Below are 144,179 nucleotides of genomic sequence, written 5' to 3'. Positions count from 1 at the left end.
GTCAAGCGTGGCCAGGGGGCCAATGTTGGGACTACAGCGTTGCGTCAGCATATGCAGCGTCGCCATTTGGTGGCCTGGGAAAACCGTGATAAAGATACGGCGGTTCTGCCTGCCCCAGCCCCCGCTCCATCACCCGCTCCGTTACTTGCTCCGTCACCCAACGTCAATCGCCCTCTATCAGCCAGTCAAGGCTCCAACACCTCTGCTGAGGGGAGTTGTCGCTCGTTGGCATCTTCCGCTCGTTCAGATGCTCCTTCTCCTGCTACTCCTCTTCACGGATTCCGTCAGCAGTCTTTCTTGTAATCCGTTTCCAAGAGACAACAGTTTGCGAGCACGCACCCGACGGTGCAGAAGCTGAACGTCCTCCTGTCCAAGTTGCTGGTGCTGCAGTCCCTCCCTTTCCAAGTGGTGGACTCAGCACCTTTCCGAGAAATGATGGCTTGTGCCGAGCCGCGGTGGAGAGTGCCAAGCCGGCATTTCTTCGCCAAAAAGGCAGTGCCAGCCCTGCATTCACATGTAGAAGAGATGGTGGGCCAGTCTTTGAGCATGTCGGTCTCTGCCAAAGTGCACGGCAGCGCCGACGTGTGGAGCTGTAACTACGGTCAGGGACAGTACATGTCATTTACGGCCCACTGGGTGAACGTGGTGCCGGCACAGCCGCACCAGCAACTTGGACAGGTCACGCCGCTTTTGCCTCCACGTTTGCACGTCCTTGGTCCAGCAAAGATGTCCACCTCTACCACCTCTTCTTCCGCCGTGTCCTCAGCCGCCACCCCCATGCCAAGTCCCATTACCCGACCGGCATATCACATGTGCAGGGCGCAACGGTGTTACGCTGTGCTGCACCTGGTATGCCTTGGTGAACGTAGTCACACAGGGGAGGAACTTCTCAGTGTAATGAACAGAGAAATCGACAGATGGCTGTCTCCGCGCAAACTGAAAATGGGAACCATGTTGACCGACAACGGAAAGAACATGGTGTCTGCTCTGCGTCAAGGAAGGTTGTGCCATGCGCCATGCATGGCTCACGTGTTCAATCTGGTTGTCAAGCGGTTCCTAAAATCCACCATCCCACTGCAAGACATCCTTAAAATGTCACGTAAACTTTGCATGCATTTCAGCCATTCCTACACCGCAAAGCACACCCTCCTTGAGCTGCAGCGGCAGAACGGAATTCCACAGCATCGCCTGATCTGCGACGTTGCAACAAGGTGGAATTCAACCCTACATATGTTAGACCGCCTTTATGAACAGCGAAAGGCCATCACCGATTTCCTGATGTTACAAGCGGATAAAGGTACTCCCCTGTGTAACTTAGATGTCAGCCATTGGCAGCTCATGCGTGACACCTGCCGCTTGCTCAGGTCCTTTGAGGAGGCCACGCTATTCGTGAGTCGGCAGGACTATGGGATGAACGACGTCATTCCTCTGTTGCACGTTCTGGAACAAATGCTGTTAACAATGGCTGGTCAGGGTGCGGTAGACGTGGCGCACAGATCTCAATGCCACATGACCCCTGTGGGGGCAGGACAGGAAGAAGAGGAGGAGGTAGAGGAGGACATTGGTGCTCAGGAATTATTGAGTGAAATGGGTGGTTTTTCCACTCAGCGGACAGGAGTGGAGGAGCAGGAGCATCTGGTAGAGGAGGAGGAGGAGACAGAGGACCCAGACGCACCGTGGCAGTATGCTGTGGAGATGGAGGCAGGGAGTCCCTCGCATTCCTTGGCACAAATGGCCCATAGCATGCTCGGTTGCTTGCGTAGCGACAGCCGAATAATAACCATCAGACAGAGGGATGACTTTTGGCTGTCCACCTTGTTGGACCCTCGCTACCGTTCAAAAATGGTGGCCTTTTTCACACCTGCTGAGAGGGAGGCCAAAATAAAGTACTATAAAAACCACCTATGTAGTCAGTTGGTCTCTGCCTTTCTGCGCCAATGTCCATCCTCAGACACTATGGCCTTTAATTGAAGCTGCTTACGCTCCGCCACTCTGCCATGGGCCTCTTGGGTATCCCAGAAGCTGCTCAGCGGGTCAGGGCAATAAAGCTCCCGGTTCGCAGGTTGTTCCGTCCTATGGATGGAAGTACGACAGTATATGATCTTCTTAGCACCCACGGCATTACTTCGTAGAATTTCTGCATTGCATCTGCAATCACAACGCTGACTTCCCGGATCGCCACTCAGCCATTGGACTCTTGATAGTCGTCTCCCCACACTGCTGCTGGGGGGACTTTTTAACCTAGGCCTGTGTATGGCCTTCAATTGAAGCTGCTTCCGCTCCGCCACTCTGCCATTGGACTCTTGATAGTCGTCTCCCCACGCTGCTGCTGGGGGGACTTTTTAACCTAGGCCTGTGTATGGCCTTCAATTGAAGCTGCTTCTGCTCCGCCACTCTGCCATTGGACTCTTGATAGTCGTCTCCCCACACTGCTGCTGGGGGGACTTTTTAACATAGGCCTCTGTATGGCCTTCAATTTAAGCTGCTTACGCTTCGCCACTCTGCCATGGGCCCCTGTACTGCCTCCTCTTGCTGCTGCCAGGTCCAGAGTGTGTCATGGGTCCCTGTACGGCCTCCCATTGCTGCTGACTTCATCGCCAGACTCTGCCATGTGCCACTTTCAGGTCTCCTTACACTGTTGGTGGGTTCCATTTTGTGATAGGGTGCTGTATGGCCTCCCATTGCTGCTGCCTCCACCGCCACCCTGCGCCATGTGCCTCTGTCGTCTGCTCACGCTGCTGCCAGGTCCATACTGATTCATGGCCCCCTGTACCGGCTCCTCATGAACGTGGTTCAGCGGGTTTGCATCACTTAACGGCAAATCGTTGACAAACGCTGGGACGTTCAGTGTTGTGCGCATTAAGCCAGACACCAAAGGGCAGCACAGACCTGTTATTACTCGCTCAAGCATGGCTGAACAAAACCAGTCTCTACCACAAATTGGACCCAGACCTGCCCAGGGTCTCGTAAGTAGATTGCACGGAGGAGTAGAGTCCGTTATCGGAATTAACTGTGAGGGACTTTTAAACCTAGGCCTGTGTATGGCCTTCAATTGAAGCTGCTTCTGCTCCGCCACTCTGCCATTGGACTCTTGATAGTCGTCTCCCCACGCTGCAGTTGGGGGGACTTTTTAACATAGGCCTCTGTATGGCCTTCAATTTTAGCTGCTTACGCTCTGCCATGGGCCCCTGTACCGCCTCCTCATGCTGCTGCCAGGCCCGTAATCTGCCATGGGCCCCCGTACCGACTCCTCATGCTGCTGCCAGGTCCAGAGTGTGTCATGGGTCCCTGTACGGCCTCCCATTGCTGCTGTCTCCATCGCCACACTCTGCCATGTGCCACTTTCAGGTCTCCTCACACTGCTGGTGGGTTCCATTTTGTCATAGGGTGCTGTATGGCCTCCCATTGCTGCTGCCTCCACCGCCACACTGTGGCTCCACACTCTGGTTTTGGCCCCGTGACTGCCCAAATGAGTGAAGTGTGCGGTGATTCTAAGAAATCGACGGCACTCATCTGCATGTCATACTGACTGACAGTATTATTTCTCTTCCCCAGCAGACTCCAAGGGCATTTAAATTAAAGGTACAGTGTTCTGCACTAATATAAAGGCTCTCTGAAGCCTAGAAACACCCTTTTTATAAGTTAAATTCGCCGCGAATATATTCGGCTCGAAGCAAATTTATTCGGCGAATTCGGCGAATCAGCCGAACCGAATTTTTGAATAATTCGCTCATCTCTAGTTATAACGTTTAGTCGTTTAGTTGCTGGATATTCATTATATAATATATTTAAAATTCTGATGCAAATATACAACATAATGTAATTACAATTAGCATGTAAAATATCCAGAAAATGAATGTTATAATGTAAGATTAAATGTATTGTTCAACAAAATATCAATAAGAATGATTATTATTATAAATACTATAAATAATGGACTTATGATTTGTGAAGGTTATGTAATGTGTATGGAATTGTTTTTTTCATGAAATTTATCTTTTTTTAACCACTTCAGCTCTCACACCTGTGCACCACCTATGCATCAGAGCAATCTTTACATTTCTCTATGAACCTTTTCGATTCAGCAATAACTTTGTAATAACAGAGTAATAAATATATAATGTTTCTTAGGACAAAAATACTCTCATTAAAAATTATTTTAAAAATGATTTAAAAAATAAAATCATTAAAAAATTATTTTTTTTTTATATACAATCCATAGACAAAAAAGTAGCCAAACATAAAATCCAGCTCCAGGATAAATGTATAACAGCAGAAAATACTACCTCTGTAAATGATGTTTGGCTCCCGCCAAACAGGTGGCTGAATGGCCAAAAGTTCAGATATGGGGACGAATTTCAAACAGCCTCATTTTGATCTGAACCTAGATTCAGACCGAAATATTGGCTCATCCTATTGTTCAACCATAAGTCCATCCCTGTACTACACCATCATTTGGAGGGTAATATTTAATATCTAAGTGGTTTGACCAGGCAGTCAGCAGGAGGATCCATCTGACCACAGACTCATGGTCCAGCAAATATTGACAGAGATGTTATATATCATTCATTGCCCACAGGCTGCATACAAAAAAAAAAAAGAACATAGTATATATACCCAACAAGGACCATCAACGTACTGGTACATCACTGGACTTTGAATGTTTATACCAGGGTGATGCCTACAGCTGCAGGCATCATCCTGGTATCATTTTTTTTTCACCGGTGATCGGCTTTCATGTAAAAGCAATCCTAGGGGCTAATTAGCTGCAGCATTGCTTTTACAAGCAGCAGGAGATGATGACCCCCCTCCACCCGCTGCCTTCCACAGCCTTCTCGGGCAGTCCTGTGCCATCGGGGGAACCTGAGAATGCAGCCGGTGTTTCTGCCAGCTGACCATAGAGCTGATTGGAGACCGGAATGGTGCCAATCATCTCTATAGTCTAAGAAATCGGAAGCTACGAGCATTTCATCACTTCGGTTTTGCAGGATATAAACAGCGGCATTTGTAAATTGGGAAAGCATCTGATCACACCGATCTTGGTGACATGAGATAATGTAAGGGCAGAGGAGATATCTAGAGTCTGATAGATCCCAGATTTCTCAAAAAAGAATATATGACAATGCCCATTGAAGTTATAGGGGATATTTGCATTCCCTGTGATAGCATTAAAAGTGATTAAAAAAAATGAAAGGGGCAGTGTAAAAATAATTAAAAAAATCAAAATAACTAAAAAAAAAACAAACCTCCCCCCCCAAAAAAAACGACCCCTCTTTTGAAAGTAGACACCCCAAATTATTTACTGAGAGGCATGTTGAATCAATAGAAAAATTTATTTTTAACCACAACTTTTTGGAAAATGACAAAAAAATTTTATTTTTTCACACAAAATTGTCACACATGCCATGGGTATATGTGGAATTACTCACCAAAATACATTCTGATACTTCTCCCAAGTATGGGGGTACCACACGGGAGAGATGTTTTGGCAGTCTAGCCAAGCACAGGACCCCAAAATCCAATCAGCACCTTCAGGCTTTTAAAGGGCTTTATTTCCAGACAACCTATCACAGTTTCGGAGGCCCTGAAATGCCAGAATAGCACCAAACCCCCCCAAATGACCCCTTTTTGGAAAGTAGACACCTCAAAGAATTTGATCAGAAGCATGGTTAATACTTTGCAGATCTTTTTCTTGCCACAAGTTTTTGGAAAATTAGGAAAAAAAACAAAACATATGTTTTCTTTTCTTTTTTTATATTTCAAAACCTTGTGAGAAAAAAATAGATCTACAAAATTCTCACCATGCCTCTTTTTAAATTCCTTGGGATGTCTACTTTCCAAAAAGGGGTCATTGGGGGGGGGGGGGGGGAGAGGTGCTATCCTGGCATTTCAGGGCCTCCGAAACTGTGATAGGTAGTGAGGAAGTGAAATGAGGAAGTTACGCACCTTCAGGCTTTCAAAGTGGTCATTAGATTTCAGGCACCTGTATGTGGCTAGGCTCCCAAAAAGTCTCACACGTGGTATCGTCATACTCGTTAGAAGTAGCAGAATGTATTTTGGGGTGTAATTCCACATATACTCATGGCTTGTGCGAGAAATAAATCATTGAAATGACAACTTTGTGTAAAAAAAAAAAAATGTTTTTGTCATTTTACAGAAACTTGTGAGAAAAAAATAAATCTTCCATGGACTCAATATGCCTCTCAGCAGATATCTTAGGGTGTCTACTTTCCAAAAAGGGGTCATATTGGGGGTGTTTGTACCATCCTGGTATTTTAGCACCTCAAGAAATGTGATAAGCAGTCAGAAAGTAAAAGCTGTGGAAATTCCATTATCTATACCATAGTTTGTAGACGTTGTAACTTTCACACAAAGCAATCAATATACACTTGCTGGGATTTTTTCAACCGAAAACATGGAGCAGAATACATTTTGACCTAAATTTATAACTTACTTTGAGTTTACTATATTTTTATAGCCGAAAGTAAAAAATATATTTTTTCTTCCAAATTTTTGGTCTTTTTTTGTTAATAGCGCGAAAAATAAAAAGTGCACAGGTAATCAAATACCACCGAAAGAAATCTCTATTTGTGTGAAAAAAAGTATATAAGTTTGGTTTGGGCACAGCATTTGTCAGGAATGGACTCAGCACTGGTGGTGGGACTCATCTGCCGTGTGGGCTGCAGTACCAGGGCTGACCAGCGGGTGCTCTCAGCAGCCAGAAGCTCACTCCTGCAGTCAGCCAACACCTGGGGCTGATTGCAGGAGGTGTATTTAAGGAATGACCAGGCCTGTGATCATGGCCTTGGTGTATGTTTCCCATGAGCCCCTGTACCTGGTATCCTGTGTTCCTGCCTATCTGCCTAGTTGCTGACCCTGCTTTGATCCTGACCTCTGCCGACCGTCTCCTGTTGAACCCCTGGCTTGCCTGACCATCCTTCTGCCTGATCCTCTGTACCGTGCTGCCCGTGAGTTACTGAACCTGGCTTGTGACCCTGACTATTCTCTGCCTGCTCCTCCGGTACCTCACTGCCCACACGTTGCTGATCTGGCCTGCCTGACTACGCCTGACGCTACCAAGATGATCCATCCATCCCACACGCATCCAGTCACTACTGTGCAAACCTGCCAGCCCCTTCACATCAGGCTTTCCCCCGGTACATACCCTCGGCGGACCCCTCTACCACAGTTGGGTGCACTCAGGGGCCGCGCCCTGGTCTCAGTCCTGCGCCAAGTCCATCCCCACCATCAGGGGCTCTGGTGAAAAGGCAGATTGGGGCTTAGACTCCGCGCCCTGGGCAATACTGGTCTGTGGGTCACTAGAGATCCCTCCGGGCGGTGCCTGACAGTACCTTACGGCCCGCCTGACCATTCCACCTCTCCAGCCCTGACTACGCCTGTGTTCCTAAAGCCTGCTACTTCCCTGTGTCAGTCCACACATTTCTGCTCATACCCGAATCCCTGACAGCATTGCATGACCACACAATTATCAGTTGAATTAGTGCAGCGCCGAGTAGCAAAAAGAGGTCTGGTCATCAAGGGGGGTAAATCCTCTGGAGGGTAAGTGGTTACTATGGGATTGAGCTTTGGAGGTGTTTTGGAGCACTCTAGGATTACATTTTAGTAAACTTTGTACACAATACAGTGTTACTGAAAATAAGTTTACTAACTTACGTGAGAAGTTATGTGACTTGTTTTGCCAGTGTATGGCAGTTTGCATAACGCTGATGGTATTAGCTTTATTTATTTTCAAACTATATACTTTGCAATAGATTTTAGTTATATTGTCCTTACATTTTCTCAATTTGCACTCAATTATATTATATTACTGCTATGCAAAAATCATTGTCTTAAAAAAAACTACAAAATATAACTTTTTTTCTGTGAAAAATAACCATATTGGGTAAATGAAGTTATTATACATGAAAAATATATGATGCCACAATCTTAGATTGTACGCCCCTTGAGGGTTAGGGACTGATGTGAATGTACAATATATATGTAAAGTGCTGCGGAAATTGACAGTGATATAGAAGGGCCTGGAATAAAATAAAATAAATACAGTGTCACTGATGCATTCGCTCAGAATCTTATTGCTCTGGAAAACCATGTACAGCTTTAAGGTATCTCCAAATCATGTACCGTATTTTTCGCCGTATAAGACGCACTTTTTCTTCCCCGAAACTGGGGGGGAAAAGTTGGTGCGTCTTATACGACGAATAGAGAGAATCCGTGAGGCGCGGCCACGGCCGTAGGAAAGGCCGCAGCTTTGGCCTATCTCTGGAGCGGTCGGCCATCTTAGTACACCCGGCAGTGCGCGCTGACGTCATCACCCCCTCTGCTCGTGGATCCTACCATAGCGCGGATGTACAACAGGTGAGGAGCGGGGCAATGCAATGTTACTGGCGATTATTACTAATGTGGGGGCAATGTTACTGGCTATTATTACTAATGTGGGGGCAATGTTACTGGCTATTATTACTAATGTGGGGGCAATGTTACTGGCTATTATTACTAATGTGGGGGCAATGTTACTGGCTATTATTACTAATGTGGGGGCAATGTTACTGGCTATTATTACTAATGTGGGGGCAATGTTACTGGCTATTATTACTAATGTGGGGGCAATGTTACTGGCTATTATTACTAATGTGGGGGCAATGTTGCACTGGAACAGTGATGGTCATGACGAGTGGGGGGCAATGGTGGACTTTACAGTAATGAGTAGGGGCAATGGTGGACATTACGTGATGAGTGGGGGCAATGGTGGATGATGTATTAAACAAAAAGACAAAACGTACCGTTTTTTAAGATCCGATCCGTGACTCCTGATCCGTGGAACGGATACAGTTGATATAAAATATTTTACTACAGTATTGGGTTCAGAATCTTTTTTTCTAGATTTTCCTCCTTTAAAATTGGGTGCGTCTTATATTCCGGAGCGTCTTATATGGCGAAAAATACGGTACGTTTTTTGGGATTTTCAAAGCTGTCTCTTAAGTTACCTGAAAAGACCCTCTCTTTGCTGAATGATAATTTTTAAAAATAGTTTTTTCATTGGTACATGTCCCCCAGACCACTGCCCATCTCACCCTCACTCTTTGACAAAACCTTACCTATTAATTTAGAAAATGGTCATTGTTACATTCTAAGCTTCAGCTCATATTTATTTCAATGGGATTTGTATTCAGTATACAAACTTTGGCAACGTTCTCTGAACACAGGTTGAGCCAAACCCAGGTGCATTTGGCTCATCCCTAGTCACTGTCTGCTAGGATGGCCGAGACCATTGGCTGCCTAACAACCATTTATCCATGAGAGGAAAGCTGTCACATTTCATAGCAGTAGTACTATGGCGGCTAAATGTTTTACGGCCTGCTATATCCAGAGATTTGGCCAATCACCCATTTAGTCCAACCATTTGCTGAACCTCCAAGCAAGAAAAATTTGCTATGAAGCTATAGTACAGCCCCTTTGATATTTTTATGTTTTGTTGTTTTTTTCTGTTTTTCTAATATAAAAAATAAATACACCATGATGTCTTTTTATAAATATTTTCACACAAGATTCACACAATTTTTGCCCAATATTCACAATATTCACACATTTTTCTAACTGGATTTGATTGGTAAAATGTGATCCGACCCAGAACTTTACAAAGCAATTAAAAGGCCTCATTAAAACACTTCCAGCCCACCTACATTCAGAACTTATAAATGCGATTCCGGATCATCCAGAAATCGGGGACTTCTACATGCTGCCCAAAGTCCACAAGCCAGGAAATCCAGGCAGACCCATCATAACAGGTATGAATCCACTCACCGAACAAATCTCAGGCTTTGTAGAAAAAATCTTAAAACCGTTAGTCATGAATACTGCTAGTTTCCTGCAAGACACAAATGACTTTCTGAACAAGATCAACAACATACAGCAATTACCATCTAATACACTTCTAGTGACTATGGATGTAGTATCCCTGTATAGTAATTTATGGATGTGGTATCCCTGTATAGTAATCTATGGATGTAGTATCCCTGTATAGTAATCTATGGATGTGGTATCCCTGTATAGTAATCTATGGATGTAGTATCCCTGTATAATAATCTATGGATGTAGTATCCCTGTATAGTAATCTATGGATGTAGTATCTCTGTATAGTAATCTATGGATGTAGTATCCCTGTATAGTAATCTATGGATGTAGTATCCCTGTATAGTAATCTATGCATGTAGTATCCCTGTATAGTAATATATGGATGTAGTATCTCTGTATAGTAATCTATGGATGTAGTATTACTGTGTAGTAATCTATGGATGTAGTATCCCTGTATAGTAATATATGGATGTAGTATCTCTGTATAGTAATATATGGATGTGGTATCCCTGTATAGTAATCTATGGATGTAGTATCCCTGTATAGTAATCTATGGATGTAGTATCTCTGTATAGTAATCTATGGATGTAGTATTACTGTATAGTAATCTATGGATGTAGTATCCCTGTATAGTAATATATGGATGTAGTATCCCTGTATAGTAATATATGGATGTGGTATCTCTGTATAGTAATATATGGATGTGGTATCCCTGTATAGTAATCTATGGATGTAGTATCCCTGTATAGTAATCTATGGATGTAGTATCTCTGTATAGTAATCTATGGATGTAGTATCCCTGTATAGTAATCTATGGATGTAGTATCCCTGTATAGTAATCTATGCATGTAGTATCCCTGTATAGTAATATATGGATGTAGTATCCCTGTATAGTAATATATGGATGTAGTATCCCTGTATAGTAATATATGGATGTAGTATCCCTGTATAGTAATCTATGCATGTAGTATCCCTGTATAGTAATCTATGGATGTAGTATCCCTGTATAGTAATCTATGGATGTAGTATCTCTGTATAGTAATCTATGGATGTAGTATCCCTGTATAGTAATATATGGATGTAGTATCCCTGTATAGTAATATATGGATGTAGTATCCCTGTATAGTAATCTATGGATGTAGTATCCCTGTATAGTAATATATGGATGTAGTATCCCTGTATAGTAATATTTGGATGTGGTATCCCTGTATAGTAATATATGGATGTAGTATCCCTGTATAGTAATATTTGGATGTGGTATCCCTGTATAGTAATATATGGATGTAGTATCCCTGTATAGTAATCTATGGATGTGGTATCCCTGTATAGTAATATTTGGATGTAGTATCCCTGTATAGTAATATATGGATGTGGTATCCCTGTATAGTAATATATAGATGTAGTATCCCTGTATAGGAATCTATGGATGTAGTATCCCTGTATAGTAATCTATGGATGTAGTATCCCTGTATAGTAATCAATGGATGTAGTATCTCTGTATAGTAATATATGGATGTAGTATCCCTGTATAGTAATCTATGGATGTAGTATCTCTGTATAGTAATATATGGATGTAGTATCCCTGTATAGTAATATATGGATGTAGTACCCCTGTATAGTAATATATGGATGTAGTATCCCTGTATAGTAATCTATGGATGTAGTATCCCTGTATAGTAATATATGGATGTAGTATCCCTGTATAGTAATATATGGATGTAGTATCCCCGTATAGTAATATATGGATGTAGTATCCCTGTATAGTAATCTATGGATGTAGTATCCCCGTATAGTAATATATGGATGTAGTATCCCTGTATAGTAATCTATGGATGTAGTATCCCTGTATAGTAATATATGGATGTAGTATCCCTGTATAGTAATATATGGATGTAGTATCCCTGTATAGTAATATATGGATGTAGTATCCCTGTATAGTAATATATGGATGTAGTATCCCTGTATAGTAATCTATGGATGTAGTATCCCTGTATAGTAATATATGGATGTACAATTGTGTCCAAAATTATTCAACCCCCAATGCTGTAAAGGGGTTTAGGGACTATAGTGTACATTTGGAATTGTATTCAGAATCAAATCCTACAAGGACGTTGTAACTACCCAAATGCAACTAAAATGACATCAATTGTTTATGTAATACAGTAGTAAATGGTTCTTATGTGGTTTCTTCATTGCCACAATTATTCAACCCCTTAAAGACTACCACTCTGAAGAACAGAGGTTCATACAGGTGCTTTCCATCAGGTATTGAAAACACCTGTGGATGTCACCGAGCAGCAATCAAGCATAATAAGCACCAATTAGGCAGCTTTAAAATGACTGTGATACTCAGCTCCTTCTAGACATTTACTGGTGTGGTTACAAACATGGTGAAGGCAAGAGAATGGTCCAGGAAGACAAGAGAAGAGGTGATTTCTCTTCACAGGAAGGGCAATGGCTATAAGAAGATTGCAAAGATGTTAAACATACCAAGAGACACCTTAGGAAGCATCATTCGCAAATTCAAGGCAAAGGGCACTGTTGAAACGCTACCTGGTCGTGGCAGAAAGAAGATGCTGACTTCGACTGCTGTGCGCTACCTGAAGCGTAGAGTGGAGAGAAGTCCCCGTGTGACTGCTGAGGAACTGAGAAAAGATTTGTCAGATGTGGGTACAGAAGTTTCAGCCCAGACAATAAGACGCACACTGCGTAATGAAGGCCTCCGTGCCAGAACTCCCAGGCGTACCCCCTTGCTGTCTCCAAAGAATAAGAAGAGTCGACTGCAGTATGCCAAAAGCCATGTGGACAAACCACAAAAGTTGTGGGATAGTGTTCTGTGGACTGATGAAACAAAATTAGAACTGTTTGGGCCCATGGATCAACGCTATGTTTGGAGGAGGAAGAACAAGGCCTATGATGAAAAGAACACCTTGCCTACTGTGAAGCATGGTGGAGGGTCAATCATGCTTTGGGGCTGTTTTGCTTCTGCAGGTACAGGGAAGCTTCAGCGTGTGCAAGGTACCATGAATTCTCTTCAGTACCAGGAGATATTGGATGGAAACGTGATGCAGTCCGTCACACACCTGAGGCTTGGGAGACGTTGGACCTTTCAACAGGACAATGATCCCAAGCATACCTCCAAGTCCACTAGAGCATGGTTGCAGAGGAAAGGCTGGAACATTTTGGAGTGGCCATCGCAGTCACCAGACTTAAATCCGATTGAGAACCTCTGGTGGGACTTAAAGAAAGCAGTTGCAGTGCGCAAGCCTAAGAATGTGACTGAACTGGAGGCCTTTGCCCATGAAGAATGGGCGAAGATACCCGTAGATCGCTGCAAGACACTTGTGTCAAGCTATGCTTCACGTTTAAAAGCTGTTATAACTGTAAAAGGATGCTGTACTAAGTACTAAGATTGAATGTCACTTGGGGGTTGAATAAAACTGATAATGCTGTGAGCACAGAAAAGACATTTGTGGTTATTTCATTATAACTGTTATGTTATATTTGTCTGACCTACAAGTGCCTCTTTAATGTAAATGTAAGCAAGATGACTGAATGATCAAAAGCAATGTCAAACTGGCCAAAACACTCAATTTCAGTGGGGGTTGAATAATTTTGGACACAACTGTAGTATCCCTGTATAGTAATATATGGATGTAGTATCCCTGTATAGTAATATATGGATGTAGTATCCCTGTATAGTAATATATGGATGTAGTATCCCTGTATAGTAATATATGGATGTAGTATCCCTGTATAGTAATTTATGGATGTAGTATCCCTGTATAGTAATCTATGGATGTAGTATCCCTGTATAGTAATCTATGGATGTAGTATCTCTGTATAGTAATCTATGGATGTAGTATCCCTGTATAGTAATCTATGGATGTAGTATCCCTGTATAGTAATCTATGCATGTAGTATCCCTGTATAGTAATATATGGATGTAGTATTACTGTATAGTAATCTATGGATGTAGTATCCCTGTATAGTAATATATGGATGTAGTATCTCTGTATAGTAATATATGGATGTGGTATCCCTGTATAGTAATCTATGGATGTAGTATCCCTGTATAGTAATCTATGGATGTAGTATCCCTGTATAGTAATATATGGATGTAGTATTACTGTATAGTAATCTATGGATGTAGTATCCCTGTATAGTAATATATGGATGTAGTATCCCTGTATAGTAATATATGGATGTGGTATCTCTGTATAGTAATATATGGATGTGGTATCCCTGTATAGTAATCTATGGATGTAGTATCCCTGTATAGTAATCTATGCATGTAGTATCCCTGTATAGTAATCTATGGATGTAGTATCCCTGTATAGTAATCTATGGATGTAGTATCTCTGTATAGTAATCTATGGATGTAGTATCCCTGTATAGTAATCTATGGATGTAGTATCCCTGTATAGTAATCTATGCATGTAGTATCCCTGTATAGTAATATATGGATGTAGTATCCCTGTATAGTAATATATGGATGTAGTATCCCTGTATAGTAATCTATGCATGTAGTATCCCTGTATAGTAATCTATGGATGTAGTATCCCTGTATAGTAATCTATGGATGTAGTATCTCTGTATAGTAATCTATGGATGCAGTATCCCTGTATAGTAATATATGGATGTAGTATCCCTGTATAGTAATCTATGGATGTAGTATCCCTGTATAGTAATCTATGGATGTAGTATCCCTGTATAGTAATATATGGATGTAGTATCCCTGTATAGTAATATATGGATGTAGTATCCCTGTATAGTAATATTTGGATGTGGTATCCCTGTATAGTAATATATGGATGTAGTATCCCTGTATAGTAATCTATGGATGTGGTATCCCTGTATAGTAATATATGGATGTAGTATCCCTGTATAGTAATCTATGGATGTGGTATCCCTGTATAGTAATATTTGGATGTAGTATCCCTGTATAGTAATATATGGATGTGGTATCCCTGTATAGTAATATATGGATGTAGTATCCCTGTATAGGAATCTATGGATGTAGTATCCCTGTATAGTAATCTATGGATGTAGTATCCCTGTATAGTAATCAATGGATGTAGTATCTCTGTATAGTAATATATGGATGTAGTATCTCTGTATAGTAATATATGGATGTAGTATCCCTGTATAGTAATATATGGATGTAGTATCCCTGTATAGTAATCTATGGATGTAGTATCTCTGTATAGTAATATATGGATGTAGTATCCCTGTATAGTAATATATGGATGTAGTACCCCTGTATAGTAATATATGGATGTAGTATCCCTGTATAGTAATATATGGATGTAGTACCCCTGTATAGTAATATATGGATGTAGTATCCCTGTATAGTAATATATGGATGTAGTACCCCTGTATAGTAATATATGGATGTAGTATCCCTGTATAGTAATCTATGGATGTAGTATCCCTGTATAGTAATATATGGATGTAGTATCCCTGTATAGTAATATATGGATGTAGTATCCCCGTATAGTAATATATGGATGTAGTATCCCTGTATAGTAATCTATGGATGTAGTATCCCCGTATAGTAATCTATGGATGTAGTATCCCTGTATAGTAATATATGGATGTAGTATCCCTGTATAGTAATATATGGATGTAGTATCCCTGTATAGTAATATATGGATGTAGTATCCCTGTATAGTAATCTATGGGTGTAGTATCCCTGTATAGTAATCTATGGATGTAGTATCCCTGTATAGTAATCTATGGATGTGGTATCCCTGTATAGTAATATATGGATGTAGTATCCCTGTATAGTAATATATGGATGTAGTATCCCTGTATAGTAATATATGGATGTAGTATCCCTGTATAGTAATCTATGGATGTAGTATCCCTGTATAGTAATATATGGATGTAGTATCCCTGTATAGTAATATATGGATGTAGTATCCCTGTATAGTAATATATGGATGTAGTATCCCTGTATAGTAATATATGGATGTAGTATCCCTGTATAGTAATATCCCTCACAAGGATGGATTAGCTGCATGTCACAGATCCTTATCATCCTCACCAAACCACAAACACACTGCTGACGATGTTACACAGCTCATTGAATTCATACTTACACACAACTACTTTGCCTTCAATAAAGACATCTATCTTCAATGTATGGGCACTGCGATGGGAAGTAAAATGGCCCCCAATATGCCAATTTATTATGGCTGACCTGGAGGAACAAGTCCTGAACAGCATGGAACAAAAACCATACAGATACTATCGCTATATTGATGATATTTTCATCATATGGACAGAAGGTGAAGAAAATCTAAAACAATTTTACTCATTGATCAACACTTTTCATCCATCAATCAAACTAAAAATGGAATACTCAAACACACAACTTCCTAGACACCACAGTATACATCAGGGATGATACACTTCACACCTCAATATACAGGAAACCCACCGACAGATGCAACTACCTCCACAGTTCCAGCTTCCACCCCCAACACACAAAACGTGCCATCATACACAGTCAGGCCATCAGATACCACCGAATATGTTCTGACCCAAGAGACAGAGATACACATCTCGGGACACTAGCAGACTCCTTCCATAAGAAAGGTTACAAGGACAAAACTATCAACACCAGCATAAACACAGCCTTGAGAACACGAAGGGAAAATCTACTTCAGTACAAAGAGAAAAAAACAAACAACCGTGTACCTCTAGTAACCACATACAACCCAACACTAGAAGGAAGAAGAAAAATAATCAAAGATTTACAACCCATCATAACAGAGGATGGAACTCTGAAAGAAATATTCCAGCAACCCCCAATACTGGCCTTCAGACAACCCCCCAATACTGGCCTTCAGACAACCCCCAATACTGGCCTTCAGACAACCCCCCAATACTGGCCTTCAGACAACCACCAATACTGGCCTTCAGACAACCCCCCAATACTGGCCTTCAGACAACCCCCCAACCTCAGAAATAAACTAATCAGTAGGAAACTTCCTTCTGATGATGATGTCACAAATAATGGAAGCAAACCCTGCAATAAGAAACGCTGCAAGCTGTGCAACCAAATCAATCCATCAAAAAGTGTCAGACACTCAAAAGGGATCTTCAGTATCTCCGGATCATACAGCTGCACCTCCAGTAATGTTGTGTACCTTATCCAGTGCAGGAAATGCAGCAAAGGATCTTATGTTGGCGAAACAGGACAGAAGGTGCAAACAAGGATGAATCTGCACAGACATACCATCAAGGAACATAAAGAAGATGACTTCTGCACACCTGTAGGACACCATTTCACACAACCAGACCACACAATGGGAGACCTCAATATTTTAGTTCTTAAAGGAAATTTCAAATCCATTCAGGAAAAAAAAACTTTTGAACTAAGAATGATTGTCACGATCTGCCTGATGGTATCTCTAGCAGCCCACGGCACAGATTTCCTCAGGGCGCGGGGTCTAAGTCCCAATCTGCTTATTCACCAGGGCCCCTGATGGTGGGGATGGACTTGGAGCAGACTGAGACCAGGTCGCGACCCCTGAGTACGTCCGACAATGGTAGAGAGCACCGTCAGAGGAGTGTGGGGTAAGGAGTCTGCTGTGAAGAGGCTGGCAGACCTGGTAACCAGGGACGATCCCTGCGGGATGGATCGTCTGGGTGGCTGGAAGAGTAGTCAGGCGCGCCAGGTCAGCAACGTGTGGGCAGCGAGGTACCGGAGGAGCAGGCAGAGAATGGTAGAGGTCACAAGCTGGGTTCAGTAACTAGCGGACAGCGCGGTACAAGGGGTCAGGCAGAAGGATGGTCAGGCAAGCCAGGGGTTAAGCAGGATACAATCAGCAGGGTCAGGTACAATGCAGAGGTTGGCAACGGAGTAACACAGGATCAGGTATCAGGAACAGAGCACAAAAGACCAAACGGCAATCTGACATACCTCTATTCCCGTTTAAATAGCTCACCCTGCGCTGTCATTGGTGCCAGGCGCGTGTCCGCGATCGCGAATGCGCATGCGTGGCCATCGCGATTGCCCGGGTCCCGCTGCCTGCTGATTAGAGCGCATCGGTGTCCTGCGCATGCCATGCCCGGCGTATTGTGGCAGGGACACCGATCCCTGGCAATGATAATTCTATTTGACACAAGAGATAACGGCCTGAATTTGGACATCGGATTCCTCAATCATTATCTAGCAGTTTTATGACTCCCTCTGTGAGTGTTGTTCTCCCCCCCCCCCAGCCTTTACTTTTGCTTTGCTGCGTCTTATCTCTAGTCTAACCCTAGGCTTGTGTTTCTTTCTGTTTTTTTTTTTTCTCATCCTCCACATCTCTTCTAACATTCTGCTAAAACTTTGTAATAGTACTGCTTGGACCTTGAAGAAGGGGACATTCCCTGAAAGCTTGTCCTCAAAATTGTATGTTAGTGCAAATAAAAAAGTATCACTTCAGTACTCAATTGTTTTCATTGGCAAAATGTGAAACCCTGCCCGGAAGTTACATGAATATTGTGTAAAAACATTAATAAACAATAGGAATAAAGTAGAAAAACTACCATCTCTTTTAAAGCATCTTTCAAGTTGCTATTCAGATAATTGTTTTCTTTTTAATTGTCTAATAAAAAAAAGAATACATTAAAAACAAACAAAATAATTTTTGGTACATATGTACATTTTTTTGCTTTTTCCATCTTATTTCTTCCATATTCGGGTATATGTTATTATTATTTTAAGTTATTTAAACTACAGTTAGGTCCATATATATTTGGACACAGGCACATTTTAGTTTTTACCAAAACATATTCAAGCTATAGTTATATAATGGATATGGGCGGACAGTGCACACTCTCAGGTTTAATTGAGGGTATGTACATCCGAATTGGAGGAAGGGTTTAGGAATTACAGCTCTTAAGAGTAGCCATCCCCCCTTTTTCAAGGGACCAAAAGTAATTGGACAATTGAATCAAAAGCTGTTTTCTGGCCAGGTGTGGGCTACTCCTTCATTATTTCTTCATCAATTAAGCAGGTAAAGGTCTGGAGTTGATTCTAAGTGTGGTTATTGCATTTTGAATCTATTGCTGTGAATCTACATCATGCGTTCAAAGGAGATGTCCATGCAAGTGAAACAGGCCATTGTAAGGCTTAAAAAATGAAACAAATCCATCAGAGGGATAGCAACAACATAAGAAGTGGCCAAATCAACAGTCTTGTACATTCTGAGGAAAGAAGAACACACTGGTGAGCTGAGAAACATAAAAAGGTATGGACGTCCACGGAAGACAACAGTGATGGATGATTGCAGGATCCTTTCTATGGTACAGAAAAACCCATTCACAACATCCAGACAAGTGAAGGACACTCTCCAGGAGGTGGGCGTGTCATTGTCAAAGTCTGCAATCAAGAGAAGACTTCATGAGAGCATATACAGAGGGTTCACCACAAGGTGCAAACCATTCATAAGCCAATCATCTACTCGGACGTCCGGCGAGACGGACGTGTCTCGGCGAGCTCCTGCTCCCCCGGCCCCAATCCGCTGCCATCTGGGCGGCAGCGGACCCTGACGGGGGCCCCACGACCCTCCGGTCCCTGTTCGCCAGCCAGGGAAGGCCACTGGACCTTTCTCCCAGAGCTCCGGGACTTGCGGCCTACCCGGCACCTGAAGCCGCGGCCTCGATTTCTGGCGCGGCCGACCAGGATCGCCGGACATCAGCCCGGACTACTGCCACTCCGCTCCTCGGTCCCCGCCGATCAGGGGATCACCCCTACGCCCCTACCGCTGCCATCAGGGCCCATCCGGGCCCCTGTGTCTGCTGCCGAGGTCCCCACCAACACCCACAGTCACTCCGTCCCTCCAGCGGAGCTCCGACGGTTCGCAGCAGCCTGAGGCCTACCGCGGCACCCGAAGCCGCGGTGTTTCCTGCCAGCCGTGGCTGGAATCGCGGCGGGAATTGCGGCCGCGGCGGGACGCCTCCGCTGCTCCGGGAAGCTACCACCACCACCAACGGTCCTGCTAACCCAGGAGGGATCCACCTCCACCCCGACGCTCCAGGACACCAGGTACTTCACCAGGGGCGCCCACTACCCACCAGGGAGCCCAACCACCATCACACCGCCAGCCTCCAGGGACTCACTCACTCAGGGATCCCACCATCCACCTGAAACCCCAAACCACCAGGGACCCTAAGCCACTATCCCTCCAGGGATCGCTACTACCCCACCAGGGATAGCACGGCCACCATCCCACCGGGGATCCCCTGCCCACCACCCCACCTGGGATTACCAGCCAGCCATCACACCAGGGAACGCTCGCCCAGCACCCTGATTTCCGGCACGCTATTCCCTCTGGCGACGCCCCGGCGACTAATGGCCCACCACGACCCTTGAAGCCGCGGTCTCTCCTACCGGCCGCAACAGATCACGGTTGAGCACAAACCACGCAGGGCCGACGATCGCTACCGCAACGCCCCGCTCGACTCTGATGGCGATCCTTCAACACCTTCAGCGCCTCACGACGCTGAGCCCTCAGCACCCGACGCCTGGCCTCAACAACCCCAGTCACCGAGCCGCCAGCATCACCAGTCGCCGTGCCTACCATCACCCCCAGCCATCGCACCCTACGACCCCTCCACTAGCCGAACCACCGTACCCACTGAAGACATGCCACAGCACCCATGGTCGCCAGCTTACTGCACCCACAGACCGCTGCCAACCAGCTGCCGCCCTCCACCCTCACTCTACCCCTACAGAAGGACTCAAATGACTCTCCCATGGTAACACAGATTCCCCACACACCTTGCCCTGACCTGTATGCCTTCACCTCCCCTGACCCAACTGTCACCGCACCCACCCCAACATGCCTCCTGCACTCCTCCTCCTCATTTTCCTCTCCACCATCCCAAAAATCGCCTCCCTCTACCCGCCTACCCCCCCAAAACAGCTCTACATTGCCCCTTCACTACTCCCCTCTCCCCACTACGGCACTCACCACCTCCTCCTGCTACTCCACTCCCCCGCCGACCCACGTGCCACCACTATCAGACCCACACGCTCCTACACTTCCCATTCCCATGCCACCTTCCTCACCCTTCTCCTTCTCCTATCTGCTGGGGACATCTCCCCGAACCCTGGCCCCTCGCCACCTCACCCCTCCTCTAGGGACCCCCCTGCTCCCGCCAGCTGCCGTAACCCCCTCAACCTCATATCTGTGCCCCTTCTCCCCGCATCCATCCCCCCTCTCTCGGTTGCACTCCTGAACGCCCGCTCAGTCTGCAACAAACTTACTGCCATCCATGACCTCTTTATCTCCCGCTCCCTTAACCTCCTAGCCATCACCGAAACCTGGGTACAGGCCACTGACTCCACCTCCCCTGCGGCACTCTCCTATGGAGGTCTCGTCTGGTCCCATTCACCAAGACTGAGCGGTCACAAAGGTGGTGGGGTCGGCCTGCTCCTATCACCGCTGAGCACCTTCCAGGTCCTCCCTAATCCTCCCTCCCTAGCTTTCTCCTCCTTCGAGGCTCACTGCATCCGGCTCTTCTCACCCACCCCCCTAAGGATCACAGTGATCTACAGTCCTCCCGGATCCATACCCCGCTTCCTGGATGACTTCGCTGCCTGGCTTCCCTTCTTCCTCTCCTCTGAGCTACCAACCATCATCCTCGGGGACTTCAATATCCCCATCAATGACAACAGCCCGGCTACTTCCCAATTCCTCCACCTAACCTCCTCCTTCGCGCTCACACAGCACACTCAATCCTCCACCCACATCATTGGGAACACCCTGGACCTCGTCTTCTCCCACCTCTGTACCCTCAACCAGTTCTCTAACACCCCCTTCCCTCTCTCCGACCACCACCTCCTCACGTTCTCCATCTCCCCTTCCCCTAACTCCCCCCCCCAGAGCGCCAAACCATCACCAGCCGCAACCTTCGCAACCTGAACCCGGCCCCCCTCCACTCAGCTGCCGACCGCCTACACGACAGCATCCTTCCACTGTCTTGTCCTGACCTAGCCACTAACACGTACAACGACTCACTATCAGCTACCCTAGACTCTCTGGCACCCCTAACCACACGCTACATCAAACCCAGACCGCTCCAACCATGGCAGAACGACCACACTAAATGCCTCAAACGTCGCAGTCGTGCGCTGGAGAGACTATGGCGCAAAACCAGGTCCCCCCGTTCATTCTCCCTCTACAAATCTGCCTTCCTCACTTACACCTCCTCCCTCCACGCCGCCAAGCAGGCTTACTTCGTAAACCTGATTAACACCCTCTCCTCCTGCCCTCGCCGACTCTTCTCCACCTTCAACTCCCTGCTCTCTCCCCCCCCTCCTCCACTCAGTACCTCACTCACCGCCCACGAGATTGCCACTCATTTCCACAATAAAATTGATGCTATCCGTCAGGACATAGTCAACTCGCAATCTACCTCCCCACCTAGCCTCCCCCCCCCTATCTCCCCCTCATCTCTTCCCTCCTCTGACCTCGCAACCGCACTGCCCCCCTCCACACCCAAGACCCCGCTTACCGTAACCCCACCAGCTCTGCACTCCTTCAGCCCCGCTACCACTGAGGAAGTCACCAGTGTCTTCTCTGAAGCCCGCCTCACTACCTGCCCCCTAGACCCTATCCCCTCTCGACTCCTCCAGTCACCCCCCTCTTCCCTCATCTGCTCCCTCACCCACATCTTCAATCTCTCCCTCTCTACCGGCGTATTCCCCTCCCCCCTAAAGCATGCGCACATCACCCCCATACTCAAAAAGCCCTCCCTGGACCCCTCTGACCCAAACAACCTCAGACCCATCTCCCTGCTGCCACTCACTTCCAAACTCCTGGAGCGCTTAGTCTACAACCGCCTAAGCGCCCACCTAACTGACAACAACCTCCTTGATCCACTACAGTCCGGCTTCCGTCCCCTACACTCCACCGAAACCGCCCTCCTCAAAATCACCAACGACCTACTTACCGCCAAAGCCAAAGGCGACTACTCTGTCCTCCTCCTCCTGGACCTCTCCGCGGCCTTCGACACAGTTGACCACCCCCTCCTCCTTAATAAACTATTCTCCCTTGGCATCAGAGACACCGCTCTCTCCTGGTTCTCCTCTTACCTATCCCGACGCTCCTTCAGCATTTCCTACAATGGTGCCACCTCCCCTTCCCTCCCCCTCTCTGTTGGGGTCCCCCAGGGCTCTGTCCTTGGACCCCTTCTCTTCTCCATCTACACCTCCTCCCTTGGCAAACTCATACACTCCCACGGCTTCAACTACCATCTCTATGCTGATGACACTCAAATTTACCTCTCCACCCCTCACCTCACCTCCACTTTCTCCGCCCGCATCACTCACCTCCTAAACGACATCTCTGACTGGATGTCGCTCCATTTCCTCAAACTCAACCTCTCCAAAACCGAGCTTCTCGTCTTCCCTCCTGCCCGCGCCCCCCCCCCCATCCTATCCATCACTACTAACATCACCACCATCAATCCCGCCCCGCAAGCCAAAGTCCTTGGGGTCATTCTGGACTCTAACCTCTCCTTCCAACCTCATGTCAAATCACTCACAAACACATGCAGGCTCCACCTCCGCAATATCGCCAAAATACGCACCTTCCTTACCCCAGACACCGCTAAACTACTTGTGCACTCCCTGATTATCTCACGCCTCGACTACTGCAACTCCCTCCTCACCGGCCTACCCCAGTGCAAACTCTCCCCGCTTCAGACCATCCTGAACTCAGCTGCCAGACTCATCCACCTCACCAGCCGCTCCACCTCTGCCACCCCCCTCTGCCTCTCCCTCCACTGGCTCCCTATCGCCCAACGCATCAAATTCAAACTACTCACTCTGACCTACAAAGCCATTCACAACACTGCCCCTAACTACCTCACCGACCTGATTCCCAAGTACCACCCTACCCGTACCCTTCGCTCTTCACAGGACCTCCTTCTATCTTGCTCCCTGGTCTCCTCCTCACACGCACATCTGCAAGACTTCTCCAGGTCCTCCCCCATCCTCTGGAACTCACTACCCCAATCCATCAGACTGTCACCTTCCCTCCTCACCTTCAGGCGCTCCCTGAAAACCCACCTCTTCAGGGAAGCCTACCCCACCCTCACCTAACTGCTGCTCTCCTTCATTCCTCCTACCACTCCATCCCCCTCAGCCACTTCCTCCTGTACCACTACCCCCTCCCTCCCAGATTGTAAGCTCGAAAGAGTAGGGCCCTCTTACCCCTCGTGTGCTGTTCGTAGCTGCTGTAATGTTTCATGTATTGTCCCCCCCTCTATTGTACAGCGCTGAGCAAACCCTTTGGCGCTATATAAACTCAATGTAATGTAATGTAATAATGAAGAATAGAAAAGCCAGATTAGACTTTGCCAAAAAACATCTAAAGAAGCCAGACCAGTTCTGGAAAAGCATTCTTTGGATGGATGAAACTAAGATGAATCTGTTCCAGAATGAGTGGAAGAAAAAAGTGTGGAGAAGGCTTGGAACAACTCATGATCCAAAGCACACAACATCATCTGTAAAACATGGTGGAGGCAGTGTGATGGCATGGGCATGCATGGCTTCCAGTAGCACTGGGTCATTGCTGTTTATTGATGATGTGACAGGAGACAGAAGCAGCCGGATGAATTCTGCAGTGTTTAGAGCAGGGGCAGACTAACCATTTGGAAACTCGGGCGCTGCCCAAGGGCCCGTGGTCAGTAGGGGACCCCATGAGATGCCCCTGGTACCTTTCTCATAGGCTTTTTTGAGTTTGGGCAAGGACACAGGGGCCCCATGATCCCTATTGCCCGGGGCCCCATGAGTTGTCAGTCCGCCCCTGGTTTAGAGGTATACTGTCAGCCCAGTTACAGCCAAATGCTGCAAAGTTGATTGGATGGCGCTTCACAGTACAGATGGAAAATGATCCAAAACACACTGCAAACGCAACCCAGGAGCTTTTGTAGGAAAAGAAGTGGAACATTCTGCAATGGCCGAGTCAATCCAATTGAGCATGCATTTCACTTGCTGAAGGAAAAACTAAAGACAGAAAGATCCACAAACAAAGAACAATTGAAGGCAGCTGTCAGTAAAGGATTCTCAACAAAATATTATAAATTAACATTTTATTTATGCTTATATTCATTTTTCCAATTATATTTTGAGCCCCTGAAAATGGAGGAGCTGTGTATAAAAATAGTTGCAATTCCTAAAATTTGTACTTGATATTTATATTCAACCCCTTTAATTAAAGCTGGAAGTCTGCACTTCAAATTCATTTGCATTGTTTTAATTTATTCTGGTGGCATACAGAGCCAAAAGTATGAAAATTGTGCCTGTGTCCAAATATATATGGACCTAACTGTATAGCAAAAGAAAAGTATCTTTTGCAATTTTAACATGCTTCTGTTGCTACTGTTTTATTTTTTCAGGTTGCTCTGATCATCTTGGAAGATGTGCCATAGCAAATAGGCCTTATGCTCCTACATGAATCTGATCAGGACTGGGAAAGGGTGGCCTAGGTTACCCACTGTACTGGGGGTCTCTTTAAGCTGGGATTGGTGATCACCAACAGTTTAGTGATCATGCTGAAATGGAGAACAAATCTGTGATAATAGTTAGCAATGCCCATAAAAACCAGAACCTATTTTTTACTTGGGGGGCAGGCCATTCCCTAATTTCTTCTACTTTATCAGGTTCTGGATGCAGTTTATGCCCTTCCACCTGGTGTCTTAAGTACTGCATGCCCATCATTTCCATCCAGTCAGATGGTGGGGTTGGCATCTGCAATCTGGTTCAGGACAATGCTCACATGACAGAGGAAGTCTTTCAAAGTTTTACTTAAGATGGTGATGTCATTAATATATGCAGAGAACAATTCCTGGAATATCTGTAACAGCTGATCCACCATGATAGGTGGCAGAGGTATTCTTCATCCCAAATGACATGTTGAGGAATTTGAACAGTCTGAAGAGAGTGATGAAGGCTCCTTCCCTCCTGAGGTTAAGGGAATTTTCCAGTAGCCTTTGTTTATATCACAACATACCCCAGCCTGACAGTCCAGCAGATCATTGATATGGGGCATTGGGTATTGCTAATTGTGTGATCATTAAGGTGTCAGTAGTCTCCACAGAATTAAATACTTCCATCTTTTTTAGGGACCAGTACAACAACTGATGCCTATGGGCTCTGGGTCGGGGGGGGGGTGATCCCCAATTTCAGCATTTCATTTAGCTTCTGCCTCATGGTATTTCAGATGGCTTTGGAAACTCGATTGGGGACTTGTTGGATGGGCCTGGACCCCAAGGTTTCCACAAGGTAAGTGGTTAGTATAGTCCTCCCTGGCAGGGAGATAAAAATGGAGTGATGTTGGTCTATTACGGCACACATGGCTCCCTGGAGTCCTGTGTGGAGCTGGAGGCCCAGCATTTCTGGGTTCACATTGGTCAGATGGTGCACTACTTGCAGGAGATCCGACACTGCACCTTCTTCTTCTTTGAGGAGTAGAGGGCAGACAGCCAATATGGGCAGGTCATGGTATTCCTTGATCACATTTGCATGTATGGTTTTCTGCCTCCTCCCCCAATCATCCATCGCATGGATGCAATTGGTCTTGTTTAATTTCTTAAGCATTCAAAATGGACCTTCTTATGTGCATTGCAGCCTATTCTGAGGTTTTGGAACCTGCTGGTTCTCTGTGAACTTCTGAGTGCCACCCTTGCAGTTGTATCAAGCCTTTTAGCAGATTTGGGCCGCATTTAAGATGGCCAGCAGCAAGACAGGCCAGTTAACTTATAGAACACTGCAGGGGCCACAGTATTGGGCAGCTGGTTGTCCCATTACTCTTTCAGCAGGATCAGGGGGTCTCAGACCTTCCACCCATAAAGCAGCTCAAATGGGGAGAAAGCTGTAGATTCTTAGGGTATGCTAAGAGAAGGTGGGGGTAGATATAATTCCCAATCTAGCTACTTGTTCATGAAGGCACAATGCATGGCCTTCAGGGACCTGTTTAAATACTCACAGAATCAATTTTTGGGAGATTATAGGGGGTAGTCCAAATGGCCCTCACCCCACAGGTTTTTCAGAGAGACTGAACAAGATCAGACATAAACTGAGTCCCTTGATCCAAGAGGATATTGGCTGGAAAGCCTACCCATTTGAAAACTGTAACCAGGGCCTCCACAACTTTGGGTGCTGTGATGCTAAACATGGTCACTGCTTCAGGGTAACAAGTAGCATAGTCTACAATGGTCGGGATGTAGTTCCTGGTTTTACTGGGGTGTACTAAGGACCCAAGGATATAAATAAATACCTGATGGAATGGCTCCTCAATAATGGGCAAAGGCTGCAGTGGTGTTTAATGGCTGCTGGTCCATCCACAGCACTGACAGGTATCATGGGTGCATCAGTAGTGAACCACCAATTGAGACATCCTGGGCCAATAGGTGCCCTAGGTTAGTCTCTTCTCTGTCCAAAGTTTCCCTTGATGCCCTGCCATAGGAATGTCATGGGCAAGGTTTAAAGCTGGGTTTAAAATCACCGGGGCACTATCAACTGTTTTGTAATGGTTTGGGGTCCACCCTCTGAAACTGTCTCTATGATTCAGTACAACAACCATTTTCCTGCACACTTTTCATCTGCTTCTTGACTGATCATTCCTTATCCAGAAATTTGTGAGAGCGGATCAGTGGCTAATTCCTCCTTCAACTGGTCCCAAATTCAAGTTACCTGAGCAAAAGCCAAGGAGGATTCACTCATCACAGGCAGAGGAGTTCCATCTACTGTCTGGAGGTCCCCATCTCTCCTGATGGCTTTTTGGTGGGATTGACTCCATGTAACTGATCCAACAAAATGACACTGGAGGTCACCCACATCATTCTGAAGGAGTAAATACTTTGGTAGTCCTCCCATCACTCCCATATTGCAGTGTTTAGACTCCATTCCATAATCTAGGTTGACTATAGCCAAAGGTATAAAGCTCCAGGGGACCCTCGCTAATTATAATACATTACCAGGCCCAGATAGAGCATACCAGGACACACAACTTGTGGGTCCACAACAGTAAGGAAATCCCCTGTGTTTCCCTTGGGGTAATAAGGTAGAGACTTTGATGAGTTGTAGGCCGAAGACCCCTGAAGGTATATCTTTGTCAGTGGGAGGGGTAATCTAGTCTAGAGGGGGTGAAGGCAGGTTCTTGGAAGCCCAATGCAGGTCCACATAGTGAAGCGGCTTGGGAGAGCTGGGACCAAGGGTCTTAGAGGAGCATCTGGCCCAAGAGTGTCCAATTTGCTCCCAGCCAAAACATTATCTCTCTATGGTACGCATTAGGACCCATTGCAGGAGGGTAGAATTGTGGGAGAACATTGGTCGAGGGGCAGCACTGCCTAGGGACTAAAGGTGGTAATGAATCATGTATGGCACTTAGGCAGGACTGGTGATGCTGGCAACCTGGGGTGCCTCAGCGGCTGTCTTTTCCTTTAAAGATTAATCATGAGAGTTTCATTTGCTGAGGATCCTGCTTCCTCCAGGTTAGCTGGTTTCCATTCTCGCAGCCACTGTGATAGCTCAGAGGGACATTTTAAAACTACTCCTTTAAGATTGCTTGCATAATCTCCTCAGGGAAGATTGCGTTTTCCCCTTACAGACACTGATGACATGATAGTTTGTGTGTGAACATTTTGAAAGAGGTCTCTGGGAGGTAGGGTGTACTCTGCTTTTTTACAGGATCTAGTATTAGATAGGCTTTTATGGCCCCCCTGTCTAGCAGCCCTACCACATGGTGGGTCTAGTCTTTGCTTTGGACTTCACATTGATGTTTAAAGTCTGAAAGACCTCTTTTACATCTCCTGTATGGTCTTGGTATGGTTTAAAGTCTTTCCTAGATAATATGAAGATCTTCCTTACTGCAGGGGCAGGCAATGAGGTGGTACCGGGGTTCTTTGCAGCCTCACACTCTCTTTGCCTCTTTTGTGCCTTTGTGATGGCTGCAATTTTCTTTTCTGTTGTAGCATCCTCTCCTACAATGGTCATCTCTTCCACATACCAGATAACAAATGGGGGTCTTACTGGCTTGATTGATCTACGGATCTTCATTTGCATGCCCCCCCTAAACTCTTTTTGTAACGGAACCGGACACCGACTGCACTTGGGTACTTCCGTTAGACTACCGCTTCCCTGTCCGAACACCGACCACAGACACCACCGCTGACCATAAAAGACTAGACAACACCAGTTTTGAAGTAAAACCAGGAAATAGACTACTTTATTTTAACACAGATGCAATATATATACATTCAAGGGGACAACCCCCCCTCCCTGCATAATGGCACAGGGTGGGGCAATCTACCTTTAGTAACTAGAGACAGACCAGCAGACAGTCCCATCAGGAGGGAAGGCTGCTGGAGACATCCCCCCACCAAGCCAATACACATAGACACATACATACCATAGTAAGACACACAATAGAACAATGGGATGCAACCACATGGCAATAAACAATCCACAACCCCCCACCCCAATATTAGGACAGATCACCCTGTACCCCTAACATGCACAGGGTGACTTACACATAAGAGGGATATGGGGAGCTGAGACAGGGGTCTCCCCACCTCTCCAAAGTGAGCTGGGTTCCATGGGCCCCCCACCCAAAGTGACTCCAGTCACACTTTTAACACCATAGTAACTAATTTTCCTCATTTTCCATTTTTTTTCTTGTCGATTTTTCCTAGCAGAATTACTTTGAAGGTCAAAAAACCCAACAAAACAGAGTAAATGTTGAATGAGTTATTCACTGGACATTTATTGGACATTCTCTTACCATCCTGTGATGTAAAAATATAATTTTACTAGGAAAACCAGAAATATATCTTGAAAATGAATAAATATAATTCTGAATTACTGAAAGTGTACTGAATATGAAATAAAAGAAAAAAAACAACTTTATTAGATAAGCTACACTGCCTGATATAGATTTTATATTTTCAGACTGATGTTTCTATTCTTCGGTTCTTTGTTCTGTAGTGTAAATCGGTCTCAGTCGATGTTTCTATTCTTCCGTTCTTTGTTCTGTAGTGTAAATCAGTCTCAGTCAATGTTTCTATTTTTCCGTTCTTTGTTTTGTAGTGTAAATCGGTCTCAGTCGATGTTTCTATTTTTCCGTTCTTTGTTCTGTAGTGTAAATCGGTCTCAGTCGATGTTTCTATTCTTCCCTTCTTTGTTCTGTAGTGTAAATCGGTCTCAGTCGATGTTTCTATTCTTCCCTTCTTTGTTCTGTAGTGTAAATCGGTCTCAGTCCATGTTATTATTATTCCATTCTTTGTTCTGTAGTGTAAATCGGTCTCAGTCCATGTTATTATTATTCCGTTCTTTGTTCTGTAGTGTAAATCGGTCTCAGTCGATGTTTCTATTCTTCCGTTCTTTGTTCTGTAGTGTAAATCGGTCTCAGTCGATGTTTCTATTCTTCCGTTCTTTGTTCTGTAGTGTAAATCGGTCTCAGTCGATGTTTCTATTCTTCCATTCTTTGTTCTGTAGTGTAAATCGGTCTCAGTCCATGTTTCTATTCTTCGGTTCTTTGTTCTGTAGTGTAAATCGGTCTCAGTCCATGTTTCTATTCTTCGGTTCTTTGTTCTGTAGTGTAAATCGGTCTCAGTCGATGTGTATAAAGCTCAGGTGATTGTGTCTCCTCCTGGGCAGATCTGCCAGTGATTGAGAGGATCTGCTGTTCAACATGAATTTGTCTCCGGTGCTCTTTGTCTGTTACCTGCTGATCCTCATCCTTCCCTTCACATCCTATGGAGTAGTATTGACCCGGAGCTCAACATCTGCTTGTAGACTTAAAATGATAAAGCCATTGTTGGAGTATGAATATTACAAGGAGGGAGATGTCATTATCGGAGGGTTAATCTCTGCCCACCTCGAGAGCACACTTCAGATAGATTTTAAACCTCGCAATATCGGTGCAGATGGTTCACTTGCATTCCTTTCTATATGTGCCTTGTAAGTCTTGTCTAATCTTTGCTCTCTCTCTATAACTCAACAAAGAGAAAATATATTGTTTTGCCTTCATTTTCACTGTATCGTTTTATAAAAATGTACAAATGTATCTGCTGATGTTTTATATATTTTCTCCTTTCTTTGTTTCACCAATATACACTTAATACATTTAATACAGGGGGCTTCCATAATATTCTTTTTCAGGCCATGCTGAGATTTCTGATTATTAGCCGTGCCATGTCTTTGCAGACGGCTCCTGCAGGAGGGAGGAAAGGAGATGGGCTATCTTTCAATATCTTGTGTGTATGATCTCCTACTTTTCAGGGATGTTCACAAAAAAAGGCTATTCGCAGCATAGCAGTATGTCAGGCTGGTGAAAATCTAGTGGTAAATGTATAGGTTAATACAGTATAATATTCAACAAATATTCACTGCAAGTGATTGTTCCATCTAAATGTGTTTTCAATGACGGTGATTACTATGAGAGCAAATTGGTTACTGCAAGAGACAACTGGATGGTAATTCAAAAAACTCGGAGGTGCCAAAAAATTAAAAAAAAGTATTAACTAGCTTTAGGCTCTTTGTTTTAGGTCTGTGAAATCTCTCTTCTTCCTCTCACTTTCATCAATGAATTTACTGAACATTGTGATTAAGATGAAGAAAAAAAATACAAAATGTTGTCATTGTCCCCTCAAATACTACTTAGTAAAGTATGGTAACACATTTCAATTCATAACTAAAACAGGTCCTGATTTGTTTTGTATATTCGTTCCAATTCTTTTTGCGTATTAGGATTTATTTTGTATATTCGTTCCAATTCTTTTTGTGTATTAGGATTTATTTTGTATATTCGTTCCAATTCTTTTTGTGTATTAGGATTTATTTTGTATATTCGTTATCATTTGAATTCAATATTCTTTTCTTTTGTATTCTATTCTTTTCTAATTTTTATCACTTTATTTTATTTTTTTTCTATTCTATTCTCTCTTATTCTATTCTATTCCATTCCTCCACTATTACAATTATCCAAGCATTTAACCCTTTTTATGTACAGTTTTTATGTATTCATTATTCATATACATTGCTCAAAAAAAATGAAAGGAAGACTTTTTAATCAGAGTATAGCAATGAGTCAATGAAACTCCTGGGATATTGATCTGGTCAGGTAAGTAGCAGAGGGGGTTGTTCCTCAGTTTCAGCTGCTTTGGTGTTAATTAAATTAACAACAGGTGCACTAGGTGGGCAACAATGAGACGACCCCCAAAACAGGAATGGTTTTACAGGTGGAGGCCACTGACATTTTTTTCCTACTCATCTTTTCTGACTGTTTTTCACTAGTTTTGCATTTGGCTAGGGTCAGTGTTACTACTGGTAGCATGAGATGATACCTGGACCCTACAGAGGTTGCTCAGGCAGTCCAACTCCTCCAGAATGGTACATCAATACCTGCCATTGCCAGAAGGTTTGCTGTGTCTCCCAGCACAGTCTCAAGAGCATGGAGGAGATTCCAGGAGACAAGAGCATGGAGGAGATTCCAGGAGACAAGAGCATGGAGGAGATTCCAGGAGACAAGAGCATGGAGGAGATTCCAGGAGACAAGAGCATGGAGGAGATTCCAGGAGACAGGCAGTTCCTCTAGGAGAGCTGGACAGGGCTGTAGAAGGTCCCTAACCCATCAGCAGAACCGGTATCTGCTCCTTTGTGCAAGGAGGAACAGGATGAGCCCTGCCAGAGCTCAAAATTTAGAAATCCATTTTCACCTCATTAAGGAGCCTGGAAATAAAGAACAAGAGTAGCATCAGATTATTAGCAGTTATTATCTCTCTATACCTATATGCAACTGTTATCCTAAGGCCTCAACCATGATATGGTCTCAATTAGCCCCAACTGGAGGTATTCACTATTCTTGTCAAGCAAAAATAAAAACAAAACAGTATGACAAATATAAATAAGAAAAAAATGCATACCAACCTAAAATCTGATTTCTACCCTTTCTCCACCTTCCCCCTGTGTTAGTACCATGCCATATAAATGACTACTAAAAATATTTGCTTAATCAAGCAGTGGGTCTCAAAAAATGCATAGTTGAAATAATTAGAAAAAAAATATATATTGCAAAAAAACTATAAAAATAAAAAAAATTTAAAAAAATTAAAGATAAAACAAATTGAGATGTGCACAACAGAAAAAATTAATTTGTTTCATTTCGGATTCTTTTGTTAAGTAATAATTTCATTTTATCATATTCTTTATGTTTAAAATGTTTCGCTTTTTGGAATTCAATTTGTGCATTCGGTTTTGTTTTGTTTATTCGTTATAATTTGAATTCAATATTCTTTTCTATTTTTTTCTATTCTACCATTTTACTTTTTTTTCTATTCTATTCTTTTATTCTAATCTGTTCTATTCTACTCTATTCTATTCCATTATAATCTATTCTGTTTTGTTCTATTCTGTCCTATAAAGCAGCCTAACTAGAGATCATCATCTTATTTCACTTTTATGCCTTACTGTATTTATTGCAATATGTTTCCATTTCAAATTCAAGTTCATTTTCAAATTCAAATTCATTTTAAAATTCTAATTTATTTTCAAATTCAAATTCATTTTTAAATTCTAATTTATTTTCAAATTCAAATTCACCAAGAACCAACTTCAGATAGTTGCTTGCCTGCTGAGCTCCTCAACCTCACAGTGATCCTATGGAGGTCTATATGGGTTTATAACAAGCTTTGATCCACTTTTAACTAGTGAGTGCATTTTTATTGTTTTTTATTTGTTTTAATACATTGCTAATCCTAGATGGAGGTGTCCTTTTGTGTTTGTTTTATGTACAGTATGTGCATTAGGATCTGAAGGCCTAATCTAAGAGGAGCTGCTTCTGGTGTTTCCTACCACTCTCCTGGCCCTCTTATGTGCCCTGTTAAATGATGGTTGGGGGTCTAGTCAGTGCAATAGCTTATTTATTTTCTTTGACTGTCATGGAGGATACCTGGGTGGTGTTTGGCACAGGAATTTTATGCTTGCAAATAAGAATACATTCTTAATGGGGTGGAGCATCGGAACACTCCTCGGAAGCACTAATAATACTTAGAGGAATGTTCTTTGAATATTTGTATTCTTTTTTAGTATTTATTTGCATGGTAAAATATGATATATAGGCTTGCAAATTTTGTTGGAGAGAACTGGTTGTCTGACCCTGAGAAGGGTGAGGGAATGTGGTTTGTACATTAGGAGATTTGAGTCTACATACTGAAACCTCGTTTCTTAAAGCTATACACACACACAAGTTTTACCCTTTAGTGCTGCACTTATATAATTTACTTGATTCAGATTTGATGTTGGTGGGATCCAAGTGTTGGCTTGCCTGTAGGTAGGGTCATGCAGTGCATAGAAGCTTTATTGTCTTACTAAGGCTGGCCAAACGTTGTACAGTTTTCTTTCCATCAACTACAGTCAGTGTTGATGGGGAATCCCTTCCTTGGAGCTATTTTATTTTGACAGTGGGAGGTGTCCCCCACTGTATTTCCACTGTCTGTATTGATTTTATCTTGGTTCAGTAAAGTGGATTGTTTGGAGTGCAGCAGATCTGATGTCCTTTGTTCTCAGCTATGCAGCAAATGAGCTTGGCTAGCACCTACAGGAGGAGTTGAGTTTGGAGATTGGGAGTCTCTCTACCTTCAGCAGCGGTAAACATATATGGGAGGTGCAGGTAGGTAGGTGGTCTTTTTCCTTTTCCTTCAGGATACCAATGGTCACACCTGGACACAGCTAGGAGATCTCGGAAAGTGAGTCACCTCAGTTGCGATTGCAAATACTTCAGCTTTATTGGCATAACATCAGGGTTTGTATACTGTAGCCTTTGGGCAGACTCCAGATAACACACTTTCAGACCATCCAATCAAATACATGTACATTATCTTTACCTTAACTCAACAATTATTTGCATGATGTCTGCATTACACCCACGTTTCTGCCTTATCTTTTACAACATATCTGGCCTAATGCCCAGACCATGGTTATAATCTGGCCCAACGCCCAAGCTATGGTTACAACTTTTCAGAAATGAGAGTAAAGGTTATCTCCTTTTTTGTAAAGTTTGCAAAAACACTTATTTCTGCATAAAAATGGCATAGACAGTTTTGTTAGTGTACAAAGTTCATATATATATATATATATATATATATAGTTCATATATATGTGTATGTTAAACAAGCATCGTGTATTAGTGTGTACAAAATGGATTCAGTTATATTCCATTAATCCTTTCAGGAGTTTTTCCAACCATCAGGATACAATGATTATTGCTGCCAGCTATAGCATAAACCCAGTCCCACCCATCCTCTCTGGACAACTGCAATCCTGGAGCTCTTTTGTTAATTATTGATTTCAGGTACTTATATAGCACCGTCAATTTACGCAGTACTTTGTATATATTGTATATTCATATCAGTCCCTAACCTTCAAGGGGTGTACAATCTAAGGTCCCTAACTAATATTCATATACTAGGGCCAAATTAGGCAGGATCCAACTAACCTACCAGCATATCTTTGGAGTGTGGGAGGAAACCGGAGTACCCAGAGGAAACCCAAGCAGGCACAGGGAGAACATGCAAAAAAGCAGGTAGTGCAGTGGTTGGGATTTGAATTGAAGACCCTAGTGATGCTAGGCAGAAGTGCTAACCACTTAGTCACTGTGCTGTCCTATGCTTTGTTCAGCCTCCTGTATTTCCTGACCAGTGAAAATGGCTTTGTGCTATGGGTCAGTCACTTACCAGTAGTCTAAGCTTGCTTGTCTTATAGGAATGTGGACTTCTACACATCCAGCTACACTAAGCTATCTTCCCTGACCACCACAGATATGAGCATTACAGTACACCGTTTTTTCATTCAATGTCGGCTGATTTTTGCAATAGACAAAATACAATGTCCGGTACACAATCAGTCCAAACATTGAAAAAGTCTCACACATGTGGTTTCCCCCATATTTGGGAGGAGTAGCAGAAAATGTTTGGGGTGCACTTCTAAATATGCTCATGCTGTGTATCAAAATCATCTACAAATATCTACATATTATATATTGTGTAAAAAAAATAAATTTTTATTTTGTTTCCGTCATTTCCAAAAGCTTGTAGTAAAAAAATGAATTCTTCAAAAGAATCATCATGCCTCTAAAAAATACGTTTGGGCATTTTCTCTGCAAAGTGGCATACTTGTATGGGTGTTTCCATTGTCCTGGTGATCCTAGGATCTCCAAATCTGTGATAGGTAGTCATAAAACTAGATGGCCTTAGAACTCCTGATGGTGCTCCTTTGATTTTGGGCCCCTCTTGTGGCTAGGATGTGAAAACTTCTCACACATGGGATATGCAGAAACTCAAGAGTAGAAGAATGTGTTTTAAGGTGCAATTCTAATTATGCCTATACTATGTGTTAATATATTAATTGACAGGTTTGTCTAAAAAAAAATAATTTTCATTTACTTTCTGCATTTTACAAAAACTTGTGGCAAAAAATAACTTTTTCAAAAGACTCCTGGAGGCTCTTGGAATATCTTAGGATGTTTTCATTCCAAATTGTGGCATTTTGTGGGTGTTTCCACTGTTTTGGTGCTGCAGGGCCTTAAAAAATATGAATGTTAGTCAGGAAGTCACCCACATTATTATTATTATACAGTATTTATAAAGCGCCAATAGTTCGCTCAGCGCTGTACATTACAATGGGGGACAGAACAATAACAATACAATATAATGCAAAACATGAGGGGATCGAGGGCCCTGCTCTTTCGAGCTTACAATCTAGGAGGGAGGGGATAGTGGCAGAGGAGGAGAAAGCTGTGGGGGATGGAGTGGTAGGAAGAGTGGAGGAGGTTGGCAAGTTAGCATTGGGTGGGGTAGGCTTCCCTGAAGAGATGGGTTTTCAGGGTGCGCCTAAAGGAGAGGAAAGTAGGTGATAATCTGATTGGTTGGGGCAGGGAGTTCCAGAGGATGGGTGACACCCTGGAGAAGTCCTGGAGGCAGGCATGAGAAGAGGAGACCAGGGAACTAGAGAGAAGGAGGTCTTGTGAGGAGCGGAGTGTGCATGTTGGGCGGTACTTGGATATTAGGTCAGTGATGTAGTTCGGGGCAGTATGGTGGACAGCTTTGTACGTCAGTGTTAGGATTTTGAATTTGATCCGTTGCGCAATCGGAAGCCAGTGGAGGGATTGGCAGAGGGGGGTGGCGGAGATGTAGCGGTTGGAAAGGTGAATGAGTCTGGCAGCCGTATTCAGAATGGACTGAAGCGGGGATAGCCTGTGGCGAGGCAGGCCAGTGAGGAGGGAGTTGCAGTAGTCGAGTCGTGATATGATGAGGGAGTGGATGAGCTGTTTAGTGGTTTCTGGGGTTAGGAACGTGCGGATTTTGGCGATGTTGCGGAGGTGGAGTCTGCATGTTGCGGAGGTGGAGTCTGCATGAGTTTGTTAATGATTGGACTTGGGGCTGGAAGGATAGGTTGGAGTCCAGAATGACACCAAGTACTCTGGCCTGCGGGGTGGGTTTGATGGTGGCGTTGTTGGACATGATGGAGAAGTCAGTGGGGGGTGGTGTCCGGGCTGGGGGGAAGACAAGAAACTCGGTTTTGGAGAGGTTCAGTTTAAGGAAGTGGAGCGACATCCAGTCTGATATGTTGCTCAGTAGGTGTGTGATTCGGGCGGAGACTGAGGGGGTGAGGTGGGGGGTTGAGAGATAGATTTGAGAGATGATTTTAAGTGTGTCTATGCACTATTTGAGAAAGAAATTGGTAAAATGACAACTTTGTGTAAAAAAAACATTTTATTTATTTTATTTTCAAACAAATCGTAACAAAAAATTACTTTCAAAACTCACTTTACTTAAACTTAGTTTCCAAAAGGGGGTCATTGTGGAGGTCTTTATATTGTCCCATCATATTAGAGCCTCAAGAAATTACATCATGGATGATACAGTAAATGATACGATACACTATATTGCCAAAAGTATGGGGACGCCTGCATTTACACACACATGAACTTTAATGGCATTCCAGTCTTAGTCCATAACAGCTTCAACTTGCTGGGAAGGCCGTCCACAAGGTTTAGGAGGGTGTCTATGGGAAGGTTGGACCATTCTTCCAGAAGCACATTTGTCAGGTCAGGCACTGATGTCGGGGGAGGGGGCCTGGCTCGCAGTCTCCGCTCTAATTCATCCCAAAGGTGTTTTATGGGGTTGAGGTCAGGACTCTGTGCAGGACAGTCAAGTTCCTCCACCCCAAACTCCCTCATCGATGTCTTTATGGACCTTCAATCAATCCACTCCTTACTTGCACCCCTACCACAAAACACTACTTTCTCCCTAGAAAGTATACAATCTAATATATTATTTTTGTGATATACATCTAAAAACCCCAAATACCTCCAAATATAATATATTCAAATAAACCACACATAATTCCAAGTAAATAAATAAAATAAATTAAATAAATAAATATATCAAATAAACTAAATATATCTTAAAATTATATAAATAAATCCCAAAGTGTCCAAGTCACAAAAATTAATTCCAAAGTATTTTCTTTTAAATCCAGTGAAGCAAAACCGAAAAAATTCTCCGTGATAACCTCAAAGAAAAAGGAAAGGAAAAAAATTCATAGTGTATTACCCTTAAAATATAATAAACTTATATACTACACTCTGTGCACAACACAAAACACATCAAAAAATTGTGCAAATTCGAATTAAATTTAAATTCAATTAATTAAATATCAATCAAAAAAAAAAAATAAATAAAGAATCCAAACCGTGAAAAATCGTGATCACTCCAACCACAAGTGTATAGTGATACTAGTACTAGTACCCTTAAACTCCAGCCAAAAGTGATACCAAATGCCATTACCCTCTTCCTATATTTTCAGGCATAAGCTGACATACAGAAACGGTAATTCTCCATCCTTCTTTTTCAGGGATATTCCTCATATAAGTAAAGAAAGGCTCTTTAGGCAGGATCCATAAAAAGGAACAGATTTCAATCCAAACTTACATATAAAATAGCGATATCCAGCTTCCAGCATTAATCTTTTCAATCCTAGGTTGAAAACCATATGTTTCCAACCAACAAAATGGCCGCGGCGACACTTCCGGTTAGCGTGCGTGCATGATGACGTCACTCCCCTTAATGTTTACATTTTATGCATTTTATATTCTATGAATTTTAATTAACTAATAGGAGCAGTGGTTATATTAATAAGGGCATTTATCATTAAATTATTGTAGTTATTGAATTTTGGAATTTTAATTAACTAAAATGAGCGGAGGTTATATGAATAAGGGCATTTATCATTAAATTATTGTAGTTATTGAGTTTTGGAATTTATGGTAATAAAAAGGATCAGTATTGTAATATTATAGAAAGGGTTATACTTAGAAGGACCACTAGAGGGAGTATTTGGTAATTTTGTTATATTGAATGTACTTAGTATATATAATATATACAATATATATTTAATTATTTAGGAGTTTTATTTAATTTTGTTTTATATTGGTTGTATTCATTCAGAGGTATTTTATTTTAAGATATCTTATATTGGGTTAATTATTTAGTGATGTAATAAATATGCTAGTATGGGATTAGAAGATAGGTTGGATATATGTACAGTGTTTAAGTTAGATAGGTTTATCTGGAGAGGTTTAGAGTGGTTATTAATTATGTATAAATGTGATTTTAAAGAAGTTATCCGGCGTTTGCGGGTTTGTAGTGAGTGAGATGGGGTTTTTGCGATGTTCTCCCTCATCCAAAATGGCGGAGATAGCCTCATCCCATTGAGAGACAATAGAATTTAAGGAGAGGCCAATGAGACGTCTGTATCCCTTCAGATGAAGTCCGGAAGTGACGAAACGCGTTAGGCGAGTGACGTCATCACGCACGCACGCTAACCGGAAGTGTCGCTGCGGCCATTTTGTTGGTTGGAAACATATGGTTTTCAACCTAGGATTGAAAAGATTAATGCTGGAAGCTGGATATCGCTATTTTATATGTAAGTTTGGATTAAAATCTATCACTATACACTTGTGGTTGGAGTGATCACGATTTTTCACGGTTTGGATTCTTTATTTTTTTTTTTTTTTTGATTGATATTTAATTAATTGAATTTAAATTTAATTCGAATTTGCACAATTTTTTGATGTGTTTTGTGTTGTGCACAGAGTGTAGTATATAAGTTTATTATATTTTAAGGGTAATACACTATGAATTTTTTTCCTTTCCTTTTTCTTTGAGGTTATCACGGAGAATGTTTTCGGTTTTGCTTCACTGGATTTAAAAGAAAATACTTTGGAATTAATTTTTGTGACTTGGACACTTTGGGATTTATTTATATTTATATAATTTTAAGATATATTTAGTTTATTTGATATATTTATTTATTTAATTTATTTTATTTATTTACTTGGAATTATGTGTGGTTTATTTGAATATATTATATTTGGAGGTATTTGGGGTTTTTAGATCTTTATGGACCTTGCTTTGTGCACTGGTGTGCAGTCATGTTGGAACAGGAAGGGGCCATCCCCAAACTCTTCCCACAAAGTTGGGAGCATGAAATTGTCCAAAATGTCTTGGTATGCTGACGCCTTAAGAGTTCCCTTCACTGGAATTAGGGTCCCAAGCCCAACCCCTGAAAAGCAACCCCACACCATAATCCCCGCTCCACCAAACTTCACACTTGGCACAATGAAATCAGGCAAGTACCATTCTCCTGGCAACTGCCAAATCCAGACACATCCATCGGATTTCCAGACAGAGAAGTATGATTGGTCACCCCAGAGAACACATTTCCACTGCTCTAGAGTGCAGAAGTAGTATACTTTACACCACGGCATCTGACACTTTGCACTTTGTAATGTAAGTCTTGGATGCAGCTGCTCAGCCATGAAAACCCATTCCATGAAGCTCTCTACACACTGTTGTTGGGCTCATCTGAAGGCCACATGAAGTTTGGAGGTCTTTAGCTATTAACTCGGCAGACAGTTGGCAACTTCTGCGCACTGTGCGCTTCTGCTGACCCCGCCCTGTCATGTGACGTGGCCTACCACTTGGTGGCTGAGTTGTTGTTGTTCCCAGGTGCTTCCACTTTGTTATAATCCCACTAACAGTTGAGCGTGGAATATTTAGTAGCCAGGAAATGTCACGGATGGACTTATTGCCCAGGTGGCCACCTATCACGGGACCACGCTTGGAGTCACTGAGCTCCTGAGAGCCGCCCATTCTTTCACAAATATTTGAAGCTGCAGCCTGCATGCCTAGGGGCTTGAATTTATACACCTGTAGCCATGGAGAAGATTGGAACACCTGAATCCAATGATTTGGAGGGCTGGCCCAATACTTTTGGCAATATAATGTATATACAGCATATATATATATATATATATATATATATATACACACAGTATACACCACTGTATATATTGTATGTTACTATAGTTTTAGACTAACACAGACTAAATAATGTACACCTATTTTTGTTTTTTTTTTAACCATAGAAATGTAGCAGAATACATTTTGGCCTACATTTATGAAAGAAGATAATTTTATAACAGAAACTAAGAAAAAATGTTTTACATTTTTTTTTTACTTATTTTTTATATAGTAAAAAATAAAAAAACATGGTAACTAAATACCACCAAAAGAAAGCTCTCTGTCTCAAAAATGATATAAAATGTATTTGGCCACAGTATTGCATGACAAATACATGAGTATTTATCATTCAAATTATGACAGTCCTGATGACAGAAAAATGGCCTGGATAGGAAAGGACCTAACATGCTGGTCTTCAAGTGGTTAAATAGTATTACATTTTTGAAACAGAGAAAATTAAATTTAAGCCCAAAATATTCAATAATACTTTTATTTTTTCAGTTCCATAATTTATAAATTATACAGATCAGCTGCACAGACTCTAGTTATTTTCCATAGGATGCAACTGAAAAGGGAGAGAGCAGTCAGACTCCATCTTTCAGAAAAATAAAAAAAAAATTGATTCCTCTTGTGGCAAAAGAGAAGGGTAAAGACTGATCTGGACTCTCTAGCTCTCACTCTTGAGGGAACCCTCAAGCAGGAACTAACTGAAGAGAAGCAGCACGTCACCTGGGTGGACTCCAGAGTCTTTGGGTTGGTGACCTCACATACACAACTAGAAGTGAGGCTGGCTACCCTGGAGAATACCAATGCTTCCCATGTTCAAGCACTGACACAAATCCAGCTCAATGTTCATGATAGTGAAAACCACATCAAGTGGAACAATGTGAGCATCCGAGGGGTTCCTAAAGTGACCAGTGGTCTAGAACTCAGGGACACAGTGCAGGATATTCTCAATACCATAATATACACAGAATGGTGTGTTATCCCTTTAAGAAGTCAAAGATATGAAAAACAAAATGCAACATGATAAGCTAAATAATTAAACATAAAGTGAACAAATAAAGACTCAAAACCCCCCAAATCATAAAAGGTCAGTCGTGTTGTATAATATAGCATCATCCACATACAATAGATGGTGATGGCAATGGAGTTGTGCTCAACAGATGGCTCAATCAATGCTCAACACCACATGGACAAAGAAGATACAAAGGTCAATACTGTATAGTGTAATACTGCTAGGCAATATTTATTTAAAATACCATTGGGTACTCACATGGAAAGCCAGAGAGACAACTGCTTGGCAGGTGGGTGTGATGACATCACCGATGACGCCTATGCATTTCATCATACCCAATGTCATCAGGGGACTAGAGATGATCGGTAGCATCCATAGTAATACTATATACCAGACAGAGGCTTGGCAGATAATACACCAATGCTCCTCTTCTCTATTCCATTTCCATCTACCCTCCATTCACCGGAAACCCTCCTCCAACACTGCTCACCCCTTCACCCTCTGCATCCCTTTTACAACACTGTTGATCGCTGCACCCTCAGAGACCCTCTTCCAACAGTGCTCCCATCTGCACCAATTGCAATGGTCATATCACATTGCTCAACCCTGCACCCCCCTTCCAACACTGTTCACCCCAGCATCCCCTGAAACCCTCTTCAAACACTGACAGGGGTGGACTGACAACTCATGGGGCCCCCAGGCAATAGGGGATCATGGGGCCCCCGGGAAATAGGGGATCATGGGGCCCCCGGGCAATAGAGGATCATGGGGCCTCCAGGCAATAGGGGATCATGGGGCCTCCAGGCAATAGGGGATCATGGGGCCTCTGTTTCCCCGCCCACACTCAAACCACACCCAAAAAAGCCTATGAAAGGTACCAGGGGCATCTCATGGGGCCCCCTTCTGACCCTGGGCCCTCAGGCAGTGCCCGATTTCCCAAGTGGTCAGTCCGCCCCTGAACACTGATCACCCCATAACCCCCTGCATCCCTTTTACAACAGTTCTCAACCCTGCACCAAGCTTCCAACACTATTCACCCCAGCATCCTCTGAAACCCCCTTCAAACACTTCTCACCCTTTTATCCCATGCATCCCTTTTACACCACTGTTCAACCCTGCACCCTCAGAGACCCTCTTCCAACAGTGCTCCCATCTGCACCCATTGCAATGGTCATATCACATTGCTCAACCCTGCACCCCCCTTCCAACACTGTTCACCCCAGCATCCCCTGAAACCCTCTTCAAACACTGACAGGGGCAGACTGACAACTCATGGGGCCCCCGGGCAATAGGGGATCATAGGGCCCCCGGGGAATAGAGGATCATGGGGCCTCCGGGCAATAGGGGATCATGGGGCCTCTGTGTCCTCGCCCACACTCAAACCACACCCAAAAAAGCCTATGAAAGGTACCAGGGGCATCTCATGGGGCCCCCTTCTGACCCTGGGTCCTCAGACAGAGGTTTCCCAAATGGTCAGTCCGCCCCTGAACACTGATCACCCCATAACCCCCTGCATCCCTTTTACAACAGTTCTCAACCCTGCACCCCCCTTCCAACACTATTCACCCCAGCATCCCCTGAAACCCCCTTCAAACACTTCTCTCCCTTTAATCCCATGCATCCCTTTTACAACACTGTTCAACCCTGCACCCTCAGAGACCCTCTTACAAAAGTGCTCCCATCTGCACCCATTGCAATGGTCATATCACATTGCTCAACCCTGCACCCCCCCTTCCAACACTGTTCACCCCAGCAGCCCCTGAAACCCTCTCCAAACACTGTTACCCCCTACAACTTCTGCAGCCCTCTTCCAGCTCTTTTAATCCAGCTCACTTCTGTTCCTCTTACACACTCTTCCAAAACTACTCATCTTTTCACCTCCCGCAACCCTCCTCCAGCACAGCTCAATCCTGAATCTCAAGGGCACTGAGCAATATAGCTTTCCAAATTGATAGGCATTCCATGGTTACCAGGTATGATGCAGTTTACTGTTTGTAATTGATTTTTGTCTGCAATTGCTTTTTAAATCTAAATCATGATTGTTTTTTATGAAAGTGTTAGTGTTGTCGAATGTGGCCAAACTGTAATCTCAGAAGCAATCATTTTGTGTGGTTTGAAAACTTGTCAATATCCCGCAGCTTGGACTATGAAGAGTACAAAAGCATCTTGGTGATGATCTATGTTATCAATGAGATTAACAAGCACCGCGATCTTCTGCCCAATGTCACCCTGGGCTATCATATATTGAATACTTGTGGGGATCCAAAGAAAACTTTGGGATATGTGATAAAGATATTGTCTGGAGAAAAGGAAGCTCCCAACTATTACTGTAAGAGACACAGAGAAGTGGCCGGTTTTATTGGTGACAGTACTATCCATTCAAATTATGCATTGGCCCAGTTACTTAGTCTGTATCGGTATACACAGGTAAGAGATCACTTCGATATATTATCTATTTAATATGGTATTTTCTTGTTCAAAATGTGTATTGAACATTTTTGGTCAGTACAGAAAACAAAATAAACAAGGTACAGGATACAAAGTAGATGTAAATAGGGGATGTCAAAGTACAAATCTAGCACCACAGCATCTAAAAAGATAAAAATACAAATGTATTTCATCCATCACATAAAAGAGGAATCAATACCAATCCATATTGACGAGTTTCAGCCTCCTACAGAGGTCTTCGTTATAATAGTCATTATTATGACAAAGGCCTCTGTAGGAAGCTGAAACACATCTATATGGACTGGTATTGATTCCTCTTTTATGTGATGGATGAAATACATTTGTATTTTTATATTTTTGGGATGCTGTGGTGCCAAATTTTCACTTTTACATTGGATGCCACAATACTATAGTACTGCGGTTATCCAGGCACACTCTTCTCTATCCCATCCTTTCCTACAGCAATCCACTGAGCTGGCCACAACCAACTCTGGAGGGAGTCTATTCCACATTCTCACAGCTCTCACTGTGAAGAAACCTTTCCGTGTTTGGAGATTAAATCTCTTTTCCTCCAGATGTAAAGAGTGCCCCCTTGTCCTCTGTGATGACCTCAGGGGGAATAACTACACCGAGTTCACTATATGAGCCACTGATGTATTTATACATGGAGATCATATCCCCCTTATGTATTATACATGGTGATCATATCCCCCCCTTATGTATTATACATGGAGATCATATCCCCCCCTTATGTATTATACATGGAGATCATATCCCCCCTTATGTATTATACATGGAGATCATATCCCCCTTATGTATTATACATGGAGATCATATCCCCCTTATGTATTATACATGGTGATCATATCCCCCCCTTATGTATTATACATGGAGATCATATCCCCCCTTATGTATTATACATGGAGATCATATCCCCCTTATGTATTATACATGGAGATCATATCCCCCCTTATGTATTATACATGGAGATCATATCCCCCCTTATGTATTATACATAGAGATCATATCCCCCCTTATGTATTATACATGGAGATCATATCCCCCCTTATGTATTATACATGGTGATCATTTCCCCCCTTATGTATTATACATGGAGATCATATCCCCCTTATGTATTATACATGGAGATCATATCCCCCCTTATGTATTATACATGGAGATCATATCCCCCTTATGTATTATACATGGAGATCATATCCCCCCTTATGTATTATACATGGAGATCATATCCCCCCTTATGTATTATACACGGCGATCATATCCCCCTTATGTATTATACATGGAGATCATATCCCCCTTATGTATTATACCTGGAGATCATATCCCCCTTATGTATTATACATGGAGATCATATCCCCCCTTATGTATTATACATGGAGATCATACCCCCCTTATGTATTATACATGGTGATCATATCCCCCTTATGTATTATACACGGCGATCATATCCCCCTTATGTATTATACCTGGAGATCATATCCCCCTTATGTATTATACATGGAGATCATATCCCCCCTTATGTATTATACATGGTGATCATATCCCCCCTTATGTATTATACACGGCGATCATATCCCCCTTATGTATTATACATGGAGATCATATCCCCCTTATGTATTATACCTGGAGATCATATCCCCCTTATGTATTATACATGGAGATCATATCCCCCCTTATGTATTATACATGGTGATCATATCCCCCCTTATGTATTATACATGGAGATCATATCCCCCCTTATGTATTATACATGGAGATCATATCCCCCCTTATGTATTATACATGGAGATCATACCCCCCTTATGTATTATACATGGTGATCATATCCCCCCTTATGTATTATACATGGAGATCATATCCCCCTTATGTATTATACATGGAGATCATATCCCCTTATGTATTATACATGGAGATCATATCCCCCTTATGTATTATACCTGGAGATCATATCCCCCTTATGTATTATACCTGGAGATCATATCCCCCCGTATGTATTATACCTGGAGATCATATCCCCCCTTATGTATTATACGTGGAGATCATATCCCCCCTTATGTATTATACATGGAGCTCATATCCCCCTTATGTATTATACATGGAGATCATATCCCCCCTTATGTATTATACATGGAGATTATACCCCCCCTTATGTATTATACATGGAGATCATATCCCCCCTTATGTATTATGCATGGAGATCATAGCCCCCTTATGTATTATACATGGAGATCATATCCCCCTTATGTATTATACATGGAGATCATATCCCCCCTTATGTATTATACATGCAGATCATATCCCCCCTTATGTATTACACATGGAGATCATATCCCCCCTTATGTATTATACATGGAGATCATACCCCCCCTATGTATTACACATGGAGATCATATCCCTCCCTTATGTATTATACATGGAGATCATATCCCCCCTTATGTATTATACATGGAGATCATATCCCCCTTATGTATTATACATGGAGATCATATCCCCCCTTATGTATTATACATGGAGATCATATCCCCCCGTATGTATTATACATTGAGATCATATCCCCCCTTATGTATTATACATGGAGATCATATCCCCCCCTTATGTATTATACATGGTGATCATATCCCCTCTTATGTATTATACATGGTGATCATATCCCCCCTTATGTATTATGCATGGAGATCATATCCCCCTTATGTATTATACATGGAGATCATATCCCCCCTTATGTATTATACATGGAGATCATATCCCCCCTTATGTATTATACATGCAGATCATATACCCCCTTATGTATTACACATGGAGATCATATCCCCCCTTATGTATTATACATGGAGATCATACCCCCCCTATGTATTACACATGGAGATCATATCCCCCCTTATGTATTATACATGGAGATCATACCCCCCCTTATGTATTATACATGGAGATCATATCCCCCCGTATGTATTATACATTGAGATCATATCCCCCTTTATGTATTATACATGGAGATCATATCCCCCCCTTATGTATTATACATGGTGATCATATCCCCCCTTATGTATTATACATGGTGATCATATCCCCCCTTATGTATTATACATGGTGATCATATCCCCCCTTATGTATTATACATGGTGATCATATCCCCCCTTATGTATTATACATGGTGATCATATCCCCCCTTATGTATTATACATGGAGATCATATCCCCCCCTTATGTATTATACATGGAGATCACATTCCCACCTTATGTATTATACATGGAGATCATATCCCCCCTTATGTATTATACATGGAGATCATATCCCCCCTTATGTATTATACATGGAGATCATATCCCCTCCTTATGTATTATACATGGAGATCATATCCCCCCTTATGTATTATACATGGTGATCATATCCCCCCTTATGTATTATACATGGAGATCATATCCCCCCTTATGTATTATATATGGAGATCATATCCCCCCCTTATGTATTACACATGGAGATCATATCCCCCTTATGTATTATACATGGAGATCATATCCCCCCTTATGTATTATACATGGAGATCATATCCCCCCTTATGTATTATACATGGAGATCATATCCCCCTTATGTATTATACATGGAGATCATATCCCCCCTTATGTATTATACATGGAGATCATATCCCCCCTTATGTATTATACATGGAGATCATATCCCCCCTTGTGTATTATACATGGTGATCATATCCCCCTTATGTATTATACATGGAGATCATATCCCCCCCTTATGTATTATACATGGAGATCACATCCCCCCTTATGTATTATACATGGAGATCACATCCCTCCCTTATGTATTATACATGGAGATCATATCCCCCCTTATGTATTATACATGGAGATCATATCCCCCCTTGTGTATTATACATGGTGATCATATCCCCCTTATGTATTATACATGGAGATCATATCCCCCCTTATGTATTATACACGGTGATCATATCCCCCCTTATGTATTATACATGGAGATCACATCCCTCCTTATGTATTATACATGGAGATCATATCCCCCCTTATGTATTATACATGGAGATCACATCCCTCCTTATGTATTATACATGGAGATCATATCCCCCCTTGTGTATTATACATGGAGATCATATCCCCCCCTTATGTATTATACATGGAGATCATATCCCCCTTATGTATTATACATGGAGATCACATCCCTCCTTATGTATTATACATGGTGATCATATCCCCCCTTATGTATTATACATGGAGATCATATCCCCCCTTATGTATTATACATGGAGATCATATCCCTCCTTATGTATTATACATGGAGATCATATCCCCCCCTTATGTATTATATATGGAGATCATATCCCCCCCTTATGTATTATACATGGAGATCATATCCCCCCTTATGTATTATACATGGAGATCATATCCCCCTTATGTTTTATACATGGAGATCATATCCCCCCTTATGTATTATACATGGAGATCATAGCCCCCCTTATGTATTATACTTGGTTATCATATCCCCCCTTATGTATGACTATCAGTCACTGCTCTCTGCTCTGCCCCCCCTCACTCACTGGGTGCTGGGCTGCGAAGGGGGAGGGAGCGGCTGGCTCAGGTCACTTTAGACTCTGGGGTGGATCTCAACTTTAAAGTCTGGATATTTCCAAAGCCGGTCTGGACCAGCTGAGTGAAGTCAATGAACAGCTGGCCTCAGCCTGCTGTCAGCTGAAAACGGGTCACAGCAGTGAAGAACAAACTGCACTCCTATGATCCACAGAAGAAGTACACCCAAAGGAGCTTTGACTGTACTTCCCCTTTAAGTAGCAATACAGACTTGTCGAAATATGGTGGGATAAAATGTATTTTGTATTTATGGACTTTGTCATGGCATGCTGCTTTAATTTTAGCATGAATCAAGAACTCTATTCTTAGTCTGTATAATGTTAAAGAATTGGTTTTCCAGGCCTTTGCAATTGTAAGCTTTGTGAAAGTGGAAACCCCAAATACTCCTGCGCTTAGGGATGGACTCTATGTCTTAGGGATCACACAACGAATGTCTTGGAATATGCACGCCTTGCTGCCCTCAAGGGACTGGGGAGTCCAAAAGAGAGAAAAACAAAACAGAGGGTACACCAGTCTTGCACATTACCTTTAACCCCCCTGGCGGTATTCCCGAGTGTAGTTCGGGGTAAAGTTTCAGTACCACAAGCGGTAACCCCGAGCTACACTCAGGAATACCATGCGGCGCTGCTCCGGGATCCCTCGATCACTTACCTTGTCTTTCGCTCCCACGATCTCCCCCCTGCAGTGTCCCCTGTAATGTCCTCCGGCCGATGCCGGCATCCGTCTTCCGGGTTCCATTCCCTGCGACGTCGGGACGTACGGGGGACGGAACTGGCGGGAAATTTGAAAATAACAAAAAGTGACATTCACTAAATACACTAAAATCACATAGTATAACATTCCTGTATCAAACCATTTCACATACATTTTGTCCCGAGTGCTTTGTCCGGCGCCCTGCCTGCATTTTTACTGTTCTTTATGCCTGGAAACTGAGAAACGTCCATGGCGTCCAAAAAGCGTCCCTTTAGGTCAAAAGCGGTTTTAGACCGGCTAGAGAACAGCGATAGTAAATCAGAACCACTTGCAGAATTGAGTGATAATGATTCGTGGGGGAAATTCCTCATCAGACACTGAAAACGATTCTGCGACTGAGCTCAGCGATGTGCCAACTTGGCGCTCTATTTCACATTTCAGTGTTTTTGGTTTGATTATATTATTGAATTAAATGTATTATTATTATATTATTATTTTTTATGATTATTTATTATATTATAATTTATGATTTCGTGTTTTAAATTTTATCCTACCCGGGATGTTTACTAGACTCTTGTTCGGACAGATTTCAGTGGGTTATTCCTAAAAATGACAGGCCGACAATAAAAAAACTACATATTTCCATGCAAAAAAATGTACCGCTTTGAGCACAGAAATATGGACATAATCAGACTGCTAGGGAGGTTAAAAGTATGTTTATTAAATTTAAAAGAAGGTAGGCTCTGAGGAAGAGGCTGGTCCTCAAAACGCATCAGCCATTTTGGATGTCCATCATTCTCATCACTATTCAGAAACGCAGTGCGAATTGGACAGAGCGGTCTCATATGATGTGCTTATATTCATGTACTTTTGTGAGTAGAATACCTTCTTTTAAATGTAATAAACATATTTATAAAGGTAATGCACAAGGCCGGTGCGCCCTCTGTTTTGTTTTTTTTCAAGCTTTGATGCAGTGGTTATCTGTAATAATAAATTGAACTGCTGGGAAGCTAAGTCTGGGGTCGGTTGTTAAGTAGTTCAACAAGCGGGTCAGGGGGGATGTTGACTGAGAACAGTCTAGAAACAATATTAACTACCCCCCCCCTCCCCAGAACGTATGCACAGTTGAGCATTGCCACCAAACATGTATATAGCACATAAGCCCGTAGCTCCACATCCACAGAAGCAAACTGGTGGATATGTTGGGATAATTTTTAAATTCTGGTTGGAACAAAGTAACACCGGGTTAGGACTTTGTAGTTTGTTTCCAAAGCTGCAACATTTGGTACAAGGGTTTTTTATGACACCAAATCAAGTCTCTGGACCCAATCGGATTCTTAAATCTGCTTCCAATTGGGAGTAATATGGTAGTTCCAGTTGGCTCACTACAGTCTAGGTGGAATTTTTGTAGCTTACTTTCCTAGAATGAGTGTAGATCAGGAAGAAATCAATTTGAAATGCTCACCCCAGGTGCAGAAATTGAAATCTGACCTCCATTCACATCACCACTCTACTTGCTGAGTGCGCTTCTGATGTCATTGCTTAAGGCTAATGCAGGGCAAGGTGGGAGGTCCTACAACCCTCTCCCAAAATCCTGTGATTTTCCAATTAGGAGGAAGAGAAATGTGAGATCCTCACTGAGGAGGTAGAAAAAAAATACAAAAATGAGAAAGCAGATAAAGTACATGGAGCATGGCTATCCCATAACCAGGAGCGGACTGACCATTTGGAAACTCGGGCACTGCCCGAGGGCCCGGGGTCAGTAGGGGGCCCCATGAGATGCCCCTGGCACCTTTTTCATAGGCTTTTTTGAGTTTGGGCAAGGACACAGGGGCCCCATGATCCCGTATTGCCCGGGGGCCCCATGAGTGTTCAGTCCGCCACTGCCCATAACACAAACAACAATGACATTCATTGCAATTAGTGATGCAAAAACTGAAAAATGTGCAATGCAGAATAAAAGGAAAGAGGAAACAAAGGAGAAGTATTGCCAAAACTTATTACTTATTATTATACTTCTCTCACTCAGAGTCACTCAGCTGGCCCAGGCACTGGAAAGATCCTGACAATAAGGTCGGGATACACCCAGATGCCTGGACTAGCGTGATACTGAGAACCTGAGCCTTCCACACCCGCCCCCTCTTCAATGAGCGCTGGAGGGGCAGAGCAGAGAATCAGTTACTAACATATGCAAGTGATAGCAGATCTAAAGGAAGCATGTAAGGTGGTATTATGGTGTCTGCGGGAAACTGTTCTCAAGGTGTGAATCCAGTATGTTTCACACTGAAGTAAGAGGAGTCCAACAGATTCTGCAGACATTATTAATTACTTTACTACAAATTATATTTTTTGCCTCTATGACAGGGGTGGACTGACAACTCATGGGGCCCCCGGGCAATAGGGGATCATGGGGCCCCTGTGTCCTTGCTCAAACTCAAAAAAGCCTATGAAAAAGGTACCAGGGGCATCTCATGGGGCCCCATACTGACCCCGGGCCCTCGGGCAGTGCCCGAGTTTCCAAATGGTCAGTCCTCCCCTGCTCTATGATGATGTTGAAATGTTCACTTAAAGGGTCCAGTAGTTTTGTTGAATCAGGTCAAGTTGTACAAACATTTTAGGATATTGACACAATTAGGGCTGCTGTTAGAAATCATGGGGCCCCGTACAGCCTATATGACAGGGCCCCAATCTCAGTGTCCACTAATATGTAGTTGAGGTATTCCCCACCACTCAGCTTCATTTATACAAGAGGCATGTATACAAAGGACTTATAGGACAGGGAACACCTCGGCCACTTATAATTGTCAGTATGCGATGACAGCTTCTGCCAGGATAGATCAATCACAATCAGACTAGGATCCAAATACATCCCTCATAATGAGAATGCTGCAGATAAATTTAAGGTCTAAAAGATACTCCTTAGCAGGGGCGGACTGACCATTTAGAAACTCGGGCACTGCCCGAGGGCCCGGGGTCAGTAGGGGGCCCCATGAGATGCCCCTGGTACCTTTTTCATAGGCTTTTTTGAGTTTGGGCAAGGACACAGGGGCCCCATGATCCCCTATTGCCCGGGGGCCCTATGAGTTGTCAGTCCGCCCCTGCTCCTTAGCTTGGGTTCACACTGGATCCGACTTTGAAATCGTGCAATTTCACTTCATGTTGCACAACTTCAAAGTTACATGTCAGTGTGACTTCAGGTGAGACTTGGAAGACATCTGTGCGACTTCATGCATTGATGTCTATGCAAGTCGCATCTGAAATAGCACAAAGTAGTGCAGGAACTATCATATCAAAATTGTGCCGCGCTTCATTTAACCGTTTCAATACCGTGCAATTTTACACCTTCCTGCCCAGGCCATTTTTCAGGTTTCAGCGCTCTCACACTTTGAATGACAATTGCGTAGTCATACAACATTGTACCCAAACTAAAATTTTATCATTTTCTTCACACAACTAGAGCTTTCTTTTGGTGGTATTTAATCACCGCTGGGGTTTTTATTTTTTGCTAAATTAACAAAAAAAGACCAAAAATTTTGAAAAAAAAACACATTTTTCTTTGTTTCTGTTATAAAAGTTTACAAATAAATAATTGTTCTTCATAAATTTAGGACGAGATGTATTCTGCTACATGTCTTTGGTGAAAATAACCCAAATTAGGATGTATTATTTAGTTTGTAGGAAAGTTATAGAGTTCACAAACTATGGTATAGATCTGAATATTGATCAATCCTGAAGTACTGACAGCCAATCTAATTTCTTGAGGTCCAAGAATGTCAGAATAGTACAGATATCCCCAAATGACCCCTTTTTGCTGAGTAGACAGTCGGACGTACTTCATAAGAGGAATGGCGAGTTTTTTGAAGTTGTATTTTTTTGTCATAATTTTTCCGAAAATGAAAAAATGAAAAATATTATTTTCACTATTTTTTTTTTTACATACTGTCACCAGTGCAGTACAGCGTCATCATATAACTGGCATGGCGGTGAACAGGGACACTGACTGGTGACAGTATGAAAAAAAAAAAAAATTATATTTTTTTTTAATTTTTTTTTATTTTTTTATTATATTTAATTTTTTATTACATTTTTTTTTATTTTTTTTAAGATTTTTTTTCATATTTTACTATGACCAAAATAGTACAATGTTACCATAGTAACATTGTACTACTTTGGGGAAGTGATCAGTATTTTTTTTTTTTTTTTTTTTTTACACAATTTGCTTATAGCAAAGAATTACTTTGCTATAAGCAAGCATTTAGCTGAATGAAATCGATTCATTCAGCTTTTTTTTTTTTTTTTTTTTTTTGTGCTTAGCTGTGATTTGGTCACAGCTAATCACATGACATGTGCATGTGATTAGCTATGACCATTCACAGCTAGGCACTAGTATACAATGGATGGCATCATGAATGAAGCCATCCATTGTATACAACTGTCATGTGACCTGCTGTGATTGGTCGCGGCAGGTCACATGGTACCGGCAACGGGAGCCGGTACTCGGATCTGTCATCGGCCGTGTCCGAGGTGCACGGGCGGTGACAGATCCCGCTGCTGCGCCGCTCTGCAATAGCGCAAACGGCGCATGTGCGGGAGCACGCCAAATGGCGTGGACCCGGAAAGCTGCAGCGCTTTTCAAGCCGCCAAACGGCTATTGGCCGGGCGGCTAATGGTTAAAAATGACTAAATATAAATAATAAGTACATCCACGTCCTTCTATTAATAATACGTGTCAAAATAATATATAGATACAATTTGAATGAATGAATCAACCAATATCAATTTCCAAAAGCAATGTCCATATAAAGTACATGTCAAATAAATAAAAAAAAGGTCCATATATATATATATGCTTCTTCAGACGTGTACAGTTCACGGAGGATAAAATAAACATCCTGTGCTTCTTAATTGATTTTATGTGTGCTCCCCCGCCGGTTGTGCTTTCATTTCAAGTATATGACCAAACCGTTAAGTGAGGTTATATAACACTTGTGTTCCTTTAAATTATTTATTTCAGGTACTTATATATTTCTGTCAATTTGCACAGCACTTCACATATATATTGTACATTCACATCAGTCCCTATCCCTCAAGGGGCGTACAATCTAAGGTCCCTAACTTACATTCATACATACACATACTAGGAACAATTTAGACAGGAGCCAATTCACCTCCCAGCATGTCTTTGGAGTGTGGGAGGAAACCCACGTAGGCACAGGGATAACATGCAAACTCCAGGCAGGTGGTGCCGTGTTTGGGATTTGAACCAGCGACCTGAGTACTGCCAGCCGGGAGTGCTAACCACTTAGCCACTGTGCTGCCCGGTATGGAGGGGATGGTATCTTGCTGTTTGGGGTCCTCCTCAACTCAATCAATGGGCTTCCCTTCCATGTGGTTAATATAGAGGAATAATCAAATCATAGTGTTTTATCCTTTTAAAACTGTCTTATTAATAAAAGTAATGCACTCACATATACTCCGTATATAAACCACTTTGTGAACAAAATGTATCCTCCAGATTTTATTCAGTGGTGAAAATACTAAAAATGCCAGCTGGTGTCAGTATGGAACCATCCAGCGTCGTGACGTCAAAGCCCCTCCCCTACGCATTACACCACCAGTCACGTGGCTTCATCAGGGGGAACTACTGTAACCACTTGCTGACCGCAGATAGCCGAATGACGGCTTCACTGCGACCGGCCAGTTCTGGGTGGTACACGCTCTCTTGCGCGCCCCCGGCGATCTCCGTGATCGCTGTGTCCTATGGACACAGCTGATCACAAGGTATGGTGAAAGGCCAATCACAGCGGCCTTTTACCATGTGATCAGCTGTGTCCAATGACACACTGATCACAGGGAAATGCAATTGCCTGTTATCGGCTGCACTTTCCTCATGCTGTCACAGTGTGAGGAAAGTACTGCCGAGAACTGGCAGTTGTCAGAGGAGGGATTGGCACCGATCATCAGGGCACTGATGATCAGTGCCCTGAAGATTGGTGCCCAGCAGTGCCACCCACCAGTGCCGCCCACAAGTGCCCAGCAGTGCCGCCCACAAGTGCCCAGCACTGCCACTCACCTGTGCGCAGCAGTGCCACCCACCTGTGCCCAGCAGTGCCACCTACTTGTACCCAGCAGTGCCACCCACAAGTGCCCATCAATGCAGCCCAGCAGTGCCATCCATAAGTGCCCAGCAGTGCCATCAGTCAGTGCCACCCATCAGTGCCCAGCAGTGCCACCAGTCAGTGCCCAGCAGTGCCACCAGTCAGTGACCAACAGTGCAGCCAGTCAGTGCCCATGATCAGTGGCAGCTCATTAGTGCCGCCTATCAGTGCCCTTCAGTGCTGCCTATTAGTGCCCTTCAGTGCTGCCTATTAGTGCCTATCAGTGCTGCCTCATCAACGCACATCAGTGAAGTAGAAAAAATACCCGTTTGCAAAATTTGATAACAGAAACAAAGAAACACTTTTTTTTTCAAATGTTTTGCTCTTTTTCTGTTTATAGCACAAAAAACAAAACCCCCAGCGGCGAGTAAATACCACCAAAAGAAAGCTCTATTTGTGTGAATAAAAATTATACAAATTTCATACGGGTACAATGTTGCATGACCGCGCAATTGTAATTCAAAGTGCAACAGCGCTGGAAGCTGAAAATTGGCCTGGACAGGAAGGGCCCGGTAGGCAAGTGGTTAAAAATTGGTGCGACTCCGACTCCTTTTTTTTGAGAATAAAATGTTGGTAGTTCCAATCTTTTACGTCAAATGATAACAGCCAAACATTTATGAAATGCAAAATTTCAGTAAAAAATACACAAGAGTTAATTTTAAGGTACAAAACACTCAGTGAGATGCTTCCTATTATGTCTCATTTACACTTCAGTTTGGGGGGCAGTACTGACAGAATTTTTACCATCCCCCCAGCCAAAGGCACTACCACTCTCATACATAGTATGGCAGTGGGGGAGTTTATACAGACTCTCAGCAGCTGCAGGGATTATATGTGAAACCTCCCGCCACCACCCCACTATGTTTAATGGGGGTACTGCCTTTGCAGCATAAGTGGTTGTAGGTGGTAAAAATGTGGCTCAGCCACACACTTCTACTGCCCTGCAAACACAAGTGTAAACAAAACCTAAAGCATCTCACTGTGCTTATGATCATCAACATTATCATGCAGTCCTAATAGTGTACAGGTGCTGTATATGGCTGCATCTGTCTGTCGGTACCTTCAATGACCGCTGTGCAGGTGAGTTGTACCATCTACCTATGCAGGGATTCCTCAGCAACCTCTCCGCTCTGTGATCTCCTACCGCCCTGCTACAGACCGACACTCCTCCATCCTCAGCACTTACTGAGCATGGCAGGTAGATCACTCCACAGGGAAAAAAGCAGTCACAAGTCTGCCAGGACTTTAATTCCAACATCAAGAAATGTGGTGCCAGCTTAACCACTTCCAGTCCGGACACTTTCCCCCCTTCCAGTCCGGACACTTTCCCCCCTTCCAGTCCGGACACTTTTCCCCCTTCCAGTCCGGACACTTTTCCCCCTTCCAGTCCGGACACTTTTCCCCCTTCCAGTCCGGACACTTTCACCCCCTTCCCGTCTGGACACTTTCACCCCCTTCCAGTCCGGACACTTTCCCCCCTTTCCAGTCCAGACACTTTCCCCCCTTTCCAGTCCAGACACTTTCACCCCCTTCCAGTCCGGACACTTTCACCCCCTTCCAGTCCGGACACTTTCACCCCCCTTCCAGTCTGGACACTTTCACCCCCTTCCAGTCAGGACACTTTCCCCCCCTTCCAGTTCGGACACTTTCACCCCCTTCCAGTCCGAACACTTTCCCCCCCTTCCAGTCCGGACACTTTCACCCCCTTCCAGTCCGGACACTTTCACCCCCTTCCAGTCCGGACACTTTCACCCCCTTCCAGTCCGGACACTTTCCCCCCCTTCCAGTCCGGACACTTTCACCCCCCTTCCAGTCTGGACACTTTCACCCCCCTTCCAGTCTGGACACTTTCACCCCCTTCCAGTCAGGACACTTTCCCCCCCTTCCAGTTCGGACACTTTCACCCCCTTCCATTCCAGACACTTTCACCCCCCTTCCAGCCCGGACACTTTCACCCCCCTTCCAGTCTGGACACTTTCACCCCCTTCCAGTCCGGACACTTTTCCCCCCTTCCAGTTCGGACACTTTCACCCCCTTCCAGTCCGGACACTTTCCCGCCCTTCCAGTCCGGACACTTTCCCCCCCTTCCAGTCTGGACACTTTCCCCCCCTTCCAGTCCGGACACTTTCACCCCCTTCCAGTCCGGACACTTTCCCCCCTTCCAGTCCAGACACTTTCACCCCCTTCCAGTCCGGACACTTTCACCCCCTTCCAGTCCGGACACTTTCCCCCCTTCCAGTCCAGACACTTTCACCCCCTTCCAGTCCGGACACTTTCACCCCCCTTCCAGTCAGGACACTTTCCCCCCCTTCCAGTCCGGACACTTTCACCCCCTTCCAGGCAGGACACTTTCCCCCCCTTCCAGTCCGGACACTTTCCCCCCCTTCCAGTCCGGACACTTCCCCCCCCTTCCAGTCCGGACACTTTTACCCCCTGCCTGTCCAGGCCAATTTTCAGCTTTCAGCACTATCACACTTTGAATGACAATTGCGCTGTCATGCAACACTGTACCCATATGAATTTTTTACCATTTTTTGAGACAGATAAAGCTTTATTTTGGTGGTATTTATTCACCGCTGGGATTTGTATTTTTTTTGTTATGTAAATGAAAATGTCCAAAAATTTTGAAAAAAGTGTTTTTCTTATAACATTTTGCAAATAAATAATATTTCATCATAAATCTTGGCCAAAATTTATTCCGTTATCTTTTTAGTAAAAAAAAAAAAAAATAACCCAATTTAGTTTATAACCAAAAATGATAATTTTTAAACATTTTTTTTACATTTTTATTTTATTTTTTTAGAATATTATTTATGTTTTTTTTTACATACTGTCACTCTAGCAGTACAGTGTCACTGTACTACTTGTGGGGGATGATGAAGGTTTTTTTTTTTTTTTTCTACAGTGATTGCTTTTACACCCATAAAGGATGTAAAAGCAATCATTTCTCTTTCTCTCTGGCTGCATTCTTGCAGCCATTGAGAAATACTGTGTGAGCTGTGATTGGTCACAGCTTGTCACATGGTACAAACCTGTTGTGAATAGCCCTGTACCATGTGACCTCTGTGATCATTCACAGATTTCACACGTAGTAAGCAATGATGTCACAAGTGACATCGTGCTTACTACTTTGCATGTGATCACAGATTGGCCAATCAGTGATCACATGATCGGGACCTCGTACAGAGGACACAGCGGGCAACGGATTGCGGTGCTGCTAGCTCCCAGGGAGCGCGCACAACTAGAAATAGCAGGTGCCATTTATGAACAGCAACCAGCCCCTGGAGTGCCACCGTCCTGCCGTTTAAAAACAGTAGGCGGACGGCAAGTGGTTAATCTACCTGCATGCTGAAAGTAAAAAATTGTTTCTTTTCTGCTCCTGCCTCTTGGGCCCTTCTGCTGGACTGATTAAAAAAACCACAAACAGTTTTTGACAAGCCTTTTATTTCAAAAAGTCCCATGATGTACATCTACATCAATCAAAATGTCTGCAGCTCGACGAAAGAAAAAAGCCTGTTATAAAAGAAGGGGTAAGAATAGTGGTGACATCCTTGCCCAAATATGACCACGGTCATGTAAGTGGATGGGCTGGGTGATGTCAGCGGTTGGTAGGGGCACAGAAAGTGCTGGAACTCAAAGCTTTCTTAGCAACCTTTGACAGAAGGAAGTTCATTCATGCTGAACATCTGAACAGCAAGTGTTTGGTCTGACCTTGCTTTCAGACTGAAGACTCAGTTCATTTCCTTGTGAACAGAAAGCAGATTTGTTTGACAACTTAGGTATTGTGTGAATCGATTCTGACTACTGCTTGTATTATTGTCTTCCAGTAAAAATTCTTCTATGTGGTCTTTTATCAAAATCTTGAGTATCTACAGATGTGTATTCTGTTGTCTCCTCGCGGGTACATCCGTGTGTTACATTGTTTCCCACGTTAATATCCATTATCTCTAACCTTTAGCTGGATAATTTTGTTATGTTCTACACGATTCTATGATATGGAATGTTACTCATTTTCTTGTAATATTCTGAATATTTTTCTCTGAATAAACAGTCATTTGACAAGAAATCTCCAGTATCTTCCTGACTCTAGAAGTTAAACTAACTGGCCATTTGTTATTTGATAAAAACTCCAATGCCTTTTGAAATACTTGCCGCAATCAAGTGATACCAAGCCAGTCATTAACCTCCTTAGCGGTGTTCCCGAGTGTAGCTCGGGGTAAAATTTCTATACCAAGAGCGGTAACCCCGAGCTACACTCGGGCTTACCATGCGGCGTTGCTCTGGGGGTCCCTGCAGCACTTACCTTGTCCTTCGTTCCTACGGTGTGTCCCCTGCAGCGTCCCCGGCCATCTCCTCCGGCCGATGCCGGCATCCGGCTTCCGTGTTCTGGTCCCTGTGACGTCGGGACGTACGGGCGCCGGAAACGGCGGGAAATTTGAAATTTTTAATAAATGTCATTTTTACTGTCATTGCTGTTTCAATGCATTTCACATACATTTTGTCCCGAGTGCTTTGTCCGACGCCCTGCCTGCATTTTTACTGTTCTTTCTGCCTGGAAAGTGAGAAACGTCCATGGTGTCCAAAAAGCGTCCCTTTAGGTCAGACGCGGTTTTAGACCGGCTAGAGAACAGCGATAGTAAATCAGAACCACTTGCAGAATTGAGTGATAATGATTTGTGGGGGAAATTCCTCATCAGACACTGAAAACGATTCTGCGACTTTGCTCAGCGATGTGCGAACTTGGCGCTCTATTTCACATTTCAGTGTTTTTGGTTTGATTATATTATTGAATTACATTTATTATTATTATATTATTATTTTTATGATTATTTATTATATTATAATTTATGATTTCGTGTTTCAGATTTTATCCTCCCCGGGATGTTTACTAGACTCTTGTTGGGACAGATTTCAGTGAGTTATTCCTAAAAATTGCAGCCTACAATAAAAAACTACATATTTCCATGCAAAATAATGGTACCGCTTTCAGCACAAAAAATCGGAAAGAATCATACTGCCAAGGAGGTTAAAGCGTCTCTCAAAATTAGAATTTCAAAATAACAGAGATCTCTTTAACCACATGCCGCCCAGCCACTGTAGAAATACGGCAGCAGGGCGGCACGGCTGGGCAAAAGCACATTTTAAAATGTGTGTTTTGTAAACAGATTAGAAGTGCGCGTGAGGCGTGCCGCCGCCCTACCTGTCCGGCCGATCACAGCCGCGGATGTCAGTCGCCAGGTCACAGCCGGTTGTTACCGGCTATGTCCTGGCAATCGGCGGCAATCGCTGACAGAGAGCACAGCTGCAGTAGCTGTGCTTTCTGTCAGTTCCCTGACAGCTGCAGGACACGCTGATTGGGACAGAAGAGAGTTTCTCTCTCCCGATCAGCCTGTCCCCTGCAGTACACACCCCGCCCCCTAGTAAAACACTCCCCTCACATAGATAACCCTTCCCTTAATAATAAACTTAACCCCTTCCTCCCCAGTGCCATTAGTACAATGTCAGTGTTTTTTTTTTTTTGCACTGATCACTGTATTGGTGTCACTGGGGATGTCAGTGACCCCAAGTCAGTACCCCCCCCAATGTCAGAATGTCCGCCGCAGTCCTGCAGTCCCGCCATAAGTCACTGATTGCCACCATTATTAGTAGAAAAAATGTGACATCATTGCTTACTACGTGTGAAATCTGTGAATGATCACAGAAGTCACATGGTACAAGGCTATTCACAACAGCCTTGTACCATGTGACAAGCTGTGACCAATCACAGCTCACTCAGTACTTCTCAATGAGTGCAAGACTGCAGACAGAGAGAAAGAGAAATGATTGCTTTTACATCCTATATGGGTGTAAAAGCAATCAGTGTAAAAAAAAAAAAAAAAATCTTCATCAACCCCCACAAGTAGTACAGTGTCACCATGCTGACACTGTACTGCTAGGGTGACAGTATGTAAAAAAAAAAAAAAATAAATAAATAAAAAATAATAATATAAAAAATAAAATAAAAATGTAAAAAAAAATGTTTAAAAATTATAATTTTTGGTTATAAACTAATTTGGATTTTTTTTTTTTACTAAAAAGATAACGGAATAAATTTTGGCCAAGATTTATGATGAAATATTATTTATTTGCAAAATTTTATAAAAAAACACTTTTTTTCAATATTTTTGGACATTTTCATTTACATAGCAAAAAAAATAAAAATCCCAGCGGTGAATAAATACCACCAAAATAAAGCTTTTTCTGTGTCAAAAAAATGGTAAAAAATTCATATGGGTACAGTGTTGCATGACCGTGCAATTGTCATTCAAAGTGTGATAGCGCTGAAAGCTGAAAATTGCCCTGGACTGGAAGGGGGTGAAAGTGTCCGGACTGGAAGGGGGTGAAAGTGTCCGGTCTGGAAGGGGGTGGAAGTGTCCGGACTGGAAGGGGGGGAAGTGTCCGGACTGGAAGGGGGGGAAGTGTCCGGACTGGAAGTGGTTAAGTGTTTTTATCTTTCCACACCATAATGGATTTTTAAGGCTTCAGAATAATAACTGCAATCCAATCTATAAAAAAACATTATCTATATTAACAATTATGATAAAACATCACTCATTAAATATTGGTCTGATACATTCATACATGTCAGCTATTGGAGCCCCCATTTACCACATACTGTATACCCTATGGTTGTCACCATTGCAGTTGTGTTATGATAAAAAAAAATATGTGGAACCCAACACGTTTCAAACTGTATGTCTTCATCAGAGGGCCACTGGTGGAGATTCTACAATGCAGACAGGTCATCAGTCATGGAATATACAAACTGAAAAAATAAATGATATCTATATATTGCAATTCAAGTTTGTACTTCATATTGCAGAAAGAAAATATCCCAAAAAGCCACCAACTAAAAGAAAAGGTGCAAGGGCTATCAGCAGCACCATCAGAACATAGATGTAGGGTATGACCTAAAGACAAGTATAAATAATAGTAAAGTGAGCGCTCCTAAAAGTAGCTGCTAAAACACCAAGAGGTACCAATAAAACTCCAAAAAGATCAGAAATGTATTGGGTGTAGCGCTGTATATTAAAAAAAAATTCAAAATAAACCAATATGTCCACATATAATGATCATGAACGCATGTGAATATGTAAACGGATAGAAAGTCTGTAAACAGAAGAAAATGCAGCAGATGAACTTGTGACTCCAGCCAAAAGTGAAAAGTGCGCACTCACCGGAAGCGCACGGATAATGCGCATGTATGTAAATTCTCAAGGTAAACTGGTCAATCTGGTGAACTTTTTCCTATGGTGCAGTCATCAAGCCGTTAGGGAAGTAAATAAATCCACTGGTTCCAGAGGTCCTCCTTAAGATCAGTGAGGTGATCAGCCTGGATATGGGGCTCCTATTCCTCTGGATATGCTGGATACTAATTAAGCACACAGGTACCTGTTAGTATCCAGCATATCCAGAGGTATAGGAGCCCCATATCCAGGCTGACCACCTCACTGATCTTAAGGAGGATCCTGGGAGTGCGTGGCACCATGATCTGGCACCTGCTGTGTCCGGAGGACACAGCGGAACACCGATTGCTGTACAGGACCTCTGTGTGAGGTCTCGATCATGTGATCACTGATTGGCCAATAAGTGATCACATGAATAGTAATAGGCAAGATGTCACTTCTGACATCATTGCTTACTACGTGCGAATTGATCACAGAGATCACATGGTACACGGGTATTCACAACAGCCTCGTACCATGTGATAAGCTGTGACCAATCACAGTTCACACAGTATTTCTCAATGGCTGCAAGAATGCAGCTAGAGAGAAGGAGAAATGATTGTTTTTACAGCCTTTATAGGTGTAAAAGCAATCAGTGTAAAAATAAAAAAAAATCTTCATCACCCTCCACAAGTAGTACAGTGTCACCATGGTGACACTGTACTGCTAGGGTGACGGTATGTTTAAAAAAAAAAAAACATAAATAATAATATAAAAATCTAAAAACTTTTTTTTAATTATAATTTTTGGTTATAAACTAATTTGGGTTATTTTTTTTACTAAAAAGATAGCTGAATACATTTTGGTCAAGATTTATGAAGAAAGATTGTTTATTTGCAAAATTTTATAAGAAAAACACTTTTGTTCAAAATTTTGGGAGTTTTTCATTTATATAGCAAAAAAACAAAATTCCAGTGGTAAATAAATACCACCAAAATAAAGTGTTATCTGTATCAAAAAAAATGCTAAAAAAATTCATATGGGTACAGTGTTGCATGACCGCGCAATTGTCATTCAAAGTGTGATATCGCTGAAAGCTGAAAATTGGTCGGGACTGGAAGGGGGGTGAAAGCATCCGGACTGGAAGAGGGGTGAAAGCGTCCGGACTGGAAGGGGAGGAAAGTGTCCGGACTGGAAGGGGGGGAAAGTGTCCAGACATCAAGGGGGTGAAAGTGTCCGGACTGGAAGTGGGTGAAAGTGTCCGGACTGGAAGGGGGTGAAAGTGTCCGGACTGGAAGGGGGGTGAAAGCATCCGGACTGGAAGGGGGTGAAAGCGTCCGGACTGGAAGGGGAGGAAAGTGTCTGGACTGGAAGGGGGGGGAAAGTGTCCGGACTGGAAGGGGGGTGAAAGCGTCCGGACAGGAAGGGGGGTGAAAGCGTCCGGACTGGAAGGGGGGTGAAAGTGTCCGGACTGGAAGGGGGTGAAAGTGTCCGGACTGGAACTGGGTGAAAGTGCTTGGACTGGAAGGGGGTGAAAGTGTCTGGGCTGGAAGGGGGTGAAAGTGTCCGGGCTGGAAGGGGGTGAAAGTGTCCGGACTGGAATTGGGTGAAAGTGTCCGGCCTGGAAGTGGGTGAAAGTGTCCGGACTGGAAGGGGGTGAAAGTGTCCGGACTGGAAGGGGGTGAAAGTGTCTGGACTGGAAGGGGGGTGAAAGCGTCCGAACTGGAAGGGGTTGAAAGCGTCTGGACTGGAAGGGGGGTGAAAGCGTCCGGACTGGAAGGGGGTGAAAGTGTCCGGACTGGAAGGGGGTGAAAGTGCCCGGACTGGAAGGGGGTGAAAGTGTCCAGACTGGAAGGGGGTGAAAGTGTCCGGACTGGAAGGGGGGGAAGTGTCCGGACTGGAAGGGGGTGAAAGTGTCCAGACTGGAAGGGAGTGAAAGTGTCCGGACTGCAAGGAGGTGAAAGTGTTCAGACTGGAAGTGGGTGAAAGTGTCCGGACTGGAAGGAGGGTGAAAGCGTCCGGACTGGAAGGGGGTGAAAGCGTCCTGACTGGAAGGGGGTGAAAGCGTCCGGACTGGAAGGGGGTGAAAGTGTCCGGACTGGAAGGGGGTGAAAGTGTCCGGACTGGAAGGGGGTGAAAGCGTCCGGACTGGAAAGGGGTGAAAGCGCCCGGACTGGAAGGAAGTGAAAGCGTCCGGACTGGAAGGGGGTGAAAGCGTCCGGACTGGAAGGGGGTGAAAGTGTCCAGAGTGGAAGGGGGTGAAAGTGTCCAGAGTGGAAGGGGGTGAAAGCGTCCGGACTGGAAGGGGGTGAAAGTGTCCGGAGTGGAAGGGGGTGAAAGTGTCCAGAATGGAAGGGAGTGAAAGCGTCCGGACTGGAAGGGGGTGAAAGTGTCCGGACTGGAAGTGGTTAATGTAAGGCCTACATGCATTCCTTGTGCCATATCTAACAGAACTGTGGGATTGTTTTGTGCAATTGAGGGGGATTATATAGACATTGGCTTGGACTGGTAGAAGCATGGAATGGATAAGTTGTATGTTCTATGTAACCAAATTAAATACAGTGTACAGTATATCAGGAAGATTTTATTGTTTTACAGCAGCTCCAGAGTGAGCAAATCTGGTGGGTGAATTAAGGGCTGGATGTGAGGGTGGAGAAGGTGAGTAGACGTGTGCTGTAATATACTTACATCTCTAGGATATAAATTCTGTCAATTACTTATTCTTATTAGAACAAAAAATATATCTGATGAAGAGATCTGTTTCATTGTTTGAATAATAACATCCCATTAAAATATTTCCCAACATATTATCCAGATCAGTTATCAAGTCACTGACCGTCGTCTGAGCGATGAAAAAATGTACCCAGCTTTCTTCCGTATGACACCAGATGATTCGGTCCGTTTTGCAGCTATTATAAAACTTTTGCAGCATTTTGGGTGGAACTGGGTTGGAATACTAACATCAAAGGATGGCAGCGGTGATGATGAGTCCCAAGAACTGAGTAAGATGATGAGCCAACATGGAATCTGCACACATTATACCCTTCGAATCACTACAAATATTGCAGATAATATAAAAGTAAGGAGGATTATAACTGAATCAGAAGCGAGCGTCATCATAGTGTGTGGAACTTACTCACTCTACTTTTATAATTTTGTTTCTTATCTGCCCTCTGTTTTAAAAAAGATCACATTTATTTTCCCGCAATCATGGAGTAAAGTGAATAATGTGTATGCCGAGGACTATTCACCGATCAACTGCAGCTTCATATTTCTGTGGCCACAAAATGTAGAAATAAACTCTAATATTTATGATCGTGGTGTCAACTTCTCCAGCTGCCTAAATGACCCAATAATGGAAGATTATGGGCTTTTTGTTTATCAGTGCCTTTCCCCAAACCCATTCAAAAACCTATATTTTCAATCAATGTATAAGCTTTCCACAAAACCTTGTACCGATGTAAAAGATATTTCACCTCTATTTCATGATTATACATCTATACCTTCCTATGCACACAGGGCTGTATCTGTTCTGACCAATGCTCTACACTGGATGTACATGAAGAAAAAAAAATCTGAACAACATGGATTCCAGCACAGAGTAAGTTGTATATATTAGGTGTTTATATTACTATCATCCTATGCTATATTATATGATAATTATATGAGCAAAGTGAGGTGGACAGCAACCCCCACCCTCCCTCCCACTGCTGAGTGATCAGGAAAACTGCAATCACCCAAATGTTTGGTTTCTCTGGGCAGTTTTTAAATATAATAAACTAATGGTTGGTTTTTAAAATTGGAGGGAGGGGGGTTGATGTATTTTATTGATAGTTGTTTCCTAATTGCTTTATGTATGTAGGGCAGCACAGTGGCTAAATGGTTAGCACTTCCACCTGGCAGTACTAGGGTCATGGGTTCAAATTCCAACCACGGCACCTCCTGCCTGGAGTCTGCATGTTCTCCCTGTGCCTGCATGGGTTTCCTCCAGGTACTCCAGTTTCCTCCCACACTCCAAAGACATGCTGGTAGGTTAATTGTCTCCTCTCTAAATTGGCCCTAGTATGTGTATGTATGAATGTGAGTTAGGGACCTTAGATTGTACACCCCTTGAGGGTTAGGGACTGATGTGAATGTACAATATATATGTAAAGTGCTGTGTAAATTGACAGCGCTATATAAGTACCTGAAATAAATAAATATACAGTTTGCTATTTTAATAGACAAATTCACATAGTCCAGTAGTCCAGAATCATATATTTTATATGCATTATAATATATATATATATAATAATGCGTATAAAATATATGATTCTGGACCACTATATATATATATATATATATATATATATATATATATATATATATATATATATTTATTTATTTTTTCTTCTGAATAAGTCTGTTCAACAATTTACACATAAAAAAAAATAAAAACCAAGGATCAAAATGTTTATCCAGAGTGTGTCTCTTTAAAGATTTTGTGCATCTTGATTATGTGCTGTATGTAAGGATCTTTCTCCCTACCACCCCGTCTGTAGAACTAAGGGTGAAACATGTCAGAGAAGGGTGGAAAAAAAATGTGTGTTTGCTCAATAAAGTTTTAAAAGAAAGTAATGTCAATACTGGGCAGTCATATGTATTCTTTGATCCAGTGCTATCTGATATTTGGGAACATGGCTGCCTTTACTACAGAAATCCACAAATGCGTAATACCATGATAACTCCTCCCATCATCATGTGCTCTACATTGACGACTTAGCTGTGTTTGTCAACAAAATGGTCACAGATGTCAGTATATGGAAGACCACATCAGTGCTTTCATTGCAGAGCAGAACTTCACCTCCCGTCCTGGCATGCCACCTGCACTCCGGGCAATTCTCCTTCCTACAGTCAATTATACTTCCCTCCAAATTCTCTTCTGCTTCTTCAATTCTAACAGTAAAATTGGCTCTGCATTTCATCCACTGCTACTTCCATCAAATTCTACTCTCTGCTTTCCTGCTCATATTGTACACCGTAATAAACTCCTCTCCTGTACATACTGCCCTCTGTCATACCCTCCACACTCCTCCCCTGTACATACTGCCCTCTGTCATACCCTCCACACTCCTCTTCTGTAAATACTGCCCTCTGTCATACCCTCCACACTCCTTTCCTGTACATACTGCCCTCTGTCATACCCTCCACACTCCTCTCCTGTACATACTGCCCTCTGTCATACCCGCCACACTCCTCTCCTGTACATACTGCCCTCTGTCACATCCTCCACACTCCTCTCCTGTACAACTGCCCTCTCTCATACCCTCCACACTCCTCTCCTGTACATACTGTCCTCTGTCATACCCTCCACACTCATCTCCTGTACATACCGCCCTCTGTCATACCCTCCACACTCCTCTCCTGTACATACCGCCCTCTGTCATACCCTCCACACTCCTCTCCTGTACATACTGCCCTCTGTCATACCCTCCACACTTCTCTCCTGTACACACTACCCTCTGTCATACCCTCCACACTCCTCTCCTGTACATACTGCCCTCTGTCATACCTCCTCACTCCTCTCATGTACATACCGCCCTCTGTCACACCCTCCACACTCCTCTCCTGTACATACTGCCCTCTGTCAAACCCTCCACACTCCTCTCCTGTACATACTGCCCTCTGTCACACCCTCCACACTCCTCTCCTGTACATACCGCCCTCTGTCACACCCTCCTTACTCCCATCCTGTACATACTGCCCTCTGTCATACCTCCACACTCCTCTCCTGTACATACCGCCCTCTGTCACACCCTCCGCACTCCTCTCCTGTACATTTCGCCCTCTGTCATACCCTCCACACTCCTCTCCTGTACATACCGCCCTCTGTCACACCCTCCACACTCCTCTCCTGTACATACCGCCCACTGTCATACCTCCCACACTCCTCTCCTGTACATACTGCCCTCTGTCATACCCTCCACACTCCTCTCCTGTACATACTGCCCTCTGTCATACCCTCCACACTCCTCTCCTGTACATACCGCCCTCTGTCATACCCTCCACACTCCTCTCCTGTACATACCGCCCTCTGTCATACCCTCCACACTTCTCTCCTGTACACACTGCCCTCTGTCATACCCTCCACACTCCTCTCCTGTACATACTGCCCTCTGTCATACCTCCTCACTCCTCTCATGTACATACCGCCCTCTGTCACACCCTCCACACTCCTCTCCTGTACATACTGCCCTCTGTCATACCCTCCACACTCCTCTCCTGTACATACTGCCTTCTGTCACACCCTCCACACTCCTCTCCTGTACATACCGCCCTCTGTCACACCCTCCTTACTCCCATCCTGTACATACTGCCCTCTGTCATACCTCCACACTCCTCTCCTGTACATACCGCCCTCTGTCACACCCTCCGCACTCCTCTCCTGTACATACCGCCCTCTGTCATACCCTCCACACTCCTCTCCTGTACATACCGCCCTCTGTCACACCCTCTGCACTCCTCTCCTGTACATACCGCCCTCTGCCACACCCTCCACACTCCTCTCCTGTACATACCACCCACTGTCATACCTCCCACACTCCTCTCCTGTACATACTGCCCTCTGTCATACACTCCACACTCCTCTCCTGTGCATACTGCCCTCTGTCACACCCTCCGCACTCCTCTCCTGTACATACCGCCCACTGTCATACCTCCCACACTCCTCTCCTGTACATACCGCCCTCTGTCATACCCTCCACACTCCTCTCCTGTACATACTGTCCTCTGTCACACCCTCCACACTCCTCTCCTGTACATACCATCCTCTGTCACACCCTCCGCACTCCTCTCCTGTACATACCGCCCACTGTCATACCTCCCACACTCCTCTCCTGTACATACCGCCCTCTGTCATACCCTCCGCACTCCTCTCCTGTACATACTGCCCTCTGTCATACCCTCCGCACTCCTCTCCTGTACATACCTCCCTCTGTCACACCCTCCACACTCCTCTCCTGGGAAGTCTTGATACACTACCTATGCCAGACCTCCACAGACATATTAATTTATTGAATTAATTTATTTTAATTAATTTAATATTTTACTTTTTTTCTAATGAGCATTGTGTTCTTCATGTGCAGATATTGTTTTTATTATCAGTTTATACTAGATTATTCTTATTCTACAGAATCTACAACACATAGCATTAAAGTTGGTATAAACGTTCAGCTTTTTTAGAAAACAAAAATGTCATACTTACCTGCTCTGTGCAATGGCTTCACAGGTCAGCATGCGCATTTCCCTTTCCAAGGGATGATTTTGATATTATCTCTAAATGTCTCATCCACCTCCACTTCCTCTTTACTTGGTTTTTAACACAACACCAAGAGTAAGGTTTTTAACACAGCTCTTCAGCTCAAATATACAAAGGAATACCATCATAAGGCCTGGGGATCAGCATTACCTTACTGGGCATGCTCCAACCAGTCACTTCTGGGTTAATGTGAAGATGTCACAATGCTTCACTCCGATACATCTCATCACACCTGGCCATGACTTTCTCAATTTCTTATAATGGGCAAGGCCTGGGCTTATCGGGCAGAGGCACTGTCACCAATCGCGGCATCGCACGGGTCTGCGCATGCGCAGAACGCCGATGCACTCTAACCGGCGGGCACTAGGACCTAGGCAGCTGTGGCGGTGGCGGCGGCGGCGGCAGCGCATGTGCGATCGCGGATGCGCGCCTGGCACCAATGACAGTGCAGGGCGCACTATTTAAACCATCCCTGCACAGACTCAAGTTGCCGTATGGTCTTTATTATCCTGTTCCTGCTTGTTGCTCCTGCTGATTTACCTTCTTGGCAACCCTGCTTGATCCTGACCTTTTCTGATCATCTCCTGTTCTGACCCCTGGCTCGTATGACTACTCTCCTGCATACCACTGATTATCTGACCTCCTGTTGCTGAACCTGGTGTGTGACCCGACTACTCTCTGTCCGCTGCTTTGTACCGTGCTGTCTCCACTGTTATTGACCCGGCCCATCTGACTATGCTACAGTACCTTACCATCCATCCGGCACGGATCCGGTCACTGCTCAGGTATATCCACCTCTTCACATCAGGCTCTCTTCCAGTACATACCTCTGGCAGTTCCCTCTACCACAGGCGGATGCACTCAGGGGCCGTGTCCTGGACACTGTCTGCTCCAAGTCCATCCCCACCATCAGGGGCCCTGGTGAACAAGCAGACTGGGACTTAGACCCCGCGCCTTGGGGAATTCTGTCCTGTGGATCGCTAGAGATACCGTCAGGTGGTGTATGACAGGCACCCATTAAATGAATAGAGAGTAAAGGCTGGTAGAATGGTTAGTAGGGGCAGTCTTTTATGATTTTCTTCTGCCGGGCATAGCTGGGGCCCTTTAAGAAATGTTGGTGCACTCAAAAGCAGTCTTGATAGTCCAGCATGCAGTACAGGGGCAGTCTATGCGTAGTATACTGTAGGCACAGTATGGGTGCTATGTTGCTGTGGTATAGACAGAGTATAGCTTCGGTATTGTTGCAGTATGCATGCTAGATGTTTTAGTGTGTTTCTCTCAACAACTCAGTCCCTGCTAACTGTTGCTCAAATGGTGGTCAATCTGCCCTCTCACTAGTCCTTGCGATGCACTGCAAAGCTCCTGCAGTAGAAAGGGGCCCCTTTGTCATCATACAGATGGTTTCAGTGGTCAGAAGTATGAGAGGGGAGCATGAGTCAATAACCCTGTAGCAAGAACAGTGCTGATGATTGCTGAGGCCTCCACTGGCCTTCCTCAAAGCCGTTGCCCTCAGGCTCTAGTGCCCACTGACTTGACCTCCTGATGATGCGTGAGTACACATGCAGATGTGCTCACCTTAAAGTGTCAAAATTGTTCTGTGTCACCCAGGCAGCTTGAGGGGCTCCAGATTGCTTGTCTCATACAGAAGAAAATGGATTTTCAGCTTCCTTGGGGATTAGTAAAACCCAGTTTTGGCTCTTGAGCCCAAAGACTTCATAGAGACCTGGGAGGGGTGAATTCTCCAATCATGGGGCCAGGTTTCACAGACAACCAGCATTCTGATGCTGATTATGGACTGATTATGATTCACCTACCCACCCTCCAGAAGGGATTGCTGTGCTGCTATGGAACAGCAGGTGTATGAATGCACAAAGGACATGTGTCTGTCTGCACTGACCATGAAGACACCTAGAGTTACGGTTCTTGCAGGTGCCGCATGTGGACACTATTGTGTTCTGTATTGAGAGTCTGCATTCCAAGCAAAGAGCTGTGTAGTCTGAGGTGGGGCTACAAAGCCAAATCAATTAATTGTTTACTGTTTACATCATTTGCTTATGATGCCACATGGAAAGCATTGACAAGGTCTGGAGACAAGTGCAGTGAGGGGGGACATGCTGTCTCCAAGTGTCCTCTATCAGGCTGCACTAGGCTACCTGGCAGGACAGAGGTCTGCAGTTACCTGGCCAGATTATTGCAGAAAAATGTCTGCTGTCACTCCTGGTGACAATGAGCAGGAGTCATTACAGACCCATGGCACTTAGGTACAGATTGTCACATCGCAATGATGATGGGAATGACCACAATGAATGGTACGGAATCCTAAGACATATATGCCTTGAGTTGACACGACTATTGTTATATACCTCACTGTCCTGTTTCTTTAGATCTCCCTACACAAGGACTATTGTACCCCGTATTTCTATAAATTACATACTGCTAACATCATTGCTATGGGTATATACTATGCCTTCCCCTTAGGACTGTATTTCAGGTTGAGCTACGATTTACTTATATGTCCTGAACCCGTCTGCGTTACGGGAGAACATGCTTAAAGACTTGCGCGGACTGCGATCCGTATTTGTTTATGACTTGTTATGCCTTTCATATCTCAATAAAAATTTCTTGGAAAAAAAAAAAGACTACAATGATGACTGCGATGATGAGTAAGACTACAATGATGACTGCGATGATGAGTAAGACTACAATGATGACTGCGATGATGGGTAAGACTACAATGATGACTGCGATGATGGGTAAGACTACAATGATGACTGCGATGATGAGTAAGACTACAATGATGACTGCGATGATGAGTAAGACTACAATGATGACTGCGATGATGAGTAAGACTACAATGATGACTGCGATGATGAGTAAGACTACAATGATGACTGCGATGATGAGTAAGACTACAATGATGACTGCGATGAGGAGTAAGACTACAATGATGACTGCGATGATGGGTAAGACTACAATGATGACTGCGATGATGGGTAAGACTACAATGATGACTGCGATGATGGGTAAGACTACAATGATGACTGCGATGATGGGTAAGACTACAATGATGACTGCGATGATGGGTAAGACTACAATGATGACTGCGATGATGAGTAAGACTACAATGATGACTGCGATGATGGGTAAGACTACAATACACAAACCCAGGAAATATCGGCATATTGTAGAGGCCTTGCTACAGCCTTTACAACAGGAAGCTGTGCTGAGGATAGGCCTATAGAAGACATCCCATACAGATTCATATAAGGGGAAGGCTGTGGTAATCCCTGTATCCGTAAGTCCGCACAGCAGAAACCATTGACCCCCCCTGTTTTGCTTATCCTTTCCTGCACGCTGAGGCATATAGTGCAATTCTGGGCCTGTTGTAAACTACCTATTCTCATTTTCACATATCTGTTCTGGGGGATCCAGCTTGACCCCAAAGAAAATGGCAAAATAATACCGTGAGCCTTGACACACGTAGGTGGGGCTACGCAATCTTCACAGAGAGGCGACGCAAACATGGGGAAGGCAGACAGGAAAGCTACTACTCCTCGCTCCAGATCCCCTCGCCGTACAGGTGGTCCTGCTAATCGCAGTATCCCGGAGCTATTCCGGTCTCACACTCCGGATCACGCAGAATCCTCTTCTATTGCATCACCATTACATTCGCCTACAAAGGAGATTCCATCACAGTCTATTAGTTTGACAACAGTTGCCACAACAGCGGCCATACCTGGACATGTCGAACCTCCCCCTCTCACCATCGGGGATTTGAAAGCGGTTGCATCAGATATTAAAGGGACTCTTTCAGCGGCAATAGCTGAGCTACATATTGACCTGCAGGCAGTGGCGCATAGGCTGGACGCAGTGGAGGATAAAGTTAGTATGCAAGGCCTTGCTATTCATGAGGTGCGCAAGCAGGTTGACACGCACACAATGCACCTAAGAGAGCTCGATCGTCATATTGAGGACTTGGATAATAGGGGAAGACGACATAACTTGCGGGTGCGCGGTGTACCGGAAGCAATAGAGTCTGGCCAGCTCGCCCAAGTTCTTTTAACCATCTTTAATGATCTTTTGGAAAGACCGCATGAATCTCCTATTGAGATCGAACGTCTCCATAGGGCCCTACGTCCCAAAGGCAGAGACACGGACCCACCGAGAGATATAGTTTGCTGCCTAGTTGACTTCCGACTTAAAGAGGAAATATTACGTAGAGCTCGGGACAAACAGCGCTTGTTTTACCAGGAAACGGAAATTAAATTATTTCAGGATCTCTCCCATCTCACCCTGCAACGTAGGAAAGACCTGCGCCCCTTACTAGATTTACTTCGCTCTAAAGGTATCGCCTACCGTTGGAAGTTTCCGTTTGGTCTTGCTGCAACACATATGGGGAGATCAGCTCTCATGAGATTTCCGGAAGACCTTGCACCATTCTGTGAAACCTTGAATATCCCTTTACCGGATATACCTAACTGGTCCAGTGTTTCTTCTTTACAATTGCAGCTAGATGAAAGCCCCATGGAAGCACAATCTGCTGGCCACTTATCTGGAGAAAGACGACGCAAATCTTCACACCCAGCTTCAACTTCCCCGGTACGAAGAAGGCTTATTAATGATGACAGTCTACCAGCATCGCCTGCACACCGCAAGGCGCGTCATGAATGACCTTTTCCCGTTTTCTGATATTCATGCTCATGAGTATAAACACCCCCACAGTCTGAGGCTGCTTTACTAGTGAATCGAGTAGGTTTTGTTATTTTTTATCCACGGTTCCTTTATGTGACATAACTAACATCACCTGTACTTCTCAAGGGTATGTGTATCGCATCAAATTGCCAAGCTTCATATATGTAATATGTTTCAATCATATATATTCGTTTTGTAGGCATGTCAGTGCTGAGGTATCCTTATTTGTGTTATGAAAGAGAGATGTTGGGATCTGTGGAACTATTGGTTGTGTACCTGCTGGTATTGAAGGGCTCTTTTTTGCTTGGCTAGTGCGCAATACTATGGTTCTGAAAAGCTATTTGTCTTGATCTTGCAGATAAATTCTCCATAAGCCTTGAATTGCCTCGGGACTAGCCTATACGCTTGTACATACCATCTTTGGTGGGACGGGGGATGGGGGCTTATGCGGATCAGTAGTGTACCGAGATGTGTTTATCTCTCCTGACGCATCCTAAACAATAATACCATAATCTGGATTCATGAGATTTCGTACCATCTTGGTGTACTGCTGTACGTGCTTGACTCTGACCCTTGTCTCTTAATTAGATCAATGCTAATGTCATATTAATAGTCTATTCGCATTATTTATTTGCTCTCCTTACAATATGTTCGTCTTACAAAACTCTTGGAATACCTCTATCTGCAATTCAGTTTATGATATGTTACATACCTCCTAACTAGATGTGAGTACTGTGGTATTTTTGATTTGGAGTATGAGCCCATACTATATGATTTTCACATGTATAGTTCACTCCGTGGATGGGTACAATTTGGCCCTATACATTTAGCTGCTCTACTTTGACGCAGACTCGTTGGGCCACAGATTATAGATGCTTCTTCCCCAGCAACCTATCTCTGTTTTGTAGGCGATGGGGTGTTCAACACTACTTAGGATCCCTCAGTTGGGATTATTACTTACATTATCTTTGGAAAACGGTTTCAGGAGATATTTGGCCCTTGGCTTACATCTCAGTTTCGGCATATGGGATTATGTTGCTCCTGCCATGCACTTTTTCATGTACAGTAGCTATCTTTATCCGAAATTGATATGACCTATGCAGACCCTTTTCAAGTGACTCGAGTGTTTATGTGGTACGGTTTAAAGTATCTTTTAGGAAATGACAGATCACAGATTGCATTGTATATGACTCGTGATACAATAATATGTATATGGTAAAATAGGCTACGCTCAATTGCATAACGTATTTCCAATGACTGTCCAAGTTATGTCATACAGTTTTCAATATTGGGTCTTCTCCTTTGGCATACATTCACTTTTACACCTATTGTTGCACATCACTGTTTACGAGCCTTGATAGGGTCCAAGTGACTACCTACAACATTGAGTTTATCATGATGTTGCATATAATACTTTTAGCATACATCCCTCCCCTGTTACACTCCACTTATCTCTCGATACAAGTTAGCCACTTCCCACCTACGTATATGTGTCAAGGACACATCATATTGGATCATTCCCCCTCTACACCTTTTATTCAGGAGAGTTAGGCCTCTTTAGAACTATACTATATATTCTTAATACGGCCGTTTCTGGGTTTGGCACCTCTCCGACAGTATATTCGAGATTCTCACACAACGTCTTGCAAACAACCATTCCATAGGAGCTTTACTATGAGATAGAATAGCTGGACTATTCTGCCTCTGGAGTCGAGTTTTAAAGGAAGTTGAAGGAACATAGCTTAATACATACATACGGGCATATATGAAACATACCTGACACTTCTCTCTTTTTTTCTACCTAATTTTTTGACTCTGTTCCTTTATAATTTAGTTTCTATTTCAACAGTTTAGAAACTCTATATTAATCTTTTTTCTTCTGATACCCCCTTGTCCCCCCCCCCCCCCTTTTTTTTTTTTTTTTTTCCTCTCTCTCTCTTTCTCTCTTCGCCTTTCCCTTCCTCTCCCTGCCTAAGCGATACGTATCGAGTACACTTATAGCCCTCAAGCAACCAGTTCATGTAGATTTCATAATGGCTAATAAACACGCATCTAAACAGTCATTTCGCACACTTTCCGTGGCCTCTCTCAACGCAAGGGGCCTAAATGTGCCTGAAAAACGCTCGCAACTACTCACTTATATGAAAAGCCTACGTGCAGATGTGATCTTTGTCCAAGAAACTCATTTTCGAGCAGACCAAGTCCCTAAATTCTCTAATGTTAACTACCCCACGGCATTTCACTCAGTTAATGCGGAAGTAAAAGCTAAGGGGGTATCCATTTTGCTTTCTAAAACGCTCCCGTTTGAACTTACTGAGTCTCTTGAAGATCCCGAGGGCAGGTTCCTTTTTCTCAAAGGCACCCTCTTTAATAAACCACTTACCCTAGTCAATGTTTATAGTCCCAATACTGCACAAGTAAGCTTTTTTCATAAAATCACCAAGTTACTTGCTACATTTCAATCGGGTATCCTGATTCTGGGAGGCGATTTTAATGTGGCTCTGAACCCACTGGAAGATACGTCCTCGGGGTTTTCCTCCATACCGTAAAATTGAATTGAAAGACCTTCTCCTTCATGATACATGGCGTACCCTTCACCCTTCAGACAGAGATTATACCTTTTATTCTGCTCCTCACAAACGCCACTCTAGAATCGACTACTTCTTTCTCTCGCAAAAAGATTTAAATACCTTGCAGTCTGCCTCGATCGAACCAAAGATCCTCTCAGATCACCACCCGATTATGATAACTTTGCAATTCCTGGATACACCAGGCATATCCAAAATATGGAGACTGGATCCATTTCTCCTTATGGATTCCTCAGTTACCCTCCAGATCCGTGATTCTTTGACAAACTACTTTCGAGAAAATACATCCTTGGAAACGACCCCTCTCGTACGGTGGGAAGCGCACAAATGTGTAATACGTGGACTTATAATGTCAATCTCAGCTGCGCGAAAACGCCGGGCTCAAGCATCATTTTATTCTTTATTGCAAAAAGTTTGCTCACTTGAGTGCGCACATAAACGATCTATAGCCTTAAGATCGGCTACTGAACTAGATCGAGCACGACAACAACTCCGCGATGTCGTAGAGAAGAAAACTAAGCGTAATTTTACTCTACAACAGAAGCTTTTCTATGAACATGGCAATAAGAGTGGCAAATTTCTTGCCCGGGCGCTACAATCTAAAAAGGCAGCTCGACACATTTACCAGCTCCATTCCAAGCATGGACGCCTACTGAAAACATCGTCGGAAATCGCGGCGGAATTTGAAGAGTTTTACTCTAACCTATACAACCTACCTTTACAGCCCAAACCAACAGGTGACATTAGGCCACGTAAGACCATTATACAGGCCTTCCTCATGCAATATCTCCCCAAACCAGTTTCAAGGACACAAGCGAAAGAATTGGAGGGAGCTTTGACGCTACAGGAACTACAACAGGCTATTACACAGTTGAAACCTGGTCAAAGCCCAGGACCCGATGGCTTTATCAACTCTTACTACAAATCTTTTCTTGACATTTTAGCGATTCCATTTCTACAGGCCTTCAACACATTAGACACGCCAGGACAATCTATGAGTCATCTTTCGGAGGCTCACATTACGGTTATACCCAAAGAGAATAAGGACCAAACTTCTACAGTGAATTATCGTCCGATTTCGCTATTAAATGTTGATCTAAAGATCTTTGCTAAAATTCTGGCTAACCGTTTACTACCTGTTATAGAATCCATCATATCTCCGGACCAGGTGGGCTTTGTTCCGGGCAGAGAGGCCAGAGATAACACAATTAGGGCCATTAATATACATCACTGGCTACTTCAAAAGCGACAACCTGGATTTTTTCTCTCTTTAGATGCCGAAAAGGCGTTTGACAGACTAGCATGGGATTACCTGGAGGCAGTTTTGATTGGACTGGGACTGCCTTTGCGCTTTTTGACTTTTATTATGTCTCTATATATAGCCCCCACAGCGCGAGTGCGCGTTAATGGTCACCTTTCGGACTCCTTCTCAATTGGCAACGGGACCAGACAGGGATGCCCCTTGTCACCCCTCTTATTTATCCTTACATTGGAACCTTTATTGAATTGCATTAAGGATAATGCTAACATCAAGGGGATTTTGATCAATGACAAACTACATAAAGTGGCAGCCTTTGCTGATGACATACTTCTTTTCCTAACAGACCTGCATATCACGTTACCGAACTTGCTACAAGATTTCAAACTATTTCAGTACTTGGCTAACTTTAAAATCAATTTTTCTAAATCTCAAGCACTTAATGTATCATTAACTCCGGATGTGTTGAAACAAGCGACATCAAATTTTCCTTTTACTTGGCAACGTGAAGCTATCACTTATTTAGGAATCCAATTACCAACACATCTTTCGGAATTATATACAAAAAATTTTCTACCCCTCTTACGTGACATCTCCAAAGACCTACAGACATGGAATAAACCCTGGTTTTCTTGGTTTGGTAGGGCAGCTATACTAAAGATGAACGTGCTCCCCAGAATATTATATCTTTTGCAGACAATACCAATCCAATTACCAAACTCATTCTTCAAATCCTATAGAACGCTCTGTACCTCCTTTCTTTGGTATAATAAACGCCCAAGAATTAGCTTTGCCCAACTCACCATGCCCAAGAGGAGTGGAGGTATAGGACTTCCGGATATTAACCGTTATTACAGGTCCTGTCACCTAGCCAGAATAGTGGACTGGACAACAAACCACACTCGTAAGGTGTGGGTTGGTGTAGAGGCTGATTTCTCAAAGATACCACTCTCCACCTCCCCGTGGCTGAAAACCTCTCACGTCCCTTCCGAGTTTCGAGAACACCCACTTATAGGTCCCACTCTATGCTGTAGTGCTCAGTTGTTCCAGAAAAAAGAACTATCTTCCTTTCCGAGCCCTCTTACTCCGATCAAATTGAATCCGGACTTTATTCCAGGGATTTCTCCGACCTTTCTCGCTGGGTATGGCCGTGATGAGAATCTTACATTGGGTCAATTCTTCAAAGATTCTAGCCTCTTATCTAAAGAAGACATTGCAAAGACGTGGCCATCCATTACACTAACACCATGGATGTATAGCCAAATCCACCATTTCTTACGTAACTCCCCACATCTAAAAGACTATTCAAGACCGCTTACTGCATTTGAGAAGCTCTGCTTTACGGACATCCCCCAGCGGCATGTTATATCTAAGCTCTATTCCTATCTTGAAAGTACTAACACATCTCATTCGCGGAAGACCTGTTCAGCCTGGCAACGTGACCTACAACTTCAAATCTCACCAGAGGACTGGGACCACATTTACGACCATATGCATAAAGGCTCCATTTGTGTCTCTACACAAGAAGGCAATTATAAATTATTTTCCAGATGGTACAGAGTTCCGTCTGTGGTTCGTAAATTTGATCCTAACGCCTCAGATCTATGCTGGAGATGTTCCCGGGCAACAGGTACTCTTCTATACATCTGGTGGGACTGCCCGCGGCTGCAACCCTTCTGGAGAAAAGTTTTGGACATAATCACACAAGTAACTACATACACCCTAGACTTTACCCCAGCACAGTGTCTACTTCATCATTCCTCACTTTCTGTGCGGACTTATCGTAGGTCGCTTGCTTTACACATTATAAATGCGGCAAGACAGTGTATTCCGATCCATTGGCGATCGGAATACGTTCCCACCGTGCGAGAGTGGATTCTTAGGATCATCAGGATCGCAGAGATGGAGGAGCTGATTTCAGTGGCTAAAGAACACCCCGAGAGATTCAGGAAGACTTGGGCGTGTTGGAATCATTTCCAAACTACCGATACTTATCATTGTCTAATGAAGGAATGAGCGAGAGGAGATTTGGTGACACGGAAACCCCTAGAACGTTCACCTCAGGAATAGTTCCATTACGGGACTTTAACAAAATTGTATTTCTAAGTAAAGATTGAATCTGTCTCAGCCTGGAAGCTGCTAACTGATATGACTGGTTTGGTTATGCCTATTTAGTTATATACCTCATCCTTCCCCCATTCACCTCCCCCCCCCCCTCCCCTTTTTTCTTTTTTTTTTTCTCTCTCTCTCTCTCTCTCTCTCTCTCTCTCTTCCTCTGTATTCGTCCCCTACGTCCCTCCTCGCCCCACTATGATATTTTTCCTCATACTCTTCCTCCATTCCCTTGCTCGTCTCATTCCCATCTCTTCTTTCTCTCTGTTTCACCTCTTTACCATATTCTAACTAACTATATTTTTCATAAGGTACAGAGTACTTACAGACACACAGGTGTAACAATACTCCTCAAATCGAATCTATAATGTTCAGGTACGGAATCCTAAGACATATATGCCTTGAGTTGACACGACTATTGTTATATACCTCACGGTCCTTTTTCTTTAGATCTCCCTACACAAGGACTATTGTACCCCGTATTTCTATAAATTACATACTGCTAACATCATTGCTATGGGTATATACTATGCCTTCCCCTTAGGACTGTATTTCAGGTTGAGCTACGATTTACTTATATGTCCTGAACCCGTCTGCGTTACGGGAGAACATGCTTAAAGACTTGCGCGGACTGCGATCCGTATTTGTTTATGACTTGTTATGCCTTTCATATCTCAATAAAAATTTCTTGGAAAAAAAAAAAAAGACTACAATGATGACTGCGATGATGAGTAAGACTACAATGATGACTGCGATGATGAGTAAGAATACAATGATGACTGCGATGATGAGTAAGACTACAATGATGACTGCGATGATGGGTAAGACTACAATGATGACTGCGATGATGGGTAAGACTACAATGATGACTGAGATGATGGGTAAGACTACAATGATGACTGCGATGATGGGTAAGACTACAATGATGACTGCGATGATGGGTAAGACTACAATGATGACTGCGATGATGAGTAAGACTACAATGATGACTGCGATGATGGGTAAGACTACAATGATGACTGCGATGATGAGTAAGACTACAATGTTGACTGCGATGATGGGTAAGACTACAATGATGACTGCGATGATGGGTAAGACTACAATGATGACTGCGATGATGGGTAAGACTACAATGATGACTGCGATGATGGGTAAGACTACAATGATGACTGCGATGATGGGTAAGACTGCAAATACAAAGACTGAAGAGACTGAACAAAGTTGGGAGATCCACTTGCTATCCTGAGAGAGACTTTCCTCTTTACAATCTGCTCTATAGTCAGGTGTGTATTTACCACAAGGCAAACAAGGCACATTCCTAGGGCAGCAGTTTTCAGGGGGGCAGCACCTACCTCCAGAAGAAGGGATGAAAGAAGGGACATGTGCACCATGGGAACCAGGTGGGATCCGAGACAGGCTGCGGGCTGCTTGATGGTGCATGTAGATCCTGACTTTCATTCCTGGGAATGCCCGTAGCTGTGAAGATGAGTGTCTTTTTCTCAAGCGCCCGGGGGGGCGGGGGTAGTGGAAGGCTCTCTCGGGGGGGAGGGGGGTTGGGGGCAAGGGTGTTGGTCAATGTCAGCAATGTCAGACTCTCTCCGCGGGAGGGGGAAGGGGGGGGGTGTTGGTTGGTATCCATGGGGGCAGACGATTTTTGTGTTGCCTAGGGCAGCACAGAACCTAAATACACTACTGTCTATAGTGGGGAGAAAAGAGTTAAAAATGCTGGTGAAAATGTGATGTTTGATACTAATGATGAAAATGGGAATTTGAGGTGTACTGCTGCTGGGAACAAACCTGTGTCATGCAGACAGAATTTGGAGGTAAGTGTGGAAGGGGTGACCACAGAAGAAAACGTGTCTTGTCTCCTCTAGGAACCATGTCTTGTGCAGCAGAGATTTTCATGGACACTTCTGAGGGGCTCGGGGAGTCAGGAACAGAGGCTTCCCAGGTGCTGCCCTGGTAGGTAAGAGTAATGTCCCTGTATTTAGGGATGACCCCCAGACTCACAGTTGTGAGAAAATGCAAGGGTTAATTACAGAGCCACAAGCTCATTATGTGAAAAATCTGACAATGCAATCTCCTATAGGATCTGACAATGCAAGGCTCTGTCACTGTGGAAATGGGTTTGAAAAGGACACCGGACTCTCAGACAGTCAGTTTGAGAGGCTCAAGCAAATGTTTTGCTAGCAGAGAAAGCTATGTTTTGAGCTTTCCCTGGGTTTGATAAGTCTGAATTGATGTTGTAAGCTTGAAGACTCCAAAGAGTATTGGGTGGGATGGAGTCTTCAATCATTATTCTGGGCCAGGGGCGGACTGACAACTCATAGGGCCCTCGGGCAATAGGAGATCATGGGGCCCCTGTGTCCTTGCCCAAACTCAAAAAAGCCTATGAAAAAGGTACCAGGGGCATCTCATGGGGCCCCCTACTGACCCCGGGCCCTCGAGCAGTGCCCGAGTTTCCAAATGGTCAGTCCGCCCTTGTTCTGGGCTTTTCAGACGTTTTGCAGGGTTTGTGTCCAGGAGCACACACTCATTATAAGGCAGATCTGAGCATAGCTCCAAACTGGTGGAGGTGGAATAGCAGTTGCTATTTCAGCCTGAAGACAGAGCCCTCTCAGGAGAGCTGGAAGCTCCTGGTGGAGACTACAGCCCTTGTGGGGAAAATTCTGGTCCCAAAGACTGGGAAAGTCTGGCCAGCTACGAGAGTCTAGGGCAGCAATGGGCAACCTACGGCCCCCGGGCCGTATACGGCCCGGCGGACCTTTTAATCCGGCCTGTGGAGCTAGGCTCCCGCTAGGCTCCTCTCACAGTCCGCCCTGAAGACTGGTGTAGCATGAAAATCTGTCTCCTATGAGGATCTGTCCCCCTCGACGTATCTGCGCATGTGCCGGAGATCGCCGATCGGCTGCTAATGCCTGAAACTGGCACATGCGCAGATACGTCGAGGAGACAGATTTTCATGCTACACCGGAACGGCGCGGGAACACGGCGAGAGGAACGCGCGGAGCAAAGGTAAGTGAATTGACACAGGGGGGACTTGGGGACTTAATATGGGGAATGAATTACTATAGGGGGGATGAATTACTATAGGGGGGATGAATTACTATATGGGGGATGAATTACTATGGGGGATGAATTACTATATGGGGGATGAATTACTATATGGGGGATGAATTACTATATGGGGGATTAATTACTATATGGGGGATTAATTACTATATGGGGGATTAATTACTATGGGGGATGAATTACTATGCTTACTATGGGGGAATATTACTATACTTACTATGGATGACACATACACATCATTCATCTACTCTTGGTCCGGCCCCCAGTTCCAATATATGAACCCATTGCGGCCCTCAAGTCAAAAAGTTTGCCCACCCCTGGTCTAGGGTCTGGGAAGCCGTAGAAGCTGCAGAGGCCAGTGACTCCAAGGGGCTGGAGGGAATCTGTGAGTCTCTGGAGGAAGCAAGCTGAGGTACAGAGAAAGTTCTGTGAAGAAGCCATGTGGGACCTGAACAGCAAGCCTGCAGCGGTCTAAATAGTCAGTGGTCTGAGAGACCAAACCGAACAGAGGTCCTGGTAACCAGAGAGCCAGGTGGTTCTCTATTTTCACTGTATTACTTTGAGTGAAGTTGAAACCCCTGAGTGGGAAACCTTGTGTCAAAAGGACTTTTCTGTTACTGTTTAATAAAAGTGGACTACCAGGCCCTTCATTTTAGTTCCTGTCTGGCATAAACTCACTTAAAAACACATCTGTCACTGAGCTAAGCATCCCCATTATCACAAGGCAATGATGTAATGACAGTGTCATGTATTCCATATGCAGCAAAAAGGTACTTTTATTTCTTCTTCTTGGATGGATAGGATTCTTCTGCTGCAATCATTCCTATTCACAGAAAGACCGTCTAGTACCTTGAATGTAACTGGCACTTTTTTGTATTTCCTAGGCAGATTTTAATTTCAGAATTCTTATAACTGTATAAGGTAATGCGTGTTTTTCCATCTTCCATGAAAAGCTGCATAAATATGTAAGAAGTCTTGATTACACCGACCCAGAGGATGGTGATATCTACTTTAATGAGAGAAGAGAAGTTCCAACTGATCTTGTTTTACAAAAATGGATTTTTTTTAACAAGAGAAATTACTTGAGGATAACAATTTCCATTATGGAAGGCCCAGATTATGTGCCTGAAATGTTTCGCAATATGAGTGCTCCCTACTTCTGGAAAAAAGGGAAAGTAAGAAATAACTTAATTGTTTTCTGTTTATACTGTTTGCTCAGGGGGTTCAAAATTAGAATTTTAAGGGTTTTGTAGTCTTAATTTTAGGATATGCAGTCGTAGAAAATATGCCTCTTTAAGAATGGGGTCATTTTTGGAGCCATTACATAGTTAGTCTGGCTGAAAAAAGACAGGAGTCCATCCAGTTCAACCTAAAAAAAAAAGTTATAATCCCACACCCACAGTTGATCCAGAGGAAGGCAAAAACCCAGCAAAGCACGATCCAATTTGCTCCTGCTGGGGAAACATTCCTTCCAAATCCCCCGAGAGGCAATCGGATATTCCCTGGATCAACTTTACCTATAAATGTTCTATCCAGTTATATTCTGTGTATCCAAGAAAGAATCCAGGACTTTTCAATCCTGTTTGGAGATTAAATCACTTTTCCTCCAGACGTAAAGAGCGCCCCCTTGTCCTCTGTGATGATCTCAGGGGGAATAACTACACTGAGTTCACTGTATGAACCACTGATGTATTTATACATGGAGATAATATCCCCCCCCTTATGTATTACACATGTAGATCATATCCCCCCTTATGTATTATACATGGAGATCATATCCCCCCTTTTGTATTATACATGGAGATCATATCCCCCCTTATGTGTTATACATGGTGATTAGAGATGAGCGAAGAAATGAAAAATTCGATTCGACTGATTCGGCGAATTCGTGGACAATATTCGATTCGAGTCGAATAAATTCGCTGTGAATTTAACTTAAAAAAGGGTGTTTCTAGGCTTCAGAGAGACTTAATATTAGTGCAGAACACTGTACCTTTAATTTAAATGCCCTTGGAGTCTGCTGGGGAAGAGAAATAATACTGTCAGTCAGTATGACATGCAGATGAGTGCCGTCGATCTTAGAATCACCGCACACTTCACTCATTTGGGCAGTCACGGGGCCAAAACCAGAGTGTGGAGCCACAGTGTGGCGGTGGAGGCAGCAGCAATGGGAGGCCATACAGCACCCTATGACAAAAATGGAAACCACCAGCAGTGTGAGGAGACCTGAAAGTGGCACATGGCAGAGTGTGGCGATAGAGACAGCAGCAATGGGAGGCCGTACAGGGACCCATGACACACTCTGGACCTGGCAGCAGCATGAGGAGGCGGTACAGGGGCCCATGACAGATTACGGGCCTGGCAGCAGCATGAGGAGTCGGTACAGGGGCCCATGGCAGATTACGGGCCTGGCAGCAGCAATGGGAGGCCGTACAGGGACCCATGACACACTCTGGACCTGGCAGCAGCATGGGGAGGCGGTACAGGGGCCCATGACAGATTACGGGCCTGGCAGCAGCATGAGGAGTCGGTACGGGGGCCCATGACACACTCTGGACCTGGCAGCAGCATGAGGAGGCGGTACAGGGGCGCATGACAGATTACGAGCCTGGCAGCAGCAACTTGGACAGGAGGACGTTCAGCTTCTGCACCGTCGGGTGCGTGCTCGCAAACTGTTGTCTCTTGGAAACGGATTCCAAGAAAGACTGCTGACGGAATCCGTGAAGAGGAGTAGCAGGAGAAGGAGCATCTGAACGAGCGGAATATGCCAACAAGCGACAACAGTGGCCCATGACAGATTACGGGCCTGGCAGCAGCATGAGGAGTCGGTACGGGGGCCCATGGCAGATTACGGGCCTGGCAGCAGCTATGGGAGGCCCGTAATCTGCCAGCACCCTATGACAAAAAATGGAACCCACCAGCAGTGTGAGGAGACCTGAAAGTGGCACATGGCAGAGTGTGGCGATGGAGACAGCAGCAATGGGAGGCCGTACAGGGACCCATGAGAGACTCTGGACCTGGCAGCAGCATGAGGAGGCGGTATAGGGGCCCATGGCAGATTAGGGGCCTGGCAGCAGCTATGGGAGGCCCGTAATCTGCCAGCACCCTATGACAAAAAATGGAACACACCAGCAGTGTGAGGAGACCTGAAAGTGGCACATGGCAGAGTGTGGCGATGGAGGCAGCAGCAATGGGAGGCCGTACAGGGACCCATGAGAGACTCTGGACTTGGCAGCAGCATGAGGAGGCGGTATAGGGGCCCATGGCAGATTAGGGGCCTGGCAGCAGCTATGGGAGGCCCGTAATCTGCCAGCACCCTATGACAAAAAATGGAACACACCAGCAGTGTGAGGAGACCTGAAAGTGGCACATGTTTGGGGCATGATTCATGGCGGATTTAGTCAGTTGTGTCAGGAACTGGTGGTTTGAAATCCAGACTAATCCACGCCTGATTCATTTTCACAAACGTGAGTCTCTCCACACTTTGGGTGGACAGTCGTGTCCTCCGCGGAGTTGCAATACCTCCTGCCGCACTAAACACGCGCTCCGATGCCACGCTACTGGCCGGGCATGACAGCCTTTCAAGGGCAAATTCAGCTAGTTGGGGCCAAAGGTCAAGTTTCGTTGCCCAGTAGTCAAGGGGATTGTCTACCTCGGTTGGCAGGGTGCTGTCCAAGTAGGCCTAAGCCTGTTGTTTGAGGTCCTGCTCCAGGTCCACCTGATGCTGCTGCTGCTGCTGCGGCTGGTTAGTAGTTTCCTCACTGCGCTGGTGAAGAAAGCTACTCATCATCGACTGCAGACTGAGGCAGCCGCTGCTGGTGGAGCTGCCACTGCTCCTACCACCCCACCCCTCCCCTGCTGCCATGGCAGCGGAACACGAGCGCACAGGGCCCACAGTGTCTGAGGATGGACGTTGGCGCAGACAGGCAGAGACCAGCTGACTACATAGGTGTTTTTTATAGTACGTTATTTTGGCCTCCCTCTCAGCAGGTGTGAAAAAGGCCACCATTTTTGAACGGTAGCGAGGGTCCAACAAGGTGGACAGCCAAAAGTCATCCCTCTGTCTGATGGTTATTATTCGGCTGTCGCTACGCAAGCAACCGAGCATGCTATGGGCCATTTGTGCCAAGGAATGCGAGGGACTCCCTGCCTCCATCTCCACAGCATACTGCCACGGTGCGTCTAGGTCCTCTGTCTCCTCTTCCTCCTCCTCTACCAGATGCTCCTGCTCCTCCACTCCTGTCCGCTGAGTGGAAAAACCACCCATTTCACTCAATAATTCCTGAGCACCAATGTCCTCCTCTACCTCCTCCTCTTCTTCCAGTCCTGCCCCCACAGGGGCCATGTGGCGTTGAGATCTGTGCGCCACGTCTACCGCACCCTGACCAGCCATTGTTAACAGCATTTGTTCCAGGACGTGCAACAGAGGAATGACGTCGTTCATCCCATAGTCCTGCCGACTCACGAATAGCGTGGCCTCCTCAAAGGGCCTGAGCAAGCGCAGGTGTCACGCATGAGCTGCCAATGGCTGACATCTAAGTTACACAGGGAGTACCTTTATCTGCTTTTAACATCAGGAAATCTGTGATGGCCTTTTGCTGTTCGTAAAGGCGGTCTAACATATGTAGGGTTGAATTCCACCTTGTTGCAACGTCACAGCATGAGGAGTCGGTATAGGGGCCCATGGCAGATTAGGGGCCTGGCAGCAGTTATGGGAGGCCCATAATCTGCCAGCACCCTATGACAAAAAATGGAACACACCAGCAGTGTGAGGAGACCTGAAAGTGGCACATGGCAGAGTGTGGCGATGGAGACAGCAGCAATGGGAGGCCGTACAGGGACCCATGAGAGACTCTGGACCTGGCAGCAGCATGAGGAGGCGGTATATAGGGGCCTACGGCAGATTAGGGGCCTGGCAGCAGCTATAGGAGGCCCGTAATCTGCCAGCACCCTATGTCAAAAAATTCAACACACCAGCAGTGTGTGAGGAGACCTGAAAGTGGCACATGGCAGAGTGTGGCGATGGAGACAGCAGCAATGGGAGGCCGTACAGGGACCCATGACAGACTCTGGACTTGGCAGCAGCATGAGGAGGCGGTATATAGGGGCTTATGGCAGATTAGGGGCCTGGCAGCAGCTATAGGAGGCCCGTAATCTGCCAGCACCCTATGTCAAAAAATTCAACACACCAGCAGTGTGAGGAGACCTGAAAGTGGCACATGGCAGAGTGTGGCGATGGAGACAGCAGCAATGGGAGGCCGTACAGGGACCCATGACAGACTCTGAACTTGGCAGCAGCATGAGGAGGCGGTATATAGGGGCCCATGGCAGATTAGGGGCCTGGCAGCAGCTATAGGAGGCCCGTAATCTGCCAGCACCCTATGTCAAAAAATTTAACACACCAGCAGTGTGAAGAGACCTGAAAGTGGCACATGGCAGCAGAGTGTGGCGATGGAGACAGCAGCAATGGGAGGCCGTACAGGGACCCATGAGAGACTCTAGACTTGGCAGCAGCATGAGGAGGCGGTATATAGGGGCCCATGGCAGATTAGGGGCCTGGCAGCAGCTATGTGAGGCCCGTAATCTGCCTGCACCCTATGTCAAAAAATTAAACACACCAGCAGTGTGAAGAGACCTGAAAGTGGCACATGGCATGAGAGACTCTGGACCTGGCAGCAGCAGGAGGAGGCGGTATAGGGGCCCATGGCTGATTAGGGGCCTGGCAGCAGCTATGTGAGGCCCGTTATCTTGCAGCACCCTATGTCAAAAAATTTAACACACCAGCAGTGTGAAGAGACCTGAAAGTGGCACATGGCAGCAGAGTGTGGCGATGGAGACAGCAGCAATGGGAGGCCGTACAGGGACCATGACAGACTCTGGACTTGGCAGCAGCATGAGGAGGCGGTATATAGGGGCCCATGGCAGATTAGGGGCCTGGCAGCAGCTATGTGAGGCCCGTTATCTTGCAGCACCCTATGTCCAAAAATTTAACACACCAGCAGTGTGAAGAGACCTGAAAGTGGCACATGGCAGCAGAGTGTGGCGATGGAGACAGCAGCAATGGGAGGCCGTACAGGGACCCATGAGAGACTCTGGACCTGGCAGCAGCAGGAGGAGGTGGTATATAGGGGCCCATGGCAGATTAGGGGCCTGGCAGCAGCTATGTGAGGCCCGTAATCTGCCTGCACCCTATGTCAAAAAATTTAACACACCAGCAGTGTGAAGAGACCTGAAAGTGGCACATGGCAGCAGAGTGTGGCGATGGAGACAGCAGCAATGGGAGGCCGTACAGGGACCATGACAGACTCTGGACTTGGCAGCAGCATGAGGAGGCGGTATATAGGGGCCCATGGCAGATTAGGGGCCTGGCAGCAGCTATGTGAGGCCCGTTATCTTGCAGCACCCTATGTCAAAAAATTTAACACACCAGCAGTGTGAAGAGACCTGAAAGTGGCACATGGCAGCAGAGTGTGGCGATGGAGACAGCAGCAATGGGAGGCCGTACAGGGACCCATGAGAGACTCTGGACCTGGCAGCAGCAGGAGGAGGCGGTATATAGGGGCCCATGGCAGATTAGGGGCCTGGCAGCAGCTATGTGAGGCCCGTAATCTGCCTGCACCCTATGTCAAAAAATTTAACACACCAGCAGTGTGAAGAGACCTGAAAGTGGCACATGGCAGCAGAGTGTGGCGATGGAGACAGCAGCAATGGGAGGCCGTACAGGGACCATGACAGACTCTGGACTTGGCAGCAGCATGAGGAGGCGGTATATAGGGGCCCATGGCAGATTAGGGGCCTGGCAGCAGCTATGTGAGGCCCGTAATCTGCCTGCACCCTATGTCAAAAAATTTAACACACCAGCAGTGTGAAGAGACCTGAAAGTGGCACATGGCAGCAGAGTGTGGCGATGGAGACAGCAGCAATGGGAGGCCGTACAGGGACCCATGAGAGACTCTAGACTTGGCAGCAGCATGAGGAGGCGGTATATAGGGGCCCATGGCAGATTAGGGGCCTGGCAGCAGCTATGTGAGGCCCGTAATCTGCCTGCACCCTATGTCAAAAAATTTAACACACCAGCAGTGTGAAGAGACCTGAAAGTGGCACATGGCAGCAGAGTGTGGCGATGGAGACAGCAGCAATGGGAGGCCGTACAGGGACCATGACAGACTCTGGACTTGGCAGCAGCATGAGGAGGCGGTATATAGGGGCCCATGGCAGATTAGGGGCCTGGCAGCAGCTATGTGAGGCCCGTTATCTTGCAGCACCCTATGTCAAAAAATTTAACACACCAGCAGTGTGAAGAGACCTGAAAGTGGCACATGGCAGCAGAGTGTGGCGATGGAGACAGCAGCAATGGGAGGCCGTACAGGGACCCATGAGAGACTCTGGACCTGGCAGCAGCAGGAGGAGGCGGTATATAGGGGCCCATGGCAGATTAGGGGCCTGGCAGCAGCTATGTGAGGCCCGTAATCTGCCTGCACCCTATGTCAAAAAATTTAACACACCAGCAGTGTGAAGAGACCTGAAAGTGGCACATGGCAGCAGAGTGTGGCGATGGAGACAGCAGCAATGGGAGGCCGTACAGGGACCCATGACAGACTCTGAACTTGGCAGCAGCATGAGGAGGCGGTATATAGGGGCCCATGGCAGATTAGGGGCCTGGCAGCAGCTATAGGAGGCCCGTAATCTGCCAGCACCCTATGTCAAAAAATTTAACACACCAGCAGTGTGAAGAGACCTGAAAGTGGCACATGGCAGCAGAGTGTGGCGATGGAGACAGCAGCAATGGGAGGCCGTACAGGGACCCATGAGAGACTCTAGACTTGGCAGCAGCATGAGGAGGCGGTATATAGGGGCCCATGGCAGATTAGGGGCCTGGCAGCAGCTATGTGAGGCCCGTAATCTGCCTGCACCCTATGTCAAAAAATTTAACACACCAGCAGTGTGAAGAGACCTGAAAGTGGCACATGGCAGCAGAGTGTGGCGATGGAGACAGCAGCAATGGGAGGCCGTACAGGGACCATGACAGACTCTGGACTTGGCAGCAGCATGAGGAGGCGGTATATAGGGGCCCATGGCAGATTAGGGGCCTGGCAGCAGCTATGTGAGGCCCGTTATCTTGCAGCACCCTATGTCAAAAAATTTAACACACCAGCAGTGTGAAGAGACCTGAAAGTGGCACATGGCAGCAGAGTGTGGCGATGGAGACAGCAGCAATGGGAGGCCGTACAGGGACCCATGAGAGACTCTGGACCTGGCAGCAGCAGGAGGAGGCGGTATATAGGGGCCCATGGCAGATTAGGGGCCTGGCAGCAGCTATAGGAGGCCCGTAATCTGCCAGCACCCTATGTCAAAAAATTCAACACACCAGCAGTGTGAGGAGACCTGAAAGTGGCACATGTTTGAGGCATGATTCATGGCGGATTTAGTCAGTTGTGTCAGGAACTGGTGGTTTGAAATCCAGACTAATCCACGCCTGATTCATTTTCACAAACGTGAGTCTCTCCACACTTTGGGTGGACAGTCGTGTCCTCCGCGGAGTTACAATACCTCCTGCCGCACTAAACACGCGCTCCGATGCCACGCTACTGGCCGGGCATGACAGCCTTTCAAGGGCAAATTCAGCTAGTTGGGGCCAAAGGTCAAGTTTCGTTGCCCAGTAGTCAAGGGGATTGTCTACCTCGGTTGGCAGGGTGCTGTCCAAGTAGGCCCAAGCCTGTTGTTTGAGCTCCTGCTCCAGGTCCACCTGATGCTGCTGCTGCTGCTGCGGCTGGTTAGTAGTTTCCTCACTGCGCTGGTGAAGAAAGCTACTCATCATCGACTGCAGACTGAGGCAGCCGCTGCTGGTGGAGCTGCCACTGCTCCTACCACCCCACCCCTCCCCTGCTGCCATGCCAGCGGAACGCGAGCGCACAGGGCCCACAGTGTCTGAGGATGGACGTTGGCGCACAAAGGCAGAGACCAACTGACTACATAGGTGGTTTTTATAGTACGTAATTTTGGCCTCCCTCTCAGCAGGTGTGAAAAAGGCCACCATTTTGGACCGGTAGCGAGGGTCCAACAAGGTGGACAGCCAAAAGTCATCCCTCTGTCTGATGGTTATTATTCGGCTGTCGCTACGCAAGCAACCGAGCATGCTATGGGCCATTTGTGCCAAGGAATGCGAGGGACTCCCTGCCTCCATCTCCACAGCATACTGCCACGGTGCGTCTGGGTCCTCTGTCTCCTCCTCCTCCTCCTCTACCAGATGCTCCTGCTCCTCCACTCCTGTCCGCTGAGTGGAAAAACCACCCATTTCACTCAATAATTCCTGAGCACAAATGTCCTCCTCTACCTCCTCCTCTTCTTCCTGTCCTGCCCCCACAGGGGTCATGTGGCGTTGAGATCTGTGCGCCACGTCTACCGCACCCTGACCAGCCATTGTTAACAGCATTTGTTCCAGGACGTGCAACAGAGGAATGACGTCGTTCATCCCATAGTCCTGCCGACTCACGAATAGCGTGGCCTCCTCAAAGGGCCTGAGCAAGCGGCAGGTGTCACGCATGAGCTGCCAATGGCTGACATCTAAGTTACACAGGGGAGTACCTTTATCCGCTTGTAACATCAGGAAATCGGTGATGGCCTTTCGCTGCTCGTAAAGGCGGTCTAACATGTGTAGGGTTGAATTCCACCTTGTTGCAACGTCGCAGATCAGGCGATGCTGTGGAATTCCGTTCTGCCGCTGCAGCTCAATGAGGGTGTTCTTTGCGGTGTAGGAATGGCTGAAATGCATGCACAGTTTACGTGACATTTTAAGGATGTCTTGCAGTGGGATGGTGGATTTTAGGAACCGCTTGACAACCAGATTGAACACGTGAGCCATGCATGGCGCATGGCACAACCTTCCTTGACGCAGAGCAGACACCATGTTCTTTCCGTTGTCAGTCAACATGGTTCCGATTTTTAGTTTGCGCGGAGACAGCCATCTGTCGATTTCTCTGTTCATTACACTCAGCAGTTCCTCCCCTGTGTGACTACGTTCGCCAAGGCATACCAGGTGCAGCACAGCGTGACACCGTTGCGCCCTGCACATGTGATATGCCGGTCGGGTAATGGGACTTGGCACGGGGGTGGCGGCTGAGGACACGGCGGAAAAAGAGGTGGTAGAGGCGGACATGCTTGCTGGACCAAGGACGTGCAAACGTGGAGGCAAAAGCGTCGTGACCTGTCCAAGTTGCTGGTGCGGCTGTGCCGGCACCACGTTCACCCAGTGGGCCGTAAATGACATGTACTGTCCCTGACCGTAGTTACAGCTCCACACGTCGGCGCTGCCGTGCACTTTGGCAGAGACCGACATGCTCAAAGACTGGCCCACCATCTCTTCTACATGTGAATGCAGGGCTGGCACTGCCTTTTGGGCAAAGAAATGACGGCTTGGCACTCTCCACCGCGGCGCGGCACAAGCCATCATTTCTCGGAAAGGTGCTGAGTCCACCAGTTGGAAAGGGAGGGACTGCAGCACCAGCAACTTGGACAGGAGGACGTTCAGCTTTTGCACCGTCGGGTGCGTGCTCGCAAACTGTTGTCTCTTGGATACGGATTCCAAGAAAGACTGTTGACGGAATCCGAGAAGAGGAGTAGCAGGAGAAGGAGCATCTGAACGAGCGGAAGATGCCAATGAGCGACAACTCCCCTCAGCAGAGGTGTTGGAGCCTTGACTGGCTGATAGAGGGCGATTGACGACGTCGGGTGACGGAGCAAGTAACGGAGCGGGTGATGGAGCGGGGGCTGGGGCAGGCAGAACCGCCGTATGTTTATCACGGTTTTCCCAGGCCACCGAATGGTGACGCTGCATATGCTGACGCAACGCTGTAGTCCCAACATGGGCCCCCTGGCCACGCTTGCATTTCTGGCCACATAGTCGACATACGGCTACGTTTACTTCCTCGGGCGGCTTGAGGAAAAATTGCCACACCACCGAGTAGGAAACTTTGCCCCCGCTACTCTTCACTGGCTGACTGCTACTTCCTCCGTGCGCACCGGCACCACTACTGGCCGTGGTGGTAGGCTGCAGTGGAGCTGGTGCTCTACTCCGTGGACGTTTGGCTCCACTGACACTGATGCGACCCTGCTGCTGTCTCCTGGGCAACCCACCGACTGTTTTGCTCGCTGCCAAGCTGCCACCCTCTTCTCCTGATGATGCGGAAGAAATTGCCTGATGACGACGAGGCTGCCAAGTGCGATCAACCTCCTCATCATCAAGTAGGGTCTCCGCCTCACTACTAGCCCCCTCGGCTGCGTCTGGGTCAGGAGACAGACCTGTCTCTAGACCGGCTACCGAGCCACTCTCCTCGCCAGTACTTGTTCGCTTGGCTGCTGAAAAGGCCGATGTCTCCCCCCGTTCCTGACCGCCCTCTGTTAGCTCTTCCTCACTGTACAGTGGGGCTGAGCCCACAGCATGCGATACTTCGCTTGGTGAGGGAACAGCAAAGGACAGGGGCAGGTAGAGGACACGTGATTTCAGTGGGCTTGGTCCCGGGCCATGCCAACTAACGGTTGTGTCTGACGTACCCACCGACCGTTGGCTGTAGGTGTCAGAGGTGACCTGGGAAGAGGAAGACGACCGAGCCAACCAATCAATGACGGCAGGGTTGTCGGTGGAGACACGACCGCTGGATGACACCGGGAGCACTGGCCTCTGGCTGCGAATACTGCTGCCTCGACCCCTTCCTCTGCTGCCACGTCTGCTCGCTCCTAAAACATTGCCTCCTCTGCCACTCCTCTGCATGTTGTCTGACATACTATTTAATTCAACGATTAGGTGTCCCTGAGTAACAATTCTCTGGCACTCAGTAACAATTCTGTCTGTCCCTGAGTATGAATTCTGTGGCCCTGAGTAACAATTGTGTGTCTGTGCAAGTAACAATTCTGTGTCTGTGCAAGTAACAATTTTGTGTCTGTGAGAGTAACAATTCTCTGGCACTCAGTAACAATTCTGTCTGTCCCTGAGTAACAATTCTCTGGCACTCAGTAACAATTCTGTCTGTCCCTGAGTAACAATTCTGTCTGTCCCTGAGTATGAATTCTGTGGCCCTGAGTAAGAATTCTCTGGCACTCAGTAACAATTCTGTCTGTCCCTGAGTATGAATTCTGTGGCCCTGAGTAACAATTGTGTGTCTGTGCAAGTAACAATTCTGTGTCTGTGCAAGTAACAATTTTGTGTCTGTGAGAGTAACAATTCTCTGGCACTCAGTAACAATTCTGTCTGTCCCTGAGTAACAATTCTCTGGCACTCAGTAACAATTCTGTCTGTCCCTGAGTATGAATTCTGTGGCCCTGAGTAACAATTCTGTCTCTGTGCGAGTAACAATTCTGTGTCTGTGCAAGTAACAATTTTGTGTCTGTGAGAGTAACAATTCTCTGGCACTCAGTAACAATTCTGTCTGTCCCTGAGTAACAATTCTCTGGCACTCAGTAACAATTCTGTCTGTCCCTGAGTAACAATTCTCTGGCACTCAGTAACAATTCTGTCTGTCCCTGAGTAACAATTCTCTGGCACTCAGTAACAATTGTGTGTCTGTGCAAGTAACAATTCTGTGTCTGTGCAAGTAACAATTTTGTGTCTGTGAGAGTAACAATTCTCTGGCACTCAGTAACAATTCTGTCTGTCCCTGAGTAACAATTCTCTGGCACTCAGTAACAATTCTGTCTGTCCCTGAGTATGAATTCTGTGGCCCTGAGTAACAATTCTGTCTCTGTGCGAGTAACAATTCTGTGTCTGTGCAAGTAACAATTTTGTGTCTGTGAGAGTAACAATTCTCTGGCACTCAGTAACAATTCTGTCTGTCCCTGAGTAACAATTCTATGGCACTCAGTAACAATTCTGTCTTCCCTGAGTAACAATTCTCTGGCACTCAGTAACAATTCTGTCTGTCCCTGAGTATGAATTCTGTGGCCCTGAGTAACAATTCTGTCTCTGTGCGAGTAACAATTCTGTGTCTGTGCAAGTAACAATTTTGTGTCTGTGAGAGTAACAATTCTCTGGCACTCAGTAACAATTCTGTCTGTCCCTGAGTAACAATTCTCTGGCACTCAGTAACAATTCTGTCTGTCCCTGAGTATGAATTCTGTGGCCCTGAGTAACAATTGTGTGTCTGTGCAAGTAACAATTCTGTGTCTGTGCAAGTAACAATTTTGTGTCTGTGAGAGTAACAATTCTCTGGCACTCAGTAACAATTCTGTCTGTCCCTGAGTAACAATTCTCTGGCACTCAGTAACAATTCTGTCTGTCCCTGAGTATGAATTCTGTGGCCCTGAGTAACAATTCTGTCTCTGTGCGAGTAACAATTCTGTGTCTGTGCAAGTAACAATTTTGTGTCTGTGAGAGTAACAATTCTCTGGCACTCAGTAACAATTCTGTCTGTCCCTGAGTAACAATTCTCTGGCACTCAGTAACAATTCTGTCTGTCCCTGAGTAACAATTCTCTGGCACTCAGTAACAATTCTGTCTGTCCCTGAGTATGAATTCTGTGGCCCTGAGTAACAATTGTGTGTCTGTGCAAGTAACAATTCTGTGTCTGTGCAAGTAACAATTTTGTGTCTGTGAGAGTAACAATTCTCTGGCACTCAGTAACAATTCTGTCTGTCCCTGAGTAACAATTCTCTGGCACTCAGTAACAATTCTGTCTGTCCCTGAGTATGAATTCTGTGGCCCTGAGTAACAATTCTGTCTCTGTGCGAGTAACAATTCTGTGTCTGTGCAAGTAACAATTTTGTGTCTGTGAGAGTAACAATTCTCTGGCACTCAGTAACAATTCTGTCTGTCCCTGAGTAACAATTCTCTGGCACTCAGTAACAATTCTGTCTGTCCCTGAGTAACAATTCTCTGGCACTCAGTAACAATTCTGTCTGTCCCTGAGTAACAATTCTCTGGCACTCAGTAACAATTGTGTGTCTGTGCAAGTAACAATTCTGTGTCTGTGCAAGTAACAATTTTGTGTCTGTGAGAGTAACAATTCTCTGGCACTCAGTAACAATTCTGTCTGTCCCTGAGTAACAATTCTCTGGCACTCAGTAACAATTCTGTCTGTCCCTGAGTATGAATTCTGTGGCCCTGAGTAACAATTCTGTCTCTGTGCGAGTAACAATTCTGTGTCTGTGCAAGTAACAATTTTGTGTCTGTGAGAGTAACAATTCTCTGGCACTCAGTAACAATTCTGTCTGTCCCTGAGTAACAATTCTATGGCACTCAGTAACAATTCTGTCTTCCCTGAGTAACAATTCTCTGGCACTCAGTAACAATTCTGTCTGTCCCTGAGTATGAATTCTGTGGCCCTGAGTAACAATTCTGTCTCTGTGCGAGTAACAATTCTGTGTCTGTGCAAGTAACAATTTTGTGTCTGTGAGAGTAACAATTCTCTGGCACTCAGTAACAATTCTGTCTGTCCCTGAGTAACAATTCTCTGGCACTCAGTAACAATTCTGTCTGTCCCTGAGTATGAATTCTGTGGCCCTGAGTAACAATTGTGTGTCTGTGCAAGTAACAATTCTGTGTCTGTGCAAGTAACAATTTTGTGTCTGTGAGAGTAACAATTCTCTGGCACTCAGTAACAATTCTGTCTGTCCCTGAGTAACAATTCTCTGGCACTCAGTAACAATTCTGTCTGTCCCTGAGTAACAATTCTGTCTGTCCCTGAGTATGAATTCTGTGGCCCTGAGTAACAATTGTGTGTCTGTGCAAGTAACAATTCTGTGTCTGTGCAAGTAACAATTTTGTGTCTGTGAGAGTAACAATTCTCTGGCACTCAGTAACAATTCTGTCTGTCCCTGAGTAACAATTCTCTGGCACTCAGTAACAATTCTGTCTGTCCCTGAGTATGAATTCTGTGGCCCTGAGTAACAATTCTGTCTCTGTGCGAGTAACAATTCTGTGTCTGTGCAAGTAACAATTTTGTGTCTGTGAGAGTAACAATTCTCTGGCACTCAGTAACAATTCTGTCTGTCCCTGAGTAAGAATTCTCTGGCACTCAGTAACAATTCTGTCTGTCCCTGAGTAACAATTCTCTGGCACTCAGTAACAATTCTGTCTGTCCCTGAGTAACAATTCTGTCTGTCCCTGAGTATGAATTCTGTGGCCCTGAGTAAGAATTCTCTGGCACTCAGTAACAATTCTGTCTGTCCCTGAGTATGAATTCTGTGGCCCTGAGTAACAATTGTGTGTCTGTGCAAGTAACAATTCTGTGTCTGTGCAAGTAACAATTTTGTGTCTGTGAGAGTAACAATTCTCTGGCACTCAGTAACAATTCTGTCTGTCCCTGAGTAACAATTCTCTGGCACTCAGTAACAATTCTGTCTGTCCCTGAGTAACAATTCTCTGGCACTCAGTAACAATTCTGTCTGTCCCTGAGTAACAATTCTGTCTGTCCCTGAGAATGAATTCTGTGGCCCTGAGTAAGAATTCTCTGGCACTCAGTAACAATTCTGTCTGTCCCTGAGTAACAATTCTCTGGCACTCAGTAACAATTCTGTCTGTCCCTGAGTAAAAATTCTGTGGCCCTAATAACGTTTCTGTGGCCCTAAGTAACAATTCTCTGGCACTGAGTAACAATTCTGTCTGTCCCTGAGTATGAATTCTGTGGCCCTAACTAGCGTTTCTTTGTCCCTAAATAACGATTCTGTGGCCCTCATTAACAAGTCTGTGTCCCTGAGTAATGGTTCTCTGTCCCTAAGTAACTTCTCTCTGTCCCCAATTCTCGTTTCTGTGGCCCTAACTCTGTCCCTGTCCCTAGTACAGAGCGGTCTGCCTCTGTTCAATGACTGCAGGCAAATGAAGATTTCCAAAATGGCCGCTATATATACCTCGACCATTACACAGTGCTGGCTGGCTGGCTGCTGATTGGCTGATGCGATCACATGTCGTTGAGGAATGCATTATGGGGCAGCGCGCCTTGTCTGCGCGCCTTCCCCGACATCCCCGCTCCGTCGCCGCACATGTCAGCCGCCATTTTCGGAAAAATTTCGATTCGCGCGTCCGAATTAGGCTGTTTTTCGGATTCGGCACGAATCGAAATTTTTCCGAAATTCGACTCGAATTCCACTTCGGATACTTCGATTCGCTCATCTCTAATGGTGATCATATCCCCCTTATGTATTATACATGGAGATCATATCCCCCCTTTTGTATTATACATGGAGATCATATCCCCCGTATGTATTATACATGGAGATCATATCCCCCTTATGTATTATACATGGAGATCATATCCCCCTTATGTATTATACATGGAGATCATATCCCCCCTTATGTATTATACATGGAGATCATATCCCCCCTTATGTATTATACATGGAGATCATATCCCCCCTTATGTATTATACATGGAGATCATATCCCCCCTTATGTATTATACATGGAGATCATATCCCCCCTTATGTATTATACATGGTGTGGGGTTAGCTCAGGTGGGGGATCTCCTTCCCTGGGACAAAGGTAGACCGCACAGCAGGCTTTCGTCAAAATCTGACTGGATGTCAGTTTTTATTAAAAAGGTTTGCAAGAAAATATCAAAATAAACAAAACATCAAAATAAACCCTTGCCATCCAGGCACTAACTAAACAGCAGATGATTCCTCTCTCAGAGGTGAAGGGCTTCTCCCTGTCACCAAAACAAAATAACAGCAAACCTTTTCTTGCAGGTATAGTCCATACACACAGCTCTCTCAGAATACCTCTCTGAGTCCCAGGCCACGAGCAACTCCTTGCTCCAGCCCTGCCCTTTTTATACCACCTGTTGGTGGAGATCAGTGGAGTCCAAACTCTGGTCCGGAACCACCTGCTTAACTGTGGCCCCGAAAACCCGGAGTGGACTCCACCTAAACGGTCAGGTATGAGCATATGCGAGGTGACACATAGCGTCCCTCTATCACCTCGCCGTTCATCCTGTCACATATCCCCCCCCTCTGCTCAAGCCCCTGCGGCTGAGCAACTGTTCCAACCAGACAATGGACCCGGGAGAGGGCATCTACATTATTTTGCAGTTTCCCCGCTCTGTGTTCCACTGTGAATTTGAACACTTGTAGCGCGAGAAACCACCTTGTCACTCGACTGTTTTTCTCCTTATTATCACACATCCATTTGAGCGGGGCATGATCAGTAACCAACTTGAACGGTCTTCCTAACAGGTAATATTTCAGGGCCTCCAAGGCCCATTTGATGGCCAAACATTCCTTCTCCACAATGGCATAGTTTCTCTCATGTTTGTTGAGCTTTCTACTTAGGAAGACCACAGGGTGCTCCTCCCCATCTCTGATTTGGGACAGTACCGCACCTAGTCCCACGTCAGAGGCATCAGTCTGTACCACAAACTCTATTGTGAAATCTGGAGTCACAAGCACAGGTTGAGCACAGAGAGCTTGTTTCAGGGTTATCCGCATGCATGTCCTCATGACCTTCAGGTGCATCATTAGGCTTATGGTCACCCACAGAAACTAACTGCTCTACGTTTACCAGTGCCTCGCACTTTTCCAAATCATCATATTTACCATTTACCAATGCATCACACTTTTCCTCATGGTCAGAAACATCCACACCTTTGTCAGAACTCATTTCAATGTTTGGCAGGGCAGTGTCTGGAAACCAAGTGCACAGCGGGGAGTGGTTGTCTCCCATGGCAACATCGCTATCCACCAGCTCCACTGGCACATGAACCTCTTCCAGCAACTGTCCTGACACCTGACCATCATAACAGAATTCTACATTTGGTTTACTGACCCCAATCACTTGACGTGTGCCATCTGACACTTCCACCAACACGGGCTCATTTGGGATCACACTATTCATTCCCACACCACTGGATCCTTTGTGGGTTGTGGGCACGATCTCTGCTATGTGCTCAATCTCACTTGGCCCATCCATATTGGGAGGGAGATCATCTGCAGCAACAGCAAGTGTGCCCTTGTCTATAAGCCGCTCTGCAGTCCCTCCATTTAGCACAGCAGAAGTCGTGTCCACTCCACTGTTGGAAACAGAGGTCCCTTTCAACAAAGCCAACAGGTTTTCAGCCCATCTGTCCCAGTCTACTTTCTCTGCGCTCCAATCAGAGGTACTACGCAGTACCGCACCAACTGCCGGAGGAGACACAGGACAGAGTGGCTCAGCAGACACATCACATATATCACTTTTGTTCAAGCAAAACTGTGGCACTAAATTTTTAACCTCAACAGGTTGCAATACCACACCTTCACCACCGTACTCTGATGGCGCTTCATTCACCTCAGGAACACTTCCATACATATTGTCAGTACTGACAGACTCAGTTAACCCATTATCACCATGAGCATTTTCAAAAATTTCAGTTTTAGCATTTAAATCATCATTTGTGTCAAGTACTCTCTTGTCCAGAGCAGCAACATAGTTGTCCCAGGTAACCTCTGGCTCCAACACACAGAGCTCCCAGGAAGTTTCCATGGACACCTTTGCAGCCTTGGATACTGTTGCCAAGGGCAACAACATATCTTCAATCATATTCACATCAACACTGTTATCCTTAGTGAGCTGTGCTAGCCCATCACCAACCGTAACCTTACATTTACCAACAGTAACACTTTTGTTGGCATGACCATCAGCATTCTCATTACCTATAGACATGACTGCAGCTCCATAGCTGACCTGGGAAATCCTCTGCTCCGTCACTGCGGGCTCCTGGGAGGTTTCCCTGGTCATCTCTGCAGCACCTATCACTAGGGAACACGGTGCCATGGCAGTTTTGGTCACCCCTAGGTTACCATCCCCAGCCTTCTGCTGGATTATAGCAGGCACCTGCAGAGTCCCCATGTCCTTTTCCATATTTAGTCCTGCTAATCGTTGGGCTGTTCCCTGTGCCTCCCCACTACTCAGGGTAGCACACAGCAGCCAGTCCATGTCCATCTGTATTGTGGAACTCCCTGAAGGACACACTCTCACTTCCTTGGACTCAGTCCCACAAACAGTCTTACCATTTCCTGAAGCAGGTGTCATAGCCTTCACTTGAGTGCGTAGTCTCTCCTCTGCTTGGCTTTGGCCACCCAGTTCATCCATACAGCTATAGGATGATACCGTGGCAGGCACTTCTGACTCCTTGGCACCCCCTGCAGGCACAACAGGTACTTTTTCACTGTTGCCAGAGGTGGCTGCCAACATTTTTAAAAAGGAATCTGGGCTTGCAGATGAAGACTTTTGCTCAGTAGCACCCTCATCAGTGGTATTCCATAATCTGGGGCAGGAAAAGATACCATGCCCCAACTGACCACATTCCAGGCAGGGTATGGTTCCACCGATAACCTTCTTGGGATACGGAACAACATCTCCCTTGTAGCCCCTTCTCCTGGTTGCCAGGCTTTCTCCTGTTGCTATGGGAGATGGCACTCTCCCAGCTGAACTTTGTGGGTTCCTCCAGATGCGCTGAACTCTCATTTCTGCGTTGCCACAATCCTCTGCAGACGACACTCCTCTTACAGGGTCCGCAGGCCTGAAGTCACATGTGTTGCTATGGGCAACCACATTCTTCTCAAACTTGTGGTCAGGCTGTCGCTCCTTCCTTGCACTCAGAGCCGGCTTGCCTAACACAGATGCAGTCCTTTGCTTTGATATGCAACTTTGCAATGGAGGCTGAGACAAAGGGCATTTAGAGACAGTGTGCCCCCACTCCCTGCACCGTAAGCATCGCTCTTGCCAGCGTGTCTTGTCCAGGCTCCCCACATTGCAGCCTTTTTCCAGCTTAGGACTCTGCACATTCATAGCTGGTCTCCTTTCACCAGTGTTGCCAGCAGCAACAACATGCACTTCCCACTTTGGCAAACTTTGTTCATCCATGTATGGGGCTCGTTCTGGTGATAACAACCCCTCCAGCCACAGGGCTCGGTCTCTCATTTCTGCAAATCTTTCTTCTTTTCTTTGCTTTGACCGCCCCATCTTCACAGTCACTTCACAACACTTTTGCACAGTCCAGCATCAAGAAATGAAGCACTGTCTCTTTAAGGCAGGTTCTCCTCACCTGCACACACAAATTGTGCTGTCCATTGCACAGAAACACAGTTCATATAACTGATGAACTTACTTTTGCAGGGATCTCCAATTATGCCCACTGCATCCTCCACCATATGTGGGGTTAGCTCAAGTGGGGGATCTCCTTCCCTGGGACAAAGGTAGACCGCACAGCAGGCTTTCGTCAAAATCTGACTGGATGTCAGTTTTTATTAAAAAGGTTTGCAAGAAAATATCAAAATAAACAAAACATCAAAATAAACCCTTGCCATCCAGGCACTAACTAAACAGCAGATGATTCCTCTCTCAGAGGTGAAGGGCTTCTCCCTGTCACCAAAACAAAATAACAGCAAACCTTTTCTTGCAGGTATAGTCCATACACACAGCTCTCTCAGAATACCTCTCTGAGTCCCAGGCCACGAGCAACTCCTTGCTCCAGCCCTGCCCTTTTTATACCACCTGTTGGTGGAGATCAGTGGAGTCCAAACTCTGGTCCGGAACCACCTGCTTAACTGTGGCCCCGAAAACCCGGAGTGGACTCCACCTAAACGGTCAGGTATGAGCATATGCGAGGTGACACATAGCGTCCCTCTATCACCTCGCCGTTCATCCTGTCACAATGGAGATCATATCCCCCCCCCCTTATGTATTATACATGGAGATCACATCCCCCTTATGTATTATACATGGAGATCATATCCCCCCTTATGTATTATACATGGAGATCATATCCCCCTTATGTATTATACATGGAGATAATATCCCCCCCTTATGTATTATACATGAAGATCATATCCCCCCTTATGTATTATACATGGAGATCCTATCCCCCCTTATGTATTATACATGGAGATCATATCACCCCTTATGTATTATACATGGAGATCATATCCCCCCTTATGTATTTATACATGGCAATCATATCCCTCTTATGTATTATATATGGAGATCATATCCCCCTTATGTATTATACATGGAGATCATATCCCCCCTTATGTATTATACATGGAGATCATATCCCCCTTATGTATTTTTACATGGAGATCATATCCCCCCTTATGTATTATACATGGAGATCATATCCCCCTTATGTATTATACATGGTGATCATATCCCCCTTATGTATTATACATGGAGATCATATCCCCCCCCTTATGTATTATACATGGAGATCATATCCCCCCTTATGTATTATACATGGAGATCATATCCCCCCTTATGTATTATACATGGAGATCATATCCCCCCTTATGTATTTATACATGGAGATCATATCCCCCCTTATGTATTATACATGGTGATCATATCCCCCTTATGTATTATACATGGTGATCATATCCCCCTTATGTATTATGCATGGATATCATATCCCCCCCTTATGTATTATACATGGAGATCATATCCCCCTTATGTATTATACATGGAGATCATATCCCCCCTTATGTATTATACATGGTGATCATATCCCCCTTATGTATTATACATGGAGATCATATCCCCCCTTATGTATTATACATGGAGATCATATCCCCCCTTATGTATTATACATGGTGATCATATCCCCCTTATGTATTATACATGGAGATCATATCCCCCCTTATGTATTATACATGGAGATCATATCCCCCCTTATGTATTTATACATGGCGATCATATCCCTCTTATGTATTATACATGGAGATCATATCCCCCTTATGTATTATACATGGAGATAATATCCCCCCCTTATGTATTATACATGGAGATCATATCCCCCCTTATGTATTATACATGGAGATCATATCCCCCCTTATGTATTATACATGGTGATCATATCCCCCTTATGTATTATACATGGAGATCATATCCCCCCTTATGTATTATACATGGAGATCATATCCCCCCTTATGTATTATACATGGTGATCATATCCCCCCTTATGTATTTATACATGGCAATCATATCCCTCTTATGTATTATACATGGAGATCATATCCCCCTTATGTATTATACATGGAGATAATATCCCCCCCTTATGTATTATACATGGAGATCATATCCCCCCTTATGTATTATACATGGAGATCATATCCCCCCTTATGTATTTATACATGGAGATCATATCCCCCCTTATGTATTATACATGGACAGCATATCCCCCCTTATGTATTATACATGGAGATCATATCCCCCCTTATATATTATACATGGAGATCATATCCCCCTTTATGTATTATACATGGAGATCATACCCCCCCTTATGTATTATACATGGTGATCATATCCCCCTTATGTATTATACATGGAGATCATATCCCCCCTTATGTATTTATACATGGAGATCATATCCCCCCTTATGTATTATACAAGGAGATCATATCCCCCCTTATGTATTATACATGGAGATCATATCCCTACCTTATGTATTATACATGGACAGCATATCCCCCCTTATGTATTATACATGGAGATCACATCCCCCTTATGTATTATACATGGAGATCATATCCCCCCTTATGTATTATACATGGAGATCATATCCCCCCTTATGTATTTATACATGGAGATCATATCCCCCCTTATGTATTATACATGGAGATCATATCCCCCTTATGTATTATACATGGAGATCATATCCCCCTTATGTATTATACATGGTGATCATATCCCCCTTATGTATTATACATGGAGATCATATCCCCCCCCTTATGTATTATACATGGAGATCATATCCCCCTTATGTATTATACATGGAGATCATATCCCCCCTTATGTATTATACATGGAGATCATATCCCCCCCTTATGTATTATACATGGAGATCATATCCCCCCCTTATGTATTATACATGGACAGCATATCCCCCCTTATGTATTATACATGGAGATCATATCCCCCCTTATATATTATACATGGAGATCATATCCCCCCTTATGTATTATACATGGTGATCATATCCCCCCTTATGTATTATACATGGAGATCATATCCCCCTTATGTATTATACATGGAGATCATATCCCCCTTATGTATTATACATGGTGATCATATCCCCCCTTATGTATTATACATGGAGATCATATCCCCCCTTATGTATTATACATGGAGATCATATCCCCCCTTATGTATTATACATGGAGATCATATCCCCCCTTATGTATTATACATGGAGATCATATCCCCCCTTATGTATTATACATGGAGGTCATATCCCCCTTATGTATTATACATGGAGATCATATCCCCCTTATGTATTATACATGGAGATCATATCCCCCCTTATGTATTATATATGGAGATCATATCCCCCCCCATTATGTATTATACATGGAGATCATATCCCCCCTTATGTATTATACATGGAGATCATATCCCCCTTATGTATTATACGTGGTGATCATATCCCCCTTATGTATTATACATGGTGATCATATCCCCCCTTATGTATTATACATGGAGATCATATCCCCCCTTATGTATTATACAAGGAGATCATATCCCCCCTTATGTATTATACATGGAGATCATATCCCTACCTTATGTATTATACATGGACAGCATATCCCCCCTTATGTATTATACATGGAGATCACATCCCCCTTATGTATTATACATGGAGATCATATCCCCCCTTATGTATTATACATGGAGATCATATCCCCCCTTATGTATTTATACATGGAGATCATATCCCCCCTTATGTATTATACATGGAGATCATATCCCCCTTATGTATTATACATGGAGATCATATCCCCCTTATGTATTATACATGGTGATCATATCCCCCTTATGTATTATACATGGAGATCATATCCCCCCCCTTATGTATTATACATGGAGATCATATCCCCCCTTATGTATTATACATGGAGATCATATCCCCCCTTATGTATTATACATGGAGATCATATCCCCCCTTATGTATTTATACATGGAGATCATATCCCCCTTATGTATTATACATGGAGATCATATCCCCCCTTATGTATTTATACATGGAGATCATATCCCCCTTATGTATTATACATGGAGATCATATCCCCCCTTATGTATTATACATGGAGATCATATCCCCCCCTTATGTATTATACATGGAGATCATATCCCCCCCTTATGTATTATACATGGACAGCATATCCCCCCTTATGTATTATACATGGAGATCATATCCCCCCTTATATATTATACATGGAGATCATATCCCCCCTTATGTATTATACATGGTGATCATATCCCCCCTTATGTATTATACATGGAGATCATATCCCCCTTATGTATTATACATGGAGATCATATCCCCCTTATGTATTATACATGGTGATCATATCCCCCCTTATGTATTATACATGGAGATCATATCCCCCCTTATGTATTATACATGGAGATCATATCCCCCCTTATGTATTATACATGGAGATCATATCCCCCCTTATGTATTATACATGGAGATCATATCCCCCCTTATGTATTATACATGGAGGTCATATCCCCCTTATGTATTATACATGGAGATCATATCCCCCTTATGTATTATACATGGAGATCATATCCCCCCTTATGTATTATATATGGAGATCATATCCCCCCCCATTATGTATTATACATGGAGATCATATCCCCCCTTATGTATTATACATGGAGATCATATCCCCCTTATGTATTATACGTGGTGATCATATCCCCCTTATGTATTATACATGGTGATCATATCCCCCCTTATGTATTATACATGGAGATCATATCCCCCTTATGTATTATACATGAAGATCATATCCCCCCTTATGTATTATACATGGAGATCATATCCCCCCCTTATGTATTATACATGGTGACCATATCCCCCCTTATGTATTATACATGGAGATCATATCCCCCTTATGTATTATACATGGTGATCATATCCCCCCTTAATCTCCTCTTCTCAAGAGAGAAAAAATTCAGTTCTTCTGATCTTTCCTCATAGCTGAGCTCCTCTATGCCTCGTATCAGTTTGGTTGCCCTTCTCTGTACTTTCTCCAGTTCCCCAATGTTCTTTTTGTGAAGAGCAGTCTTGTGACTTCTATCAGTGTCCAGAAGAGCACTGGATAAAGCTTGTAGGAGGAGTTTTCCTTCTGCTCTAGGAGGATTCAAAACCCCTGACCCTCTGTATTGACAGTGCTGATTGGCCCTGTACAGTATGTATGGAAAGTGATTGATCACTGTGAAAGCCAATCAGAGGCTATCACAGCCATCAGATGATCGGGAACCAGGCTTTCCTGTTCCTGATCATTAGTGGAGACCCAAAACTCTTGCTGAGAGCCTTGTCTCTGTGCTAGGAGCGTGCTGTGCAGGACATTCCCAGCACAAAGACACGTATATATATATGCAGCCTCATGGAAGAAGACCTACGTCGGTGAGGCCGCACTTATGTGTACATTCAGCTGCAAGGGTTCATGTTCTTTTCATAAAGTAGAGAATCAGTAAGCCCAAGAACCCATCTGACCACCGCGGCGGCTGGGCATAGAGATGAGTAAAGGAAAGATGGTCTCCACCCATCTTCTGGTTCCAGCCTGATGTAAACAAAGCCATTTTTTAAAGCATTAGATCAATGCTTTTTTTATCCAATGATTTACTTTGTCGAGGTGAGATGTGGGGTCTTTTTGACCCCAGATTTCTCCATAAAGAGGACCTGCACTGCTTATTTCTATCACAAGGAATGTTATTGTTATCTTACCTGTAGTAGGAATAAAAGTAATACAATTAAAAACATAGTAAAAATACAAAAAGTAATAAAATACATTTTAAAAAATGTTAAGTGCCCCCGTCCCCCCCATGCTTGCACACAGTGGTGAACTTATATGTAGGGAACTCCTACATATGTAAATGGTGTTCAAACCACATACGTGAGATACCGCCATGAACGTGAGAGCGAGAGCAATAACTCCAGTACTTTATCTCCTCTGTAACTCTAAACTGGAGACCTGTAGACATTTTTAATACATCACCAATGGAGGTTTTTAAATACTGCAGTTTGGAGCCATTACACAATTTTAAAGCATGTTTGGTATTTATTTACTTAGCATAACATCATCTTTCATATTTTACAAAAAAAAAATGAGTTAAATATTGTGCTGTTTTTTTTTAACCAGTTCCTGCCCGGCCAATAGCACAGAGGCGGCCAGCAAAACACCTTGTCCCTCTGGGTGGACCCCATATGGCGTCCTTTCAGGCATGCGCAGTGTGCCTGCCCTCAGGGTCGCTCTGCGGCACAATTTTTCACCAGCCGTGTACCTCACACACGGCTGATGACAGATCTGTGTACCGGCCCCGTTTCCAACCATGTGACCTGCTGTGACCAATCACAGCAGGTCACATGACAGTTGTATACAATGGATGGCTTCCTATCATGCCATCCATTGTATACAAGTGTGTCTAGCTGTGAATGGTCATAGCGATCACATGCACAAGCTGGGCCAATCACAGCCCAGCTGTGTCATGTGTTTAGCCGTGGCCAAATCACAGCTAAGCACAAAAAAAAACCCCTGAATGAATCAATGTCATTCAGGTAAATGCTTGCTTATAGAAACGTAATTCTTTGCTATAAGCAAATTGTGTAAAAGAAAAAAAATAAAATACTGATCACTTCCCCACTGTAGTACAATGTTACTATGGTAACATTATACTGCTTTGGTCATAGTGAAATATGGAAAAAAAAAATCTTAAAAAAAGAGAAAAAAAATGTAATAAAAAATTAAAACTAATAAAAAAATGTAAACAATTATATATATATTTTTTTTTGTACTGTCACCAGTCAGTGTCCCTAAACACCGCCATGCCAGTTATATGATGACGCTGTATTGCACTGGTGACAGTATGTAAAAAAAAAAATAGTGTTAATTTAGCAAAAAATAAAAACCCCAGTGTTAATTAATTACCACCAAAAGAAAGCTCTAGTTGTGTGATGAAAATGATAAAATTTTAGTTTGGGTACAGTGTTGTATGACCGCGCAATTGTCAATCAAAGTGTGAGAGCGCTGAAACCTGAAAAATGGCCTGGGCAGGAAGGGGGTAAAAGTGCCGGTATGGAAGAGGTTAAATTCAATAAATGTATTTTTTCCCAAAAAATTGCTGGGCAAATACCGTGTGACATAAAAAAATACAGTGACCACTATTTTATTCTCTAGGACCTCTGCTACAAAAATATATACAATGTATATAATGTGTATAAGTAATTTTCTAACAAAAAAAATATTTTTACATACAGTATGTGAGGAAAATGTCAGAATTGGCCCAGCAAGGAAGTGGTTAATTCAATTTATAGCAGGAAACTTCACAAACAGCACGGAACATACATTGGAGTGAAATCTCTAGATCAGGTAGCATAGGGATCATCAGCAAACAAGACTATTTTCTGTTCCCTATTCCCTTTTTTATATCCAACATACCCAAATATGTTGTGACCACTTCTGGTCATGGTTCCCTCTCCCTAGCAAACATAAAGTAGAGAAGAGACGAGGACTGGATGACAAGCTATTGATGAGAGTGACAAAGTCGGCTTGTTTAGCAGCATGGAGGGAGGAATTGTATGTTAAGAAAGCAGATTTATATAGCGTGAATGCTTGCTGAGATTTGGTTTTATGCCACAATCACTCCAGTGCACGGCTATGTCTCTTAAGATTTCTGGTGTGGTCAGTCTGCCAAGGTTGTAATGGTCGGGGCCTAATACTTTGTGTAGTTAGAGGAGCAAGTGAGTCCAGTGTGGATGAAGGAGAACTGTTATAGACAGCAGTGGCCAGGTCAGGGCAGGACAGGGGAGAGATTCTGTCATAGAGTTGGTCAGTTGCAGAGTGGAAAGGAGCCGGGTTCAAGTTGTGAAGGATTCTGCGGGTAATTGTTTGCTGTTTGGAGGGATAGGTGTTTGAAGATGAGGACACTGTGAAGGTGATGAGATTGTGATCAGAGAGAGGAAAGGGGGTGTTTGTGAGGTTGTAGGGAGTACAAAGATGAGAGAAAACAAAGTCTAATGTATTCCCATCAGAGTGAGTGGAGGACTGTATACATTGTGCTAATGCAAAAGATGAGGTTAGGTTGAAGAGTTGGGATGTAGCCGAGTTGTTCACATTAATGGGGATGTTAAAATCTCCAAGAATGATAGTGGGTATTTCAGAGGAGAGAAAGTAGGGTAGCCAGGTAGAGAAATCATCAAGAAAGCGTAACCCCGGTCCAGGAGGCCAATAGATCACTGAAATCCTCAGAGAAATAGGAGAAAACAGCCAAATTCCCATCAGTGTGAGTGGAGGACTGTGTCCATTGTTTAAAGGCAAAAGATGAGGTTAGGTTGAAGAGTTGGGATGTAGCCGGGTTGTTCACATTAATGGGGATGTTAAAATCTGCAAGAATGATAGTGGGTATTTCAGAGGAGAGAAAGTAGGGTAGCCAGGTAGAGAAATCATCAAGAAAGCGTAACCCCGGTCCAGGAGGCCGATAGATCACTGCAATCCTCAGAGAAATAGGAGAAAACAGCCAAATTCAGTAAGTCTCGAAAGAAGAGAAAGAGAGGGAGGGTTAGGGAGGACTTGAAAGGTGCTCAGTGGGGATAGAAGCAAACCAACCCCACCACCTTTCCGACCAATGGGTCTGGGTGAGTGAGTCCAGAGAAGGCCTCCATGGGAAAGTTCTGCGGGTGAAGCAGAATCTGATGCTTGAAGCCAGGTTTCTGTAATTGCTAGTAGGTTAAGGGAGTGGGAAACAAAAAGGTCATGGACAGAGGTGAGCTTATTACAGACAGAGCGGGCATTCCAGAGTGCACATGAAAAAGGGAGGGTGGTTTTTATAAGCATGGGTATAGAGATTAAATTGAGCGGATTGTGGCTATTCCTGGAGTAAGGAGGGTGCCTGGTGTGGGGGTGGGATAGTGGAGGACCAGGGTTTGGGGAGATAGTGGAGGACCAGGGTTTGGGGAGATAGTGGAGGACCAGGGTCTGGGGAGATGTCCCCAGAAGTTAGGAGAAGGAGGAGGGTGAGGAAAGTAACATGGGAGTGGGATGTACACGAGTGCACATGCTTTCCTGTCCTGGTGTTTGGGTCAGCAGGTGAGTAAAGTATCAGCAGGAGGTGGTGAGAGCAGTAGTAGGGAGATGGTAGCAGTGAGGGTGAGATGTATAAGCTTTGGGGTGGAGCAGAGGGGTAAAGAAATGAAATTTATAGAGCAGAGGATAGTAATTTGAAAAGGAGGAGTAGAGGGGGCATATTAAAGGATACATGGAGTGGGAATCAGACTTGTAGGAGATGTTTCCCATGGTGTTTGCTTGCAGTCCATCCAGCGTGCAGTAGAGTTCTTTTTTGTATCTTCCCGCTTTGTTCAACTGCTGCTTCGCACTCCAGCAGAAAATGCAATCACGCAGGAAAAATGCCCCCCCCGTCTGTGACATCCCCATAAGCTGGTCTAAATTTATAGAGAGATGATCAAATGAGCAACTATTCTCCACCCCAATTACCAGACCAGCCACACAGACGCAGCTGTATGTCTAACTTTTTTTTCATCTAAGAGATAGGGGGTGTGGTAATTGCGACTGATTTAATGTGAGGCGGTTTAGGTGCACATTGTTCTTGCTTTCTTTCAAACAGTGTACTGTGGACAAAAAACAGTCCCAAGAACAGGTCAGGCCAAGAACAGATCTGGTCATTATCAAGTGTTGTGATTTTAGCACCCTTAACCTAAAGCCCTATCAGCATAAAACAAAATGCCAAAAATAAGAAAAGAAATGATGAAAACCCCTGAAACCAAAGTCATTTGTTTTAAAAGGGAAGCCTTGCACCAAAAAAAATTAGTTTAGAGGCCCTATCAGTATAAAATAGAAATCAATAAAAACCCCAAATGAATGAAAACCCCTAAAATATTGCCCCCTAAATGGCTCTCAAACCTAAATAATTTACCTTAAACCCATGGCAGAGGCAAAGCCAAACCTCGTTCCTATTTGTACCAAATAATTTGTATAACCTCATGAGATACGAAAAATATATACAAAATAATAATGATAATAATAATAACAATAATAATATCTGATTTCAGATTCCGGTATCTCGATGCTCAGATCCCTGTTTACCCGGCAGCCGAAAAAAGTTTGGATCTTCAATTCATATATGCTGCTATGAGTGCGTCCCGTGTCCGGAAGGAGAGATATCCAACATTTCAGGTACGGTTTGTATTTATTAGTAAGTTATTGTTGAACTTGGCAGTAGTTACCATTGTAATTAAAATGTATGTCAGGGAAAAACATATGAAGGACATCTCTGCAATGTGTGCACATTTCCTCATATTTTAACCGTTTCATTACCGTGCAATTTTACACCTTCCTGCCCAGGCCAGTTTTCAGGTTTCAGCGCTCTCACACTTTGAATGACAATTGCGCGGTCATACAACATTGTACCCAAACTAAAATTTTATCATTTTCTTCACACAACTAGAGCTTTCTTTTGGTGGTATTTATTCACCGCTGGGGTTTTTATTTTTTGCTAAATTAACAAAAAAAGACCAAAAATTTTGAAAATAAAACACATTTTTCTTTGTTTCTGTTATAAAAGTTTACAAATAAATAATTGTTCTTCATAAATTTAGGCCGAGATGTATTCTGCTACATGTCTTTGGTGAAAATAACCCAAATTAGGATGTATTTTTTAGTTTGTAGGAAAGTTATAGAGTTCGCAAACTATGGTATAGATCTGAATATTGATCAATCCTGAAGTACTGACAGCCAATCTAATTTCTTGAGGTCCAAGAATGTCAGAACAGTACAGATATCCCCCAAATGTCAGGACAGTACAGATATCCCCCAAATGTCAGGACAGTACAGATATCCCCCAAATGTCAGGACAGTACAGATATCCCCCAAATGTCAGAACAGTACAGATATCCCCAAATGTCAGGACGGTACAGATATCCCCCAAATGTCAGGACAGATATCCCCCCAAATGTCAGGACAGTACAGATATCCCCCAAATGTCAGGACAGAACAGATATCCCCCAAATGTCAGAACAGTACAGATATCCCCCAAATGTCAGGACAGTACAGATCCCCCCAAATGACCCTTTTTTGCAGAGTAGACAGTCCGACGTACTTCATAAGAGGCATGGCGAGTTTTTTGAAGTTGTATTTTTTGTCATAATTTTTCGGAAAATGAAAAACTTAAAAAAATTATTTTCACTTTTTTTTTTTACATACTGTCACCAGTGCAGTACAGCGTCATCATATAACTGGCATGGCGGTGAACAGGGACACTGACTGGTGACAGTATGAAAAAAAAAAAATATATATTTTTTTTTATTATTATATTTAATTTTTTATTACATTTTTTTTAATTTTTTTAAAGATTTTTTTTTTCATATTTTACTATGACCAAAGTAGTACAATGTTACCATAGTAACATTGTACTACTTTGGGGAAGTGATCAGTATTTTTTTTTTTTTTTTTTTTTTTTACACAATTTGCTTATAGCAAAGAATTACTTTGCTATAAGCAAGCATTTACCTGAATGAAATCGATTCATTCAGCTTTTCTTTTTTTTTTTTTTTTTTTTTTTGTGCTTAGCTGTAATTTGGTCACAGCTAATCACATGACATGTGCATGTGATTAGCTGTGACCATTCACAGCTAGGCACTAGTATACAATAAATGGCATCATGAATGAAGCCATCCATTGTATACAACTGTCATGTGACCTGCTGTGATTGGTCACAGCAGGTCACATGGTACCAGCAACGGGAGCCGGTACTCGGATCTGTCATCGGCCGTGTCCGAGGTGCACGGCCGGTGACAGATCGCACTGCTGCGCCGCTCTGCATTAGCGCAAACTGCGCATGTGCGGGAGCACGCCAAATGACGTGTACCTGGAACGGAGAGACACTTCTGAAGCCGCCAAACGGCCATTGGCCAGGCGGCTAATGGTTAATCTTGTAAAGACCCTGAAAGTACAGAAAGTTTCCTGTTGCTCCTGCCAGAAATGCACTCAACTCATAATTCCTGTTGTGGGCTGACAACGCACAGGAGTTTATGGACTGAAATCACAAGAAATGATCTCAGCCCTGCTCAGCTGTATTTTGCTATTACTACTGCTATTAAAAACTACTGAAACCCTCCACTTTACTCAAGTTTTCTGACAGCATGAAAGGGTATTTTTTGCTTGCTTTTTGTAAATTTTAGGGGTAAGCAGGTGACCTATGTAAGAAGCTTGGAATGCCTCATTAAGCTGAAGAAGAGACTTGTTCTTGATCCTCAGGAGACAGGGTGCTGGTGTCTCATCCAAAAATTGACAGGCATGTAAATAGAAATAATGCTGCTCTCCCAGCCTATTTAGTATGGCAATGAGAAGAAGCCTCAGCCTACGCTTCTCCACAAACCATGCCCTTGATGCATTTCAACCCACTCATCGGGGCTTAGTCACAGAAGTCATGACTAAGGACTATGACTAAGCCCCAATGGGCAAGGAGAAATGCACCAAGGAGCATAGTTTGTGGAGAAGCATAGGCTGAGGCTGTTCCTCATTTCCATATTATACGGGCTGACCGGAAGAGCGGAGATCTTTCTATTTACTAGGGATATGCAGGTACTGAACCTCTTGTTGGATGAACATTGGTAGCCCAGTAAGAGTATACCCTAGACTAGGCATCTACATTTCCCATCTTGGTGACTGGCTGGTGTTTTACCATGAAGGAAAATTCCTGTGTAGCCAAAAGTCAACCGTTCACCCAGGGGCGGGCTGACAACTCATGGGGCCCCCGGGCAATAGGGGATCACGGGGCCCCTGTGACCTTGCCCAGACTCAAAAAAGCCTATAAAATGGTACCAGGGGCCCCCTACTGACCCCGGGCCCTCGGGCAGTGCCCGAGTTTCCAAATGGTCAGTCCGCCCCTGCGTTCACCTGTCTATTTGTCTTTCTTCTGGGCCATCCATTTGAAAGTAGCATGGTCGGTTATTAAGTCAAAATGGCTCCCCAATAAATAATAACTTAGTGTGTCCAAAGCCCACTTTATCGCTGAAAATTCTTTTTCAATCACTGCATATTTTTTTGTGTTCATTAAGTTTTCTGTCGTCCAGGTACACCACAGGGTGTTCTTCCCCATCCTATAGCTGTGACAACACCACCCCCAGATCAACATCACATTCATCTGTCTGCACTACAACATTTCTGAAAAAAGTCTGGGAAGTACAGAACTGGCTGTGCACACGTACATAGTTACATAAATGCATAGGGTTGCATAAAGTAGTATGAGTGTGTATGTGCTGTATTTCTGCTGCTACCATTTCCCATATTCCTGTATATTGTGTTTACTACGATGCCCATCTAAACATTTCTTGAAATTATCGACGCTCCCAGCTGACACCACCAATTTTGGAAGAGAGTACCACAGCCATAAATAAAGATAAAATCCTCTTGCGCTGCCAAACCTAATATGATGAACTAAGAGTGGCTGCAAACACCAAATTGCGTTCCCACAACCAGGGGCGGACTGACAACTCATGGGGTCCCCGGGCAATAGGGGATCATGGGGCCCCTGTGTGCTTGTCCAAACTCAAAAAAGCCTATGAAAAAGGTACCAGGGGCATCTTATGGGGCCCCCTACTGACCCCAGGCCTTCGGCAGTGCCCGAGTTTCCAAATGGTCAGTCCGCCCCTGCCCACAACACTAAGAAATAAAGGAATAGATAAATAGTGCTGTGCTACTCGTTAAACCTGACCATAAAGCAAAAAGTAAACACCAGACAGAGCCCCTAACTAAAGTGATATAAGTGCATACCTAGAGAATAACAAACCAGAGGCGGACTGACCATTTGGAAACTCAGGCACTGCCCGAGGGCCCGGGGTCAGTAGGGGGCCCCATGAGATGCATAAAAGTTTTTTGGTACGTGGGTGCACTAGGACCCTGGTTGCCATTGTGCTACATGCTGGGGTCCAGTGCACTCCTTTGCCTTTAAGAGGGGTGGCTCCCTCAGGTCCACCTGCCCTTGATCTATCCATTAAATGCATGTGCCTCTACTATGGGGACTCATACATTTTTGATAGTTTTTTGGTACGTGGGTGCACTAGGACCCTGGTTGCCATTGTGCTACATGCTGGGGTCCAGTGCACTCCTTTGCCTTTAAGAGGGGTGGCTCCCTCAGGTCCACCTGCCCTTGATCTATCCATTAAATGCATGTGCCTCTACTATGGGGACTCATAAATTTTAGAGTTAGGACCACAGATGATCAGGGTGCCGTGTCGTGGCTCTGTGGCTTACGTATGTATTTGCAAATGTGTGCTAACTAAACCCCTGTTATAAACGCATACTGTTAGACAGGTTAATTCGGTTGTTGGCAAGCTGGCTGGCAAGTTGTCCAAGAACATTGTTCTCTCCCCCTTTTTTTCACGGCCCCATGAGATGCCCCTGGTACCTTTTTCATAGGCTTTTTTGAGTTTGGGCAAGGACACAGGGGCCCCATGATCCCCTATTGCCCGGCAGCCCCATGAGTTGTCAGTCCGCCCCTGAACCAAACACAAGTGAATGAAAATATCCAAACAGTGTAGATGACCTGCTGGACAATTCCAAATTTGAACAAATCAATAAGTGAAACTTCAACATATGTGCAAATAGACAATCTGAGTGATATATGTCAAGGCATAAATAAACATAATAATAATAATGAGTCACCCAGTCACCACCTTCCTATCCCTAAGAAAGTCATGTAATTCATGATGTAACATGTAAGAAGGAAGTGTGGTGACATAATTTCTGCTTGGATGGTGGCTGCCGTAATGATTGCAGTAGGCTCCCTATATAGTTTACTTATCCACTCTCGCATTCTATCCCCTATCCCCAGCACTTTTAAGTTGTCCATCATAAAGCCCCAGTCCACTCTATCAAATGCCTTCTCTGCATCAATCGACAAGAGCACCACCGGGGCTTTCCCTTTTCTACTTTTCTGAATAAGCATCAGGGTTCTCAAGCCGTTATCTCTACCTTCTCTCCCCGGTACAAAGCCCACCTGGTCTCCATGAATCCAATCAGGCATCAGATCCCTCAGCCTGTTTGCTAACACCTTTGCATACAGTTTAGTATCTGTGTTCAATAATGAGATAGGTCTATAGCTGGAGCACTGAGATGGATCTTTTCCCTCTTTGTGAATAAGTACTACATGGGCCTGTAGGGATTCTCTCCTCACTTCCATCCCACCTCCCAGAGCATTCATATATTTCTCCAGCTTGGGTAATAGTACTTCACTAAATTTCTTATAGTACTTAACTGTATAGCCATCCGGGCCTGGGCTTTTTCCCCCCCCCCTGTGCTTCTTAATGCTATTTTGATTTCTTCCTGGGAAATTTCTGCGTCTAGGGAGTTCAACTGTGCTTCGCTTAGTTTTGGTAATCCCGCATTTTTTAAGTATATCATCTTTTTTTCATTAATTCCCTCTTGAGCTTCTTTTAGCGAGCCTTGGGGACTAATATTATATAACTTTTTGTAATACTCCGTAAACACTTTAATAATCTCTTTATTTGAGTGGACCAACTCCCCCTTTGGACTTTTTATCTTTTCTATATAGTTCCTATTTTTCTTTTTATTCAAAGCTCTCATTAGATATCTTCCTGGTCTGTCTCCCCATCTATATCTCTCGTTCAGAACCCTGTTGTATACTCTTCTTTTCTCCTCATCCATCAATCTCTCTAGCTCATCTTTTTTATCCAATAACTTCTGTCTCGTATCTTTTGTTATTTTCTTCTTATGGATCTGCTCCAAGTCCAATATTTCTTTTAAAAGCCTACTGACCCTCTCTCTTCTTTCTTTTTTCTTCCTTGCTCCTGCCGCTATCAAGATTCCTCTTATGAATACCTTATGGCTTTCCCAGACTGTAGCTATCGATACTTCCCCCGTTTCGTTCTCCTTAAAGTATACCTTAATCTCTTTCTCGATTTTCTGAACTAAATCCTCATCCAGAAGAAGAACCTCATTTAACCTCCACCCTAATCCTCCCGTCCACCTTCTTCCCCATCCCATTTTCATTACGACCGGAGCATGATCCGAGAACGTCCTTGCCTCTATGTCAATTTTTACCAGATGATCTATAAGTTGATGGTCTATTAAGATGTAATCTAATCTCGAGTATATCTCATGTGCATTAGAGAAGAAGGTATAGTCTCTGTCTTTCATATGCATTATTCTCCAGGTGTCCACTAGTTGGTATTCATGCATCACGTTTTTCAAGGCTCTCAGAGACCTACCCCCCTCTCTTTGCACGGAAGAGGTATTATCTTTTTGTGGGTCCATACAGAAATTTAGGTCTCCAGCTACTATCAAGCGCCCTTTTTTAAATTCCATTAATTTTTTCAACAGACCCTTCATATACAGTTGTGACCAAAATTATTCAACCCCCACTGAAATTGAGTGTTTTGGCCAGTTTGACATTGCTTTTGATCATTCAGTCATCTTGCTTACATTTACATTAAAGAGGCACTTGTAGGTCAGACAAATATAACATAACAGTTATAATGAAATAACCACAAATGTCTTTTCTGTGCTCACAGCATTATCAGTTTTATTCAACCCCCAAGTGACATTCAATCTTAGTACTTAGTACAGCATCCTTTTACAGTTATAACAGCTTTTAAACGTGAAGCATAGCTTGACACAAGTGTCTTGCAGCGATCTACGGGTATCTTCGCCCATTCTTCATGGGCAAAGGCCTCCAGTTCAGTCACATTCTTAGGCTTGCGCACTGCAACTGCTTTCTTTAAGTCCCACCAGAGGTTCTCAATCGGATTTAAGTCTGGTGACTGCGATGGCCACTCCAAAATGTTCCAGCCTTTCCTCTGCAACCATGCTCTAGTGGACTTGGAGGTATGCTTGGGATCATTGTCCTGTTGAAAGGTCCAACGTCTCCCAAGCCTCAGGTGTGTGACGGACTGCATCACGTTTCCATCCAATATCTCCTGGTACTGAAGAGAATTCATGGTACCTTGCACACGCTGAAGCTTCCCTGTACCTGCAGAAGCAAAACAGCCCCAAAGCATGATTGACCCTCCACCATGCTTCACAGTAGGCAAGGTGTTCTTTTCATCAAAGGCCTTGTTCTTCCTCCTCCAAACATAGCGTTGATCCATGGGCCCAAACAGTTCTAATTTTGTTTCATCAGTCCACAGAACACTATCCCACAACTTTTGTGGTTTGTCCACATGGCTTTTGGCATACTCTTCTTATTCTTTGGAGACAGCAAGGGGGTACGCCTGGGAGTTCTGGCACGGAGGCCTTCATTACGCAGTGTGCGTCTTATTGTCTGGGCTGAAACTTCTGTACCCACATCTGACAAATCTTTTCTCAGTTCCTCAGCAGTCACACGGGGACTTCTCTCCACTCTACGCTTCAGGTAGCGCACAGCAGTCGAAGTCAGCATCTTCTTTCTGCCACGACCAGGTAGCGTTTCAACAGTGCCCTTTGCCTTGAATTTGCGAATGATGCTTCCTAAGGTGTCTCTTGGTATGTTTAACATCTTTGCAATCTTCTTATAGCCATTGCCCTTCCTGTGAAGAGAAATCACCTCTTCTCTTGTCTTCCTGGACCATTCTCTTGCCTTCACCATGTTTGTAACCACACCAGTAAATGTCTAGAAGGAGCTGAGTATCACAGTCATTTTAAAGCTGCCTAATTGGTGCTTATTATGCTTGATTGCTGCTCGGTGACATCCACAGGTGTTTTCAATACCTGATGGAAAGCACCTGTATGAACCTCTGTTCTTCAGAGTGGTAGTCTTTAAGGGGTTGAATAATTGTGGCAATGAAGAAACCACATAAGAACCATTTACTACTGTATTACATAAACAATTGATGTCATTTTAGTTGCATTTGGGTAGTTACAACGTCCTTGTAGGATTTGATTCTGAATACAATTCCAAATGTACACTATAGTCCCTAAACCCCTTTACAGCATTGGGGGTTGAATAATTTTGGTCACAACTGTACATCTCCGGGTTTTTATTAGGGCAGTATATATTGGCTAAAGTACAGTCAATCCCCTGAAGTCTACCTTTTAAAAATAAAAACCTCCCCTCCGGGTCGGTTCTTCTATCCTCCAGCTCAAATCTCATATTCTTTGCCAAGCCTATTGCAACCCCTTTTGCTCTTTTAATTGGAGAATCTGCATAGTACCATGTTGGGTAGTGTTTGGATTTAAGTTTCACGTTTGCCTCTATCTCAAAGTGCATCTCCTGTAAAAATACCACTGACGTAGCCCTATGATGTAACTCATTAAACATCCTAAATCTCTTCCCTGGACAACTCAGCCCGTTCACATTATAGGTTATAAACTGTATTTCTTCCATCATTCCCAATTAACTCCAACTCTCTTCCAGATTGCCTCTTCCTCTTTATCCCTTCTGTCATGCAGAGTATTGACCCAATACCTCCTCCCCTGCCTCCCTCCCACCCAACTCCTATCCCCTCCCCCCTCCCTCCCACTCTCCCCCCCTCCCACCATCCCCCCCTCTCCCCCCCCCTCCATCCCCTCCCCCCCAACCTCACCACCATCCCCCCCCCCCTTCCCCCTCTTTTTAGGCCTTCACTTTGCCTATTCATCATTTGTGGAACTAACATCCACCTTTGATTTGGTCCTTAGGGCTACACTCCTCCCATGGCTAGCCTCCCCTCCGTCCAGATCTCCCCATTGACCCCTTTCTACTTGTATTTCTTAACAAGAAGGGGGAAAGTTATAGCAAAACTAGAGGAGTGAAGGAGAAAACAATAGGCAGATTAGGGACACGGAGGGGCAGAGAGAGGAAAAAAAAAAAAAACCCTCTCTCCCCTCCACTCCCCCCTCCGCCCTACCTCCCCCCCTCCACCAGTCTCCACTCATCCCCTCTCCATAGTCCAATTCCCCCATGTTCTTCTTTCCATTCATTAATTTCAATTCTCTGCATTTCCAGTCTATCACAAAAGTTTCTCAAGTCCTCTGGGAACCTCAAATGGGCTGTTGTTCCGTTTTTCCATCCTATTAAACACTCCGGTACCCCCCATCTATATTGCACCTTCTGTTCTCTCATCTGCTCCAGCAAAGGCCTCAGAGCTCTCCGGATGGTGGCTGCCATCTTGGTACACCTGTTCCTATGTATTTTATTACCATTGCTTGTATTGGTCTGCTGGCCTGATATTAAAAGCTGAGTATTCTATACCTGGTTTTTATACATTAAACATGGACATATTACACTGAGATGTCCTTTGATGTTTTTTTTTGAACATGGATTTCTGAAGAGGAATTGGAGAAGGAGCCAGTAAAGTACGCTTACAGAGGAGAGGTGGTTGGATTTTGGGTTGATATTAAAGTGCATTTTTGCATGTAGTTGCCCACCCCTCTATTTTATTTTTTCATACAGAGAGCTCTCTTCAGAACTTTAACCTCCCTGGCGGTATGATTATTTCAGATTTTTGGTGCTGAAAGCGGTACCATTTTTTTTGCATGGAAATATGTATTTTTTTTATTGTAGGCTGTAATTTTTAGGAAAAACTCACTGAAATCTGTCCGAACAAGAGTCTAGTAAGCATCCCGGGTATGATAAAATTTGAAACACAAAATCATAAATTATAATTTAATAAATAATCATAAAAATAATATAAAAATAATAAAAAATTTAATTCAATAATATAATCAAACCAAAAACACTGAACACTGAAATGTGAAATAGAGCGCCAAGTTCGCACATTGCTGAGCTCAGTCGCAAAATCGTTTTCAGTGTCTGATGACAAATTTCCCCCACGAATCATTATCACTCAATTCTGCAAGTGGTTCTGATTTACTATCGCTGTTCTCTAGCTGATCTAAACCGCTTTTGACCTAAAGGGACACTTTTTGGACGCCGTGGACATTTCTCAGTTTCCAGGCAGAAAGAACAGACAAAATGCAGGCAGGGCGCAGGACAAAGCACTAGGGACAATATGTATGTGAAATTGGTTGAGACAGCAATGTTTTACTATGTAAAATGTAAAAAAAAAAAAAAAAATGACATTTTTTAAAATTTTTAAATTTCCCGCCGCCGCCGGCGGCGGCGCCCGTACGTCCCAACGTCACAGGGACAGGACACAGAAGCCGGATGCCGGCATCGGCCAGAGGAGATGGCCGGGGACGCTGCAGGGGACACATCGCGGTAGCGCAGGGTAAGGTAAGTGAAGAACACTTGCCGGAGCAGTGCCGCAGGGTAAGCCCGAGTGTAGCTCGGGGTTACCGCTTTTGGTACTGAAATGTTACCCCGAGCTACACTCGGGAATACCGCCAGGGAGGTTAAAAGATTATTCTTCTTCTAGGGCCATTTTACCATTGCTGAATTTTCCCCTATTAAATGGTCAGTCAGCAAGACAGCCGGAGTTTCAAATTTCAAGATAAACCTCTTATAGTATCCGGTTATGCAAAGAAAAGCTCTGACCTTTTTCTTGTTTGTGGGACGTGGCCAGGGGTGGACTGACCATTTGGAAACTCGGGCACTGCCCGAGGGCCCGGGGTCAGTAGGGGGCCCCGTGAGATGCCTCTGGTACCTTTTTCATAGGCTTTTTTGAGTTTGGGCAAGGACACAGGGGCCCCATAATCCTCTATTGCCCGGGGGGCCCCATGAGTTGTCAGTTCGCCCCTGGACATGGTAAACATTGAATGGCTTCTGTTTTGTTCAAGTGAGATTTTATGACCTCCAACCAATAGTATAACACAAGTACTTGGCTCCCTCTAAACAAACTGCACACTTTTTTGGGACTGTAAAACCTGCTTTAAAGAGAACCTACAATACCACTTGGACATGGGGCAAGTGAGACTCTCAGTCAGTGCTATGTAGTATCGCTATGTTTTCCAGATACGGGAATGTATACTACTGGTGGGGTCTTAGAGTTCTATCCATGAATCTCTGAAATGTCACAGTAGAATTTTGTACCCCAAAAGGCAACTTTTTGGACTGAAATGATCCTTTGGGGTTACAAATGCAGTATTTTTTGGTACTTTGAGTGAAGAGGATTTATCAATATTTATTTGTTACGTTCAGCCCAGGGGCGGACTGACCATTTGGAAACTCGGGCACTGCCCGAGGGCCGGGGTCAGTAGGGGGCCTCATGAGATGCCCCTGGTACCTTTTTCATAGGCTTTTTTGAGTTTGGGCAAGGACACAGGGGCCCCATGATCCCCTATTGCCCGGGGGCCCCATGAGTTGTCAGTCGGCCCCTGGTTCAGTCTTGTCAGGTAACAGGCTTCCCTGAGTTTGTCTATGAAGCTCATCCAGCCAGAACATGGGATAAGTATGAGATTTCATCACTGAATTAAGATTCCCAAAGTCACGACAATTCCTCCATCATCTAGCTTTGGGGCTTATGCCTGATTCACATTAGTGGGGGCAGTATGGCTCGAGTTTGCTTGGATGCGGCAGCCCATTCATTTCAATGGGCTGCTGTGCTGCATGTCCCATACAAAAGATGTGCATGCACCTTTTTAAAAACGCAGATGCAGGGAAACCGCTTGGTCTTTTTGACCATACGGTTTCCCTGCGTTTCCCGTACCCATGATCAGCAAGGATTGACATACAAATCCCAAATCAATAGTACAAGTAAAGTATTTGCAGTGCCAATCAAGTAAAGAGCATTACATAAAACTGTTGCATACTGTATATCATACAAAAAAGTGAAAAAATGAAATCTACTTAAACAATTTATAAATACTCCTGTGTAAATAGGTCCATATACAGTATGTGCGAAAGAAAGTTCATCTACCATCCAATCCAAACTGGTACTAGATTCTCCAGTGCATAGACATGCACCACCCTCCCCTATTGTGCACACTCACAAGACGCAAATGCTACAAATGACATACTAAATACAGCATGTCTTTCCAGATTAGGATCATCACAAATGCAGACCACGTCAGCTCATAGTCATCTCCAGGGGCGGACTGACCATTTGGAAACTCAGGCACTGCCCGAGGGCCCGGGTCAGTAGGGGGCCTCATGAGACGCCCCTGGTACCTTTTTCATAGGCTTTTTTGAGTTTGGGCAAGGACACAGGGGCCCCATGATCCTCTATTGCCCGGGGGCCCCATGAGTTGTCAGTCCGCCCCTGGTTGTCTCCCTCTCCCACTGATGAGTGTTAGTATGGGCTGCAGCAAATAGAGCTCACAAAGGAGAACATAGAATATAGTAATAGTGTAGAGTTTTATTAATTAAAACTGTTAAAATACCAACACTCTTCCATGTGACAAGTAAAGTAAAAAACAAATCCTCTTGCAGTTACTTCTAAGGCCGCTGCCAAGAAAATCGTGCAGTGATGTGATGTCAGTACATAGACTCTGGTCTGGTTCGTTTCATCTAATAGGACATATTCAGGGCCATTATCCATCAATCATAATGAATCTAAAATTTAAATATTCTGTATTTAGGTAATTTCTTATACACTGCTCCAAAAAATGAAAGAAACACCTTGAAAACCCATCAGATCTCAATTGGGAAAAATCTCCTGCTGAATATCTATACTGATATGGACGGGGTAATGTGTTAAGAATGTAAGGATGCCCCATCATTTGATGGACATGACGATGATCACCCTACAGAGGACTGAATTAAAAAAAATCAAAGTGAAAAAATGATGCAGCAGGCGAGTCCATTTTGCTGAAATGTCATTGCAGCCACTCAGAATGGTCCTCAGTAGTTTGTATGGCCCCCACGTGCTTGTCTGCATGCCTGACAACGTCGGGGGAGGCTTCTAATGAGATGATGAATGGTGTCCTAGGGGATTTCCTCCCATTTCTGGACCAGGACATCACTGAGCTCCTGGACAGTCTGAGGTGCAATTTGGCGGCGTCGGATGGACCAAAACATGAGATCCCAGAGGGGTTCTATTGGATTTAGGTCAGGCGAGCATGGGGGCATTCAGTGGAATCAATTCCTTCATCCTCCAGGAACTGCCTGCATACTCTCGCCATATGAGGCCAGGCATTGTCCTGCACCAGGAGGAACTCAGGACCCACTGCACCAGCGTAGGGTCTGACAATGCATTCAAGGATTTCATCCCCATACCTAATGGCAGTCGGGGTTCCATTGTCTAGCCTGTAGAGGTCTGTGCGTCCCTCCATGGATATGCCTCCCCAGACCATCACTGACCCACCACCAAAACGGTCATGCTGAACCATGTTACAGGCAGCAGATCGTTCTCCATGGCTTCTCCAGACCCTTTCACATCTGTCACATGTGCTCAGGGTGAACCTGCTCTCATCTGTGAAAAGCACAGGGTGCCAGTGGCAGACCGGCCAATTCTGATGTCCAATGGCAAAAGCCAATCCAGCTCTGTGGTGTCGGGCAGTGAGCACAGGGCCCACTAGAGGATGCTGGGCCCTCAGGTTACCCTCATGAAGTTTGTTTCTGATTGTTTGGTCAGAAACTTTCACACCAGTGGCCTGCTGGATGTAATTTTTTAGAGCTCTTGCAGTGTTCATCCTTGCACAAAGGATCAGATACCTGCCCTGATCATTGGTTAAGGACCTTCTACAGCCCTGTTTAGCTCTCCTAGAGTAACTGCCAGTCTCTTGGAATCACCTCCATGCTCTTGAGACTGTGCTGGGAGACACAGCAAAATGTCCGGCAATGGCATGTATTGATGTGCCATCCTGAAGGAGTTGGACTGCCTGTTCAACCTTTGTAGGGTCCAGGTATGGCCTCATGCTATCAGTAGTGACACTGACCCTAGCCAAATGCAAAACTAGTGAAAAACAGTCAGAAAAGATGAGTACAGAAAAAATATCAGTGGCCTCCTCCTGTAAAACAATTCCTGTTTTGGGGGTTATCTCATTGTTTCCCATCTAGTGCACCTCTTGTTGATTTCATTAACATCAAAGCAGCTGAAATTGATTACAACCCCCTCTGCTACTTCACTGACCAGATCAATATCCCAGGAGTTTCATTGACTTGATGCTATACTCTGATTAAAAAGTGTTCCTTTAGTTTTTTTGAGCAGTGTATTTTCATTAACTCTACTACAATGATTGAAATCTGATTGCTAGTTGTGAGACAACAGAAGACAATTTGTTTTCTCAGAAACTCTGACCACAATGCTCATTGTATTTGTATTGTTCTTCCTGTAGACAGTGAAAACTGCATGAAATGTCCTGATGATGAATGGCCAAATGAGAAGAAGGATCGGTGTGTTCCAAGAGTGGTGGAATTTCTCTCCTACACTGATGACACCATTGTTACCGTATTTTTAGCCGTCTCCATCCTCTGTTGTCTTCTGACTGGTTTAATATTGGGGATATTTATACAATACCAGGACACTCCCATTGTTAAAGCTAATAACCGGAACCTGAGCTATCTTCTCCTGGTCTCCATCATGCTGAGCTTCCTCTGTGTCTTCTTGTTCCTCGGCCATCCAGTAGATGTAACCTGCATGCTGCGTGTCACCTCTTTTGGTGTCATCTTCTCAGTTGCTGTCTCTTCTCTACTTGCCAAAAGTATCATGGTGTGTATTGCTTTCAAAGCCACCAAACCTGGGAGTCCCTGGAGGAAATGGATGGGAGCCAAACTGCCCAATTGTATAATTTGTGTCTTCTCACTGGTCCAAGTCATAATCTGTGTCACTTGGTTGTCTATTTCTCCCCCCTTCCAGGATCAGGACACTCACTCTTATCAGGGGAAGATCATCATTCAGTGTAATGAGGGTTCAGTTATCGGCTTCTACTCTGTCCTGGGATATATGGGGCTTCTGGCAGCTGTGAGCTTCATTATCGCTTTTATAGCCAGGACATTACCGGACAGTTTTAATGAGGCCAAGTACATCACCTTCAGCATGCTGGTGTTCTGCAGTGTCTGGATTGCCATGATCCCGGCCTATCTGAGCACCAAAGGGAAATACACGGTGGCTGTGGAGGTTTTTGCTATAATGGCCTCAAGTTCTGGACTTCTTGGCTGTATATTTTTCCCAAAATGTTACATAATTCTGTTCAGACCTGACCTGAATACAAGAACAGTTATCCGCTAATATGTATGGAGCAACACTGGGCTACCTGTAGTTATAGCATTATCTCTGTTAATTTTTGCATTTTGCTAGAGTATTGAGAATGAATACTGTTAAATTTAAACATTTGACTGTAAACCTCAAACATGAAAAATGAACAAAGCACCTCTCTCTATAATGTATACTAGCCTGAATCCAAATCAATAAGTGTGATTCCTCTCTTATCCCTCTGCTATCTGGATGAGTCACTGAAAAGACTCTGAAGCAACCCAAAGATAATTCAGGATTTTTTGTTAAACCAGCAGGTTGAACGAAAAAACTGATCTGAATCCTCCTTCCACACATTCAATATGGATGGGGGAAATCACTCGTTCTGAGCTTTTGTGTTCTGACAGCTTGCAGACTTCCCTGGCATCAGAATACACTGATCAGTGCAGCCAGTTTCAAACGCTCATTGAGTGGCATTAATCTGACAGGCTGACATAGATTGATTTCTGTATAACTACTGTCCCCATAGATGGATCTAAGTTCATCCTGTCCCTGCTGAATCAGCTGAATCTGGATCCATGTATGCCTGGCTTAAGCTGATGCAACAGCCTTGAGGGATTTGGCTGCTCCCCTCCAGCAGGAGGTGACTCATAGCCTCAGCTCTGTATTTTGTTCTATAGCGTTGTGTATAGGGGGTCTGTCCTTCTCCTCTCCTAGCTATCAGGGAGCTCTATGCTCTAGCTCTGTAGTGTGTAATGGCAGATCTCTTCCCCCTGCCTGCTAGAGCTGAGCTTGATCTGTGTTGTTTTAGAATGATCAACAGGAGAAATGGCTACATACTGTATAAAAATGCTCATCTACTGTAGGAGGATTTGTTTAATCCCTGTGTATCACCTGAGGCCAGTCCCTTCATTGGGCATATTTAAGGGTTTACAACCATTTTCATACTTACTTCTCCAGTAGATGATGAGTAGATACTTGGGTTTGTTGGAAATCTTGTCCCCTGCTAGGTGTAGTGGTTCCTCTCACCAAACATTACATCACTACAGAACAATACACTGATACCAATGCTGGGGCACTTTTCTTCCCACTGATACCAATGATGGGGCACTATCCTTCCCACTGACACCAATGATGGGGCACTATTCCTCCCACTGACACCAATAATGGAGCACTATTCCTCCCACTGATACCAACAATGAGGCACTATTCCTACCAGTAATACCAATGATGGGGCACTATTCCTACCAGTAATACCAATGATGGGGCACTATTCCTCCCACTGACACCAATGATGGGGCACTATTCCTCCCAGTGACACCAATGATGGAGCACTATTCCTCCCACTGATCCCAATAATGGGGCACTATTCCTCCCACTGACACCAACAATGAGGCACTATTCCTACCAGTAATACCAATGATGGGACACTATTCCTCCCACTGACACCAGTGATGGAGTATTATTCCTCTCTCCAATACTAATAATGGGGCATTGTTTACTCGCACTAACACTATGACATTTTCTATTCCCGCTCACCACAGTCTGGCCCCCCTAAAGTTTGAAGGATAGTGAACTGGCCCTTTGTTATACAGTTTGGAAACTGCTGATCTACACATTTCTCAATAAGCTCACTAAAAGCACAAAAGAATACTATGATGTCTTTAATAATTATTTATTTGTTTTTACTATGTACACACATAAACTTTTTTTAAACTTAATATATTTGATGAGTGTATAGATTTAAACTAAAGTATTTTTACTTTTGGATAGAGTGGAGAAAGGTTTGACTCAAAAATGTTTTTTCTATCTGAGTCCCCATTGGGGAGAGCCACCCCTGCATTTTCTATGATGACCAAAAGTGATGGAAAATTCTACTTTTCGAGTTGTCCTGAGAGCTATAGATTAGGAGAATATTGCCAATGGAGAAGTCTGCTCTGGTGACAACACTCCCTTCTCTTTTAGAAAATGTTCTCTTCCTGTTGCATCGTCAGGGAAATCACCTCAACAGGACACAGAGACCAACATATAACCTAATAGCTGTTTTAACCCTTCCCTATTTAATCCAAAATAAGTTTGGGTGATTTACTACGTAACTAAAGAATCCAAAATCATTGAGTGTTCAAAAGAACAAACACACCAGTTGCTGTTTCCTTTCAGACTCTCTGTTTCTGATTGGATGGAGCCATACTGAGGGTAGGTAATAAATTATTTCTCTGACTTAACTGTGTGTGTAAATTTCAGCTTTAGCTACTAAAACATACAGTATAACGTGTGGAACCAACACCACCAAAATTTCAAAAACACTTTGGGACTAGGGATGAGCAATGATTTGGTCCAACCCTTTGTTCACACTGAGCTTTGGCTGTTTGGGTGTGTGGATGGACGTATGAAAATGTGCCCTTTCGGAAAAAATTACTTTTTTGTTGCCAGTTTTTTTTGTCAAAAGGCTAGCAAGGAAAAGTAAATTTCCAGCACTTTCAAACACTTCTTTGCTTTATAGATATCAGTGTTGCTGCAGCACTTTCTGTACATTACAGAGGTGTGCCCCATCACATGGCAGGATTAGGGCACCTCCAGGCTTGGTATGTGAACTTTGAAGTTTGCTGAACCCTACTGTAACTGAACCCAGGGCAGTCTGGCTCATCCCTATCTAGGACACAGGGTAGTTTGGTGAAGCATCTGTGGTCGCTCAGAGAACTGTGACATTGCTCAGGCAACATGGGCTACATTGAGCATGTCATATATAGGCAAGCAAACAAGGAGGTGGGTCAGGAAGGGGGGAAGGAAACATAAGTCCACTGAATTGCAGGTGATGCCCATGGGTGAGAAAGAATGTAAGGGTAGAGAAAGCACTGCAGCAAGGAGGCAAGAATACAGTCAGAAAAATGCAGGCTAACTTGTGACAAGTTTAGGGAGAAAAAAAAGGCACCCAAATGGTTAACTGACTACAAAAAAGTGAAAAAAATACTTACAGTATCATAACAATATTCTGCTCTACTTATAATAAGTAAATGAGCACAATGTACAAAGCTACTGTACGGCCTGAAACCCAATCCACCCAACTCTGTAAAAACAGCCAATCAATCCAGGATACCCCATACGTTTTTCACAACCTAGTAGCCAATCCAGGATTTCATCTATCCCAAGCCCTATGACTTCAATCTTGGGAAACTCAGATTTACTACAAGGGAAGGTGTAACCTCCTGGACCAATAATAGCTTACCTCCGATAAAGGACTACTTCATAGGAGGGACATTCCTTTGGACAGCTCAGATCATTACTATAATACCACCACCTTTAATTCCTCAATGGTCATTTCTTCAACTGCAGGATTTAACAGTGAATAAGAAACATAAAATCAGTCTCTTCATGGATCTGAAATATGGGACATTAGCACCCATGAAGGCACACAATCTCGTCACTATACTGCCTGTTACTGCTATCTTCTGCCTGTATAGGGCCCCCAGGAAACTACTCAAATTCTTCCTATCAGTACATTGAAAATGTGACACTGGCATAGAATCCATGCTTCACCCTTCAATCAAACCCTCTGGCAGGAGGCCCATTTCCTGTTAGCATAATTAAAAGGCAACCCCATTGAATGAGATACCAAGATCTTGCTGCTTCATTCATAACTTGGTAGTGAAAATATAAGAATTCTCTGGCTATACATATGCATAATGCTGCAAAATCTCTCATAGTCCTCCACTGGAAGTGTTCAGATTCCATTTTCTTTGCTGAGTGGCTTCAGAAAGTCACATTCAATAATAAATGTCGGAAGATGCAATAGCAAATGACTTATTGGACTGATACATGTTGATATGTGAAAGCTATTTAAATGAACAACCACTCATCATATGTTTTGATTCTTTTGTTTCCAATTCACCTTATAAATTTCCCCGCATTTATCTTCTAGCAATAAACAGGTCTTATCTTTGAGCCTAACACTCTTGGGGCCCGGGGGTGACTGAGAAACTACTATCTAAGGGTGGGGCTGCGGAAATAGGGGGATAATGGGGAACAAGCTCCTGATTCACTCTGTTGAATCTTAAAGCGGAACTATACTCACCTGAAATCCATTGATGCGTCATCCCTGGAGCTCCCTGCTGGCCACTGACATCTTCGGACAGCCAGCTTCTGGGTCTCAATCACCACCTGCTGTCATTGGCCTGGTGAAGATGACGGCACTCACTTGCATACGTGGGAGTTCCATCAAATTTGCCTTTGTTGAATTTGTGCAGATTACTGTACAGGGGTGGACAGGCAGGTAAGATGCTTTAACCACTTCCATACCGGGCACTTTTACCACCTTCCTGCCCAGGCCATTTTTCAGGTTTCAGCGCTCTCACACTTTGAATGACAATTGCGCGGTCATACAACATTGTACCCAAACTAAAATGTTATCATTTTCTTCCCACAACTACAGCTTTCTTTTGGTGGTATTTAATCACCGCTGGGGTTTTTATTTTTTGCTAAATTAACAAAAAAAGACCAAAAGTTTTTGTTATAAAAGTTTGCAAATAATTAATTGTTCTTCATAAATTTAGGCCGAGATGTATTCTGCTACATGTCTTTGGTGAAAATAACCCAAATTAGGATGTATTATTTAGTCTGTAGGAAAGTTATAGAGTTCACAAACTATGGTATAGATCTGAATATTGATCAATCCTGAAGTACTGACAGCCAATCTAATTTCTTGAGGTCCAAGAATGTCAGAACAGTACAGATATCCCCCAAATGTCAGAACAGTACAGATATCCCCCAAATGTCAGGACAGTACAGATATCCCCCAAATGTCAGGACAGTACAGATATCCCCCAAATGTCAGAACAGTACAGATATCCCCCAAATGTCAGGACAGTACAGATATCCCCCAAATGTCAGGACAGGACAGATATCCCCCCAAATGACCACTTTGTGCAAAGTAGACAGTCCGACGCAGGGGCGGACTGAAAACTCATGGGGCCCCTGGGCAATAGAGGATCATGGGGCCCCTGTGTCCTTGCCCAAACTCAAAAAAACCTATGAAAAAGGTACCGGGGCATCTCATGGGGCCCCCTACTGACCCCGGGCCCTCGGGCAGTGCCCGAGTTTCCAAATGGTCAGTCCGCCCCTGGTTCGACGTAATTCATAAGAGGCATGGCGAGTTTTTTGAAGTTGTAATTTTTTTGTCATAATTTTTCAGAAATGAAGAAATAAAAAAAATGATTTTCAATATTTTTTTTTTACATACTGTCACTAGTGCAGTACAGCGTCATCATATAACTAGCATGGTGGTGATCAGGGACACTGACTGGTGACAGTATGAAAAAAAATTGATAATTTTGTTTTAATTTTTTTATTATTTTTTATTACTTTTTTTTCTTTTTTTTAAGATTTTTTTTCCCATTTCACTATGACCAAAGTAGTACAATGTTACCATAGTAACATCGTACTACATTGGGGAAGTGATCAGTATGTTTTTTGTTTTTTTTTTTACACAATTTGCTTACAGCAAAGAATTACTTTGCTATAAGCAAGCATTTACCGGAAGGAAATCGATTCATTCAGGTTTTTTTTTTTTTTTTGTGCTTAGCTGTGATTTGGCCACAGCTAATCACATGACACAGCTGGGCTGTGATTGGCCCAGCTTGTGCACGTGATCACTGTGACCATTCACAGCTAGCCACACTTGTATACAATGGATGGCATGAAAGGAAGCCATCCATTGTATACAACTGTCATGTGACCTGCTGTGATTGGTCACAGCAGGTCACACGGTACTGGCAACGGGGCCGGTACACAGATCTGTCATAGGCCGTGTCCGAGGTACACGGCCGGTGACAGATCGTGCCACTGCGCAGCTCTGCAGGCATGCAAACTGCACATTCCTGGAAGGACACCATATGGCGTCCACCCGGAGGAACCGGTTAAAGCATGTCTCTTCTGCATTAAAAATCTTGCCTGTCCACCCATTTATAAAACCCAGCCTAAAGTTCCACTTTAATACCTACACCACCTAAAATACAACCACATTATTCTCTTACCCCTTCCTGAACCTGCCCACACTTGCCCCCTAACCAGCCCCATCTAAACTCCCTTCTCTACTTCCCTGCTTTACCCACTTTTGTTCCCATCACCCTCTTCACATAAATACATCTTCCTTTGTCCTTTCTTCCTCCCCCTCTGCCACCCCTACCCTCAGCTGAAGGATCATTCATGATGTGACGGCGTCCCACACACTCAATCAGCATCTGCCCCCCCTCATCCCAACCATTGTCCAGCCCCTCCTCCTCCTGTCACCTCCATGACCTGCCATCCTCCTAGGCTTGGCTTACTTCAGATTGCTTCTGCCAAGGTGTGGAGTCCAGACTGCAGCTCTCACTGAGGACAGGCGGCCTACCAGCACTACACCGCTTCCTTCCCATACACATCGGGACCTGATCAACCTACTCACATAGGGTTAACCCTGAAACCAGAGCACACCCTTTCCTATTGATTGGTTCCATCTCTGTAGACGTACAGTAGGCAGAGCCAGCACTGGACACGCCCCATTCGGTTATTAGCCCGCTCCCTGTTACAGCTGTAGGATTGTGTGTGCCAATGCGTGTACAGGAGATGTATGGACCGATCCTCCAATCAGAGACTGCTGACCACCCTGGGCCTGGGTCCTGGGCTAATGTCATCAGCCGACGCTTCACTGTTACATGGAATACTGTCATGTGTGTGCATATATGTACTAAATGGTCATGTGTGTAGACAGGCTGTGAGTCAATTGTGCAGAGTAAAAATACTATCTTTCCCTGTGTTTGAGGAGAGGGGGATTCTGCAGAGAAATTAAGAATTCATACAAGAGGTCCATAGGCCACATAGAGAGTACTGGCCTGTGCTGTACCCAGGTGCCCCTAGGTGGCAGTGCACCCTAGCCGGCTGCATAGTTTTCCTAATGGAAGCATCGGCCCTGACTGGACCCCTTTCCTACAAATTCTCATAATTACCTAAATCCAGTATGAATACAACACCCCAATTTCTCTGTAACCTCAACTCTGGCAACTCCACTAGATAGTTGACGACTAGAAGACTAATTATACCTTTCCACCATTTAGTCCTCCTCATGATTACACCATTTCAGTAAGAGTGTTGTATTCCCCAATGGTCTGTACTCTGTATGCATTCAGTGTATAGGTGAATGTTTATTTTCTTATGTTTATCATATGGTTGTACTTGATAGACACTAAATAATGATGGGAAGAGAACAAAACAACAAAGATTGTACATTCCCTTTAAGAATCTTATGTAATAATCACATCCACCTGATGTCCACCTTCTTTCTGTCCCTTTAAAGCAGCCGCCTACCTTAGTAGCATTGTTCATGTAATACAGCCGACCAGGGGCGGACTGACAACTCATGGGGCCCCCGGCAATAGGGGATCATGGGGCCCCTGTGTCCTTGCCCAAACTCAAAAAAGCCTATGAAAAAGGTACCAGGGGCATCTCATGGGGTCCCCTACTGACCCCGGGCCCTCAGGCAGTGCCCGACTTTCCAAATGGTCAGTCCGCCCCTGCAGCCGACCTTCTGTATGTGTAATCTACAAGGTGTGATTATTAACTGGAAAAAAGTATTCCTTAGGGCCCTTTCACATGCGCTTTGTTAACTCTGCTCATCAGGTGCTTCATGAGCAGACCTCTACTGAATCGGAGCTGAACAGGATGGACGCCATTTTTGTGACATCAATGGCAGCTTAGTGTGTGTCTACGTTGACATTGACAGACCCGTGTTGGATGTATGGGCTGCTGGATACAAATGGACTTGCGTCAGAACTTTCATTGAGCTGCCTCTGATCCTTCCTATTTAACCTCCCTAGCGGTCTGATTATGTCAGTATTTCTGTGCTCAATGCGGTACATTTTTTTTGCATGGAAATATGTATTTTTTTATTGTAGGCTGTAATTATTAGGAATAACTCACTGAAATCTGTCTGAACAAGAGTCTAGTAAACATCCCGGGTATGATAAAACTTGAAACACGAAATCATAAATTATAATATAATAAATAATCATAAAAAATAATAATAATAAATGTAATCCAATAATAAAATCAAACCAAAAACACTGAAATGTGAAATAGAGCGCCAAGTTCGCACATCACTGAGCAAAGTCGCAGAATCGTTTTCAGTGTCTGATGAGGAATTTCCCCCACGAATCATTATCACTCAATTCTGCAAGTGGTTCTGATTTACTATCGCTGTTCTCTAGCCGGTCTAAAACCGCGTCTGACCTAAAGGGACGCTTTTTGGACGCCATGGACGGTTCTCAGTTTCCAGGCAGAATGAACGGTAAAAATGCAGGCAGGGAGCCGAACAAAGCACTCGGGACAAAATGTATGTGAAATGGTTTGATACAGGAATGGAATACTATCAGATTTTAGTGTATTTAGTGAATGTCAGATTTTTACATTTTTGAATTTCCCGCCGGTTCCGTCCCCCGTACTTCCCGTACATCCCAACGCTCGCAGGGCATGGAACTTGGAAGACGGATGCCAGCATTGGCCGGAGGAGATGGCCGGGGACGCTGCAGGGGGGACACCGCGGGAGCGCAGGACAAGATAAGTGCTGGAGGGATCCCAGAGCAACGCTGCAGTGTATTCCCGAGTGTAGCTCGGGGTTATCGCTTTTGGTACTGAAAGTTAACCCCGAGCTACACTCAGGAATAGCACCAGGGGGGTTAAAGTCAAAAAAAGGAAAAAGATGCTGTCTTTTTTGATTTACTTTTCCTGGAACTTTGTGAACTTGGAGGTTGGTTGATGTAAATGGCAGCACAGTGGCTAAGTGGTTAGCACTTCCACCTAGCAACACTAGAGTTGTTGGTTTGAATCACAACCACAGCACTACCTGCCTGTAGTTTGCATGTTCTCTCTCCACACCTGTGCCTGTGTGGGTTTGCTCCCATGCTCCAAAGACATGGTTACTTGCATTGCTCTCCCTGTCTACAGTAGGTAAATTTAGTTGGACTTTTGCTGCAGCTAGAGGAGCCAGGGATAATATGTTTAGAGTTAAGTTAGCAGAGCTCAAAGGACTCTGTCTCTGTTACCTCCCCCTGGCTTTTAGAAGCTCCTGGAGAGTTTTAGAAGTTAGAGGGTGAATGAAAAGAGATGAGTCCTGTATATATATTTATGGAGGCTCCTCAAATCCCTTGCTGAGGACATACCAGAAGGTGGAGAGACAGCCATAAGTATTCTGGAACCTGGCCATATGGGGCAGAGTTCAGGATCCAGTAGCCTGGGAGGAAACCCCTGGGGGGGGGGGGGCTCTGCCTCCAGGCAGAAGGAGCCAGAGTGGAAGAGATACACCCTGACACCCTTTCAGCTTTAGCTAAGCTTAGCTGAGTCACATTGGGAGCCTTCAGGAGCTGTCCAGCAGAAGATCTGTTGAGCAGTCACCGCATGACCTACAGGATCTACACAGGGGACTAAGTGAGTAGATTCAATTCTACACCCCAGAGCCTATAGAGGAGAATCATCCAAGTGCCATACCCACCTGTCTATTTACAAGGGACAGCTTAGAGCTATTCAAGCTATCACAGCTATCCTACACTTCGGCTTGGGGATTCTAGTGGGGGGCCAGGTGGTTTGGAAATATTTTGAGGAGAACACAGTGAACAATAACCACTGTGTTCTCCCAGCATCGATGGCTTGCTGCTCCCCCCTCTCCCCCCACTGACTGTGTTGATGGGGGAATCAAGTGATTTTCTTTCTGGCAACCTGTATAAGAAAATCACCTTACTCTCCCACATTGCCCTGATGGAGATATTATTACTAGCCATGAGACAACACAAGATAATTTGTTTTCTCAGAAGCTCTGACCCCGATGCTCATTGTGTTTGTATTGTTCTCCCTGCAGACAGTGAAAACTGCATGAAATGTCCTGACGATGAATGGCCAAAGGAGAAGAAGGATCGGTGTGTTCCTAGAGTGGTGGAATTTCTCGCCTACACTGATGACAGAATTGTTGCACTATTTTCATCCATCTCTATCTTCTCTTGTCTTCTGACTGGTTTAATATTGGGGATATTTATAGATTACCGGGACACCCCCATTGTTAAAGCTAATAACTGGAACCTGAGCTATCTTCTCCTGGCTTCCATCATGCTGAGCTTCCTCTGTGTCTTCTTGTTCCTCGGTCGTCCAGTAGATGTAACCTGCATGCTGCGTGTCACCTCTTTTGGGGTCATCTTCTCAGTTGCCGTCTCTTCTCTACTTGCCAAAAGTATCATGGTGTGTATTGCTTTTAAAGCCACCAAACCTGGGAGTCCCTGGAGGAAATGGATGGGAGCCAAGCTGCCCAATTGTATAATTTGTGTCTTCTCACTGGTCCAAGTCATAATCTGTGTCACTTGGTTGTCTATTTCTCCCCCCTTCCAGGATCAGGACACTCACTCTTATCAGGGGAAGATCATCATTCAGTGTAATGAGGGTTCAGTTATCGGCTTCTACTCTGTCCTGGGATATATGGGGCTTCTGGCAGCTGTGAGCTTCATTATCGCTTTTATAGCCAGGACATTGCCGGACAGTTTTAATGAGGCCAAGTACATCACCTTCAGCATGCTGGTGTTCTGCAGTGTCTGGATTGCCATGATCCCGGCCTATCTGAGCACCAGAGGGAAATACATGGTGGCTGTGGAGATTTTTGCTATATTAGCATCAAGTTCTGGACTTCTTGGCTGTATATTTTTTCCAAAATGTTACATAATTCTGTTCAGACCTGACCTGAATACAAAAACATTTATCCGCTAATATGTGAGGAGCAACACTGGGTTACCATTAGTTATAGCTTTATCTCTATTATTGTTAATTGTAGTATTTTGTTAGTGTATTCAAAAATATGCTGTTACATTTAAACATTTAATACTTATCTGGTGGATGGTGAGTCTAATTTTTGCCCTCTTGAAGGTCTATGGACACTGTTGGTATCTGATACTTTGGGTTTGTTGGAAACCTTGGTGTAGTTGTTTGTTATACTGGCTACTATATCACTACAGAACAAAGTAGACACTTAGTGAGGAGAAACCACAGTGACCAGAGGGGGGCAAAGTATCCAAAACATCCTAAAGTGTCAGATACCAGAGGCACACATTGCTCTTCAAGAGAGGGAACATTTAACTCACCACCTTCTGGATAATCCCCTGTTAGACTTAAGGGTTTTCTGGAAATCTTTCAAGATGGCACACTTGAGAAGCTCCTCCCTGCTAGGGAACACAATCAATAAACAGTCTTTAGAAAACCCACCCAACTCCTCATCCTCAGTTGCAATAAAAATAATCTCTTGCACCCATACACAAGTGGAACACATTATACAGTATCTTATTTACAACAACGAAGTTCTCCACCACTGCTGGGCTGGAAGTAAGCGTACAGTCCTGGAAGATTTCCAGAAACACAACTACCAGTAAGTCCATCTAGGGATTTTCCCTTATCATTTTTCAGGACAGCAAACTTGAGTGGAGAATCAAGTAACACTGGCCTGCCTTAGGGAACCATTGCTTGCAGGATTTTCCAGCAGAAGACTATCCTGCTGGGACAATATTTCCACTCTGTAGTGCTTCACAAAGGTATCTTCGCTGGATAAGGTGTCTGTGCTGTGAATTTGCTCCTAGGAAGCCCCTGCTTTTTCTTCCCAGAATGTTGCCAGAGCCCTTGTAGAATGAGCCTTCAGATCTGCTAGTAACGGCGTACTTGCATTTTCTTATGCTAAAGCAATGGTTTGCCTGATCCATATGGATACGGATGCCTTTGAAGCCTGTAGCCCTTTCCTAGGTCTACTATACAAAATGAGCAGATGGCTGTAATCCTTCAACTCTAAGTCATTTAGGAGACACTGCCTAACACACAAGCAAAGGAAGCCCCTCTCCTTTTCATTCTTGGGATTGCTACAAAATGAGTGAAGAATACCTTCCTGTAATCTATGAAAAGTCAAGACCATGTTTGGCAAATACACTGCTCAAAAAAATTAAAGGAACACTTTGAAAACACATCAGATCTCAATGGGGAAAAAATCCTGCTGGATTTCTATACTGACATGGACGGGGTAATGTGTGAGGACGACTGAATGGATAGGACTGAGCTAGCAGTCAGGTCTATGTGTTAGGAATGTAAGAATGTCCCATCGTTTGATGGAAATGAAAATTATCAACCTACAGAGGACTGAATTTAAATACACTCAGAAAATCAAAGTGAAAAAATGATGCAGCAGGCTAGTCCATTTTGCTGAAATTTCATTGCAGCAACTCAGAATGGTCCTCAGTAATTTGTATGGCCCCCATGTGCTTGTATGTATGCCTGACAACGTCGGGACATGCTCCTAATGAGATGACAGATGGTGTCCTGGGGTATTTCCTCCCAGATCTGGACCAGGGCATCACTGAGCTCCTGGACAGTCTAAGGTGCAACTCGTTGGTGTCAGATGGACCAAAACATGATAACCCAGAGGTGTTCTATTGGGTTTTGGTCAGGCGAGCATAGGATCCATTCAATGGTATCAAGTCCTTCATCCTGCAGGAACTGCCTGCATAATCTGGCCACATGAGGCCGGGCATTGTAGTGCACCAGCAGGAACCCAGTGCCCCCCCGAACCAGTGTAGGGTCTGACAAGGGGTCTAAGGATTTCATCCCAATACCTAATGGCAGTCCGGGGGCCATTGTCTAGCCTGTAGAGGTCTGTGCATCACTACAGGCTAAACAATGGATATGCCTCCCCAGACCATCACTGACCCACCACCAAAATGGCCATGCTGAACAATGTTGTAGGCAGCAAAACATCCTCCATGGATTCCTAGGCCCTTTCACGTCTGTCACATGTGCTCAGGATGAACCTGCTCTCATCTGTGAATAGCACAGGGTGCCAGTGGTGGACCTGCCAATTCTGGTGTTCAATGGCAAATGCCAATGGAGCTATATGGTGCTGGTCAGTAAGCACAGGGCCCACTAAAGGACGTCAGACCCTCCGGCCACCCTCATGAAGTCTGTTTCTGATTGTTTGGTCAAAGACATTCACATCACTGGCCTGCTGGAGGTCATTTTGTAGGACTCTGGCAGGGCTCATCCTGTTCCTCCTTGCACAAAGGATCAAATACCGGTCAGGGACCTATGGGTTAGGGACCTTCTACGGCCCTGTCCAGCTCTCCTAGAGTAACTGTCTGTCTCCTGGAATCTCCTCTATGCTCTTGAGACTGTGCTGCATACTCTGGCCACATGGGGCCGGGCATTGTTGTGCACCAGGAGGAACCCAGTGCCCCCCCTGAGCCAGTGTACCTCCTGGCAATGGCACGTACTGATGTGCCATTCTTGAGGAGTTGGACTGCTTGTGCAACCTCTGTAGGGTCCAGGTATGGCCTCATGCTACCAGTAGTGACACTGGCCCTAGCCAAATGCAAAACTATTGAAAAACAAAAAAGATGAGTAGGGAAAAAAATGTCAGTAGCCACCACCTGTAAAACCCATTCTTGTTTTGGGGGTCATCTCATTGTTGCCCATCTGGCACACCTGTTGTTAATTTTATTAACACCAAAGCAGCTGAAACTGATTTACAACTCCCCTCTGCTACTTACCTGACCAGATCCATATCCCAGGAGTGTCATTGACTTGATGCTAGACTCTGTTTAAAAAGTCTTCCTTTCATTTTTTTGAGCGGTGTATTTATCTGATATTGGTGGCTTTTCTAGTCTTAATAATATTTGCTGACAAATATATATTAGTGCTTAATATTTACTGTTATAATAATTTTTTATTGAGTAATATTTTTAGAAATGTATGTATAATTGCTTGATTGTAGGAGCTTTATTAAATATGATATTTTATTAACATTCCATATTCCCAGATCTCAAGTGGTTTGTATTCTTGTCTTTTTTTTCTACTCTAAAAGCAGATTCATATTCCAGTCCATCAGTAATAAATACCAGTATTGTTCTTTATAAACCTGACACTCTCCCAGCCTTCAGCTAAGACTCGAAGTCAGTGCCAGGGGGCTGTGCTGATGTCAGTGACAATGATGTTGGGAGAAAAATAATTCATTGGAGTCTATCAGAGACTCGGCCATGTTGTCTTCAGATATCTACTTAGAATATTGTGGTTGTTGGCTTTGCATGTGACCCCCTGCATGGCTGACACTCAAAACTCTGTTCACCACTGTAATATGGCAATATGGCAATGGGGAATTAAACAATTAACCCCTTCCAGTCCAGACACTTTCACCCCCTTCCGGTCCAGACACTTTCACCCCCTTCCAGTCCGGACACTTTCCCCCCCTTCTAGTCCAGACACTTTCTCCCCCTTCCAGTCCGGACACTTTCTCCCCCTTCCAGTCCGGACACTTTCACCCCCTTCCAGTCCGGACACTTTCCCCCCCTTCCAGTCCAGACACTTTCACCCCCTTCCGGTCCAGACACTTTCACCCCCTTCCAGTCCGGACACTTTCCCCCCCTTCCAGCCCAGACACTTTCACCCTCTTCCAGTCCGGACACTTTCACCCCCTTCCAGTCCGGACACTTTCCCCCCCTTCCAGTCCAGACACTTTCCCCCCCTTCCAGTCCAGACACTTTCTCCCCCTTCCAGTCCAGACACTTTCTCCCCCTTCCAGTCCGGACACTTTCACCCCCTTCCAGTCCGGACACTTTCCCCCCCTTCCAGTCCAGACACTTTCACCCCCTTCCGGTCCAGACACTTTCACCCCCTTCCAGTCCGGACACTTTCCCCCCCTTCCAGTCCAGACACTTTCACCCCCTTCCAGTCCGGACACTTTCCCCCCCTTCCTGTCTGGACACTTTCACCCCCTTCCAGTCCGGACACTTTCCCC

At 44.4% G+C, this 144,179-nt stretch overlaps 1 protein-coding gene across 1 annotated transcript; it reads left to right on the top strand.

The window, feature by feature from the left end:
• Positions 1-66,260: 66,260 nt before the first annotated feature.
• Positions 66,261-129,398, top strand: LOC149445862 (vomeronasal type-2 receptor 26-like). Its single transcript, XM_089653327.1, has 4 exons — positions 66,261-67,004; positions 85,376-85,597; positions 114,455-114,578; positions 128,496-129,398. Exons 1-4 carry the CDS (start codon positions 66,261-66,263, stop codon positions 129,386-129,388), a joined length of 1,983 nt encoding a protein of 660 aa, XP_089509453.1. The 3' UTR covers positions 129,389-129,398.
• The last annotated feature ends 14,781 nt before the right edge of the window (positions 129,399-144,179 follow it).

The sequence above is a fragment of the Staurois parvus genome, unplaced genomic scaffold, assembly GCF_062004578.1.
Source record: "Staurois parvus isolate SC_StPar_1 unplaced genomic scaffold, SC_StPar_1.0 ptg000706l, whole genome shotgun sequence".
In the NCBI taxonomy this organism is placed as follows: domain Eukaryota; kingdom Metazoa; phylum Chordata; class Amphibia; order Anura; family Ranidae; genus Staurois; species Staurois parvus.
This window is presented reverse-complemented; position numbering and strand designations above follow the sequence as displayed.

Bases quoted from the DNA above. Each gene is read 5' to 3' on its own strand.
- LOC149445862 (XM_089653327.1), top strand. From the start codon at position 66,261: ATGTACCCAGCTTTCTTCCGTATGACACCAGATGATTCGGTCCGTTTT. The intron at 67,005-85,375 runs GTAAGTTGTATA...TTCCATGAAAAG, and splicing joins AACATGGATTCCAGCACAGA to CTGCATAAATATGTAAGAAG. The intron at 114,579-128,495 runs GTACGGTTTGTA...TTCTTCCTGTAG, and splicing joins AGAGATATCCAACATTTCAG to ACAGTGAAAACTGCATGAAA.